The sequence below is a fragment of the Peromyscus maniculatus genome, chromosome 1 (genome assembly GCF_049852395.1).
Source record: "Peromyscus maniculatus bairdii isolate BWxNUB_F1_BW_parent chromosome 1, HU_Pman_BW_mat_3.1, whole genome shotgun sequence".
In the NCBI taxonomy this organism is placed as follows: domain Eukaryota; kingdom Metazoa; phylum Chordata; class Mammalia; order Rodentia; family Cricetidae; genus Peromyscus; species Peromyscus maniculatus.
Window position 1 is genome coordinate 92683537 of NC_134852.1, and position 121335 is coordinate 92804871.

General features: G+C 42.9%; 2 protein-coding genes, 1 long non-coding RNA gene and 1 pseudogene across 14 annotated transcripts; 2 read left to right on the forward strand and 2 right to left on the reverse strand.

The window, feature by feature from the left end:
- Positions 1–13620: 13620 nt before the first annotated feature.
- Positions 13621–16508, reverse strand: Rps17 (ribosomal protein S17). Its single transcript, XM_006969980.4, has 5 exons — positions 16370–16508; positions 16018–16169; positions 15497–15602; positions 14687–14752; positions 13621–13739 (listed from the first exon to the last, which is right to left on the reverse strand). Exons 1-5 carry the CDS (start codon positions 16370–16372, stop codon positions 13659–13661), a joined length of 408 nt encoding a protein of 135 aa, XP_006970042.1. The 5' UTR covers positions 16373–16508; the 3' UTR covers positions 13621–13658.
- A 1750-nt stretch (positions 16509–18258) lies between these two features.
- Positions 18259–115661, reverse strand: Cpeb1 (cytoplasmic polyadenylation element binding protein 1). 12 transcript variants are annotated; one of them, XM_076546059.1, is made up of 13 exons: positions 110256–111463; positions 109937–110122; positions 95017–95191; positions 44823–45011; positions 33244–33467; positions 31453–31705; positions 29214–29327; positions 28803–28907; positions 27633–27769; positions 23960–24158; positions 22442–22536; positions 21798–21878; positions 18259–19682 (listed from the first exon to the last, which is right to left on the reverse strand). In XM_076546059.1, exons 4-13 carry the CDS (start codon positions 44974–44976, stop codon positions 19584–19586), a joined length of 1461 nt encoding a protein of 486 aa, XP_076402174.1. In that variant the 5' UTR covers positions 44977–45011; positions 95017–95191; positions 109937–110122; positions 110256–111463; the 3' UTR covers positions 18259–19583. The 12 variants fall into 12 exon arrangements, with proteins under 12 accessions (XP_076402174.1, XP_076402202.1, XP_076402181.1 ...); XM_076546087.1 differs by lacking the exons at positions 109937–110122; positions 110256–111463 and adding an exon at positions 115525–115661 and having other exon boundaries at positions 28818–28907; XM_076546066.1 differs by lacking the exons at positions 109937–110122; positions 110256–111463 and adding an exon at positions 115525–115661.
- LOC121828584 (U11/U12 small nuclear ribonucleoprotein 48 kDa protein pseudogene) lies at positions 54081–58161 on the forward strand (annotated as a pseudogene).
- LOC121829826 (uncharacterized) lies at positions 115595–117427 on the forward strand. The gene is made up of 2 exons (XR_006072907.2): positions 115595–115721; positions 116779–117427. It is a non-coding gene; the product is annotated as an uncharacterized LOC121829826 (long non-coding RNA).
- Positions 117428–121335: the final 3908 nt, after the last annotated feature.

Sequence of the window (121335 nt, forward strand, 5' to 3'; positions counted from 1 at the left end):
GTGGGATTACAAAATGGCATGGCCATTATCAAAAGATAACTTGGCTGTTTCAAAACAAAAACTTTCCTTAATCGTGTGTGTGTGTGTGTGTGTGTGTGTGTGTGTGTGTGTGTGTGTGTGTGTGTAGGAGCCCAAGGAGACTAGAAGAGGGCTTGGGCCCCTGGAACTGGAGTCACCACGTGGTTGCTGGGAACTGAACTCGGGTCCTCTCCACGGCCCTTAACTGCTGAGCCATTTCTCTAAATAATAAAGAAAATAACACTACTCTTACCACAAGCTCTGGCAAGATCTGGCAAGCCCAATCCTTGATATTTATCCACATAAAATCCCCTGGGTGTTTAGGCAGATCCACCCATGACTGCCAAACTTGGAAGTAGCCAAGATGATGCCAACAGGTGAATGATCAACTGTTAATGCCAGACAGTGAAGTTCTTTAGTTAGTGCTAAAAAGAAATGAGCCATCAATCCATACACACCAGGAACCCTCAGGGCACACGCTGTGTAAAGGAAGCCACACTGGAAGGCTGTGCGGTGTGAGACTCCATCAAAGCAGGAGAGTGTACAGCGGTCTGCCACTGTCCGGAGTGGGTGGGTGTCACCTTACACCTTTGCTGGCACAGTTGGAGTGTTGGGGCGCGTGGTCTCCCGCTGGGTATGGGTAAGGACAGGGCCTTAGCTGGTGCCTGGGATTCTAGTCTGGAGTTCTCGGCTTCCTGTCTGCTAAGATGTGTGGCGCCCCATCTTACACCCCTCAGTCTTGCTGCTCTCAGTCCTCACACACCGCCAAGCCCCTCCCCCTGAAACCATGAACCCAAACAAACCGCCCCTTAAGCTGCTTCTGCCACAGAACACAAAAGCTCACATGGGATGACCAGGGGATGCAGGTGTGCACCGCCCATGCTGGGGATCTGAATTCGGGTCCCCATGCTTGAGCAGGAAGTGACTGACCCACTGAGCCATCTCCCTAGTCCCTTTCTCTTACCTTGTTATGGACCACCAAACCAAACCAAATCCAAGATGGTACAGATCAAAGGCAACCAGATTACAGACACACAGGAGGAAGGCGAAATGCACATCCCTGCAAGTGCCTGTTTAGATGCTAAACACACTTGTTTTAGCTTGGGATACTGCTGCTGTGATGAAACACCAAGACCCAAAAACAAGTTGGGGAGGAAAGGGTTTGTTTGGCTTACACTTGCATCATCAGGAAGTCAGGACAGGATCCTGGAGGCAGGAGCTGATGCAGAGGCCATGGAGGGGTGCTGCTTACTGGCTTGCTCCTCATGGCTTGCTCAGCCTGCTTCCTTATAGCATCCAGGACCACTGGCCCAGGGATGGCCCCACCCACCATGGGCTGGGCCCTCCCCCATTGACCACTAAGAAAATGCTTTACAGGCAGATCTTGTAGAAGCATTTTCTCAACTGAGGTTCCCTCCTTTCAAATGACTCTAGCTTGTGTCAAGTTGATGTAAAGCTTGACACTTAAATCCTCCAGCTGTATACAAAGAAAGAGGCAATTCCAGCTGCCCACAGGAAGGCAGTGGTGACCGGGGAACAAGAAAGGAAGGGCTTTTTTCTGCACTTTTTGTGGGTCACTTGGGAATTTTGAACATTCCTGGGAGAAAAGGTGTAAATAGATGTAAAAGCATTTATCTTATTTTCAGGATAGTTGTACACAAATGGGTTTTGGGAGATGGCTCAGTGGGTAAGTGCACCTGTTATACAACCCAAGGGTATAAGTTCAAATCCCAGAAGCCACATAAAAAGCTGAGTGTGGCTTAGACACACTTCTAACATTAGCACTGTGGGGTGGGGGTGGAGACCAGGGAGACATGGGGTCCCTAGGGCTCGCTGGCTTCTAGATTAGCTCCAGGTTCAGGGAGAGACCCAGCCGAACAGGACACTCAGTGACCTTCTCTGGCCTCCGCACATGGGCGTATGGGGCACGTGCCCCTGCACCCATGTCCACATCCACTGGCACACTCATGCATACACACATTTAGTACAAATGTCACCGTCACCTACGTTATTCCACGACTTTGGCATGATTCAAAGCGGAACTTCCTGCAGAGTCCTTACTGTACGCGAGGGCAGACTACACATTAGAAATGAGTAGTTTTGGTCTTTGCCCCTAGTTCCAGGAGCCCTAAATCCTGTGCTGTTTTCTAAACAGACACATCTGCTCTCATGAGGCTCCGGAGTGAGGCGCGGTGGGTGGCAGACAGCTTCAGGAGGAGGCTGGGAATGGAGGATGTCCGGCCATGGTTAGCTTTACCCTGAGCTGGGGGGAAGAGGCGTTAGAGCCTGAATTAGTCCCTAATGGCCCGTGGCTTAGTCCATAGCACCTCGATGAGAAAACACACGGGAAGCACTCTGAGCCGCGGCTGGGGATGAGCCGAGGCTGGGGAGGGTGGGGCCCCACAGCCCCTCCCCACTTATCTGGCCCCACTACCTTCCATTGGGTGGTGCTCTGGGAGCTCCTACTGGGGTTGGCTAACTATCAGACCTGATGAGTGGGATGTGGGAGCCCCGATTCACATCGGATTCACATCAGTCTCACATCGGCGGTCCAGGGTCACGACCTGCAGTGCTGCTGAAACATGGACCCAGTGTCAGGATGGACCTGAACTGCAGGGAGCCCAGCTGCTCTCTGAAGAAGTGGAGGAGGAGTTAGTGTGAGGAAAACCAGCACAATGTGCTGTCAGTAGTCAAAACAGCAGCCCAGGGAGGAAGTCAAGGAGATTCTGAAAATGAAAAAAATGGGGGTTAGACCCCAAGATAAGAAAACAGAGTCCCATGATTAATTGGTGAAGTGCTGTCCCTTGCTCCGGTGAATCAATGGAGCTGAACAGACCCTGGGAGTAGATTAACACAGGTCAATCCTGGAATTCCTACTTGGGAGGCTGAGCGGGAAGAAGCATCAGTTGAAGGCGTGTCTGGGCTGCAGAGTGAGTTCGTGGCCAGCCTGGGCAAGTTAAGAGATCCCATCTCAAGATAAGAAGAAGAGGGTTGGGCATTCAGCTCAGAGGCAGAGAACCTGCCTGGTGTGCATGAAGCCCTGGGTTCAACCTAGTGCTGCAAAACATTCATGCATGTGCCCACGGCAGATCAGCATGGAATGCAAACTACTCTTGAATCATGGGAGGTGGACTCTCACCATTTATGTAGACTGGCCTAGTAAGCTCTCCTGCCTTGCACCCCCCTCCAGGTTCACAGGTATGTGCAATAAATCTGCCCCCCCAAGTGCTCTACTACTGAGCTAAGTCCCGAAACCCAGTAAATTCTTTTGTTGTTGTTTGAGGTGGGGTCTTACTGGGTAGACCATGCTGGTCTTGAACTTGCAGAGATCTTCCTGTCTCCCAGTTCTGTGACTAAAGGTACATGCCACACATTCAGCGCCCCCTCCATAATTTTTTTCTTTCTTGTGTTTTTGTTTTGTTTTTGTTTGGAGCAGGGTTTCTCTGTGCAACAGCTCTAGTGTCCTAGAACTTGCTTTGTAGACCAGGCTGGCCTTGAACTCAGAGATCCATCTGCCTCTGCTTCCTGAGTGCAGGGATTAAAGGCGTGCAACATTACCACCAGGCTCCAATAAATTCCTTATAAGTGAAAAACAGTCATAGAAGACATGGCATCAGCCCTAGATTTCTTAGAGAAAGACCGGCGATGTCTCCTGTTTAAAGGGGAGGGAGGGGTCAATGGTTGTCCTCAAAGTCCCACCTCCTGGCTGTGCTCTCCCCGAGGGGGTGCTGAGCCAGGCACCCAAAGGCAGAGAAATTTCAGACGGAGGGAGAGGAGGGAGAGGGAGGGAGAAGAGGGAGGAGAGGGAGAAGGACGGCCAGAGGCCAGAGACCAGAGACGAGAAGAAAAAGAGGGAAAGGCTTGCTTCTGCTTTCTTCAAAGAGGCAGCTGCTGGAAGAAGCGGCCAGTGACTCACAAGGAAGTCTTTTCCCTGGTGGGAGCAGACACAATGGGCCAGGAGTGGGGCGCCAGCCTCTCACAGCAGCCAGGAAGAGGCTGAATCAACGCAACAATAGTCTCATCTTGCTGTGGCCAGAGGAAACTGCAGGCCACTCACAACTGTCACGCTTGTGGCTATGCAGCCTGTAAGATGGTCTTGAGTCTGGAAGGAAGGACTCCTGGGAAACCAAGTCCTCCAGCCAGGAAGGTCAGCACCTGCAGCCTTGGCACCCCAGGGAAGGAGCACCCCGGCTCTCGGCTCCCGGCCCGCCCTCCTTGCAGAAGGAACAGCGCCAGCTGGGACCTGTCTCCACAGGCCACCCTTCCCGTTTCCTCCAGCCCCACGGCCCCATAACCTCCAACCCCACCTGCAAGGCCGGGTTCCGGGTTCCTGGCCGGTGGAGCGAGCCCTGTTTAATCCAGAGGGAGGATGTACACCCAGCTGCCAGGAAGCAATGGCATTCACTCAGCGGCCAAGAACAGCATTGTGGGCAGAACAATGCGGGAGGGTCCCGGGTAGATCAAGGCTGTTGTCCCGGAGAGAGAAAGGGGACCCGAGTGGAAATTACATGGATGGAGACAGGATGAAGAGGCTTTCTAAAAATAGGGCTAGAGGTGGGAAAACGATTTGGTGGTCAGGGTACCACTGCCCTTCCAGGACCAGGATTAAGTTGGCAGCACCCACAGCCACCTGTAACTCCAGCTCCAGGGGCTCTGATGCCCTCTTGTGGACTCCACCAACACCTACACTCATGTGCACACACCCTTCCACGCGGAACTGTTTATCACATCCAAGGATGGGAAGACAAAAATAATTTGGGGGGCAGTAGGGAGATGGCTCTTAGCAATGAAAACTGAAAAGCAGCTGTGTCTGCAGAGACTGATCGACTGATTCATTTTGATCTTGTGGGGAGATTGGAATGTTGCGGGTTCAGAGGCTGATTACCTATTTCCGGCTAGTTCTAGCCTTACAATAGCCATCCCTTGGCCACCTGGGTCATAACTAACATCTTCTGACTAATAGAAATCTTTTAGAAAGTTGGGTGATGGTGGTGCTCACCTTTAATCCCAACCCTCAGGAGGCAGAGGCAGGAGGATCTCTGAGTTCAAGGCCAGCCTGGTCTAAGGAATAGGTTCCAGGACAGCCAAGGCTACACAGGGAAACTCTGTTTCAAAACAAACAAAAAGGAAACAAAGGAACCTTTTAGATCGCATTAACCTGGCAGACCACCGGCTTTCACCAACCCACGCTCAGAATCGTGCTCAGTATCGGCAGCATCTGGGGCCTGTAGGACAGCTCCCTCAACCCACTGTGCCTCTCTCTGATGTACCCCAATGTATTTTAAACTTCATGAAACCGCCTCCATGTTCGAACATGGGATCTGGGGTAACCTAAATCTCCGTTTCCAGGCCATGGTCACTCAAAGGGGCTCCAGAACAAATTACCTCCTGTTCCCTTTAAGATGAGAGCGGTGATGTTTGTGTGTGTGTGTGTGTGTGTGTGTGTGTGTGTGTGTGTGTGTGTGTCTATGCTTTGCAGGTAAAGGTACTTGCAGAACATGGAGTTCGGGTCCCTAGACCCTATGGAAACGCAGGTGAGGGTGCCTGCCTGCGAGCCTCATGTGGGAAGCCGAGCAAGATGCTTGCCAGACTAGCCTAAATGGTGCTAGGAAAAAACGCTGTCCCAGCACACAATGTTGAGAGTGATGGGGGAAGACCCTACCAACCTGAGCCCACTCACTTGTGCATCAGTACACACACACACACACACACACACACACACACACACACACACATCTACACACCTTCTAAAGATTCAGTTTATACATGATCTGTCTTCAGGCACACCAGAGGAGGGCATCAGATCCCATTATAGATGATTATGAGCTACCATGTGGGTGCTGGGAATTGGACTCAGGACCTCTGGCAGCCAGTGCTCTTAACCACTGAGCCATCCCCCCAGCCTCCACATACCTTCCAACACACTTATATGCATTTTTTCTTTATGGCAGAAAAATTGACATCACATAAAACACCAGTTTCTGACCTCATTGTTCACCTTAGGTCATCCCCAAAAACTCGGGTTTTGTTTTTTTGCTGTTGATCTATGTTTTGCTTTGGAGACAGGGTCTCTAGCCCAGGCTGGCCCCTAACTTCCTATGTAGCCTTGAACTTCTGATCCTCCTTCCTTTACCACCCCAGTGCTGGGAACTTGTTCTTTTTCTTCTCCTTTCTAGAGATGGGGTCTCACCTTATAGTCCTGGCTGGCCTGGAATTCTCAGTGTAAACCAGACTGACCTGGAATTGACGGGGATCCAGGGTAAACGATGTATTATTACCAAGGCCAGCTCCGGGGATGGGCTTGCATGCTGGGTTTCTCTGACACCCGGGCAAGCACTCTATGGACTAAGCCACCCCAGAACCTTTTGTATTTTTGTTTTGTTTTGTCTAATACAGCTGAGGCTGCCCTTGAACTCCTGACCTCCAGCTCACCAGGGCTGGGGTCCCAGGCTTGTACCACCACACCCAGCTTTTGAACATGGTTTAAGGTCACTGCCTATAGATAGGTGGCACCTTCAACAGGAACAGGCTTTAGAAACTAAACTGTCCTTCCTGGTGACTTCATGAGGAGTGCAGACTTGAGTGTTCCTTAAAGAACATTAACATCGGAAACTTTGCTTTTAACATTAGACAGTGGTGGTGCACGCCTTTAGAGGGAGGCTGAGCTTGAACTCTCTGGGAGTTCAAGGCTAGCCTGGTCTGCAGAGTGAGTTCTAGGAAAGCCAGGGCTATACTGAGAAACCCTGTTTCAAAACAACAACAACAAAAACCCCATACACTTCCTCCAACACTGTAGAATTCCTTTGGACTGCCAGCCCCCATATAAAGACACAGGCACTTATTACTTATGAATGCTCAGCCTTAGCTTAGGCTTATTCCCAACTAGCTCTTATAAATTAACCCACTTCTATCCATCTACACTCTGCCACATGGTTCTTTACCTCCCTCCATGTCTCGCTGGCGAAATTCACACACCTCGATTCATCCTGAGTTCCTCTCTCTGCCCTGAAGTCCCGCCTAACCTCTCCTGCCTAGCTATTGGCCATTCAGCTTTTTATTAAACTAATCACAACAACACATCTTTACAGTGTACAAATGTCCCACAATACAACATAGTTCACAGAATTACATACAAAATTAGAGTAAACAAGATTAGGCACGGATAAAGCTTGCTACAATGTACCACAATTACAGGAAGAGATTCCTAGCTGCCAAAGCGAAAACAAAGTTGAACCAGTTGGTAGTGACAATATAAGGCAGCTGTCCCCTACTTTGATCTTGATGGGGATTTGAGACAACTTCTCCTGTGGGAACTGTAACATCAATTATATTGTAACTGTCATGTGCGGTTGGACTTGTTGAGAACAAGACTCAAGCATGTCTAACCCAAGTGTCCAAGACTCCCTGTTCTGGGGCAGGCTGCCGCCGGCCCTGTAACAGGGAGGAGGAGAGCAAACATCAGAAGGCATTGAAAACACTGAACGCTTGAGAACAGCTAGAAGGTGAACCCTTTGGAGCAGAGGCCACTCCACTTCATCCATGGCATCAAAGCACTATGGTGGAACAGCCACTGGAAGCTCATCCAGAGAGGGCCCCAATACCACTGTGGGGGCGGCTTCCCAGCCATAGAGGACCCCAGTACCACTGTGGGGGCGGCTTCCCCAGCCACAGAGGACCCCCAATACCACTGTGGGGGTGGCTTCCCCAGCCACAGAGGACCCCCAATACCACTGTTGGGGGTGGCTCCCCAGGCACAGAGGACCCCCAATACCACAGTGGGGGCGGCTCCCCAGCCATCACTAGCCACCGCTGTTGGGTGAAGGAGACGACAGAGCTAAAGCTTTATCTGTCACTTGCTTTGTTCGCATGGAAGCCCCTCCTGAGGGTCCGGAAACACTCTGCCCCGCCTGCCAGGGACTCTCAGTTGGAAACTCCAGCTGGCTGCCTTCATGGAGCTTAAAGGCGCCTGGCTTCAGTTTGTCATGTATCTGTGGTTTGTTCTTTTATGTTTGCTTGTTTAATAAACTTATGTCATTCAACTCAGAAAGCGCAGCTACCCCAGATCATTCTCTGGCTAAAAGCAAGACTCTAAGGTGGCCTGGAAACACAACGGAACTCTGTACTTGCAGACACCAGGCTCCTTAGATAGAACACATTTGATGTGACACTGTCCCACAGACCTCACAAAGCCACCTCCACACTCACTCCATTGACTTGGTTGTTTACAGTTCTTGAGGAAAACAATTCCTGATTGATAGAAACTAGAATGTTTAAACTAGCTGTTTAAAATATGTTCAAAGAACTGAAGAAAATGGTACCTACACCATGCATGATACAAAAGAAAGAACAACAGATGTATATAGGAGCGGTTTTATATACTGTTGAAAAGAGAATCGAGATGCGTGTGGTGGCACATGGTTTTAATTACAGCACTCGGGAGGCAGAGGCAAGTGGATCTCTGTGAGTCTGAGGCCAGCCTGGTCTACAGAGTGAGTTCCAGGACTGACAGGGATACATAGTAAGACTGTCTTAAAAAAGTGGGGGGGGGGAGGCTTGTGTTAACATAATTTGTTATAAGACATTAATTATCATATCTAGAACAGTCTTTAAGAAAATAACTCAGGGGCTAGACAGCTCAGCAGTTAAGAGCACTGTCTGCTTTTGCAGATACCTGGGTTAAGTTCCTGAACCCACATGGCAGATCAAGACCACCTGTAATTCCAGTTGCAGAGGATCTGGTGCCCTCTTCTGGCTTCTGTGAGCACTGCACCTACACTCACATAGCTGAAACATGCCTGTGTGTGTGTGTGTGTGTGTGTGTGTGTGTGTGTGTGTGTGTGTGTGTGTGTGTGTGTGTGTGTGTGTGTGTAACAGACAACTCAAAAGGGGAGATAGCAGTGGAAATAACAAGGTAAACGCTAGGGACGCTGCACACCAGCTGGTGTAATAAAACAGCAGCAAAGAGACAACTGTATGTCAAGTTTGGGGCCAGCCTGGGCTACAAAACAGCAAACATTGGGAAATAAGTGCTTAACAGTCTCACTGGATCAGGAATCCTCTCAAGCAGAAGTGGATTAGGAATAGATTAAGCATCCAATTGCAGGTAGAGAGGATCAGAATGCCATTTACAACTTACGGCATGCTTTCTACAAGAGATAGTTTTGATTCAGACACAAAAGTTGAAACTAAAAGAATTGAAAAAAAAAAAAAAACCAACCAAAAACCCCACCATTTGGGCAGTGACAGAGGGGACAGATATGACTACACGAACCAGATGACGTTTGACATTTTAAACAAAAATTAATAATTTGGTGGTAATCCCAGCACTCTGGAGATGGAGGCTGAAGGGTCAGGAATTCAAGACTATCCTTGGCCCCATAGCTAGTTCCAGGCCAGTGTAGGCTACCCAAAGCCCTGACAAGAAACCGGCAAAAACTGAACTAAAGTCAGTAACACTCGAAGGAGACTTATCACACACTGGTTAACGCTGCCATGCATTGGGCACACTCCACCACAGACCACATCTTGTGCTCGCAATTCTCAAAAAGTGAACTCATTCCTACTGAGTGTGTTTTCTGACCAAAACAGGAATGGAATTAGAAGTCATCGGCCAGGAGACAATTCGGACACACACAAACCTAGAATGTAAATCACAATCCGAAACAGTAGCTTCAAGAATACGGCAAAGCGATACCTGGCCATACTAAGACCAAAACCGACCAACAATTGCAAAACAGTGAGAGAGAGCCTTGCTTGGGAAAGAACTCACGGCTAGAGATTACACACCGAAAGAGAAAACTCTCAGATCAATAACCTAAGCTCCACTGGAGTAAACGAAACCCACGGCCACAGAAATAGGGAAACAGCCAAGGCTCCAGGGCTGGGCTGAGACTTAGGAGCAGGGAGCTCACCTACTATACACAAGGCCCTGCGTTGGTTCTCAGCAACAGAAAAAAGAAAATTATAGCAGAAGTAAGTAAAAAGTGTAAAACCAAGTAAAACTAAAAATTTAAATAGATGAATAGATTAGCAAACTTGAGCTAAACCGCTGAAATTATCAGTGAAAGGGACCCATTGCCAGCCGTCTAGACACACCGCGGGCTCTCGGGCAATGCCGGGAAGAGCTATAAGCCAACAATCAGACAGCTCAGGTTAATCCAGGAAGTCCTAAGAAAGATGAAAATGAATGAAACCAAGTAAGAAATGCAAAACTTGCTGGGCACGGTGGCAGCACACGACTTTAATCCGAGCACTCAGGAAGCAGAGGCAGGTGGAGCTCTGAGTTCGAGGCCAGCCTGGTCTACAGAGTTCCAGGACAGCCAGGGCTACATAGAGAAACCCTGTCTTGAGAACAACACAACAAAAAAGAAACGCAAAACTCTTCCCTAGAAGAAAACATCTCTCAATTCATTTGGTGAGGTCAGCATCGCCCTTATGGCAGACAGACAAAAGTATCTATCATAAAAGGGTGGGCAGGATGGCTCCGTGGGTAAAGGCACTCACTGCTGCTGACCATGACTACCTACCTGAGCTGGATTCCTGGGATACACACACAGGAAGAACAGAACCAATGACTCCCAACAAGTTGTCCTGTGAGCTCTATGTGTGTGCCTGCCACACCCACACACACATATAATATCACAAGAAAACCACAGACCAGAGTATCTTAAGGATGTCAAAGTCCCCCTACACTAGCAACTGAGTACAGCAACAAGTGACCAGTCACCACAGTACACTTCATTTATCTCAGCCACGTAAGGATGGTGCTACACACAAAAGTCCATGTGTCATTGGTTTAGTTTAGACCTTACTTATTGAGATGGGGTCTTGTGTCTCAGGCTGACTTTGAACTTCTGGTCCTCTGCCTCTACTTTGCAGAGTGCTGGGATTACAGCATGTGAAGCCAAGCCTGGCTTATGGTGCTGAGGGAACACCTAGGCCCATGCATGTCGATCAGCGATCTACCACTGAGCTACATCCCCAGTCCTAGATCGGATCTTCAATGGCCCCTAAAGCTTGTGTGTTAATGAACTCTATCATGTAATTATCTCAGGTATTGTTGCCAATACAGCAAGCTAAGAACCGTATTGTAAACAACCCCCCAAAGACAATAAAGAACAGACTCTGAAAAAACATTTGACAAAATCCAACAGAGGCCAGGAAACATTCATGAGGCAATCAAAACTGCAGCAGAGGTGATGTCCTCAGCTCCACAGCTAACACACTTGACAGTGAAGAGCAAACAGCATGCTTTCTTTTATTCATTCATTCATTCATTCATTCATTCATTCATTCATTCAATTATCAGCTTGATACAGTACAAATTCTTATCCTAATAGTGAAATGTTTCACTGAGGCTTGCCCAGTGACTGAGTAAAACCAAAACTTATTATAAGCCACACTCATCCTAGGGTCCCCTTTCTATGTAGCCTCCCTGGTTCACACAGCGTGTTTTCTAGGCTCAGTCAGGCTGGCTCCACCCCACTGCGGCTGCTGTTCCTGGTGGTCATCCCATGGCCCCTTGCAATTGGGCTGCACTTTCACCAACAGCCTCCTGGGTTCTCTTCAGGGCTCCAGCCCTGTTACAGTTCCAAGCCTCAGCTGCTCTCCATAACCCCTTCAGGCCTTCAAAACCAGGACCACCTGGATGATGCTTACACTACCAAGTCTGGCTGCTTCTGGAACACAGCTTCTGTGTTCTGACATCACAGACTCCACACAAAAGGCCTGGTGGTCTTTGCTTCCCTCTGAACTTCACAATCCAGGCCTCCATCATCTGCCAAGCTCCCACATAACAGCTCACTGAGCAACACTCAATGGCTTTTCTAGCCTGAAGTTCCACAACCTTCCATAACCCTCTCCAAAACAACAGTCAGGTCTGTCACAGCAGATAGCTCGCTATCCTGGCACCAACCTGTCTAAGGTCACTATTGCTGTGATCAAACACCATGACCAAAAGCAGGGGAGGAAGGGCTTATTTGGCTTACATGTTCACATCACAGTGCATCAAAGGAATTCAGAACAGTAATATCAAAAGCAGAAACCTGGAGGCCGGAGCTGACACAGAGGCCATGGAGGGGTGCTACTTACTGGCTTGCTCAGTCTGCTTTCTTGGAGAACCCAGGACCACCAGCTCAGGAATGGCACCACCCACAATGGGCTGGGCCCTCCCCCATCAGTCACTAATTAAGAAAATGTCTCACAGGCAGATCTTATGAAGGCATTTACTCAATTGAGGTTCCCTCTTCTGATTGACTCTGGCTCAGTGGCTCTCAAACCCTCATGGGGAGGCTGAAGAACCTTTTTATAGGGTAACATATCAGATATCCTACATATCAGACATTTACATTATATAATTCATAACAGTATCAAAACTAGTTAAGCAGTTAAAGTAACTATGGCTAGGGGATCACCACAACACGAGGAACTGTATTCAAGGGTCACAGCATTAGGAAGGTTGAGAACACTGCTCTACCCCATGTCAGGCTGACATAAAACCAGCCAGCATAATCCAGAGTAACTTAATGCCGGATAGATTGCACAGGTGTATAAAATAGAAATAAGCCAGGTGTGGCGGTACATAACTTTAGTCCCGGCACTTGGGAAGTAGACGGGGCTCTGTGAGTATGAGGCCAGCCAGGGATAGCTACACAATGAGATCTTGTCAATACAGCCACCCACCTATCCCAGAAGTAAGTGTAATAGAACATCTGAGGCACTGATTCAATGAATTTTCCACATGAAGCTACTTTAAAGGCAAATCCTGAGTGACAATGGGTAGTAAACTCATCATATTTGTTAAAGGTCAGTTCTGGGGCTGGAGAGATAGCTCAGAGGTTAAAAACACTGGCTGTTCTTCCAGAGGTCCTGAGTTCAATTCCCAGCAACCATGTGGTGGCTCACAACCATCTGTAATGAGATCTGGCTCCCTCTTCTGGCCTGCAGGGATACATGCAAACACAACACTGTCTACATAAGTCAGTTCTGTCTTTTGTTTAATTATCAATAAATGGGTGTTCTGGCCTCATCCAACTATCTTTTTCTCCCAAGTGCTGGATCTCAGTTACAGCTGGGGAACTGGGGGGCCAAAGTCCTCCTTGTAGGACATTCCAGTAAAAGGAGCATGTAGTAAAACAGATGCCAAATGAGGTACAGGTTAGCCTCAAATACTTGAAACCTACTAATTATAAAAGGGAAGAGTTTTCTGTTGAATTCTAGGGCTCAAAGATAAAAACCCAACAGATGGGAATTCTGTGCCAAACAGCGCCATCTGTGGTATTCACACAGGAAATGTCAAAGAACACCCACAAAACCAAACAGGCACACCCACCTTCCTGGCTGACACCACTGTCCTCCAACTGGGCAATGCTGGTGCCAACTCTGTGTATCCAAGACACTGGGGGGAGCTGGCAGCTAAGCAGCTTCTGCCAGGTCCTGAGAGCACACTAGAGCTCTCCAAGTCCTAGGCCAGGTCTGCACACGCAGGCCGGTTAGTGCTCAGCTCCTGGCTGCTCTATCCCAGACTATGGCCAGGCTAGTTAGTCCCGAGAGCTCCTGCATCGGCCTCCTACCCTTCTCAGCAGCAAGGACAACACAGGCAAAGTTGTTTTCAGGTTTATTGAAAATATGACAGAACAGATTCAAACGGCTCCACGCGGTGTTTTGAAATTCATCCCAACTGTAGGCTGAGTGACCTGCAGGTTAGAGAGGCTGCCGAAGTCCTGCAACGAAACACAAGACTCGACGTGAGTGGGCCAGGGTGACCTGTGGTTAGCACCAGCCCCGCCAGACTGGGGCCTGGACTAAAGCCAGCCAAGGGGCTTCCCACCCCCAGGAACAATCGTTCAACACACAACACACCCCCGGTAACCTTCTTCAGGCAGGCACTTCCTAGCCAGGACACACTGAACAAACAGGCCTACAAACTGCAAAGCCCAGACCTGCCTTCCACACCCAAGGAGTCAACACTCGCTTGCTAACTAAAGCTTAACTGCCTGTCCGTAATCCCTACCATAGCCCGTGTATCCAAGGCTGTAAGAACACCAGTGCTCACACCGCACCATGCTTGGAGCCCCAGTCAAGAAGTATTACAATTTGCTCAACATCCAAGCAGACGGACAAGGCACCAAGGAGTGGATTAGCTCCCATCAGGCCAAGCACACTCAGCACCCAGGGCAGCATGGTTCAGAGTCAAATGGTTTCTGGAGAAATTAAGGCTGCCTCAGGAGCAGATCCACAGCAAGCTCCAGCTGCAACACTGCTGGTCTCACCAATGCCAGGTGGCGGGGATATAGGGAGAGTACTTTGTTAGTGACTCCAAGTGCTCAAAATCACCAACAGCAGCTGGACTCTGAAGCCCACATTACCACTTATGAAAGAAGGGGAAAGAGAAGCCACATCAAAGACACCTGTCAACTGTCTTAAGCAGGGCCTGACTATTCTGAAAATGAGACAAGAGATCATTTCTGAAGTTAGAATCAAGAGTTTCTAAGAAAAGCAGGTAACAGAGCCAGAGTGGAATCAAAGACAACTTAGGAGCCAGGCCCAGAACAAAGAAAAATGCGAAGGACTCAGATAGCATACGCACAGAACAAGCAGCCACAACCATTTTAAAACTGGGTGAGAGAGCCAGCACTCATGGCCCCCGACCAGGACCAGCCACACTCACCAGAAGCTTCAGCATTTCCTTGGTGTCAGGATCTACCTCAATGATCTCCTGATCCAGGGCTGAGACCTAGGAAGGAGAAAAATCCAAATTATGAATGAGTTATTTTCCTCCTCCTCTGCTTCCATGCAAGATCAGGCCTCGCTTTTCTTTCCTTCAGACAGGTGTCTCGGGCTGTCCTGGAACTCTATGTAGTCCAGGCTGGCCTCAAGCTCAGAGACCCCTCCGCCCTGCCTTCTGTGCTGGGACTAAAGGGATGTACCACAGTGCCTGGACAGCTTCATTCCCTTTTTTTTTTTTTTAAAACAAGATAGGGCTTCTCTGTGTAACAGTCTTGGCTCTCCTGGAATTTTCTTTGTAGCCCAGGCTGACCTTGAATTCAGAGATCCACCTGCCTCTGCCTCCCAAATGCTGGGATTAAAGGCGTGCACCACCACCGCCCGGCTTTATTCTGATGCCAGAGTTATCTAGTGGGTATTCAGAAAGCCTTAAGATAAAGTCCACACTTGAGATATATGGTCAAGCCAGGAGACATGCTCACTGGGCTCCCATGTGGAAAATGAGCAAACAACTTGACCGGGGCAGAAAGAGTAACAAACAGGCAGATGACAGACACTCCCAGCCAGCTAAGTCTATAGCTGGAGGCTCACGCCTCTAACCCCAGCACTCAGGGGGCAGAGGCAGGCGGATCTTACTAATTAGAAGTGACCCTGTCCTACACCATGAGACCCCATATCAAAACACCGAGGAGCCAAATGAATCAGACCTCTCACTGAGTGGACGGAGGTCCAGAGAAAGATCCACCAAGTTTACCTCAGGAACATAGTTATCTCTCCTTTCTCTCTCTTCTTCCTGCAACTTGATAGAGATGCCTCTCACAGGACCCCTCTGAATCCTCTTCATCAGATGCGTGACGTAGCTGCAAGCACACAAGCCAGGACGGCAGTGACCACCCCGGCTCCCCGCCGGTGCCCAGGGCGTCCGCACACAGAACCCAGTGTGTGTGTGTGTGTGTGTGTGTGTGTCTGTCTCTCTCTCTCTCTCTCTCTCTCTCACACACACACACACACACACACACACACCACTGTGGACACGCACGCCCCGCAGATGACCAACCTCCCCCCAGGATCACCACTCAGCCCCTGAGCCTGGACTGGGGAGAGACCCAGCTCTGGTGCAGCGTGGTCACAGCGACGCACACCACAGCAGAGCCGAGCAGCCAGGTGCGGAGGGCGGAGCTCGGTCCCCACCCCGGGGAAGCCCACACCCCCCGCTCCTCCCGGACCACCGGGGGGACCCGAGCCCGGGAGACGGCCCGCGCGGCCCCCGCTCACCCGGCTATCTTGTTGCGGAGTTTCTTGCTGGGGATGATGGCGATCTCCTCGCACACGCGCTTGTTGGTGTGGAAGTCATTGCCCAGGCGCGTGTAGTACTTCTCGATGATGACCCGGGCCGCCTTCTTCACAGTCTTGGTGCGGACGCGGCCCTGAGGGCGGAGGGCAGAGATCAGTGGCGAGCCCGCGCCTTCCGCGGGGGAAGCAAGCGCGGGGCTCCGTGCGGGAGCGCGCCCGGCCGACGGACGCCGCGCACGCCCGGCCCGGCGCTCCCCGCTGCGGGATGGGGCCGCGGCGGGCGCAGGATGGACGCGGATTGGAAAGGACGGAGGCCCCGGAGCCCAACACCTACCATGTTGACGGGTCCCGGTAAAAGAGGAAACAGGAAGCACAAGAGAGGCCTATAAAGCGCAGGCCAGAAAGCCGCTTCCGCCCGGCTGGGGCGGCGCGCGGCTCGCCGGTGTGTCGCAGCGCCCCCTGGCGGGGTGGAGGGTCCGTGTCGGGCGGCGGGCGGGGCGAGCGTCTGCGCGTGCGTGCGAGCGTAGGAAGCCCGGCCGTCCTAGTTTCCGCTCTGTGAAGTTCCCTGCTTGATAGGCTTCTTCTGTTCGACTTTGAGGGTGCTTTAGTCTATGAGGGGCTTCGAGGCCTTGAGAAGATGAGGCGGACAGGAAGCCCGCGCTTTGGAAAGGTGAAGTAGTAGAGGGAGTCGTTCCTGACTTCCGCCTTGCGCGTGGCTCCACTCGGAGCTTTTAGGGTCCAGCCTGACTAGAGAGAGAGGCTCCTCTCACTTCCCGGGGTTACTGTACACACCGCTTCACCAGATGGGCTTTTCTTCACACCCCAGCACAACACTGCATTGGAGCTGTTCTTAAGCGCCTTAGCACGTCAAGTGACTTCTATTTTCTCAGGCAGGGAATGAGCTAACCAGGAAGGGTTAACCTCCAGTGCTTAAAACATTGGCCGGCTCACAGGAAGTGAACAAATGTTTATGTGAACAAATTAAGATCTCAATTTGCTCTACTGCCCCCAACCAGTTAAGACACTATCTCCAACCTTCAGCTTCTTCTGGCTGTTCTGCCATACCCTGGCCCAAATCAGGCTCTTAAGCAACGGCCCAGTGCCCTCATCAGCCTAGGGAGGGCCTTTCGTCTAGCTGTTCCTTGGGATGAGGTCCTCCTGGGCTCGAACCTAACATGAGACTGTGCCAGCCACGTTGGATGTATCAAGGGGCCACGGCTGTGCCACAACCTTCAACTCATCTGTATCACTGGTCAGGTGGTGAAGCACAGAAAGCCCGTACCCTGAAAGCTGCTCGTGGAGGGAGGGAGATGTCATGACCTAAGGAGCAGGAAGAGACTGAAGAGATCAGAGTCAGGATGCCCTCAGTGTTGCACAAGCTCACCTTTACCAGTGAAATGCCAATGAAGTAGCTGCCAGGCTTCAGATGGAGACTAGATCTTACAGTCTGGCAGGAAGGGAACTCGTGGATCATGACCAGTAGTGAGTTTCTGCACCTTACAGTAGGGATGCTTTAGTACACAGGAGTCCCTCTACCTCAGACTAGTTTCCTAAAGGATCAGTTCAGCAGGCTGACTTAAAACCTCTCTACCTGAAAACCATGGTGCCTGTCATAAAGCCTGGGAGCTGTATCAAAAGCTCTAGTGTCAGGGCTGTCAAGGAAATCCAAGTACTGCAAGGTATAGTGTGCATACCTTTAATCCCAGCACTAGGATGCCTGCCTGCTTCACAGGCAGGGGTTTCTGAGTTTGAGGCTAGGCTGGTTTACATAAGGAGTTCCGGGGGCAAGGACAGAGCCTGAATCAAAACAGCAAAGTAGCATCTACTCAGAAAGGAATAACATCAGCACAAGCGAGTCCAAGAGAAGAAACATGCCAAGGCTCACAGGACGGCAGAGGTCAAGTGGCTTCGACACCGTGGTGGTTGTGCCTCTGGCATTCTGGATGGCCAAGGAACTGAAGCATACAGGTCTCTTGTTTTGGACTGTAATCACCCGGCTCCTGGGTGATGGCCAAAGTGGCCGACCAGGATGTAACAAGTCCCACATAAGGACAGGTTTCCACATGCTTGCACCACCATCACCCTGGACTGGAAATCCCATTACAGGAAATCCAAGAAAAGAGGACTTTTTTCCTGGACTCTTACTGCTTGCTACACACACACACACACACACACACACACACACACACACACACACACCCAGGCACAAAGACAAAAGCACAATTTTGCTGCAACGTGTTTATTATGTGCCAAAAAAAAGTACACCACAGCTTACTCCACACATCTGTAGTAGAGTGCAGTCTTGCCTGCATATACAACAATGAGGTAGAGACTTCACACACAGCTTCACAAACCCACAGAGTAGCTGGGATATGCAACAATGCAACATCAGCTCAGCAGGAGGGAGGAGGGGTTAGGACACTGGTTCTTTGGCACACAGCTTCCCTAAGAGGGGCAAGGAGTAAGTAAATTAAAAAGGAAAAGAGTCAAGTTTGCAAATTCCAGTAGCATTTTTTTGTCAACTCGGTTGATTCATACATTCTTCAAATAAAATATGTAAGGAAGGGTCCTTGCCCCTCTAAGAGAAAGGGCTCCTGTGAGCCTTCAACTGCCCCCACCAAAAAGCAGCCCTTTTTTTTTTTTTTAATTTTTAAGCTCAGTTACAAAAGAAAAAGTCCTGTGACTGTGATTAAAAACTTCTATCAACCCTTCCCACCCCACATAAGTGCAATGTAAGAAGGTGCGACAAACTATTTAAAACTATATACAGCAGCTGCTCAGACGTAATTTTTTCCCTCCGGTCCAGTTTTAAATAAAATAATTTTCCCTTGGTTACAAATGCTTTGATTTGCAACTGTGACCAGCAGTCCCCCAGACACAAATTTGCTATAATGTTAAAAGCTGCCAGAAAAGAAAAAAATCTATTGTTCCAAATGACTTAAAAACTGTTTTAAGGAGTGTAAAAAGGAACCAGTAAAAACCCTCGAGCGTAAACTATGAAATATGATTTGGTTTAAATGAAGAGCAAAGTCTCCTTGTTTGTTTACAGTAAAAAACACCAGCTGAACACTCAGTTTATGCCGTTCAGGTGGGGGTTAAACAAAGGAAAGGCACTGTATGGCAACTGCAAGAATGAACGGATGAGACCTGCGCATCACCACCGCCAGTATTGCGAGGAATGTAGAAAGCGCTTTAATAAATAAACTTAGGTGTAGGCATCTGTCAATACCTCCTGGACACACAGTTTGTTGTTGTTTTTCTTTTCATTTGCAAAATGAGGAACTAGAATCTGGGAAAACTACATTTGCTTGAGGGTGAGCCTGAGGGTCCTTGCTCTGGCACACCCCCTGAACACAAAACCTCACAAAACTCATTGTGCATTAATTAGTGCAGAAACAAAGACAGATTTAGCAAGTACAAAGGTGACTACAAGTTTCCCTTGTCTGCAGAAAGCTAGCTCCTTGGGCGCCAGTGCAGGGTACAGGCCTGATTTGCCAGCCTTGGGCAATACAGGCCACTGGGCAAGGCCAGCTTCTCTAGCTGGCATCTCAGTTTTTCTGGTTCCTCATCAGGGGGCTGTGGTGGCGCAGGCCTTCCATGCTGTGTCGCCAGTGCCAGCAGCTTCGGCAAAAATACTTGAAGCAAACCTAAAACAGAAAGAGCGTTAGCACCAGGTACAAAGGTTCTACTTGGAAGAGGAAATGGAAGGCCCCTAGTTTCTGTGGAGCTAGAAGAGATGCTTCCTGCTAGGCCTCTCATGGTAATAGAGCTCTAAGGCAAATGCTATCTTGTTTTCATGTGTAGCCTTATGCAAACATTTTAGGTTCCTGGTGTACAGAGACCATGCAGGTTCCCAATTCCCCACCCTTCTCACCTACAGAGCAGTTGAATTTCATGGCTGCCAACATGAGAGAATGTGTGAAGAACTGGTAACAGATTCAAGTATAAGCAGACATGCCTTTCTCTTCTCAGTGAGAAGTGACTGGTTTTGCTAGCTGAATAATCTTAAACCAGTCATAACCTCCTACCAAGAATCTGAAACTGAGGATTCACTGTGAAAGACACTGATCTATAGAAGCTGATTAGAAAGACACTTGTGTGCTTGACCTTACTGCCCAATCTTACTCTGAGCTCCTGTGGGGGCCTGGGTTTGACTATCTACAGCCTCCATGCAATGACAACATCACTGTAAGACAAACTAAGCATAGATGAATTGCTCGAGTCTGGAAGGTTCCCGAACATTCCAGAGAAGGTTTCAGAATGTGGTCCAATGGTTGTGCCTGCACAAGACCAACCCAATGAACATTTCAGCATGGGCAGGGAAAAGGCTCACAGGCCACTACTCCTAGCTGAGAGCTACTGACAGCTTATGGCTTCTGGAAGAAGGAAAGTCAGTTTAAGGGTTTATCCCTTGGTAGATGGACTACCATGAGTATATAAGTAGCACACTGGGACTAGGCATGATATTTAAAAAAAAAAAAAAAAAAGGCTGAGCAAGGTGGTGCTTGGAAAGCAAAAGCAGGCCCAATCTGAGTTTGAGGCCAGCCTGGTTTACATAGTGAGTCCCAGGCTGAGGTGAAACCCTGTCTCAAAAACAAAAACAAAAAGTAATAGCATCAACAAAAAACAAAAAGATGAAGTTAAGAGGGAGTGGATGGGAAGGAGTTAAGAAAAGTAGGGTAGAACATGATCAAAATATATTGTATGCATGCATGAAAATATATTTTAATGTGTTTAAAAAAAGTTCATTCAAAACAGCAACAAGAGCACCACTCAGCAACTTATTAAAAACAGACTCTCAGGGTCCACCCAAATCCACTGACTCAGATTCTCATCTCAACAAAGTTATCAGCTGATACGTACATACATTCAAGTCTGAAAATCAATGACTGCCAAACATACCCAGATCCATCCATGTTCCACCACCCAGAGACACCCAGGAGGAAGTTCCCATGTAGCTTCCACCTTTGATGAGTGTGGTTAGAAACCCAGATACAAATACCAAAGCAGTCCAGAAGTTCAGAAATAAAGGAAAACTCAGTCCCAGCAAGGTGTACCTAAACCTTTTGGCATTGCAACATAATGCTGTCATCTTCAAGGTTCACACTGGAGAACCATGCAATCCAGATACAAAACCAAACCAACACTTCACAAGTGTGTGTGTGGGGGGGGGGGGGGTTGGGGAGGTTGGCTCCTAAAATCACAATTTTGGGTTGGGCAGCATTCACAGCTATTCTGAGGCAAATGGCACCAGAGACTGTAATTGGACATGCTTGTCAGACTTAGAAAACGTTATCAGTAGTGCTTTATTCATAGGTATCCAACTACCCAATGTCTATAAAACCACTATCTGGGTATGGTAACACATGCCAGTGATACGAAGGCTCAGGCAGGAGCAGTGGGTAAGAAAGAGGCTCGTTGCAAGCTCAAGGCTAGCTTGGCTACATGAGTCCCAAGTCAGGTAGGACTAAACAGTAAGACCATTTCCAAAAAACAAAACAAAACAAAAATCACCCACTATCACCAATGGCCACACTGTACAGCAGTAGCCCAGGAAGGAAAAGAGAAAACAAGCATTCTGACACACCAGGTTGTAGATCAACCTATCTACAGTGTGCCCTCTTGACTGTTGTCTCTATCTATGCTCCCAGACATCACAAGTTACCCAAGAACTCCAATACTCAATGTCAGAAACGTGCCTTAATATATTTTTGTATTGTGGTATGAACTTTGTAGACATTTCTAGTGCCCAGAGAACTCACCTGATCTCGACAGAAGAAAGGGCCAGGCTGTGAACTGCAGATAAGACACAGAGAATCTTCTAGATAGGGGTCAATCTGAACCTGAGGAACATCAACAGAGGGAGATAAAATGGCTCTATGGGTCAGATGAGTTTGAGGAGCGTATTATTGAGCACACAGGGATGCAGGATGTTTATTTGTTCTAATGGAGGCTAGACAGAATTGTGGGCCAGGGCCTAATATGGACAGACTAGAAGACAGACTCATGTCCTACAGAGACAGAGCTGGTTGCTGCTAACATTTGACAACCACAGGCTTTACTGCCTGATCTTCTCAGCAAAATGAACCCTGGCGTTCCATCAATTAGCAGCAGGGAAGTGCTCAGAGTATTCAGGTTAAAAAAAAAGATAAAGAAAGTCGATCTATTTAGCAATTTCAGATAAATATAAAAATGAGGGGACTTCTCCTCACCCACACCCACTCCCACTCAGGCAGCTAACAGTCTAGGTCCCTTCCTCCTGAGTCCCCAGAGACCAAGCCCACCTTAAACCCTGAAAACTCAGGTTAACTCTGCAGTTGGGCTCATTGCCCTAATCTTGGAACTATGCTTGTTTTTTTTGTAACTGATCCAAATCTCTCTCAAAGTAAGGGCATAAACCACTCACCTTCTTGGTAAACTTGGTGGTTTTGATCTCCACAAAAGCAGCGCTGACTGCTTTCAGGTAACTACGTTGGTTATTGAAAGTCACACGACCAGACCCTAGGAAAACCGGGCACTGTTCAAATTCTCTTAAACACTCAAGAAACCCTGCTCTACACCAGTACGGTCTGACATAAATTTCTAATTGAGTGGTTGTCACAGTCAAGTCGAAAGTAGTAGAACTTTAATAATATAGGTTATTTTATCTGTGTTCAAGGTATAGATTTTGGTGGTGGTTTTGTTTTGTTTTGTCCTGAGACAGGGTTTCTCTGTGTACCCTGGCTGTCATGAAACTTGCTTTGTAGCCCAGGCTGGCCTCGAATTCAGAGAACCACCTGCCTCTGTCTCCCGAGTGCTGGGATTAAAGGCGTGTGCCACCACTACCCGGTTGTGTTCAAGGTATTTTAACACATAGGAGAAGTTGCATTTCAAGTACTCAACAGCCACCTTCTGTTGGTGGCTATCACACTGGACAGTAACCATTGTAAGACATGTTAGTGTTAATCATTTAGTAAAGAGAGAAGGGAAGGGGCTCCTCCTGTGCAGGCAGACATACAGGGAAGGAAAAGGGGCTCAGGTGGTATAAATAGCAATCAAACCTTGCCTGACCCAGAGGTACCTTAGAGAACTAGGAACCAGCAGAAGAATCCCCCTCCTGCCAAGTGCGGCCTGCCCCTACAGACTCTGAAGTCCTGGTTCTCCATTTGACCAGATTCAGTGCAGATGGGTAGACCAGGTATCTGGGAAGGTGGGTTAACTATATATGCCTTGATCAGAGAGTTCAGGTCTGCTCCATTTCCAAACGCAATCACTGAGATTACAGTACCAAGTCTGGAACTAACCTTCTTTCTCAGAAAAGCTGATCAAAACTCAGTGGTCAGGACACAGACTACCTTAAGGTAGAACAGCTCAACAGCTGTACCAGTTTTTGAGTTATCCAGAAAGCACCTTTGATCTGACCTTGTCTCTTACTCTAGACAGCATCAAAGATGTAAAAATGAAACAAATGATCCTTCCTTCCTGACAAAGTCTCACTATGTATTTCTGATTGGCCTGGAACTTGCTATGTAGACCAAGCTGGCTTTGAACTCAGAGATCCACCAAGTGCTGGGACAACAGGCATGTGCTACCATGTCTGGAAGAACTTTTAATAAAGGAAACTGGTCAAGTTCTCAGTAAAGTATAGTCTTTAAGTGCAATACTACCTACAGTGTGTCCCAAACTGGTTGGCAGCTGTGTGTGCACTTTGAATTTCAACCAGCTTCTTTCACCAATATTATCATAGATCCTACAATCGTCCTTTTCCCCAGGGTGGGAAACAGGAGTAGAGCGAGATGCAGATGGGCCAGTACTGGTAACTTCTGGAGGAAAAGATGATCTGCAAACGTGGGTCAGTTCTCTCTCCACTCTCAAAGGTAAGTATTACAATCTTAATTTACTCCCAGGGGCACCAAGCCTTCCCACACAGAAGTAGGACACTCACCAATGGGGTACTTGTGCTTATCTGTGTCAATCCCAGCATACACCACTCCACCAAATAGGTCATTCAAGATGGCAGCCAGAGCCTCAGCATTGAGCATCCCGTGCAAGGCACCAACAAACACCGTCCTGCTTGGATCCAGCCTCTGAGATGGGCTCCAGACAAAGTTGCTGTCAGCCAAGACCCAAGGGATTACCTGCACCTGAAAACGCCCCCCAAAGGTTTATCAGCTCGCAGCTTCAGAGGGCCTCCTGTACAGTAGAACACATGCTTTAGATACCATAGCTGCAGCTGCTGAGGCTGTGCAGGGATGAAAGGGCACTGTTCCCCATCTGAGGCACACAGGCTTCCAGTAAGGCATCCTTATCCTTGAGTTGAATTTCCTGTGTTCATGTGTTCATAATGGTGAGAGAAAATACAACAGAACTCGCTGATTCTGCAAAGTAAGCACCAAGTACCAAACTGACAGGCCCACAATCCTGTAATTCCAACCAAGGGCCACAGGAACTAACAGAGCATGAGTTCTCAAGAAAGAAAACAAGAGTTCTGTGAAAGGTAGAACTCATAGAACATTTAAAAGCTAGGAGCATGAAGGACAGAAGGGTGAAAATGCTTATCAGTGAGATGGTTACTGGTCTAAACCTAGGTATTTAGAGGGCTTTGTGCCAGCAATAGTGGGAACATTCTCTCTCCCCGCCTCCTTCCCTCTTCCCCACCCCATGTGTATAAAGCCATCTCTCTCTGTATAAACCCATGTACAAAGATCTGAGGTGTTACAAAGCTCAGCATCACTAGGGCAAATGCTGACACCTTGTGTCTTCTGTCCCCTTGACCCCAGAGTCAAACCTAGTCTAGCAGGCAGAGGGTGTTACAATGAGGTAGGCTTATAAATGCCAGTAACTATTTCTGGAAAAATAGTTTGTGAAGATCTTTTTAAAATGCTTTGAAACAGGAAGAGAACTGAGGCAAACACAAGGAGGTAAAAACAATTCAAAAGAAGACCTCAACAAGGCTGGTGGCAATGGTCACAGGTGACAAGCAAAGATATTCTTCAATGGAAGTCTGTAGAAGTCAGACTTTCTGAGTGGGTAAGCAAGGAGGGACCAGGCACGATCTAGACCTACAGGGCCTGAGGTTTGGAGAGCCTGGTAGAAGGTACCAGGGGAAGCTAACAGCCCCACAAATTCATGACAAAGGCTAACTTTGCACACAGGGAATACAGAGTTACAGGATATATCAAAGAAGACAGGGTCTACATAGGACAGGAGGTTAGACAGGTGAAAATGAATACATTATCTGAGATAGAAAGACGACAGGAGGGAGTCAATTGTGTTGATAATAGTGGACAACAGTCGGGACATACAAAGAATCAGTCACAGAAGTGAGAGAACTGGGTCAGCCTGCAGCTGGTGCATCAGAGAGACTTAGTCTCTGCTAAGTGGTAAGGAGGGAGTGGGCATGAGGCAGACTCGATTCCTGTAGCTGTGACAGTCTCATGTGTGAAAGCAGGAGACAAAGGAGGAAAGAATACATGAATTCATCTTAGATACGATGAGCTCCTGCCTGTTGTCTGAGGGCCAGACAAGTGAGGAGAGAAGGAAGGGAACTGAGTTACTGTGGGAGCCCGAGAATGAACAACTTCAACTTCTGTCAGACTGGACAGCAGAAACATGGGGGAACTTTTATAAAGCAAAGAACCAGATCAGTCAATGAATTATTTAAAAGTGATATGACCATCTTACTAATGGGCACTTCTCCCTTTAAGACACAGATTTTAAAAATAGACTTTACTTTCTAACAGTTGATTTAGGTTCACAGCAAAACTACACTAAGAACAGACATTTCCCACATACTCTCTGTCCCACACAAGCCTCAACTAGCAAAATTCTGCATCAGAAGGTCATTCCGATGACCCTACACTGACAATTACTATTACCTCAAGACCACAGTTTACACTGGGTTCTCTTCACATTTTCTGTGAATTACTGGTTTGGAGGAAATGTGTGATGACTTTTACAACACTGCAATGGTAGCTGAATGTCAACTCACAGCCCAAAAAAATCCTTTGTGCTCTGCCTAGTCATGTCTCCCTCCCCTGGAAAGCACTGATCTTTTTAATTAGAGATATTTTTAGCTTCCCATGGAGCAATGAAATTTCACAGTAGTTTAATGTCACAAAAGTGATTTGGAATCAGCCTAATAAAAACACCACTACACCAATTCCTGAACTCAAAACAAGTGGTTCTCAAAACTCTATCCACTAGCACCATTTGGGGAGTCTGATTACAAGGGATTCCTAAACTCTACCCAGATGAATCAGTAATCCTGAGATAAGACTCTGCAATGAGTTCCCCAATGTGAAATCAGTATGATGTTCAGGGCACAAAGGCTTATGCCAAGCATTTATAAAAAGACAACATATTGGTAACATATAATAGAGCCCTGAGAGGGAGTGAAGCAGCCATGGCTGGGTTTGTGTGAATGGGAATTTATTTACTTACCCAGTCTGAGAACCAGGAGAAAATATCTGTAGATTTTATCAGTTTAGTCTAAGAAGAGAAAGTTGCTGCTTTCAATTTCATCTCTAAGGTGAGGTTTGAAATTTAAATGTAGATCAGAAGAGAGTAGAAGAGGCCAGGAGGGCTCAATCACCACTGGTTCCAGGATTGTCTATGCACATTTCACATACTTCCCTTTCACCTCAGCAAGGCCAACAGTTGGCTTTTTTAAGAAAAATGTAATTTAGAAGATAGCAATGTATTTGCCATGGACAAGAAAAGTAGATTCCTTGCCTCTGCAAGAACTGTTGCCCTGGTTCCAAGAAAAATCTAGTGCTATGATATGCCAATCATCTTGACACAGGAAGAATATGTGGTGGTTTGAATGAGAAATGTCCCCCAAAGTCTTGGCATTTGAACTCGGTTGCCAACTGGTAGTGCTCTTTGAGAAGTTTTTGGTGGTATAGCTTTGCTAGAGGAATTGGGTCACTGGAGTGGGCTTTGAGATTAAAATCTTCCTGCCACTTCCAATTTGCTCTCTCTGTCTTGTTCTTATAGCACAGGATGTGAGCGTTTTGGTCCTGTCATATTGATTTTTGTTTTCTTTTTGAGACAGGGTTTCTCTGTGTAGCCCTGGCTGTCCTGGAACTCACTTTGTAGACCGGGCTGGGCTTGAACTCAGAGATCTGCCTGCCTCTGCCTCCGAGTGTTGGGATTAAAGGTGTGTGCCACTGTGATGTACTCTTATCCTTCAGGACTCATAAGCCCAAATTACTTCTTATGTAAGTTGCCTTAGGTCATGGTATTCTAATCACAGTGACTGTGGTGGTTTAAAGGAGAATGGCCTTCGTATCTCATATGTTTGAAAGCTTGGTCCCTAGTTGGTGGACCTATTTAGGAAGGATTAGGAGCTGTGGTCTTGTTGGAGGTGGTATGTCACTAGGGGCAGGCTTGGAGGGTTAAAAATATTCATGCTGTTCCCACTGTGACCTCTTGGCCGTTCTTGCTACCATACCTTCACTTTACCATCCCAGACTCTAACCCTCTGAACCTGCAAACCCAACTGAGAACGTTTCCTTTTATAAGCTACCTTGGTCATGGTGTTTTATCATAGCAATAAAAAAAGAAACTACTACAGCAACAGAAAGTAACTAATATAGGACACCAAGCGAACTCACCTCTTTGCAGCGCATCCTTCGGCTGGACATCTTGAAATAATATTCACTCAGGCCATCTGGGCTCATCGGGTCGTGAGAACAAGCCTGAAGCAAGGCCCGGACAGACTTCTCTAGTTCAAACACCAAATACACATACCCTATACCCAAGGAAAGCAAAAGCCGCCTTAATATTCCTTAATATCCTCTATGGTGGCCAAAGAGCCATGGCTTTGAGCAGGGAGTTTCTTCTAAGGGAGGAAGCCTCAAGTACAAGATAGATAGATAGATATAGATAGATAGATACATATATGTGTGTGTGTGTGTGTGTGTGTGTGTGTGTGTGTGTGTGTGTGTGTGTGTATGTGTGTGTGTGTACATGTATATATATGTGTGTATATATATATATATATATTTTTTTTTTTGAGGTAGATTGAACCTATAGTCTTGTGTGTGCTAGGTAAGCACTCTACCACTGAACCAAATCCCTCATCCCAAAGTACATTTTTGTTCTACTCCTGAAAAGGCTTGTCAAACGAAGCACTTACTATACCTTATGCCCAGGCTAAGGGAGAGAGATGTACATCCCATTTCGCTAAGGGAAAGAACTGTCAGCTGGAACAGAAGACCCCACCTACTACTTCACAGCTCTCTACCCCAGAACACAGAGCATGCTCGGGTCAGCAGAGCCAGAAGAATAGTTTGTCGGGGGATGCAGGTATTACTTTAAAAGCCTAATTAAACTGTCAGTTCAAGTTCAACGAAGATGGGGCAGAGTGAAAATAGCACCCGCTCCTTTCTACAGGGCAGAATCTCCTTTTAGACCAGTGAGGAATCAGATAGTCGGTCCTCATTCCTGACAACTCCAAAGGGAATCTCAGAACTGGGTCAGATGACAACCTCCAAGGCTGCAGAGGCAGGCAAAAGAACACTCTTGAACACCGTATTCGGGGGGAAAGGCACTGGTGGGGTTTAGGTTTGGAGGGAAGTGCACAGGAAGAAGTCTGGGTGGCAGCTCCCACAGCACTGCAAGTTTGGACAGATGGACAAAGGAATGTGCAAAATTGAAGAGGACGTGCTGATTATACCCTGGAGTGCCTACATTACTAACAGCATGCTTCTGTGACATCCCGGCACCACGTGGTATAGTACGTGTGAGGGAAGAGGGAAAAATTCCTACCATGTCTTTATTACCTTTAGGCATATTACCTTTGGGAGGACACCGAGGGTGCTTGCCATCCTTACCAGGCCACTCCACACTCAGAGAGCCAAAAACACGGAAGGTGTTAACCAATCCAGCTGTACAGGTGAGGAAGAACAGAAACCAAGACATAGTCTATTCAGGAAAGACACAAACACAGGATCACCAGCACTCCTCCCAAGGTTCACTGTTCCTGACAACTCAGAACTGACTTCTGGTCTCATTTGTAAGCAGACACACAGAAGCACTTTGAAAGCCTATGAGGTGCACCCACCCCTCAGCTGTTCCTGTAACACTCTGCTGAGGCAGAGGTTCAGGGCCTAAACAGGAGCCTAGGGCACACACTCCTTCTTAAAGGTATGCCCCACCTTCAACTCTTGTAAGAGATCTCAGAGGCAGCTCACCTTCCGTAATATCCCAAGGAACACCTCCCAAGAACACCTTGCATGAATAGATGGGGTTCTTATAGTTTCGTGGAGGAAGCTGGCCACTCCAGGTACAAGTAGCTTCATTTACAGCTTTGGTAGGAAACAAAAAAAAGAAAACAAACAAGAGTTCAATCGACCTTTCTCTAAAATAGACTTGTTGGAGAGAAACAGAGCAGTCACAATTCCAACTTGGCTGCCCAGAACACTATCCATGGTTATTCTGAAAGGCATAACACTTTGTCTTGTCAAATATTTAAGGTAAGTTTAATGATCCTACCTCAGCAGCTTTGCCTCCAATAAAATTGAAAGCAATAGCAAATGTACAAGGTAAAAATTATCACGACTTAAGCAATTTCAACTATATAACTAAAACTATCAACAGTTTTATCTTGCTATTGTTTATAGTACTAAATAGATTTATAAACAGTTAAAGAGTAGACAGAATAATTTTACATGCAATGCCCTTGATGTTTCTGACCCCAATAGACTTTTCTTCCTAGGGTAAAAGAACCTCTACCATTTCCCTGTCTTGTCTCTGAACTCATCGACCACAGAAGTTAGGATACTGTCAGCAGAAAGCACAACAGAATGAGAACACTGCCACACCCACAAACCCACTCACACACCCCTGAGCAGGCACCGAGCTTCCCTGCTGCCCACTGCTCACCCCTGTATGAGGATGGATTTCTGCCCAAACCCTCAGCTTCCTACTTATGTCAAACCCGATCGTGTCAACAGGCGCTTTCTGCTGTGTAGGTTTGGAACTCTCTTCAGACTGGGCTGGTCCTACTAACTTCCAGAAGTCTATTCTTGGCGACTAGCTCAGGCCTTCCACATAGGAAGGTGTCCTAGGTGAGGACTGGCTACTCAACACATTACCCTTCTCCTTCAACACTGAGGAAGACATTCAAGGAGATGAGCCATCTCCTAGATACCAGGCCATTCCCTAACATGTACAGGGCTAGTATGCTCCTGTGACAACTGTTATAAGAAACTGGGCACTGCCAGCAATGTTTCATGTAAAACCAAGTAGCCTCCAGAGCATACCACTCAATGGCTACATAGTAAGCACAAACACGGGCTATTAAAATCACCAGATAGATAAACAGGGTGTTCACACTATTAGAGGAGAATGAGATATGGACAAGTTCTATGTAAAAACATGCAACAGAGGAATATCACTCATTTGGTTAGATACCAGACCTCAGAGCCATGATTTGAGTGGAAAGCCCTGAAACATTAGCTGATATAAGTAGCTCGTTTACTTCCAAGCTCAGAGGTAATGTGAAAAAAAGATTTAATGCGCACTTAAGATGACGCACCTCGCCAAGTGGTAGTGGCACACGCCTTTAAGGCAGGTGGATCACTGTGTGAGTTTGATGCCAGCATGTTCTACAAAGTGAGGCCAGGACAGCCAGGACCATACAGAGAAATCCTGTCTCAAAAAAACAAAAAACCAAACAAATCAATAAAAAAATTTTAATTCATTTTTGTATTATGTACATAGGTGTCTTGCCTACATGTATGTCCAAGTATTGTATGAACACTTGATGCCTGCAGAGGTCAGAAGAGGGTTTTGGATCCCCTGGAACTGGAGATATGAATAGTTGTTAGGTGCCCATATGGGTGTTGGGAACTGAATCCAGGTCCTCTAGAAAAGAAACCAGTGCCCTTTAAGCACTGAGCCATCTCTCCAGCCTGCACCTAAGATTATTTAAATGACAGAAATTAAAGGACTTCAAAGAGATCAGAGCATCTGGTGACATCCCATACCTTAGAGGTTAACTACCCTGAATGTAATTGGAAAAATCACAGAACAGAAAGCCAGAAAACGAACTGTGACTGCTATGACTCTGAATCAGAAATAGGAAAGGCAGACAAAACTGTAGGCATCATTTTCAAGATTTTGTCTTTCTCATGCAACAATCAAAAGCAAAGGCAGGGCACAGCCAGTTTTCACAGAAGCCCACAGTAAGAGGTGGGGCCAGCCATTTTCTGCTGTGGCACAGCCTGTCTGCCAGGCTATCTGCCTCTTTCAAATCAGTGTCAAGGTGGTCCCTTATTCTACAGAATACATGGTTCTTTACAGACCTGGAAACTTTACCACATTATCAAACCCTCTTCCAGAAGAGTTCATCATTGTGTGAACAAAGGTCAATTCTGTTTCTAGAAAGGTCTTAGGCCTCACACGTACCCGAAGTCATGCTGTACTCACCTGCTGCCTGCCGGTGTAGTCTAGCTTCTCTCTCTATGCTGAAAGGGTCTTTAGGAGCTTCAAGAAGGTCCCAGGATGGCCACACAGAAGCTCCTGGCCATCTCTTTGAAGCACTGGTTGGAGAGGGAGTAACTGCAGCCAGAGCAGCTTGTTCTTGGTCCATTCGGGACCCAACGCCCATCTTTAGAGGGTCTCTGGGCCCATTTCCCGTCATAGAAAGGAAGGGCAGAGGAGGGGAAATTCGAAGGCTTGACTAGAGGAAAAAAGAAGACAAGTTTTAAAAGACAGTTTTGTTATAAAGTAATAATCATATAACAAAATGAAAAGTATCTATCATAACATTTATAATTTAATATATTTTCTCTTATGTCTTCCTATTCATTTTTAAGATTAGTTATAGATTATAATATAATTAAAATAAATTCTCTGTCTCTCCACATAGACATTGTTTTCTTGCCAGAGAGTTCTCATAACAATTTTAATGAATTTATCACATTTTATTCAGAAGACCAGCTACATCCTACTGATCCAGTTCCCTATGGCTAATTTTTTTCTCTGATGGCTCTATACTCTATTAGAAATGCATTTGAACATATTACACTATATATTTGTATTAAATCCTGAAATTCTAAGTGTCAAAAGGATATATCATTAAAATTTGTTGATAGAATCTTTTGTATTAGCTTTGTCTCTTAGGTGGGTATCTGAGAGTTGTATTTGTCAGTCATTAGGTAAATTCCCAAGGTAAGTTCTATCTGAGTCATGAAACAGAACAAGCACCTCACGTAAACCCATCTTAAAGGGTGTAACTTCAAGTCCAGAGATGTGAAGGACCTGACTGTAGCTGTCTTTCTAGAAACTAGTCTGAACAGGTTAAATGAATGGGCAATGGGAATACTAACGCCAGCTTTCACAGTCCAGGAAGGATGGAAAAAGAAGATAGGGTGGGTTCTAAAAGCCATGAATGGAAAACTACAGAGATAAGAAGATGAGAAATGAGCCTTCTTATTCGTTAAACATTTAGTTTAGGGCATTGGTAACAAACAGAAAAGCAAGGTTGAGATGGACCTTAAATTGAATCTTATTTCAGAAAATTGTCTCATTGCCTCTTCCCCCTGAAGACTCACATGTAATTACTTCTACCCTCCAACTATACTGTCTATGCCATTCTCTATATACAATTTATACCATCCTCCCCACCTACTCTAACCCATTTCCTAACTAACTAGCATGGAGACTGCACATGTCCCACATGGCTGTAGGTAAGAACATGAGAGAGATAAATTTGATGATAGTTTCAGACTGTGAATTGGCAAGGGTCAGTGCAAAAGTATAGGGGCTGGAGTCAAATCTTGATTAGAATTCCAGTGTTAATTATTAATTATGAATTATTAAGGTAATTTATTAAAATATCACTTGTAAACTTGGGGATATTATACACAGAAGTATGTAAGTAATACTGTTTAAAGGCTAAAAAGGAAACATCTATGTACTTTCAAGAAACAGAACACTGCCAAGATGCTTATGTTTACTTTGAAATCAACTGTTTTCTAGCAGCTCTTGGAGTATCAAGTCCTAAAATGTATTGCTCACAGACATTCAAAATGCCCTTGAGTTTGCTAAGGATGAATGGCTATAAAGAGGGTGCCTGATGATGATCTTATTTGCCTGCATCCCTGGTGGACGGGTACTCTGTTTCAAGGTCTAAGACAGACACTGCAGCATTTTCCCCTTAGGACACACACAGACAACTCCACCTCCACACCCCCCATTCCTGAGCATGTTACATACAATCAAATCTGAGAGATGATCTGATCCAGAGCTGAAGCCACTCGTGTCTGAGTCAGAGGGGCTGCTAGAACGGGAGTCCAGGATGGGCCGAGTGTCCAGGCGAGATCCTCTAACTGAGGGTGCTGGGAACTTGTCCAAGTCAGACCCAAGGGGATCCAGAGACAGGAAGCTCAAGGGGGTTTTTCCTAGGACATTTCCCAGTGGATTTTGGAGCATGCTTAATACTAGGATGACAAAAAAAAGAGAAAGAGAGAAAGAGAAAAAAAAAGAAAAGAAGAAAAGGAATGCTCATGACCTCTTAATTTTCTTTCCAGACAAGAGCCCTTTTCTTTTCTCCCATAGTCACCCACGGCAGGATCAACGGCTGAGAGCATTTCAGAAACGCAGAGCATAATGTAGAGATAACTGATGGTTTGGGAGACCTGACCACCCAGTCCTCATTAGAAGTTACAGGATGACTGAACACCAGAGCTCCTGCTACTAAAGTAGCAGCAGAACTGTCCTCTCTCTGCCACCAGGCTTAAGGAGGAGTTCTATCATCTGGGATTTTGCCACTGGGGACCCTGGTTACAGCTGCTGCTAATGTCTGGATACACCCACAGTACAATTAAGAAGTCAAAACCATATTCCTTTACTGGCTAGCAGTGTGTTTATTAGATTCCCACTTTTCTAGTAACATTTTTGCTAAAACACAGAATTGCATGCAACACACCAGACTAATATAGCATAAGCATGTCTCATCTGAGAAGTTCTCTTCTGAAAACTTCTAATGTGTACAAATTTTCTATGCAGCCCCAAAATTCAAATATTTAGGATGGAAGCAGAATGATTTCATAAATTTCACTATCTGAAGAAACAAATCTGATATGAAAACCCTGGTCTGAAACTTCCTTCAGATGGTTCTAACTATGAGAAGCTCACCTGGAGGCTTCTATCTTCTCACTGGCATCTTGGGTGAAATACCAACTATTTCACTACACTGCTCGCTGGATTCAATAATCAGACAGCAGATAGAAAGTGCTAAGCAAAAATCTCCAACACACAATAAACAAGTACCTAACATCAGAAAGAATAAAAGCCTGATGTGGTACAACACACCTGTAAGCTCTAGGACAGCCTGGGTACTGTCTCAAAAAGAGAAAGAAAGAAAGGGAGGAGGGAAGAGAGAGAGTAGGAGAGGGGGAGGGAGGAGAAAAAGAGAAAGGAAGGAAAAGTAAGGAGGGATCTGAGAAAAGTACATCCTTCATCCACAAGGACAAAGAATAAAAGGGCTTCACTATGAAGTTTTGGACTCATCAATGTTAAAATAGAAGCTTTAATTGGACATTTTAGTCATCTGAAGAATAAAGACTACATCTTAGTGAGTCCACATGACAGAGCAGAGGGAGCACGCAGCAGACAGCTAGAGGAGCAACCGAGACCTCAAATCACAAGCAACAGGCAGAGAACTAAATGGAGAGACATAGTAAGGGTGTGTATTCTTAGCCTTTTTAAATGTAGGAAATATTGTAGATGTATTTATTCAATTATTATTCTACAGTGGTAAAAAATGTTTAAATTTAAAATCCCATCAGCAATGACAAGTCCCTTCACATCTTAACCAATACCAGGCACAATCAGTCTTTTAATACTACTGTTGTTACTGTTATTGGTAGTGTGTGTGTGTGTGTGTGTGTGTGTGTGTGTGATGTATGTGTGCGTGCACATGACATGATGTGACAAATGGTAGTGTATGCATGTGTATGATGCATGTGTGGGTACACATGCCATGATGTCTAAGAACAACTTTGTGGAGCTGGTCCTCTTCTTCCACTTTTATGTGGATTCCAAGGATCGATTTCAGGACACTGGGCTTAGGTGGCAAGTGCCTTTACCCACTGAGACATCTCACCAGTCTGTAGTCAGTCTTTTTTATTTTAGGATGTGTAGTATCTATGGTGCTCAGGGAGCCAAACATAAATCCACAAAGGAGTTAGTTTATTATTTTGCTTTTCAAGGAAACATTCTTTTACCCTAGGCCTTTCAAAGTAGTTTTCAAGTACTAGCACTTAACTGCATACTGGAACTAAATGTCTCAAAATGCTTAGATTCTGACACCTATCAAAAATTCCTCAAGTAATCCCTGTATTATTAAATCCCTGTCTAAAATAATTGAAAATAATCCAAGCTCCTGCGTCTATGCTTCAAAATGGCAAGAGACAAGCAGATTTTAGCATTTTCCCTGGTCTTGCAAAGCCCAGCAAAACAGTATTGTTAAACTTACAGATCATTCTTTCTACCAGTTATTGAAATGCTATCAATGCCCTAGAGCAGTTCTCAATCTCCCTAATGCTGCGACCCTTTAAAACAGTTCCTCATGTTGTGGTAACCCCCAACCATAAAATTAGTTTTGTTGCTACTTCATAACTGTAGTTTTGCTACTGTTATGAACTGTAAAGTAAATATCTGTGTTTTCTGGTGGTCTTAGGTGACCCCGTGAAAGGATTGTTTAACCTCCAAAGGGGTTGTAACACAGAGGTTGAGAACTGCTGCCCTAGAGGGCCACTTCCTTCTTCACATTTTACAAAAACAAGCTTAGGGTAGTCAACAATGAGGTGACCAAAAAAAAAAAAAGGGGGGGGGTTGGGAAGATGATGGGCTATGGTGATATACTGTGTGCCCTAATATATTGTGTACTCTAATAAACTTATCTGAGGATCAGAGGGCAGAACCAGCCACTAGATTAGACATAGAGGTCAGACAGTTGTGGCACATACTTTTAATCCTATCACTCCAGAGGCAGAGATCCATCCTGATCTCTGTGAGTTCAAGGCCACACTGGAAACAGAACCAGGCAGTGGTGGCACAAACCTTTAATCCCAGCACTTGAGATTCCATGTCTTTGCTTGGGAAGGACACACATCTTTAATTCGAGGAAGTAATATGGCAGGACACAGAAAAGGTGTATAAGGTGTGAGGAAACAGGAACTCAGGCTCTTAAGGCTGAGGATTCTGTAGAGGTTAAGAATGTGGCTGGATTATTTGTAATAGCAAGAATCTGGAAACAACCTAGATGCCCCTCAACTGAAGAATGGATTAAGAAAATGTGGTACATATACACAATGGAGTACTACTCAACAGAGAAAAACAATGACACCATGAAATTTGTAGGCAAATGGATGGAACTAGAAAATATCATCCTGAGTGAGGTAACTCAGGCTCAGAAGGACAAATACGGTATGTATCCACTCATAAGTGGATACTACAAGTAAAGCAAAGGATAACCAGACAACAACTCACAACTCCAGAGAAGCTAGCTAACAAGGAAGACCCAAAGAGGGATGCATGGATTGCCCTGGGAAGGGGAAATAGATGAGATCTCCATGAGTAAACTGGGGATAAAGTATGGGCAATGGAGAGTAGGGGATAGGGGATGAGAACATAAGGGAATGGGATGGTTTAGCTGGAACTGGGAGGGAGTGGGAAAGCAATGAAAGAGATACCATGATGGAGGAAGATATCATTAGGATAGAGAGAAACCCAGTACTAGGGAAGTTGCCAGGAATCCCCAAGGATGACCCCAGCTGGGACTACTAGAAATAGTGGAGAGGGTGCCTGAACTTAACTGCTTGCCCCCATGATCAGATTGGTGAATACCCTAACTGTCACCACAGAACTTTTCTCCAATGACTGATGGAGGCAGATGCAGAGATCCACAGCCAAACACCAGGCAGAGCTCCAGGAGTCCAGTAGGAGAGAGAGGAGGGATTCTATGAGCAAGTGCATCAGGATCATAATGGGGAAACCTGCAGAGAACCAAATCAAACTAGTGGGAACTCATGAAAGTTGGATCAATGGCTGTGGGCCTGCATGGGACTGGACTAGGTCCTCTACATGGCGAGACAATTGTGTAGCTTGATCTGCTTGGGGGCCCCCTGGCTGTAGAATCAGAATTCATCCCTGGTGCATGAGGGGGCTTTTTGGAGCCCACTACCTATGGTGGGACACCTCGTGTAGCCTTGAGGCATGGGGAAGGGCTTGGACTTGCCTCTACTGGATGTGCCTCCCCATGGGAGGCCTTGCCTTCTTGTGGGGTGGAAAAGGGGGTGGGTTGGGGGGAAGAGGGGGATCTTTGACTGGTGTGTAAAATGAATGAAAAATCTTTCTTAATAAAAACATGGCTGGCTTATGCTGTTTCTCTGATCTTTCAGCTTTCATCCCAATATCTGGCTCTGCCTTTTAAAAAAAAAATTTAATAAGGCCTTTTAAGACTTGTGTTACAACTGGCAGTTAAAAGTACTGGCTGTTCTTGCAGAGGACCCAGGTTCAGTTCCCAGCACCCCTATGGTGGCTCACAACCATCTGCAACTCCAGCTCCAGGGCATCTGATACCTTCTTCTGACCTCTGTGGATACCAGGCATGCATGTAATTAATACACAGACATGCAAGCAGGAAAAATGCACACATAAAATAAAGAAAAATTTAAAAAGTCATAAAAGAGCCAATTATGATGATAAAAATTTTGGTTCTCCTGGTGTTGAAAGACTCTGAGATGGGGAAGTACTTGCAAGTAGATAGGGAGGAAAAGAGGAATGATGCTGAGGTAGGTGAGGCTGAGAAGATAACTAGGTTCCACTTGGCAAAACAGCACCTTGAAAGCTTCAGATCCACCCCTCCCCTAAGGATTTATGTGCAGCTGAAAGAGGAGTGACATGTTCTTCAGCAATGGAACCACTGGTAAACCAAGGTGCCCATATCCTGTAAACTATCCAAATGGAACCCATTGGATATCTCTCTCTCTCTCTCTCTCTCTCTCTCTCTCTCTCTCTCTCTCTCTCTCTCTCTCTCTCTCTCTCTCTCCCTCTCCCTCTCCCTCTCCCTCTCCCTGTCTCTCTCCTCTCCCTGTCTCTCTCCTCTCTCTTTCTCTCTCCTCTTTCTCTCCTCTCTCTCTCTCTCTCTCTCTCTCTCTCTCTCTCTCTCTCTCTCTCTCACACACACACACACACACACACACACACACACACACACACACACACACAATCTTAAGAGAAATCTTTCAGGGCTGTATAAAAAAGCCCCTTAGCTTCCACTATCCCCAAAGGCTAAGAATGTCATCAGATGACATCTAAAGTCTATAGCAGGAATTCCTGGCTTTGCTGTCATCTGTCTCTTAGCATTTCAATCAGTTTGTTTATTTGCTTATTTATTTGCTTATTTGCTTATTTATTTATTTATTTATTTATTTATTTATTTATTTATTTATTTATTTATTCGAGACAGGGTCTCATACTATGTAGCACTGGTTGGCCTGAAACTCTCTAAATATACCAAGCTGACCTCAAACTGGTGATCTTCCGGTCTCTGACTCCCAAGTACTCGGATTAAAGGCATATATCACTACAACTGGCTATCACTGGTGTATTTTTAAAGTGCCTTAATATATGACTGTCTTTTGTTTTGTTGCTATAAAAATTTCATCAAAATGCTACCACATTTGAACATGGTATTTTGGGTAACCTGAATTTGCATTCCCAGGTCATTCATACTGGGCTCTAAAATAAAATACTTCTATTTCCTTTGAGGTGAGACTTGTGTTTTTATATCATCACATAGCACAAAGCAATATGCAAAAAAAAAAAAGAAAAGAAAAAAAGAAAAAGCGGGGCTAGAGAGATATCTCAGCAGTTAAGAGCATTGAGCATTGACTGGTTCAATTCCCAGGACCCACATGACAGCTCACAACTCTCTGTAACTCCAGTTCCAGGGAATCTGACACCTTCACACAGACATACATGCAGAAAAAACACCAATGCACATAAGAATAAAAATAAAACAAAATGCCCAAGAGAGAGAGAATGACTAGAATAATGGCATCATATCTAGGGACACTAAGAAGGATAAGAATGGGCTGTGGGAACTATGCCTTTTACCCAAAGTGCTTTTGTTTTTGTTTTTTTAAATGAATTGGAGAGAGCCAAAAATCAACATGGTAGCCACTATAGGTGACTTTACTCATTCACTCCAGTTTATATTCACATTTTACCAGCAACAAATTCTATCTACCTCAGCTGATATACAAACCATTAGTATCGTGGGGCTCTTCCAAATTAATGTATCAACAGGAACTGTTATCTACAGAAATCTTCTACTATGAGGCCTGGCTTGGTGGCCTACTCCTTTAATCCCAGTACTTGGGGGCCAAGCAGGCAGCTCTCTCTGCATTCCAGGACAGACTTGTCTACAAGCAAGCTCTAAGCCAGTCAAAGCTACATAGCGAGACCCTGTCTCAAACAACACCCACACCAACACTGAAATCCTCCACTATGGCAACAAGCCTATCTAAATAGAAAATGGCATAACAACCCACACTAGTGAACTCCACTTGCTCAAGAGATGGTCAGTCATCTATTTTATGATCTGGACAAAGTTCAGTCAAGTTCCTACTAATAGCAACTTCTCCATGTACTAAACATCAAACACATGTCAGAAGTACTCTGGGTAGATAGGAATCTTTCCCTAAATTCTAACAAAGAAAACTAGTTTTGAGGTTAGCAATGTGCATGCAGTAGCAGAGCCAAGTCTGATTCTTTCTGACTCCAAGCTCCATCTTCTGAAGTGCATAATTCACTAGCTACATTATAAAGCAGTCAGGACCTCATGTTCTTGGCACATTTCCCTTTGGTTCAAATCATTTAAGATCATCAACCACAGATGAGCAATCTCACCTACCAGAAAGTGCAGGGGACCTAAAAGAGAGGTCTCAAAACTTAGTTATAGCCATTGTCAGAACTCATTAAAATACACCTTAGACACCACTTGGGAGTAGAGGGACAGTCAGAGAGGCAGAGAAACATAGTACCATGAACAATAAAGAATATAAAAAGAATGACATGTAATACAATACTTTTAGGAAAGTGATGGCCAGAACTAGCTGCATGTTGTAAAAGCTCACAATGAACAGAAACAAAGGGAGCTAAGGCCTACATGTTTTAAAAAAGGCAAAACAGTTGCTACAAAAGACATTCCTGGGGCTGGAGAGGTGGCTCAGTCATTAAAGGATAAGGTCACACACACACAAAAAGACATTACTGTATCAATGGGCAAAGGACAAATCTGGAATATAAAAACAATAGTTTAATAAGTGAATACATTTGTTTTAAACCACTCAAAGTTCATTACTGTTTTGATATAGAGAAATCTAGCTAAACTCACTTTTATTTTTAATGGTTACAAAGAATGTGTATACACAAATACATATAGAGGAAAATGCACAGCTGATAAAGCAAATGGGTAAGAATCAATGTCAACAACAGGAGAAAATCTGAATTAAGCTGGTTTGAGATCTCTTTCAGGCCATACAATGAGCCAAGGTTCTGGAAACTGTGATCCAAAGTCAGATGCCCTCAAGTGACCTGACTGTCCCATTACAGCCCATCCTGGCAAAAGGCTCCAGCTCATTAATGCCATTTTAGAGTACAAGAGACTAAATCAGCAGTAATATTTTTAGACTGATTTTTAACTTTCTCTACTTTCACCCTTCTCTCTATGCCAGGTCCCTGGATTTTCAGCTGAGTCATTGTTGGAATTTTCTGAAGCCTCACTCTCCAAGTGTCTATAGGTGCCCAGATCTGATGGCAGCACTGGCAACAGCAGCAGGGACTGGCACTGGATGTCTGCAGTTTGCAAGACACACTTCTCAGCTCAACCTCACAGTGGAAGTGGGATTAGGCCCAGGACACCATCATCAAATGCTTTTTATCTAAGAGTAGTCACAGAGATATCTAGACTAGGAGCCATTATTTCTAGCCTAAGACACAGCTGTGTACTGGAAGTCTTCTTTCCTGTATGTACCCTTAGTTCTGAAGCTGCTTGTAGAGAGTTGAAGCAGATGTGGGTCCAAGAAGTCCATATTCCACATAGAAGCCTAACCCTATTTTGAACGCTGCCTCATAAACACTGTTTGAAAAAGGTTAGGAGAGCAGAGAAAGATGCCAAAGTTATCCCAGGCTGACTGAACCTGTGGATCAATGGGGAGCTCTGCAAATGACAGGGCACAGGGAATACTCCATTGAACTGGTTAACAGGACAAAAACCAAAGATAAAAATCAAAGAGGGTGAACAGGTTAATCCCATGAGACTTCTAAAAGGGAATTAGAATAGACAGGACATGTCCTCTGGCATCCTTAGCTGAACATCACACTTGCCTACTGGGCTTCTGCACAAAATGGTCATTAAGAGTCCTTTTTTCCAAGTCCCTCAGGTAGATTCAAAAAGTCCCTTCACTCTCCTGCTGAGTAATGCTGCACACAGAAGAGTCATAGGGGGAAGGCAGAGAGACAAATCCAGCGGGTGGTTAAGCTGATGAACTGAGACCAAAGGTGGAAAGCAAGTGGGAACTGTCTGCTGAGTGCCCTCACTAAGAGATTTCATCAAGGGAGCACATCACCTCTGGCTACACAGCCCCTGCACTACATGAGGTTACCTATGTTTTCTTGTCTAACATATTAAGGTTCTGGTCACAAGAAAGGGGTTAACAAGAAGAACAAGAGTTTTAGAACAAAAGACACCAGGTTTGGGATGCCGAGCCTGACAACAGGTACGTCCCTTTGGGTACTTTGCAACCTCTGTGAGTCTTTTCCATCATCTGTGCAAGCATTAAAATCATGTGATATGCTCAGCATAAAAAATTTTATATAAGGCAGCTATTTGTCACTCCATCCTCTATCCCAGGATACTGAAGAAGCTTCTACAGGCATGATATTCTATTCAAGGACTTTTCCTTTGATAGTCATGGTGATTTTCTTTAAAAACAATTCCAATTCCATTTATTTCCTTTGTGTGTGCCCATGTGTACTTGTGGTGTAGGTCAAAAAACAACTTTAGGGAGTTGTCTCTCTCTTCTACCATGTAGGTCCCAGGGGTCAAGCTCAAGTTGTCAGGCTTGGTGGCATGTGCCTTTACCTGCTGAGCAAATTGATCAGCCCTAGAGATTCTTAATGGCAATGATTTTATCCTATTCACTGATGCACCTTCAGTGCCCAAAACAGTTCCTGGCATATGGCTGGTGTTTAATTTCTACTAAGTGAATTTATAGTCAAGGTTTTCCATCCAGAGCCCTACTCTCCAACCTCACCCAGTGCACTGTCAAACACTTAAAAGTGGTAAAGATAGTGAGTTGTCAGGCTACAACTTACTGGAGAAAATAACACCGACCAGAGTCTAAGCAATAAGCTTGCACCCAGGTTCCACACAGAGACAATAAGATACCAGCCTGCTTGCAAGTATTAACTCAGATTTTCTAAAGCTATCGAACTATCTTCTCCCTTCCTCAAGGAACTGAGTGAGTTGGTTTTCAGATGGAAAGGCAGTGTGGGCACTGGGATGTGGGCTGAGTGTTCCTGCGTTACTGGCAAGGGTGCACGATCTGGCACCGCAGCTGGCTGGTGGGAGGGCTCCATCCTACTCTAGGAGATTGCACCCTCATATGGGCTTTCCACAAAGGCACAAAGCTTAGGAAAAAGGGAAGGCTACCACCACAGCTCCTAAAGGCAAACACAGCATGGAGATGAGGGATGGGTGTGTCTTTTACCCCCAGAAACCATGAGATACCCATGCTAATCTTGCCCTCACAGCCAGATCATTGCACTGGGGCCAGTCTCAAGTCTTTACAAATTCAGAAGTTCAGACTGCATTCCTTCCCTGATCCACAAAATCATGCAATATTTATCACTAAAGTGCTTGAGATGGAAAGTGAAGAAAAATATTCCCACTTTCAGAGCAATAGTTATAAGATCAGGTTTTTTAGAGGGTAGGGAAGCTGTCAGAATTATGCCTAGACCCAGCTTCATTAGACAAGGTCCTGCTGCATTGCCAGGTCACTCCTGAACAGACAATCACCTTCTGTTTAGCTGCTACAGCGTGCTCTCCAAGACTCAAGATGGACACATCTAAGTTTCTATGGGCCTAAAGCTGTATTTCAGAAGCTAACTTTGTAGCTAAGAGAAACAAGAGCCAAAGACGGGCCACACCCCAATCTGATGCCAGCACAAACCAGACACTGATGACCACACATAGGTACTCATCTCCTGTGTGAGCTCTTATTTTGCTCAGTTCCTGTGGGAGTAAAGAAAGGACGAGGCTTGTTTTAAAGAACAGATAAAAGAATGCACTGTGGCCTCCAAAGCAAAGGACATCCAATAGTGACACATTTCCTGGCCTAGGGAACAGAGTAGTTATCAACCATTCCAAAAAAGCTGGAGTTAGATAAAAGGCAGGTAGCACTCAAGATAACTTTACCTTCAAGAGCTCCTACCCACAAACCAATAAAAAAAATAAAAATAAAAACAAAAAAACCACCTTCCTCTTTCCCAATGCAGTTACCAAAACAAATGGGCACCGAAATGTCTAACAGACACTAAGAGTCCCAGACTCTGCAAAGCATTCTAAAACAACAACAACAACAACAAAAACCCCAAACCAAACAAACAAAAAACACCTGTACCAAATAGGGTGGAGGCCAGAAATCAACACAGAGTACCTTGCAGTCAGGATTGCTGGTCCTAGACTAGGGAGGTTATCTGAAAGGACAGCAGGCTTAGTGTACTCCACTATTAGCAACAACAGCAAAATGACTACAGGTACCCTAGTCCCCCATTTTCCCTTTTCCTATAGAATCTGCTAATACTTTTGTATTATAACACAACTTATATAAAGTAAAATATATTGATTTTGAGTAATAGTGCAGCATTTAAGTTCACAGTTCTTTCTGGACAATCATAAGGTTTTCATCTGGCCAACATTCCCCCAAATACCACAAGAAGGAAATAGAGATGTAATAGGAAGGTCTGAGTAGAAGCAGTTCAAAGGTATGTCAAGAATTCCCTGTAATTTGTTCCCATTAATCCTACACCAAGAAGACAAGGGATCCTAAAGGGGAGTGGCCCCTCATCTATTAGTTACCTTCAACACACAGACAAGACAGGGTGGAAGGAGAGGAGAGGACCATCTCCTTCTCTCTGAATCTGAGTTATCTTACCCTCCTCTCCTAGCCAGCCCCTTTCCAGGACTGAGGCTCTTAAACTAATGTTAATGCAATCCTAATGTTAATTCAAATAAAATTGCTCAGTTAATCTTCTTTGCTATGACTCAGGGCTACCCAACCTTCACATATAGCTCTCTAGTTTTAAAACCACTGAACAGAATCTGGTCATCCAGCCATCAGTCCCTTAAGTCCCCTCCCCCACCTAAAAGTGTTTTGCTTCATCATCTCCAAGACAGGCCTGGGCACCAGGGGCTTAGATGGATCATATCTGCAAAAGGCTGTAACCTTGGGGACCCTTGTCAGGGCCACCTCAGATGTAGACTAATAACTCCAGGGAATTTGTCAGGGCAAGTAAGAAAAGCCGTATCTGCCTTTACCAGCAGCCATCTATCTATCTGTCTTGCAACACTCACAGCTACCATCACTTGCAAAACAGCTCTGTGTTGCACGCATATAGGGAGTGATGCAAAGGGGAATAGAACAACTGTTGCTTTGGTATCTTAGCTCACCACCCCACTCCCCCTCCCCCAGCTAGTCACCTTATTCTCTTGCACTCACCCGACTGTGTGCTGCTCTGGGCTGAGGAGTCTGAGTCCTGAGTGCTCCAGGGTCGGTCCCAGCCAGTCAGTCTGAGTGATTGCAGGCCAAGGCACAAGCCATTTGCATCTGGGAGGCCACGGGGAGATTCTTGCGCAGAGGTGGGGAAAAGCATCCTGCTTGTAACTGTTTCTTCAGAGTCCTGGAAGTCTGTTTTGGAAAGGAGAACAGCAAAACAAACCCCTAGAGTTAAGGGTTGTTCCCCTCAATACTATCAACAATAAATACCACCAATAATAGTTTCCCCCAGGTTCAGGGGCAAGACATCCAAGCTGGCTGGATGCTGCAGCTGCTGCCTCTGTACTTTTGGGGGCGTTCAGACAAGAATAGTTGCCATATAGCCCCCTCCCCACACACACCCCTATCCCATCTGCATTACAGACTAGGTAGCATGTGATCGGGCTGCTGATGCTTCCCGCTGCCAGTGACATCAGCCGGCAGAGCCTAGCGATAGAGAACCGCATCATCTCTCACAGAACGGGGGAGGAGCAGGAGAGGACGACTGGGAGGAGACTTGCCTCCAAGGGAAAGAGAGCACGGGAGCTACTTGGAATAGTCCGGTGCAGTATGGTTAAGTCAGGGTTGTGAGGCAGAGCCCTCCCCCTCCAGTCTTGGCAATGGTAGCCAGGTGGCCCTCTGGCACACTGAAGTCTGCTCTGCTCTGCAAAGCAATGTGGACTCCTTGCTTGCACTGCTCTGCCCTCCTGCCACTCCCTCTCCCTCTGCTCTCCACCTCAAATCCCCAACCGCTCTAGTCCTGGACTCTCTCCAGCTGCTGGCTCAAGCCCTGGCTTTTGTAGCCCAACGTGAAGCTTCCCAATTCTGCTAACAAAAATAAGTAAATAAAAATACGACCTATGTGCTCCCTCCAAGTGGCCTCTGAGCAGCACCTTGACACAGCAGTGTTTACTGCTGAGGAATGGGATAACCATCAGAAAAACACTGTATATTTGGACCCTTGGGAACAACACCTGGTGCTCTGGGATTGTCTGGAGCAGCCTCTCACAGGAAAAAGGGGACAACTTTGGCGGGGGTGGGGTAGGGTGGGGTTGGTGGGTGGTAGGGAGGGTGGGTGGAATTTATCAAGCAATTCCAGGTACGGCTCACAGGGCCTGGCCCACAACTCACATATCAGAGTGAGATCTAGATAATCCATTTTACCCAGGCTCCCTTATACATCAAAAGGATAGATATTAACCACAAGTGGACACAAGGGCCCAGCTCTTCCTTTCCCTCTTGCAACTAAAGGAGCAGACAGACAAAACACTCCCAAAGTAGTATCTGACAAATCGCAATTTAAGAGAAACAATTTCAGATTATCATTATGCTCAGTCAGTAGTCAATACTCAGGAGCTCACATCATCTGCCTGTATTTGTCTTTTCAGGATCCCTCAGGGTGATGGCTGGCAAGCTATCAACACCACTGACACCTTTAACTGCTGTGCTGTCTTCAGAGGTGCTGCCCAGGATGAAGAACCTATTTCAATGACCCCCTCCCTCCCTTCTCTACCAGCTACAGCAACAAAATTCAACTTTCTGAGCTTCTGTCATTTCCTCTTTCCCAATGTTTCCTCCCATATCAACCTTTTCCTAATGTCTCCTTTCTCATAAGGGTCAAAGCTGCTTCCACCTCTACCAGGCTGGCTGGCAGCATTCCATTTGCCTATTCTCTCCCTTGTTGCAAGGAAAAGCAAGCAGGTAATAGGAAACATCCCAACCTGGAACTGATCCTGGCAGTCTGAGCCAGTTAAGACAGTGCTGTTAACCCAGGGAATGTCTGGTCCCAGCCTGCAGCATGCTCTGAGTGTACTTAGACAAAGGCCCTGGAGGGATGTCTCTGTGGGAGGGACTCCTTCCTTTGGAGGATCTTTTAAAGCTGTTGCTGGGTCATCCATCCATCTACATTATTCCTGTCTGGCTGTAGATACCCTGCTTGCTCCCGTCTCTGTGTGTCAAATCTGTGTCTCATCACTGTACAGGCTGAGCAAGAACGGACCCACACTAGAGCTGTCCCACCCCAAATGCTGCCCTCCTGTTACCTATGCCCACCCTCCCCCCAAGCTAAGGCTGTATTTTTAAATTAACTCATGTTTTTATTACAAAAATAAAATTTTTCTTTTTAAGCCACATATACCTGGGTCAGTGAGATGGCCAGCAAACCTGATGACCTGAGTTCAATTTCCAAGACCCACAAGGTAGAAAGAGAAATGACTCACGCAGCTGTCCTCTGATCTCCGCATGTGTGTCCTGATATGCACATGCATGAATGAACACACACACACACACACACACACACACACACACACACACACACGGCACAAACAGACTGCAAGAAAACATCAGGCTGAGTTTTCTGGAGATGCTCAAATATGGGTAAATCAATGAATGTTATAAATCACATAAACGGACTCAAGGACAAAAACTGCCTAGTTATCTCAATGGATAAAGAAAAGGCATTTGACAACATTCAACATCCCTTCATGTTAACAGTCCTAATTAGAAACTCAGAGTAAGTGGAGCAGTGGTAGCACATATCTTTATCCCAGCACTTGGGAGGCAGAGGCAGGCAGATCTCAGAGTTTGAGGCCAGCCTGGTCTACAGAGTGAGTTCCACCACAGCCAGGGCAACACAGAACTCAAAAAAACAAACAAACAAAAAAAAAAACCTCAAAAAAAAAAAAGAGAGAAAGAAACTCAGTAGAAAGAACATAGCTCAGCATAATAAAGGCAAGCTATAACAAACCTATAGCTAACATTGTTAAATAGGGGGAAACCCATGAATTTCCACTGAAAGCAGGAACAAGAAAAGGATGTTCACCTGCTTTGTTCTCGTTCAATACAGTGCTAGCAGTTTCAGCTAGAGCAGTAAGACAAGGACATGAAGGGGACAACACAGGGAAGGAAGGGGTCAAAGCAGCTCTATCTGCAGATGGTAAGGTTCTATATAAGATCCTAACAATTCCACCAGAAAACTTACAACTGTCAAATACTTGTAGCAAAGTGGCAATATACAAAATCAACACACAAAATCATTAGCCTTCCTAGATACCAATGACAAACTGGAAAAGTCAAAGGCAAATAACCTAATTCACAATAACCTTTAAAAAATAACTTGTTAGCCAAGCATGGTGGCACACACCTTTAATCCTAGCACTTGGAAGCAGAAGCAGGAAGACCTCTGTGAGTTCAAGGCCAGTCTGGTCTACAAAGGGAGTTCCAGGAAAGCCAGGACTACACAAAGAAACCCTGTACTGAAAAACAAACAAATAACAAAACAAAATAAAACGATCCCAAACAAAAAACTTGTTATATAAACCTAACCAAGGATATGAATGTCATATAACACACACACACACACACACACACACACACACACACACACAAAGTATAAAACACTGAAGAAATTGAGGAAGAACCAGAAGATGGAAACATATCCCATGCTCATGAACTAGAAGAAAAAAAAATATCAAAATATTGTGAAAATGGCTTACTTACTGAAAGAAACCTACAGACTGACTGCAATTCCAATAAAAATTCCAGTGACATTCTTCAGAAATAGAGCAATCTTTAAATTCATGTGGAATCACGAAAGATTCTGGAGAGGCAAAGCAACCCTACGCAAAAAAATGACATAGCTAAATGTATCACCACACCTGATCTCACCATACTACAGAGCCACAGTAATAAAAAAGACATGCTGATCAACAAAACATTATATAGAGGACCCAGATACAAGGCCACACAACCAATAGGCACCTGATTATTTATGAAGATGCCAAAAATGCACACTGGAGAAAAGACAGCATCTTCAACAAATAGCACAGAGAAAACTGGATACATACTTGTAGAATTAAATCTCTACCTCTCACCCTGCACAAAATCAACTCCAAATGCATCAAGGACCTCAACTTAAGATCAAAAGTGTGATCTTAAAAAGAGGAAAAGCATGGAGTACACTTTAACTAAGGGTTTTCAGGATAGGACTGTGATTGCTCAAGAAGTAAGGTCAATCAACAATTAAGACTTCCAGCCAGGCAGATCTCTGTGAGTTTGAGGCCAGCCTGGTCTACAAAGCGAGATCCAAAACAGGCACCAAAACACCACAGAAAAACCCTGTCTCAAGTGGGGGTGGGGGTGGGGTGGGGGAAGACTGCCTAAAACTCAGCAGCTTTTGTTTATTAAAGGAAACTCTCATTTAAGAGTCAGTCTAGAGAATGTCAGCTATGTATCTGATAGAAGATTAAATATTCAGTACAAAGGATTCAAGAAATGAAACATCAAGAAAACAACCCAATCAAATAATAGGCCACAGAACTGAATGGAGATCACAAAGAAGAAATACAAATGGCTAATAAACATTTTTTTGTGTTTTTATATTATTTCTGTTTGTTTTTGTTTGATTTTTGAGATAGAGTCTCACTGTGTAGTCCTGACTGGCCTGAAACTTGCTTGCAGACAAAGCTCAAACTCAAAAAGTTGAACCTGTCTCTGCCTCCCAAGTGCTAGGATTACAAGTGTGTGCCACCATGCCTACCATCTAATAAGTATTCTTTAAAATGTTCAATATCATTAGCCACCAGGGAAACACAAATTAAAACTACTTTGAAATTCCATTTAACTCTAGTCAGAATGACTATCATCAAGAAATCAAACAAATGCTGGCGAGGATGTGGGGGAAAGGGGAGCACTTATGTGTTGTTGTTGGGCATGTAAAAGGGTATAGCACCATAAAAACCAGTGTGGAAGTGTCTAAAAAAACTAAAAACAGAACCATGATCTACCTCTACTGTTGTTAGGCATATACTCAAAGGACTCCCTATCTTTCTATAGTGAATCATTGCACACCCATGTTTACTGCAGCTCTATTCACAATAGTTATGAAATGGAATTGGCCTAGATGTCCATCAACTGATGAACAGATAGTGAAAATGTGATGTGTCTGCGTGTGCGTGTGCGCGCGCACGCGCGCGCACTGAATTTTATATGAATTTTATTCAGCTAGAAATAAAAGCATTAAGTATAAAATTTTCAGGAAAATAGATGCAGGGGAAAATAGACTAAGTGAGATAACCCAAGCCTAGAAAGACAAATGCTGCATCTTCTCTTTCATGTGTGTATCCTAGCTTCAAATTTTTAGATTTGAATGTCTAATTTGGAGTGTTTGTAGAGGACACTAGAAAGGGATAGAAAGGGCTTAAGAGAGGGGAGGAAAAGGGGCTGTAAGAGGTAAAGGAATGACAGCAGAACACATGTGATATCAAAGTTGGAGGGAAATACTAAAAAAGTGTAAGTGAGGATATGGGTGGAATAGGGGAGTGGTAGGTATGGGGAGGGGTAACCAAAGTTAAGGATGTATGATAAACTCTAGAAACCTACTACTTTGTAAGATATTTCTTGTCTTAGTCACTGTTCTATTGCTGTGAAGAGACACCATGACCAAGACAACTTTTATAAAAGAAAGCATTTCATTGGGGGCTTGCTTACAGGCTTAGTTAGTCCCCTATCATCATGGCAGAAAGCATGGCAGCAGGCAGGAGTGTGCTGAAGAAGTAGCTGAGGCCAGCATCTAGTAATCCTGATCACAGGCAGAGAAAGAAAGCCATTGGGCCTGGCTTGGGCTTTTGAAACCAACAAGGCCACACCTCCTAATCTTATTTAAAAATTTATTTAATTTTTATTTATGTAAGAGTGCTATGCATGTATACCTGTATGTCAGAAGGGGGCACCAGATCTTATTACAGATGGTTGTGAGCTATCATGTGGTTGTCGGAAATTGAACTCAGGACCTCTGGAAAAGCAGCCAGTCAGTGCTCTTAACTGCTGAGTCATCATCTCTCTCTCCAGCCCCTCCTAATCTTTCTAATCCTTTCAACTGTTCTACTCCCCGGTGACAAAGCATTCAAATGTGACAAAGCATTCAAATTTATGAGCCTATGGAGGTTATTCTTACTCAAACCACGACAATTCTTAAAGATTTATTTTTATCTTATGTATATGGATGTTTTGTATGCATGTGTGTATGCCTGGTGCCATAAGAGGCTAGAAGAGGGCATGAGAGCCTCTGGAACTTCGGAATTATGGTTTATTGTTTTTCGCTATGTGGGTGCTGGGACTCGAACACAAGTCATTTGAAAGAGCAGTCAGTGCTCTTAATCCATGAGCCATCTCTCCAGTCTTGGGAACCCACTACTTTGTAAACTAAATTAAAAATGTAATAAAAAAAGATTTGTCCCTTCCTCTGCATTGCAACTGTAGTGCACAGCAGTTAATGCAAAGACTCATAAACAAGTCCAAATGCTGGGCCCTAAATGGGATATCTACATAATACTCCCTTCTCAAGGCTCAGGAACACCAAAGGAAGAATGTAAGTCAGAAAATGGGGAGGAGTACTGTGAAATGTTTCCTGGACATGACAGGACTGCTGACTAATGAACTCACTGCAATTAAGGCTACTCTCACACAAGATCAAGCCAACAAGACCAGTTACTATTCCAGGAGGCAGTACTAATTAGACTCAGTGGTTTACAGTAAGGGAAAAAAACAAGACATGAAAGTGTGAAGGGGATGTGCTGGAGCATGTCCTGGAGTGGTAAGGAGAAGTTTGCCATGCATATGTACATACATGTATGAAATTGTCAAGTAAAAGGGAAGGGGGGATATTAATACTACTATAATACTGCTTGATCTCTGGGTATGACTTCCATTTTTTTTAAGACAGGGTTTCTCTGTGTAGCCATGATTGTCCTAGAACTTGCTCTATAGACCAAGTTGGCCTCAAACTCAAGAGATCCACCTGCCTCTGCCTCTAAAGTGCTGGAATTAAGGTTGTATACCACTGTACCCGGTCTAGCCTTCATTTTTTTAATCTAGTGAAAGAATCCTATAGTGGTAGTGTCTTTAGGGTTTCTATTGCTGTCAAGTGTAGCAGGAATCTTAAAAGTTCTTATTAATAAAATCAAACCTGAGGCGAATTATTGGGGTCCATGCTGGTAGATCAGAGAGACAGAACAAGCCACAGCTATCTCACCTCGCCGGATCCTCAGCTGGTCTGGTCTCCTCAGACTGGAGGCCTCTGAGTCCTCATCCGGAATGGGTCTCAGCTGAATTACTGCTCAAAAGCCTGAATGCTTAACCAGCCAAAATCTTCTAGTTTCTGGTCCTCACGCCTTATATATATCTTTCTGCTTTCTACCACCACTCCCTGGGATTAAAGGCTGGCTTTCTGGGATTAAAGGTGTGTGTCACCATGGTGTGTCACCATGCTTGGCTATTTCCAATGTGGCCTTGAACTCACAGAGATCCAGAGGGATTTCTATCTCTGGAATGCTAGGATTAAAGGTGTGAGTGCCACCATTTTCTAGCCTTTGTATCTAGTGGCTGTCTGTTCTCTGACCTCAGATAAATTTATTAGAGTACATAATATTTTGGGGAACACAATACCACCACAGTCAAGAGACACCGTGACCACAGCAAATCCCATAATGGAAAACATTTAATTGAGGCAGCTTACAGTTCAGAGGTTTAGTCCATTATCATCATGGCAGGACACTGTACTAGATAATACTACTATGGCTGTGACTTTTAAAATGATCTGTGTGAGATAAACTGAGAGACATGATCACTCTACTCACATTTTACTTAGAAAGCCTCTTTTCTAGCTGTTCCCTGATCTTGTCTCTGGAAACTTACTCATTCTGCTACAACTCTTCATCTCATATTAAGAGGAAGGCTGAGCACCTAGGACTATATTGATGCCTGGGGGCCATGCTGTTGGGGAGTGTGAGGGGGTTGATCTGAGAGGCCGTGCTACCACCCAGGCCATGGTGGCATCTGGGTCCATGGTGATGTCTATGGCTGGTGTTAGCATGGGGATCATGGGAAGCATGCTGTGCTGAGCCAGCCCTGCCTTCACTGGCCCTGGGATGGCTGGTCCTGTCCCTTGCTGGATATTGCAGCAGGCCAACTAGCCCTACCCCTAAGGGGAGAGCTTTCACCCCCCCACAAAAAAAGATGACCCCATCCCTCACCATAGGTGTGCACCTCATCTGGAAAGCATACTAGAGCTGACCCTGTGGTCAGGAACACAGATAAGCCATTCCTGAGGGCATGAGAGTTGACCTGTCCCCCCTCTTCTGCCATGTGGTGGCATAGGTGAGGGAAAGATGCCTTCCCCCCTTGCCCATTACCACCTGTGTCAGGTAAGAGAGCTGGCCCTGGGTCACAAGATTAGGAGAGCTCGCCCTGACCCACATTGCTCTGAGAAAGCAGCCTCTGCTTCCCGTATGGGCAGCACACTAGAGCTGACTCTTGTCCGGGGATACAAGTGAGCCAGCCCTGAAGACATGAGAGCAGATGAGCAGACCCCACCCCCTCCTTGAATGCCCCCTACAACAAGGGGGAGAGAGGGCCCTGCACCTTGCCTGGACAAAACAGTAGAGCTGACCCTGGAGATATGAGTAAGTGGGACCAGATCTGAGGGCCAGGAATGGGTCACCTCTTTTGGAGTTGTTGGCCAATGAGATCCTCAAATATTACATACAGGCTATTGTTAATGCTCTTGATTACCCTTCAGAACTCGACAGTAAAACACCATATACTTGAATCATAGAACACAGAGAAATAAAGCTGGTACTTATCTGAAAGCTTCATCCTTACTGGCTGGCTTTCATAGCGTTGGAAGGTCTATGCATGTTACTAGAGTTAAAAAGCAATCACCAATCTTACCCAGCTGTGAATCATGGGAGCCACAACAATGACAAGACATGCTCACTAGTGCAATAGTATCACAAATATTATGGAAGCAATCAATCATTTTCTGATTGAACTGAAGTCCCACTCCACAAGTTGAAGCTCATATCTAACACCATTATAGGGGCCTAGAACCTGTGGTTATACAAGTCATAGACCATAGGGGAGAAACTACTGCTATCATACAGCTAAGCAGACACACTATTAAACTCTAATGACTTGTCATTGTACCCAGAGATTACTGCATCTGTGGACCTTCATCTGAGAAGCTTCTTTGTGCAGTATATGGTGATTAACATAAAGACCTTCAATTGATCAATGTATAGAGAAAAAAAGACTGAAAAACGCTAGCTCAAGGATCCTTGTGGAAGAGGGATGGGGAATTTTTAAGAGCCAGAGGTAGTAGATAACTACTGTTGTCTGGACACAGCAAGGCAATGGGCTACAAGAATTCACAGCAGTTGACAAAGCATGAACAAGACCTCCCCAAGCTCAGACCAGACAAAATTTCAGCATGGACAGGTGAGTTGAACATGAAGCCCCCACCTCTAGCAGAGGAGCTATTGGCAATTGATAGCTGCCTAGGAGATGGAGAGTTAGCTTTAAGGGTGAAGCTCCTGGTAAACTCCCTTCAGCAAAGTCCACACATACAAGAGCATATGGACAGTACAAATAATACTTGATGGCTTTAAAGGTGGGCAGATAGGTGGGTTGGAGAAGGAGGATGAATCTGGGAGAAGTCAAGGGGTTACTAAAATACATTGCATAAAAATTCTCAAAATAATAAAAATTATTTAAAAAAATTCTATAAGTTAATACAGTTGTATTTCTAAGAACTTCTTTGGCTCTTTTAAGTTGGAGTTAGCTGTGTCAACCTAGACTGGCCTGGGGCTCACAAAGATCCTCCCAATTTAGGTCAACTTCTAGGCTACAGATGTATGTCACAAGGATAGACCTAAAATTTGCATTTATAACTAACTCTGAGTAATATTAGTGCTAACTACAATTTGAGTAGTGAAGGTTTTATAGTAACTCCACTCTCAATTTGATTTGCCGGCAGGTGAGATGGCTCAGTGGGATAAATTGAATTTGCTTTTAACTTCTATCCCAGATTCTCACTCCCCAGTAATTCATTTTATCCTTACTTTAGTACTTCTTTTTTCATGGTAGCCAAGCTCCTCAACAATACTCTCAATGGTTCACTAAGATCAAAATCAATCTTCAGGCTCTGATTACTTTTTTAACCTTCTCTCACACTGTTCACCTAATGTAAAAGGCTAATGTGAGTTATTTGCAACTCCCTAGAAATTCATACTCAAGAGAAGGATTTATTGCTAATCTGAGTGCTAATAGGTAGAAGAGTTCAAAAGACAGACAATGCATGATAGCTAGAATAGTCAAAGTACTGCCTTAAACATTAAGCTATACAGTAATCTATGTTATTAGGGATCAGGTGTAACAAGCACATTAAGCTTTTTTTGCATTTCCCATCATAAAAATATGATCATTGAATGACTTTCATCAATTGCTCTTAATAATCTTCAATAAATTCTGTAAATTATTTCACACTAGTTTCTATTAACTGTCCTTAAACAGTAGGACAGTTTTTATCCCATTTTAGTAAAGCTCAAAGAGAAGTGAACTCTACATTATACTGTCTAGGGTAAAATATGCATGTGTTCACGCCACAGCACATGTGCAGGAGGATGAGGACAACTTCAAGTGCTGGCTCTCCCCTTCCACTCTGTTTGCCAGAGCATCTCTCTCGACAGACTAGCTGACCTGCGTGTTCTGCTGACTCAAAGACCTTTGTCTCCCATCTCCCAGTAGGGCATACTAAGACTTTTATGTGGGTTCTGTGGATTTGAATGAACTAAGGTTGTCAGACTTGCACAGCAAACATTTTACCCACTGAGCCATCTCTCTAGCCCATGATCTTTTCATTTTTTATCACAATTCACCAGCCTGTACCTTGATGTCAATAAATTTCACCTTCTTGATGATATGAGCCAAAATTTTCTGTAGTTGCCACCTACCCCAAATGGCCAATATATTGATCCTTAAAACTCAATTCCATTATGTCAAGGGTCATTCTTGGAGTCTTCATTCATGTAGACAACCTTATAAAGTTTTAGACATCCTTATAAAATCTAGGGTCAAAGTTTGGTCCACACTGAATTTCCTTTTGTAAATCTTCCTTGGAAGATTTGTACAAACAGAGGGTTATTGTCATTGCCTGGGTGAATTCTCCACAATGTCTCCAAGTTTGATGTGAAGAAACACTCTGGGGTTCCTAACTAGCTCATTATCATTGCCCTTCTTGTGGGTGGCAAGTTCATAGACTTTTGTGGTTTTCATCTTTTTTTTTTTTTTTTTTTTTTTTTGGTTTTTCGAGACAGGGTTTCTCTGTGTAGCTTTGCACCTTTCCTGGAACTCACTTTGGAGACCAGGCTGGCCTCGAACTCACAAAGATCCGCCTGCCTCTGCCTCCCGAGTGCTGGGATTAAAGGCGTGTGCCACCACCGCCTGGCGTGGTTTGCATCTTAATATGGTTTTCTTTGTTCTAATCTTATGGCAGAGAAAATCATCTCGTCTCCCTACAATTTTTAATCCCTCCCACCTGAGGAATCTTATGGGGTATGTCACATAACCTATGAACACTCCATATGACTATCAATGACCTTTTTAGGTCCCACCTCTAAGCTCAAGGTACCAGGAGGGTTTCGATAGTCATTAATCATTCACCCAAACCATGTTTAGTTTAAAATCTCTATACCAACATAGCCTTGGGACTGGTTGCAGAGGGAGGAGAGAGTTGTCAGTCAGTACAAAATCTGCTACTGTAGAGGAGAGATACATCAACAGCAGCAGTGTTTTAGTGCCACAGAAGAACCTTGAAGGCTATGTGGCTTGGATGCCAGGCACATCAGTGAGGATAGGTTTTTATTCATACTTTAGGGTAGTGAAGTGAGTCTGAAGTGGATATTCAAGTTACCATTCTCTGGAGCATCTAAGGCCTATCTACAGAATTTAAAAAAAAAACTTCCCTAGGTAGAACATCCAAGGTTTACTTTTCTGTTGCTTCTTGTAGTTGACACCCTAGCCTTTAGAGGTACAGTGAATAGTAACTGCTGGCAATCTGATACAGACTACATGAATAGTACATCTGAGGACTGCCTAAAGCAGAATTTTGAGTGAGCAGAATGTAATGTTATTTACAGTCTATTGCTCTTTTAGGACATGGAGTCTATCTAAACCAGTAGATCCTGAGTATATGAGGCATTTACATCAAACAGTATCACTTCACTTATTGTCAAAGCAAGCATGCTTACACAGAAAGAACATAAACCACTTAAAAATTGGATAATGAAATAAACTCAGGAACATAAAATTAAAATATTTTCAAGGCAAGGTCATGGAGGGCTGCTGCCAGATGCTAGCGGATTTGATGATATGCCTGGAGTAGAGCCTGGATCCGCTGGACCCCAAAGATGAAGTGGAGGCCAATGATGAAATCGCAACATGTCCTTATGATTAAAATTATCACATACCTAAATCATTGCTAGCAAAGCACATGAAATCTTCCAGAGTGAAGAAACTGGGCTATGCCAAAGAAGAAGATGAATGTATAATCGTATTTTTGTCTTTTTCCTTTTCCTTTTTTTAAAATATTTATTTTTATTTTATGTGCATTGATGCTTCGCCTGCATGTATGTCTGTGTGAGGGTATCAGATCTTGGAGTTACAGGCAACTGTGGGCTGCCATGTGGGCACTGGGAATTGAACCCGGGACCTCTGGAAGAACAGTCAGTGCTCTTAACCTCTGAGCCATCCCTCCAGCCCCCTCCTTTTTCTATGAGAAGAAAAAAGTTACTCTGGATAAGGAATCAAACAGTTCCAGACAACTAAAAAAGTTAGAATTGAAGTTGAAAAAGACAGTGATTGTTATAGTCAAATAATCAGAGACTATACTCTTCAGTGCCTGTTGAAGTTCCGCTGAATCACAAATGGTCTGTCTGTGACCTTCTTCTTGCCCTTCATGATTTTGTCATTGAGGAGACAAAGAAAAAGCACTCTAGTTCAAGTCATTGAACATGACAGTGATCTGTTTATAGACTTGGCTGCTAAAGTCAATCAAGATAATGGCCAAAATAGTTCAATATCTTACCTGAAATCTTTGCAGAAGTGAAAATAATAAAAATCACCAGTCCTATAGAACTAAGAATGTTCATATAACCAGAAAGATTATATGCTGAGGTAATTTGAGATGCAAGAAAGTGCACATTGGAAGAACTCAGTAACCGCTGGCAAGAAGAACAGGAAAAAGCAGATGCTGCTGCTGAAAAGAATGAAGAAAAGTCATCCGTGGTAGATCCACAACAGTCTGGTAGGAGTTATTTGGCTAGTTACATGTTGACAGTTTATGACATAGAAGGGTTGTGAATAGAAGTCCACACAAATGAAAAGAAATTAAGATAAAAATTCTGAGTCAAGAAGAGTGATGGAGAAAGACAGCCATAAAAGAAAGCAAAAACAAACAAAATATTTCTGAAAGTATAAATTATGTGTATAGCATAACCAATAATATGCTAATGTTTTAATCATAATATTTACATAAGAGAAAGTGGCTATTATGATCATGTAATGCTCATTATTTTAATAAATATTTATTTTCAAAAAATTTCTCTAGTAAAATATGAAAGTTATAAAATATTTTTGGTACCTATGATGAGAAGATGTTAAAAAGATAACAAGTCTCTTTGGCTCTTACAGTAGTTGAGTAGTAATCTTATCACTGAAGTAATGGTAAAAAGGATCTCAGGAAGATCGCATCCTTGGGTGTCACTGCAGGTGAAAATAGTGAATACTGATTTTACCATAACAAGAAATAGATTGGTAAAAAGACATGTAGACAGAATAATGTCACATATGATATGTGACATGAGAATGACTGAAGTAGAAGATCTGTAGTTATGACTTATTTTGCAGTTAGTAACAAGAAAAGTCTTCACTTACTAAGGGCACTTTGACAAATGGAAAAGAGAGCATGTAGTTAACATGAAGATAAACATGTATTTTATTATACAAAGAGCAAAGTTGAAAGATTCTGAAGCTGAGCTCCAACAGTGCAATGATCAAATGAAAACTAATTTGAAAGCACAGCAAGTAGAATTGGATGAGAAATGTCAGTTTCAGAAAGAGAAAGCAACCCTGAAGCCTGACAACATATTGTTGACTCTGACAAATATGTATAATCTTTATTCCTAACAATGAATTTAAAAGCATGACAAAATCATTTTGTTCTTGTTCTTGATAGTGATTAAGGTGCTTCAAAAATATCTAAGGTGTTGTGTACTTAGAAAGTTAACAGCTCTAAGTACATTCTCTTGCTCATTTAATTGAAAAAAAAAGCCTTCAGTTTAATTCAAGAGAACATTTTACCATTGTATAAACATGCTCTGGCAGTTTGGTTGTTTATAGGATATTCTAAAATAAAAGGACTCTGGAATGTTTTCATTTAAGATAATTTCCATAATATGAAGCAAACCGTAATTCTTCTCTATGATTGTAATATAAAAGTTCCTTCAATGGAGCATATACAATAATTTAGTTTATATAAGTTGATTTTTTTATATTTCCATTGTTTAAAAATATTAATGGAAAAAAAGCCCAAGTTTACATGGCACCTAAAGCTTTTCTATAACATTTTGTTTGCTTGTTTTAGATCCTTTATAATATTATTCTCATTTACTTCCTTCTTTAACCAGAATCCCATAATTGATTCACATTTATATTAACTTTTAACTTAGACATTTTCCATATACTGACCCTGGTAAACTATAGAGCCAAAAAGAAAACTCTTTACCTCCTCTTCTTACACACTGGTTAGTAGTAGGGAAAATGCATTAACAGATTATAAAAACTGAGATGTTAACAGGCAATCTTGCTTTTACTTATGTTGTTTATCTTACTAAAAATGAGAATTGTAAACTCCTAAATAGCAAAAAAAAATCACTATTCTATATTTTGCAGCACTCATATTTACTGTGATCTATATTTTTCTTGTTTGTAATCTAGGAAAAATCACATGATGAACAATGGTTATATACCACCTTCACATACTGGAAGATTCTATATTGTCAAAAGGTTATTTCCTACCATATTAGTCGTTAGTATAGGCACAAATGCCTGCTTGCCTGTAAGCAACTCAATGGCAAACGACTTTTTACAAATGGGAGCAGAAAAATGGGAAAATGAACCTAGATGCCATGCTCCATACTATATACAAAAATTAATGGGGTCTCAAACACCTAACCGTGAAATTTAAGTGTAACGATGAACCTGGTAGGGGCTGGAGGCTTTGGAGATGGAAAGCTTCTTTTCTAATTTGCATAGTGCTGGGGATTGAGCCCAGCGTTCACACGTTAAGCAAGCATTCCACCATTGAACTCTATTCCCAGTCCAAAGACATTTAAGGCATAGAATGCAATGATCATTTGAGAAGTTTTTGGTAAATTATATGTTATCAAAATTAAATATTTCTGATCAAGACACTACAAGAACATAAGTAAGCAAGCCATAAAATGCGAAAAATATCTACAACTTTATATAACAAATAGCTAATGTATGGAGTATACAAGGAATCTCAGAGGTAAAAATTTCCTAACTTTAGCCGGGCGGTGGTGGCGCACGCCTTTAATCCCAGCACTAGGGAGGCAGAGCCAGGCGGATCTCTGTGAGTTCGAGGCCAGCCTGGGCTACCAAGTGAGCTCCAGGAAAGGCGCAAAGCTACACAGAGAAACCCTGTCTCGAAAAACCAAAAAAAAAAAAAATAAAAAATAAAAAAAATAAAAAGGTGCCAGATCTGCAAAGCTCTCCAGAAGGATTATAAACAGCCAATAAGAACTTAAAAGAAACACTTGGCTTCATTAGCAATCAAAGAAATTCAAGTTACACAATGGAGCTTGAGGACACACCTATTCAGATGAAAAGAGCACATTTTGCCAGCATTTGATTATTATATACCAGAATTTCCATTTTGGAAACAACCACTTTGGAAAAAGGTTGCAACTTCTTTTAAGATTAAACACACATGCTGGGCAGTGGTGGTGCACACCTTTAATCCCTGCACTGGGAGGCAGAGGCAAGTGGATCTCTGTAAGTTTGAGGCCAACCTGGTCTACAGAGGGAGTTCCAGAACAGCCAAGGCTACACAGAAAAATCCTGCCTTTAAAAAAAAAAAAAAGATTAAACACACACTACCCAGAAAATCTACTCCTAAGAAATTCAACTGAGAGGAATAAAAAATATATATTCCTCCAACTAACTGTACAGAATGGTAACAGCTTTACTTATAACTGCCCAAATCTGGCTAGAGTTCAAGTGAAGATAAAACAAAACATAGTACTTTAATATATTGCAATATTATTTACTAATAAAGGTATACAATGCTGACATATAAAAGAACATAAGTCTATGAATGCTGAACAGTTAATGGTACATATTGAATATTCAAGGGTGAACTATATATTCCTATGTATAGCTTACTTTGGACTGAATCATAAAAATAAGACATAAAAAAGGCTAGAGGAGTAAACAGCTATGTGATACAATGAATATGATAATATGCTCATCAAATCTTGATGGTAGATATTACAGGTACCCACTCATTTTGTAATTCTTTCAACTTTCTTGTGTGATTGAAATATTCAGAATAAAATGCTTAGAAACTAAAGGCTGAACTAATTGGCTTAACAGTAAGAACTGATTTTATTAAATAAGGTTTTATTATAGATTTCTGTAGAATATATTAAAATCTATAGGCTGCAGATTTTGATAAAAACATGTTTAATCTAAGTGATAAAAATCATTTAAAAATATACAGTATTTTAATTTCCCCAAACTTTTTAGATGTATCTAGTAAAACAAGGTAATTCTAAATGAAAAGATAAGCACAAAGTCATCTGAAATTTCAAAACAGCACTTTGGCATACTTTCAAGAAAATGAGTTAACATCAGAAGATGGAAAGATCTCCTATGTTTGTAGATCAGTAGGATTAATATAATGAGAATGGTTATCCTACCAATAGTAATACACAGATTGAATCCAATCCCTATCAAAATCCCAACACAATTCTTTTCCAAACTTGAAAGGATGATGTGTAACAGTTTCCTCCAAGATTGAAACTTTCCATCCAGAAGGGAAGCTCCTTGAACAGGAAAGTAAACAACTCAAAATAGCTTCAGGAAGTCCCTGAAACTGACTGGATTCACTAGGCCCCTCCATGCCAGAGTAAGCAATACAAACAGAGTCCCTCTCAGAAGAGTAGAACCAAGCTGCAAAGACAAATCTAAGACCAGACCAACTGCCTGGAAGAAGCAGAAACCAGCTGGGCTGCCTGGAAGAGGTTTAGACCGACTGAGTCACTTGGAACGAATACTCTCCAACCTGTTAAGCTGCTTGCAAGCTGTGTAGTGTGCTCCAGGTTCCCAGCCTTTGTGAACTGTCACCTATGCTGGGGTTATTGGCTTTGGTGATGCAGCCATCTTTGAATTATTTCTGCACCTATAAGTAACCCCTCATCCAAATTCCTGTAAGTAAGTAGTCCTAATGAAACTCATTGTTCACCAAGATGGATTTTGGTGTTATTGATACTTTGGTCTGTCATGGGCTCCCTATCTAGGGTGAGTAGATGTATTGAGTCTCCCCAGGAAAAGTTTGTCACAACAGACAATTTTCAGCTTCACATGAAAACACACACAGACACCCCCTCAGGATAGCTAAAACAATCTTGAATAATAAAAGAACTGCTGGAGGTATTGCCATCCCAGATTTTAGTTGTACTACAGAGCTATAGAAATAAAAATAGTATGGTATTGGTATAAAAACAGAAATGTTGCCAGGTAGTGGTGACACACATCTTTAATTCTGGCACTCTGGAAGTGGAGGTAGGCAGATCTCTGAGTTCAAGGCCATCTTGGTCTACAGAGTGAGTTCTAGGACAGCCAGGGCTGTTATATAGAGAAAACCAATCTTGAAAACACCAACCAACTAACTAACCAACCAACAAATCCAGACATGTTGATCAATGGAATTGAATCAAAGACCCAGACATAAGTCCACATACCTATGGACACTTGACTTTTGACAAAGAAGTCAAAAAACACATACTAGAGACAAAAGATAGCATCTTTCAATAAATGGTGCTGGTCAGACTGGATGTAGAAAAATGCAAATATCAGCCTGCACAAAACTCCAAACAGATCAAGGACCTCAGCATAAGGTCAGATAACCCAGAATCTGACAGAAAAGAAAGTGGGGAACAGGCTTGAACTCATCAACAAAAGAAAAGACTTTCTGAACAGGACACCAATAGCACAGGCACTAAGACAAACAATTAATAAATGAGGACCTCATGAAACTGAAAAGCTTCTGTATGGCAAAAGACATCATCATTCAGAAAAAGTGACAGGCTACAGAATGAGGAAAGATTTTTACCAATTACACATTTAATAAATGGTTGGTATCTAAAACTATATAAGAACTAAAAAAAATTAGACATCAAGAAAACAACCTACTGAGTGGTGGTGGTGTATGCTTTTGGTCCCAGCACTTAGGAGGCAGAGGCAGGCAGATCTCTGAGTTCAAGGCCAGCCTGGTCTACAGAGTGAGTTCCAGGACAGACAGTACTACACAGAGAAACCCTATCTCTAAAAAAATAAATAAAATAAAATAAAAAAATGAATACAAAACTTAGCAGAGAGCTTTCAAAAGATGAAACACTAATGGCTGAAGAATACTTCAAGAAATGTTCAACATTCTTGCAATCAGGAAATGCATATTAAAACTACAGAGATCTTATACCAATCAGAATGGTCAAGATCAATAAAACAAATGACAGCTCATGCTGGCAAGGATGTGAGAAAGGGGAACACAGATTTATTGCTGGTGGGAGTGTGAACTTGTACAGCCACTATGAAAATTGGTGTGACAGTTCCTCAGGAAGCTGGGAATAGCTCTACTCTCAAGATCCAGCTGTATCACATTTTTGGGCATATTCTCAAAGGACTCTACACCCCACTCCACAGATACATGCTCAGCCATGTTCATTGCTGTTCTATAATATCTAGAAAATGCAAATGACCTAATGTCTTATGACAATGAATGGATAATGAAAATGTGGTACATATACACTGTAAAATACTATTCAGCTATAAAGAAATAGGAAATCATGAACTTTGCTGGTAAATGGATGGAACTAGAAAAGATTATATTGAGTGAGGTACCTCAGACCCCAAAAGGCAGATATTATGTGTTTTGTTACATATGTGTATTAGCTTTTGAGCTTTGATATGTGTGTACAATCCAAATAATCACAGAGGTTAGTTATCTCTAGTAAGAGATTTGGGGAGAAGATAGGATATCCCAAGGAAGGCGAAATAGAATATACTGTTGTGGAGAGAGAAAAGGGGTAAACTAGATTGGGAGAATTAAATATGGAAGGGAATAAAGAGAATAGTAGAGGATGGAATTTGGGGAGGACAACTAACAATAAAAACCACTTGAAAAATCATATGGAAACCTACAACTGTAAGCAGCTTCATGAAATATATACATATATGAAATGGGGGAATTAAATACAGGTCCTCATGTTTGCAAGCACTTAACCTATGGAGCCATCCCCAAAGTACCAATTTTTTATGGTATGGTATGGTATGGTATGGTGTGGTGGTGGTGGTGGTGGTGGTGGTGGTGGTGGTGGTGTATGTGTACACAAAGATACCCATGGAGTCCAGAAGACAGCATTAGATCCCCTGAAGCTGGAGTTACAGGCTGTTGTGAGCCAGCTGACATGGGTGCTGGGAACAAAACTTGGGTCTTCAAGAAGAGCAGATGTGCTTTAACCATTGAGCAATCTCCAGGCCTCCTGCCTTTTAAAAATAGGTTACTAGTGATCAAACCCGGGCCTCATATGTGCTAATAACACCACGTTTTACACTACACTAAGCTACACCTCCAACTATTTTTTAAACAGATAGGTTTCCAATCTATTATCTCAAATCCAATGGATGAATTTTCACCAAGTTAAATGTACAAGGGGTATCCTGTATTAGAAATTTTCATTGTGGTAAAATATACCCAATATAAAACTTAACCACTTGAACCATTTTAAGTATACAATTTATCTTTTTAGTAACTATCACTATTGCCCACTTGCAGAACTTTTTCATTCCATGTAAAACTCTATACCATTTAACAATAATTTACTACCAACCTCTCCCAGGCTTTTGACAGCTATTATTTTACTCTCTTCATTCTAGGAATGCCATGTACATGAGTGGAATCACATAAGCTATCCCTTGAATCTTCATTATTTTTCTTAGCATAATGTTTTAAGTTTAATTCATGTTGTAACATGTTTCAAAACCATCCTCCTTGTTGTAGCTTTTAATATTCACTGTGTTTTATACTTCCTTCTGTTATCCATTTGTCTTCCAGTGGTTACCTGGTATACGCTTTCGCCATGATGAAAAGTGTTGTTATGAACATTTATCTACAAATAATGTGTTCAAGTTCCTTTCAAATCTTTAGGGCAGTGGTTCTCAAACTTCTTAATGCTGCAACCTCTTAATACATTCCTTTTGTTGTGGTGACCCCCTCAACCATAAAATTATTTTTATTGCTACATCATAGCTAATCTTGCTACTGATATGCAACCCCTGTGAAAGGGTCATTTGACCCCCTAGAAGGGTCGCAACTCACAGATTGAGAAGCACTGCTTTAGGGACATTTTCCTAGATGTAGAATTGCTGAGCCACATGATGAATAATTCTATGTTTAGTTTTTATGGAGCACCATACACTCTCCACAGTAGTTGTACAATATTATACTTTCAACCAGCAATGTACAAGTCTTCCAATTTCTCTACATCATCATCAACAATTTATATTTTGAAGTTTCCTATTGTTTATAGTGTCCATCCTAATGCTAACTAATTGTTAAGTACATTTGCAAGGATTGAAAAAAATGTAATTTTTCTATGTAGTCTTGGCTGTTCTAGAACCTGCTCTGTAGACCAGGTTGGCCTCAAACTCACAAGAGATCCACCTGTTTCTGCCTCCCAAGTTCTGAGATTAAAAGCATGCACCACCACTACCTGGCTGTTAAGTATATTTTTGAGTTAAGTTCTACATAAGTAATTGGAGACAGGGATCATGTAGTTTATGAGTCTCCAAGATCATGCCTTTAGAAAATCTCCCATATGCCTGTTCATTTGTTGAACCGTTTTTCTCTTTATGGCATTCAATTGGTCCAAAAAGCAAATAGCATCTTCTTGTAGGATTCTACTTCACTAGTCATACTGATAGTCTATATGTGGGTATACTAATCCATTTTGTTACTATAATTACATGTCTGAGGCTAGTTACTTTATAAAGGAAAAGGCTTATTTAGCTTATGGTTCTGGAGGTTTAAGGGCATGAAATTAGCCTAGCTCTGGTGATATCTTACTGTGGACAATGTCATGGTCAAAAGGAATATAAGAAACATAGATAACCTGATGAGTTCAAAAGATGAGAGAAAAAAAAGAGGGAGGGCTCACAACAATCTTCTCAGAAAATTCATATTTCCACTGTTTTAATCCTTTCTAGAACCAATGCCCTATAATCTAATGACTTCCCCCTAGGTTCTACCTGCTCAGGATGCTGCCCTGCCATCTCAAGCTGTAATGGTAGTGCATGTCTAATAATGCAGCATACAGGAGGTGGCAGCAAGAATGCCAGCTCAAAGTCATCCCAGAGATACAGATGAAAGCCATCCTAGTCTTTGTGAGACCCTTCCTCAAAAGACCAACCCCTTAAACCAGGTGGTGGTGACACATGACTTTAAAAAAATCCAAGCATTTGGAAGGCAGAGGCAGGTGGATCTCTGAGTTTCAGGCCAGCCCGGTCTACAGAGCAAGTTCCAGGATAGTCAAGGCTACAACAGTGAAACCCTCAAAAACAAAACAAAAAAAGACCAACCCCTTTCAAAAACTACCCTGCCAGCTAGTTTTATTATCACTACTCTGAGAACCAAGTTTCCAAAACATGAGCCTCTGGGAGACATATTAAAACCATATCCAAGACATGGTAACACTATTATTCCCTTGACTACAGAAACCAGTCCCATTATGAACATGACTCTAGCAAAATTAAGATTTCTTGTTGTGGATGTCGATCCATTTAGCCAATGGTATTGGGGTGACTAGCCCTATGGGCATGGCCTTCTCTGGGTACGTGACCAGATAAGAACTGAGGAGGAGGGTCACGTGCTCTCTTGGATGTGGAAGGTTTCCTGATGCCAAGGCTCTGTGATCTGGTCTGGAGCTTTCCCCATCCTTCCCTTCCCTGGTAGATGAAGAGGCAGCGACACTGCTTCATTCTGTACTTGTGAGTGTGTTATTCCCACTTCATCCCTTAATAAATTCTTGATCCCAGACTTCTGTGGATTCTCAATTTAATTTCTTCCTTCAAGTTTTTCATGCACGCACACACGCACGCACACACGCACGCACAAGTGGACTAAGTTATTTCCTGACTGTTCAAGATGCCAGATGGTACGCATATAAGCCATTCCTTAAGGCAATAGACAAATCTGCAAAGATAGAAAATCAAACTCACTGTGGTGGTTTGAATGAAAATGCCCCCCACCCTAATAGGCTCATAAGGAGTGGCATTATTTGAGAGGATTAAGACATGTGGCCTTCTCAGAGTAGGTGTGGCCTTGTGAGAGAAAGTGTGTCACTGGGATGGGGCTTTGAGGTTTCAGAAGCTCAAGCCAAGCCCAGTGTCACTCTCTTCCTGCTAGAACCAAGATGTAGAACTCTCAGCTACTACTCCAACACCAAGTCTTCAGGCATGCTGCTGTTTCTAGAACCAATTAAATGTTTTCCTTTATAAGAGTTCCCATGGTCATGGTGTCTCTTCACAGCAATAAAACCCTAACTTCGATACTCACCTTGGGGAAGAAGCAGAGTTAAGACAATATTGATGAAGCTGAAGTCTTAGATTCCACATTCCTGGCTTTTCAATCATTCCTTTGTATTTTATGAACTATATACTGAGAACCTTCCAACATAATTTTCTAAAATTAGTTCTCATTAGTTTAATCATTTTTCAAGTAAGAGTTCTCTGTGTAATTTAGGCCCTTTCACAAGAATTGACCAACCAAGCAAATAGTACACACAGAGCAAAAAAATCTCAGGGAATCAAAGCTCTTGAAGTTCTAGTATCAGGAAACAAAGCCACAAAGAAAAGTAGTACAAGATCTGAAACACCTTCTGGCCAAATGTCCTCTTCACTGGAGAAGAAACAAGGCCCAGAGTAAACAGCAATGACAGTTCTATCAAAGGTAGAGGTAGAATCCAAATTAGACCTGTTGGCACCAATAAACCCAATGACCAACATATACTCCTATTTCCTATTCTGTGACACTTTCTAAGGTTCAGGGCCATTCTCCTAACATATCCTTGTTCATGCCTATTTTATTAGGACATTATCAACAGTTTTTCTCTTCTTCATGCAGGTCCCATTGGAGCTTTGCATTAAATCCATCCTGTCCTGCTGTGGGATGTTCTGTATGCTGTGAATGTGTTGCTCTGATTGGTTGATAAGTAAAATGCTGACTGGCCAGTAGCCAGGTAGGAAGCATTAAGTGGGATAAACAGACAGAGAATTCTGGGAAGTGGAAGGCTGAGTCAGTAGACACCAGCCCACCATCGAGGTAACAGCATGTGACGGCACACAGGTAAAGCCATGGAACACGTGGCAACATATAGATCAACAGAAATGGGCTGAGTTTAAATGTAAGAGCTAGTCAGTGGTAGGCCTGAGTGAATGGCTGAGCAGTCTTAATATAACCTTCTGAGTGATTATTTTATAAGCAGACCACAGGACTGCAGGGCCCAGGCAAGACCAGAGAAACTTCTAGCTACACTATCCTACCAAGAATTCAATTAGTTCTAAGATTTATTTTTATTTTGTGTGTGTGAATGTTTGGCATGCACGTGTAAAAGTGCACCATGTGCATGCAATTCTTACAGAAGCCAGGGGAGGATGTCAGATGCCCTGAATTGGAGTTCATGATTGTGAGTTACTGTGAGTGTGCTGAGAACTAAACTTAGGTTCTCTGAAATAGCACTAAATATTCTTAACCACTAGACAATCATTTTAGTTCCAAGAATTAAATTCTTTTCAAGATAGGGCTTCTTTGTATAGCCTTGGCTATCCTGGATCTCACTCTTTAGACTAAGCTGGCCTGAAGCTCACAGAGATCCACCTGCCTCTGCCTCTCGAGTGCTGGGAATAAAATTGTGTGCAGCCACCACAGGCCAAGAATTCAATTCTTAACTCTTGCTCTCCCCTGGTCTTCCTACAATTTTCTACTTACTTTGCAAAAAGTCAACTTGATTATTCTGATGCTTCCCAGTCTCACTGCCATGTGCATTATACTTGAAGATAGTAATTTTACATCCTTAAGGAAAAGCAAAAATGAAACCTGCTGAATCAAGACCAGCTTGATATTACCTATGGACTCTGGAAGTGGAGTTAAGAGCCATCTTTACATTTCCAATTTATAGTTCTAGAGTCCAATATCATATTTAGTGCTGTCCCCAAGTTGTATATAAAAATCAGTAGAGCTGAGGCAGTAGCCTTGCATTCATGAAGCCCAAGTTCAATCCCTAGTACTACCCCAAAGCAAGCAAGCAAGCAAACAAACAAACAAAAAACACTAGGGGCCTAGGGCAAGTAACCTGGTGGTAGAATACTTATTTAGTATGCACAAGGCTCTGAGTTCAATCCCTAATACCCAGTGGCAGAGTAAGTTGGTCAACTTCTGGAGTATTATCAAAGATTGTATTGAAAACTCTTAGATGGTAAAGTCTACTTTCAGAGGTAACCACAGATGTAGCAAAAGTTTTAACTTCAGGTACTTCTTACTAGTGTATAAAACAGATACTTTGTTTTTAATCTATCTAAATCATGTGAGCCCAAAATTCTATTCATGTACCTAAGGCTCCTATAATGCATTTATTTACATAGTCAAATGTCATACAAACCTTAAAAATTAATGACAGGAAAAGGAAAATAAATAGGGAATTTAATACATAGTAATTCTGAAAGATTTCATGTAGATGAAGTCTGTATGTTAGAGAAATATTGGGATACAGACCAAAATGTCACTAGTAGTTATGTATGATGCCTCTTGATTTTTTTTGTCCATTTTCTGCAAAAACTTTTACAACCAACATCACTAGAAAAAAATTCTTCTTACTAAATAGGGTAAGATGCTCATATTTAACATCCTCTAAGTAAAACTGAATTTTTCTTTCGGTATTTGCAAAAAAGCCCATATTAAAATTAAGATCTTAAGTTTTCCATGAAATTAATGACAAAATGAAATTAACACAATTTAAACACACCAAGTTTCAAATAAAACTTTTAACTCTGTAATTTTCCCTGATTACATGCCTCAGAAGGCATTTTCTTCTTTCCTCCCTTAGTCTTGTCTCTGAGCTGTAGTTTTCCTAAATACCTGGTGATCCTGATTGCTCATAATTAACATCAAAGGGACTGACTTGTGGGCTAAATGGGCTTTATACAGACCGAATTTGTCAACTAGAGGTTTTTACTTTAGACTTGTCACTTGTTTATGAGGTTTATCTGTCTAAATAAACCCCAATGACTAAAGCAATGAAGAAACTACTTTAGAACAGCTGAGCTGTCCAAAATGTAAGTGGCTGAATTCCATGAATGAACTCTCTCTTTGAAGCTGGTTTACAAGTTTGATGTTAAAATCTCCCTCCAAAGGAAAGTGGAACAAAGGCTAGAAGTAGCTCTTCTTGGGAAGACAGCTAGAAGCCACACCCATCTCTCCAGTTAACACAGGGTCACACCAAGCTATAGGAGAGTCTGGGAAATGCAGGCTCTCTATTAGTGTATGTAGACTCAATCCTGTTATTCTGTTATCCTTTTCATTGCATCTTGGGAAGAAAACAGAAAAAAATAGACTATTCTTTCCAAAACAGAAAGTAGATTGTTGTATTTATATACTCTCAAGGCTGAATGCAAAGATTTCCTATTTTCTAATGTTTTAGCTTTGTTGTTTTGTTTGTTTTTGTTTTTTGAGACAGGGTTTCTCTGTGTAGCTTTGTAACCTTTCCTGGAACTCACTCTGTAGCCCAGGCTAGCCTCGAACTCAGAGATCCGCCTGCCTCTGCCTCCCGAGTGCTGAGATTAAAGGCATGTGCTACCACCGCCCAGCTGTTTTAGTTCTTGTTAACAAGAAATCAAGTTCACGCTTTTAGCCCATTAACACAATTTTTGCAAAATGAGCTAAAAAGAGGAGGCAAATCCTTATTTTGTAAATGAGGAACTAAAAATCCACTGAGAAGAAATAGGTAAGAAGAAATTGAGTGGTATCCCCCAGGGATCTAAGTACTAAAGTTCTATTTCACAATGCTCCAAGTGTAATAAGCAATACAAGAACTGGTGGATCAGTGGTCCTGGGAAATGTGCCCTGAACATAATTAAATCGTATCACTGTACTGAAGTCTATCTAAGACACACTGAACTTGACAGTTATCTTCATTTGTCAACTTGATACAAGCTAAATTCAAATGAAAAAAAAATGCCTCCATCAGACTGCCTGTAGTGCATTTTCTTAATTAGTGATTGATGTGGGGAGCCCAGCCCATGGTTGGTGATACTATCCCTGAGTAGGTGGTCCAGGAGTGTAGAAGAAAGCAGGTTGAGTAAGCCAGTAAGCAACACTCTTCCATGGCCTTTGCTTTATTTCCTTCCTGAACCAGGCCTCCAGGTTCCTGCCTTGAGTTCCTGCCCTGAGAATTTCCTGAGTGATGGATTGTGACCTGGAGTTGTAAGCTGAAATAAAATAAGCCTTTTCCTTCCCAAGTTTTGTTTTTGGTCATAGTGTTTTATCATAACTCTAAGACAACAGGTATATGACCGAGAAAAGAATACTGCCCGATTCTTGCTTAAAGATGTCACTCTCCCAAGTTGGGGTATCCTTTTCTAGGTGTGAGATGTTGCCCACTCCATTTGGGTCAACATGTTGACTTTTGATATCCCAGACATTCAATCTTTTTATTTCCTCACTCAAGAATGCCTGTTGGCAACATTCTGGGAAACTCACAGCCTCAAATGACCACTTAACAAGTTGAGGAAAAAGACCCCAAATATGTTTTGTGGAGATAACATCTGCTCTGAAACTCAAGTGTGGGAACAGAGTACCATGGCAGGTTTTTGATTAAATAAACTGGTTTGACTCTGTGCTTTTAATCATTTTAGGATCTATGTCTTCAATAATAATCCTTTTCATCCCAGAAGCAAAAGTTTTTCCACTCATTTAAATCCTATCTTTGTATCTTTCAGAATAGTTTCTCCATAGATAACTTACTTATGTGTCTATTTCTAAGGTGTTGCCCTAGAACACAGAATAACTTTTCATTTACATTTCTAACTATTATTAGGATGAAGACAACAATTCTTATTTTATGCTTACTTTGTGCTTTGTTCTGAATATTTGCTTTATATCTGCTTTATTAGTTGTAATAATTTTTTGAGACAAGGTCTCTCTCTATGTAGTCCTGGCTGTCCTGGAACTTGCTATGTAGACCAGGCTAGCCTCCAACTTAGAGATCCACCTGCCTCTGCCTCCCAAGTGTTGGGATTAAAGGTGTGTGCCACCATACCTAGCCTTGTTGTAATTTCCTACTAATCTTCTGGATTCTCTAGAAATTATTATTATTTTATTTTATTATTATTATGATATTCTCTCAAAAACATATTAAATTGCACAACAAAAAGGAAAAACTTTAAATACCACGCATAGTACTGATTCCTGAAGCCTTCACCCTTATCTCTACATGGCCTCCTCGCCTGTAACTGCACTCATTCATTCTTCAGTCAAATGACGTACAAGTTCTACACTTGGAAACTGGAACACAAGTAATTCTGACAGTGATTAAGGCATGATTAAGTTTTTGCAGTGGCACAACTCTGATAGTCCAGTAGATGGGGATGGTGCCACACAGACCAAGGCTTTTAGAGATGGAATAAAAACATCAGTCTTAAGTTTCACAAAAAAGGGAAAAAAGAACAAGAAAACTTTGTAGGTTTAGGAGAAATATACATCTTAAACCCATGGAGAAGGAAGATATCATGCTTTTTTCTTTTTTGTTTTTTTTGAGACAGGGTTTCTCTGTGTTGTCCTGGCTGTCCTGGAACTCACAGAGATCTGCCTGCCTCTGCCTCCCAAGTGCTGAGATTAAAAGTGTACACCTAGCTGATATCAAGCATTTTACAAGAACTGATTCAAAAGAAGAAAAGCAATTTTAAAAGGTCACAAACCAAATGTCTCTTTGTCCTGACGTTCTTTAAAGGTTATTTAATTTGCTTAAGTCACAAAATAAGACTACTTCATAATCTGCAATGCTTCTCATCCTCACCCTGCTTGCTTTGAATAAACAGTTTAAAGAATATTGTTTTAATGCCACTTTCTATGTTTTTTGGATTTTTATTTGTTTCTTTGTTTGTTTTTGGTTTTTTGAGACAGGATTTCTCTGCTGTCCTCAAACTCACTGAGATATGCCTACCTCTGCCTCCCAAGTGCTGGAATTAAAGGCCTGTGCTCTCATCAGCTTATTTATATGTGCACTGCTGTTTTGCCTGCATGTATACCTGTGTGAGGGTGTCAAATCCCCTGGAACTGAAGTAACAGACAGTTGTGAGCTGCCATGTGGGTGCTGGGAATTGAACCTAGGTCCTCTGGAAGAGCAGTCAGTGCTCTTAACCACGGAGTCACCTCTCCAGCCCCTCTTTGTACCTTTTTTTTTTGTTTGTTTGTTTGTTTGTTTTTTGAGACAGGGTTTCTCTGTGTAGCTTTGCGCCTTTCCTGGAACTCACTTGGTAGTCCAGGCTGGCCTCGAACTCACAGAGATCCACCTGGCTCTGCCTCCCGAGTGCTGGGATTAAAGGCATGCGCCACCACCGCCCGGCCCTTTGTACCTTTTTTAACATTGATATTACTCAACTTTAAGTTCCATAAACATGACAGGTTTAAAAATGATTTCGATGACTTAATTTTGTGTACTAGGCATTAGGAAAGCAAATGAACTAAGGAAAAACAGCTGTTAAGTCTTGATTTCATTGATTTACAAGTTTTGTGGTAGAGACAAATAACAGACCAAATAATCACACAACTGTAGTGAAGTGTTAGGAAGAGACATGAAACTAGAGAAAGAACACATGAAGAGTCCTGGACTAGAGAGAAGTAAGTTTCAAATTCTCCAGGGAAGCATGTTTTGCAGATATCTTGTTAGTGTAATTTACCCTGTCCTTGATTATGAAATGGTTGAAGTATTTTTCCAAATAGAATAAAACAACTGGGAGCTGTATTCTTTGCCCTTTTATATCCTTTCCTTTACATTTATTGTAAAGGAAAGTCAGCATTTATTGTCCCATGTAAAGGACGAACACCACACTCAAACAAAACTTCTACCCCCAAAACAACTTCATTACTTTTCCTATGTACTAGGTAATATTTAAAACTGTAGAACTATTTGTAGAGGTTCTTAGTATACTGGCTTTATTAAACAGTTATTTCTCTGGGGTTTAGTCAGAACAAAGCTACTTCAGTTACATTTTGTTTAGAATATCAAACTGCTGGGAGGCCAAAACAAAAAACAAAAAACAATATACATAGAACTGAATCCTACAGTTTACAGGTTTGAATTTTTGTGTTCATTAGGAACGAAACTAAAGACACTGGTTCAAACTGGTTTCACAACTATTCTAAATGGGAGTTAACGCTTGTGAGCACACCTTTATATTTAGGGACAGAACTACAGAAGTGTTAATTCACAATTATCATTCCTAGCCCGAATTTGTGTTTTAAAAAAAAGTTCAATGTGTCAGTAAAAGATGTATGGTTATGTAAGTCAGCTTTGTAGCAGTTTCCCAGAGTATCTTATTTATTGGGAACTAGATAATAATGAATTAAAATCTGCCTATCATCTTTTAATTTCTTAAACAAAAAAAACAATCACAACTCTTTTTAAGGCATTTTTCAGATGGCCTAGTAGCTTTCCTGCACCAAGGGAAAAGACTGAAAAGACTAATAGCTTTTTAAAAAAAGTTGCTCCACTTATTGAGAAGATGGAAATCAAAATGAAAAATTTATTTTATCAAGATGTGAAAATTATAGCTACAACATTAGTGGTGATGAGTCATTTTGATAATTTTCTTCACTATATACATGGTAAGGCAGCACTATCAAACTGTGGAAGGGACAAAAAGGATGGCATTTCCATAAATGTAAAAGTTTAAAAAAAAATTGAAGCAAGGCAGTGGTGGTACACACCTTTAATTCTAGCACTTGGCAGAGGCAGGGGGAAATCTCTGTCAGTTCGAGGCCAGCATGGTCTATAGAGTGAGTTCCAGGATAACCAGGGCTACACATAGAAACCCTGTCTCAAAAAAACAAAAAACAAAAAGAAACTGCTTAACTTTAATTTAACCTAGTAGCTGCTATACAATAATCTTTTGCAGGGTTCAGGGTATGGTTTAATAGTAGAGTCAGTTCTAACTTCCTATCTCCAGCAGTACATTGCCCAAATAAAAAACATAAGCATCCATTCCTAAATAAACTCAAATGCTAAAAATGATTTGCCTATAAAGACATTTGTCACAACTTTATCAAAGGCGAAAAACTGAAGTAATTATTTCCCTTAAAATGAATGACAGCTTTAATCTCCAAATACAGGCTCAGACAGAAGCCTTGCTGTTTGCCCTCATCCTTGTTAAGAACAGTCTCTAGTTGGGCACGATGGCACATGCCTCTGATCCGAGAACAGTGGAGGTTAAGGTAGGAGCATCATGAGTTCTAGACCAGCTTGGCCTAACAATGAATTACAGGCCAATTTAGCTATATAATGAGACCTTGTCTCAATCTCAAACAAAACAAGTCTTTACATGACTGGATTTGTCATCCTCGTAATCACCTCAAATGTCACTTTCTGAGAGGGGGGAAGGGGGGAGGGGAAGAGGAGAGAAGGGAAGAGAGAGGGAGGGATAGGAGGGGGGAGAAGGAAAGGGGGGAGAGAAAGTGGGGTCTTCTCTAAATTCACCCCCATCCCAACCTGTACAAATGATATAAGCACTGAACCTCTGTCCCAGTCATTCCCTATCTGGCCCCACTGTTTAGTTTTCAAATTATTTGGAATAATCTGAAAGGTCTTGTTTGTGCTACTCTCTACCATCCTTCTGAACCCACACACATACTATTCATAGCTTCTCTACAAGAGAGCAGATGCTGTGTTATCTGCTCACATCTGTAGTCACAGCATCCAGAACAATTTGATTATTATGTGTCAACTAAAGAACTGTCTCTTCTTATGTGTTTTTAAACACGGTTGTTAGTCTTATTCTCAAGAACACTACAGTAATTTAAGGAAAGTTGGTAGTCCTCTAATGTGCACTGTAAATATTTTTTTTCCTGTTTAGTCATAGCTATACATTGGTGTTACACAATTCAAACAGGCATGGTAACCTACTTCTGTTCTCCTACTTTGGAAGCTCAGGCAGGAGGATCACCTGACCCACAATTCCAAATCAGTCTGGGAAACACTGAGACACCATTTCAACAACTACACACACACACACACACACACACACACACACACACACACATATACACACATATACACACATATACACACATGCACTAAAACAAACAAGCTTGTTATACAATTCAGTGTTTTTAGTATATCCAGAGTTTCACAATACTAAATTTGAAAACATTCTACCACTTGCAAAAGAAACTGTCTGATAGCTATTCCTATTCTCCTATGACCCCCCCCCCTTTCTACTCCTGGGCAACCACTAGTCAAGCCAAATAAATTAATCCAGCCTCTTCTGGACTTTCACAAAAACGGAACCCTACAATATATGGCCTTTTAAGCCAGGTGATGGTGGTGCACACCTTTAATCCTAGCACTTGGGAAGGCAGAGGCAGGTGGATATCTGCAAGTTCAAGGCCAGCCTGGTCAGTCTATAGAGCAAGTTCATGGACATACAGGGTTACAGAGAGAAACCCGTCTCAAAAAACAAAAAGAAAACAACATACGGCCTTCAAAAAGTTTGTTTTCCTTAGAATGTTTTCAAGGCATATCCATATTGCAGTACCAACTAGGACTTCATTCTTCTTTATTGCTCAATAATATGTTCTATTGCATCAACACTTTTTATCCACTCACTAGTTGCTCCTACAGTTGACACAGTATGAAAAATGCTGTCCAAATGCATAAATGATAAATTCTTTACAATGCTGGGGACTGAGTCCAGTGTCTCACACATGCTAGCAAGCAGCCTTTCCACCAAGCTAAATAAGCCTCTAGCCCTTGAACCTGTTTGTTTGTTTTTTAATTTTTAAAAATATTTACTTTTAAAATGGTGTGTGTGGGTGGGGTGAGGGGGTATGTGCGTGTGTGTGCATGTACATGCAAGGGCCTGCAGAGGCCAAAGGCATTGATTGGATTCCCTGATCTTAAGTTACAAGACTTTGTAAGCCATTCAGTGTGGGTGCTGGGAACTGAACCTAGGTCCTCTGAAAGAATAGTAGGTGCTCTTAACTACTGAGTCACCTCTCTGGCCCCTGTTTTTATCTTAGATATAGGCTGAAGACAATTTTTATGTCTTTTGGTAACTTACACTTGACCTTTTGACTACTTCTATACAGTTTTCCAAAGCAGTTGAAACATTCTACATTAGGAATACATGAGAATTCCACTTCTTCCACATCTTGATGGATTTTTAAAAATTAGTCACTCTACTAAATATGAAGAAAACCAGCTGTTAAAGGATAGGACCATGTGGACAAAATCAGGTAACTGCAATGGATTAAGATATATCCAACACATTAAATTCATTAGGCCATGATGATACTGGAAAACATACTGGTCCACTTTGGAGAAATCAGCTCAGTATTATGAAACAAAGTAAACAAGAATAATCAACCATTTAACTGCTTTTCCTAAGTGATTTTTTTAAGGTTGACCAGTTAGTGAAAGCTTATTTTTATAAAATTACATCAGTTAGTAAATGGAGAGAGAGGAAACTGCTACCAATCTATAATATATTAATGCATCCAGGTATGGTCATCATTGGCTACTGGCACAAGTGCTAAAATATCAACTATGAAGTATTCTTGCTTTAAGAAAGTCAAACCTAAGTTTGCTGAAGTCTCTAGATATAATCATCAGTTAATTAAAAATATTAGGAGACACTAAGTACTGCCAGTTAAAAATCTGTAATGTGGATAATTTTACAAAATAAACAATATGATTTTCTCAACAAGAAATTCAAAAGAAAAAGAAATAGAGGAAGCAACCAGAAACTAAAAGTAACCAGAAATTTCCAATAATCATGAGTATGTTTTATCCACTTCAGAAGAATTCAAACCAAGGTTCAGGCTTGTCCCACAAGAAATTCAGTCAATACTAACAAGAATGTAACAAGACTTGGACATTTGTACTCCCAACACCACAATATTCTGACTTAATTCATCTCAATAAAACCTTTTCAGGTGTCACCACAGTATTACAGACAGGTACCTCTGCTCTTGGCTTAGATTCCTGAATATCTTAAAAACAAATCCTAACAGTATGCTACTTAACAGGGTCACTTCTTAAACCCCACTGACAAAATCCAAGCATGGAGGACAGAAAGTGGGCTTGAAGTCGCATCCCTAGCTGAAAGGCTATGGGTTAATGATGGCTTCTAGGAGAGAAGTCCGTTTTCTTTAATGGTATGGTAAATCTGGTATACTGACCATGTTTCAGAGCAGGCCCCATGCCTAGGAGTAGTTGGCCAACACCAACTGGACTTGATTGTGGGGATAAGGAGATATGAAGTTAGGTGGGTAGGATAATGGGAGAGAATCTGGGAGGAGTTAGGAGAGGGGGATGAATATGATCAAAATAAATCACATGTAATTCTCAAAGAATTAATAAAAGCACAACAAATTCTGTATTAATGCAATTAAATCGCTACTAATTCACAAAAATTGCTTAATGATTATAGGAATTTATTGGGGGGTTAACTTACGATACAAGAAACTCACAATACAGGAAATAGGGATTGAGGCACAGTCCAGTGCTGTTCTCTAGAGAGCTCTGCTATGGGATGTTCTGTATGTTAAATGTGTTGCTCTGATTGGTTAATAAAACACTGATTGGCCAGTAGCCAGGCAGGAAGTATAAGTGGGACAAGCAGAGAGGAGAATTCTGGGAAGTGGAAGGCTGAGAACGAGAGGCGCTGCCAGCCGCCACCATGAGAAGATGTTAAAATACTGGTAAGCCACGAGCCCCGTGGCAACTTATAGATTAATAGAAATGGGTTAATTTAAGATATAAGAACAGTTAGCAAGAAGCCTGCCATGGCCCTACAGTTTGTGAGCAATATAAATCTCTATGTGTTTACTTGATTGGGTCCAAGCAGCTGTGGGACTGGTGGGTGAGAGAGATTTGTCCTGACCGTGGGCCAGGCAGGACCAGGAAAACTCTAGCTTCAGAGCTCTGCCCTGATCCACACCAGCATCCAAGACCAAGAGATAGCGAAGAGAGCAAGCACAGAATGCCTTCTTGGGACTTAAGGGGGCCTGTCTCAGCCACACCCCAGGGGCAGGTCACAGGCAGGTGTGGCAGTTACTTGTTGCCACACTAGGGGCAGTGCTTTGAGGTCAAAGCTGGAACTGCTATCTGCTGCATTGTACTTCAAAGGAGGCCTATCAAGAAAGCTAGAGATGGCACACATAATGAAGAAATCTGTGTGTCTGATAAGGGTTTAGTATTTAGATTTGTACAAATCAGCAACAGTTTCAAATTGTCAGTTTGTTTAAGTTAAAATTTGTAAATGAGCTAAATGGTAATTACTAGAGGGTGGGGAGCAACTGATGGAGATATGGGAAGATGATAGTGAAAGGGTACAAAGCCTCAATGAAGTAACAGAAGGTTTTTTTATTAAAAATGTACTGAACATGCCGGGCAGTGGTGGCGCACGCCTTTAATCCCAGCACTTGGGAGGCAGAGCCAGGTGGATCTCTGTGAGTTCGAGGCCAGCCTGGTCTCCAAAGCGAGTTCTAGGAAAGGCGCAAAGCTACACAGAGAAACCCTGTCTCGAAAAAACAAAAAACAAAAAAAAAAAAATGTACCGAACAACATGATTAAACATTAACATGTTTTAAAAAGCCACAGGGTAAATTTCAGTTGTTCTTACTAAAAAGTTAACATTTGAATAGATATTAGCTAACTGGATTATTTCACATTTTATTGAAAATTGTAATATTCTTCCATAAATATATGCAACTGTAATTCAATTTCAACTTAAAATAGAAAAAAAATTGGGGGGTGGGGGTATCCAGTTATAGTTGAGTGGTAGAGTATATGCTTAGTATTCATAAGCCCTGGGTTGAATCTCCAGCACCCAATAGAAGGGACAAAGAGTGAAAAGTCATTTGTCCAAAGAAAAACTCATCATCAAAACCACAACAAAGAGCTAAGGATGTGGCATAGCGGTAGAGTGCTTACCTTGTATACACAAGGCCCTGGATTTGATCTCAATCCCATCCCTACCCACACATTTCTCCTTGGACTGCTTCTGACTAATAAAAAAGGTAAACAATAGGTATTAACAGTAACATGGGGGGAGGGTCCTCACTCATGGCCAGTAGAAATGTAAAATGGCAAAAGTATTTTAGCATAAAAGTTTTTTTTTAAATCCTTTAATTTAATACCAGCACTCAGGAGGCAGAGGTAAGCAGATCTCTGAGTTAGAGGCCAGCCTGGTCTACAGAGTGAGATCCAGGACAGGCACCGAAACTACAGAGAAACCCTGTCTCAAAACAACCACAACAAAGAATGTCAATTAGTGCAGTCACTATGGACGTCCCTCAAAAAATTAAAATGGGGCTTCTGGGACTTAGGAGACTGCACAGGGGCTGGAGAAACGGCTCAGCGGTTAAGAGCACTGAGTGTTCTTCCAGAGGACCCAGGTGGCAGCTCCTGACTGTATGTAACTCAATTTCCAGGGAATCCAGCTCAGTCACACAGACATATATGCAGGCAAAATACCGATGCATATGAAATAAAAAGGAATAAATTAAAAAAAAAACTGCTGTTTCTAAACAGCAGTTTAGAAAACTGGTTGCTCTTCCAGAGGATCCAGATTCAATTCCCAGCACCCACATCACATCTCCCTACAGTCTAACTCCATTACAGGAGATCCAGTGCCCTCTTCTGACCTCTGCAGGTACCAGAAACATAAGTGGTACACAGATATACATGCAGGCTTAGTTAGGTTTTCTATTGATGTGAAGAAACATCATGACCACAGCAATTCTTACAAAGGAGAACATTTAATTGGGGTTCTGAGAGTTCTACATCTTGATTGCCATGCAGTAGGGAGAGAGAGACACTGGACCTGACTTGAGCATTTCAAACTCCAGAGCCCCAATGACATACTTACTCCAACAAGGACAAACCTTCTAATAGTGCCACTCCTTAATGACCAAACATTCAAATACATTGAGCCTATGGAGGCCATTCCTATACAAACTACCACTCAGGCAAAATACTCATATTCACAAAACAAAAATACTTTTTTAGATGAAACTTCCAGCAGCCTCTGGTATCTGTGGGCTGGGGCTAGTGGTGTAAGTTTTAAACTTCACTTTTGTCCTGGCAGGCGAGGCGAACAAAAGTACAGTTGGCTCCCATACCCCTGGGTTCTACATTAGCACACTCAAACCAACTCCTGTGAAAGGGCAAGAGAGCACAGCGGTTCTTCCATCTTGAGGCCATTTCAAGTTTAACTAGAATTTGATCTTCTTAAGATGGAGAATCTTGTGGAAAATTACCCAACTCTATTCTAGAAGCTGAGGCCAAGATGCCCCAGCCAACTTAGCTTCTGTTAAACTGTCTGGTTCTTCAAAACTTCCCGTACAACTGCAGAGCAAGACACCAGGATGTGTTTTTTTGCCTTTAAAAGCTCTTGGTCTAAATGTTTAGGGTTACATTGGGTTACCAAATACCTGAGTGTAGTCACATTTGGCTGGAATAAAGACTTCCAAATGGCTATAAACTCTGAGTGGTCATCTCTAATGGACTCCCCGTAACATTTTGGAAGCACCAGTAAGATTCCCAGAGGCTGGACCCTGACACTTCCAGGCCTTGGTACCCCCCAGGAGCAGGGAAGTATGCACCAGCTGGAGAGGACTCTTAGGGGGTGTATACCTTGAGATGTTCTAGGACCCCAGAAAAATTCTCTTTGATTAATTGCTGGTGAGTGCTCTGAGGGTACCTTAACACCACCACCCAAAATAAAACAAAGGTAAGTCAAAATTCATCTGATCTGAACACCTCCAGAGGTAAGTTTGGTCTCTAAGAGGCACCATCTGGTTGGGACACAAGAGGGGAAGTCATACACAACCATAGATCCTTTGTCTGGGATCTGTGTGAGACACCACTAGAATCCTCTATTCTGTTTGGGTGTATGAATGTGTGGTGGCCACCTCTGGTTGTCTTTACTATGTGTCTATATGACTGGGTCTCCCTGTGTCTCTGTGTTTCTATCAGTTCTGTTGGTTAGAGAAACATATCTAATATATATCTATCTCCCTCCCTCCCTCCCTCCCTCCCTCCCTCCCTCCCTCCCTCCCTCCCTCCCCCTCTCCCTCTCTCTCTCAGGATGGTAGAGGCCTACCCCATCTGAAAGGAGACTGCTCCAATAGTTGCTAAGAAACTTCTTCAGGAAATAATTCCTACATTTGGACTGCCCCTAGCTTTGGGGTCTGGCAATGGCCCAGCCTTCGTGGCCAAAATGTCTCAAAATCTGATAAAGGTATTAAGTATTAATTGGAAATTAAACTGCATATAGGCCATAGAGCTCAGGTCAGATAGGAAGGATGAATAGAACTCTTAAGGAGACTGAGTAAATTAGTCCCAGAAACTAGTTAAAAGTTGGGTTGACCTCCTTCCTCCTTTGTCCTTCTCAGGACCCAATGGACTCCTTACCAGGAAGGGTTTGGGAGACCACATCCCATCCTCCCAAATCTCTGAGCTATTCCCAGGTAGAACTGTCTAATCACCCCCTTCTCAAGTCCTTGAAGGCTTTCCAGGAGGCTTGCCAGGCCACTGACTGGACTATGAGAGGAATGCTGCCACCTCCCACCTCTGAACCCTCCTGCCTCGACTCTGAACCTATCTGGAAGCAACTCTACCAGTCATATTTACTACCCCAGCTAGTGTCCAAGTAGCTGCTGTCTTCCTTTAAAAAAAAAGCCACCGAGGACGATGACAGATGGACCAAACTTGGACCTAGGACCCCTTAAAGATAAGACCGACCAGAGTTTACTAACCTGTGATACACACACTCTCCCCCATCAGCCCCAAACCCAGACATGAGAATTCAGAAAAAGCAACAATGGGAAACTACCTTTCAGATGGACCTCTGTTCTCTTGTGGCCCCTTCCCAGGCAGAACAATATGGGTCTCAGTATATTAGGTTGTGGAAAAGAATGACTAGAAAAGGGCCTTTAGGGATTACAATTTTATGAAGACCAATGGTAAGTCATCCTGCCAAGACAAGATACCTGCATCATGTCCTCAAATTACCGGCTTGCTTGGACTAACAATTTGACTAAATGTGCCACCTCCAACTCACTGATATATGCCCATAATGGAGAAGAGGGGAGAGCTCATATAGGCATTGAATCAATCAATGCTAATAAAGGTCAAATGGTCCCAAATTCTGGTCCTGGTCCTAGTAGGGGCAGGAATAGCTGGTTCAACTGCAATAGGTACCTCGGCCTTGATTGCTGGGAACCAAAACTTTAAGGGAACTTGGTTCCCATGCATACTTAGACCTAGGCAATTTGGAGAATTCTATTTTCAGGCTGGAGAGACAAGTTGACTCCCTCAGACAGTCCTACAGAATTGAAAGAGGTTAGACCTCTTATGAGACAGAGAGGACTTTGCATGGCCTTAGGAGAAACCCGCTGTTTTTCTGCAAACCGATCAGTGGTAATTAGGGAAAACCTTGTCATGGTCAGAGAAAACCTCAAAGTCAAGAAAGGACACACAGATCAGATACTTGGCATCAGTCTCTGTTTACATGAGCCCCACAGCTGACCACCTTGCTGTCAGTGTTAGCCGGACTGTTGATTCTTATTCTGATTGGGCTAATGGTAGAACCCAGCATCCTCAACTGCATGGCCAACTACTTCAAACAGAGGATAAACTCAGTTAAGCTACTGGTCCTTAGGACCAACTATGCCCCTCTCTAGAACAGAGAAATAAATGATTTGAGTCATGCCCATAGAATCGGTGAGAAATGTGACAGGACAAGAGAGTACAGAGGGTTCTCCACCTTGTAGTCTTCCTTCGGCCACTTCAGGGTTAGCTGGAATTTGATTTTCTTGATGGAGAACTCTGTAATTACCCAACTCTATTCTAGGACCCAAGGCCAAGATATCCCAGTTAACTTATCCGTTTTAAATTGCCTGCTTGTGCAAATCTTCCCTTCCAGCTAACCACTTAGCTTCTGTTAAACTGTCCCCTTATGCAAACCTATAGCTACAAAGTGAAGATACCAGGATGTGTTTTTTTCCTTTAAAAGCCCCTTGCTCTAAAAGCTTGGGGCTACACTTAGGTCCCCACTGAATACCTGAGTATAGTTCTAATTGGATGGAATAAAGACTTCTAGTTGGCTATAAATTGGATGTCTGGGTGGCCATCTTTGGTGGGCTCCCCATAACACTTCAAATGGAAAACACTCCAAAACTAAAAACTGTATCTAAAGATCTTCCCAGCACTTGAGAAAATGCAACAGGAAGATCTTGAGTTGCAGCAAGCCTGAGCTAGAGAGAGAGAGAGAGAGAGAGAGAGAGAGAGAGAGAGAGAGAGAGAGAGAGAGAGATAGATAGATAGATAGATAGATAGATATGTGGTGCTGCATTCATTGGGAGGCAGAGACAGGTAAATCCCTGAATACAAGGTCAGCCTGGTCTTTGAGTTCTAGGTCAGCCAGGATACAAAGTGAGATCCTGCCTAAAAACAAAACAATACATGCTGGTGTGAACACACACACACAACCACAAAGGAAAAACCAAATCAAAACACCTTCCATGTGATCCCGCTATACCACCCCAAATCCCACCCCATCCCAAATCAAAGTTACCTTATTATAAAGAGATCTGCACTCATGTCTGTTGCTTCACTGCTCACAATAACCCAATTATGGGATGAGACTAAGTGCCCATCAAGGGATAAATGAATAAAGAAAATTTGGTAAATATACACAATGGAGTCTTATCCCATCATTAAAAAATGTTATTTGAAGGAAAACAGGATAGAACTAGGATCATCACATTAACTGAAATCAAAGCATCACATGCTTTCTTTTGTCTGTAAAATCCAGGGAAGAAAATAAGGACATGAAAGTAAAGGGAGCATGTCTTTGTCAGGGTTCTATTGCTGTGAAGAAACACCATGACCATGGCAACTCCTATAAAGGAAAGCATTTAATTGGGGTGGCTTACAGTTCAGAGGTTTAGTCCATTACCCTCATAGTAGGTAACATGGCAGAATGCAGGCAGACATGGTGCTGGAGAGGGAGCTGAGAGTTCCTACACCTGGATCCAGAGGCAGCAGGATGAGAGCCACTGGGCCTGGCTTGTGCTTTTGAAAACCTCAAAGCCCCCTCCAGTGACACACTTCCTCCAGCAAGGCCTCCTACTCCTTTCAAATAGTTCCACTTCCTGGTGATCAAGCATTCAAATCTATGAGCTTATGCGGGCCATTCTCATTCAAACCACAGGAGACTATTAGGATTGTGAAGGGAAAAAGGAAGTGACAGAGGAGATGAATAAGATCAAAGTATACCATATGTATATACAAAAATGTAAAAAATGAAACCCCTTGCCCTGTACAAAAAATCTTTGAGGGGTGGATCTAGAAGTGGTTAGTGGAAAGAGTAGGGAATAGATAAACATACATTGTATGCATGCATATAACTCTCAAATACATTGTATTTAAAAGTTTACAAGTATTTTGATAGATATACAAAGACTCATAGTAATGGGGATATGGAGCCTGAACCTTACATCATCTGTAACCAAGGAAGGCTTCCAGTGGTGGTACTGAGACACCAACCCAGCCACAAAACCTTTGACTCACAACCTGTCCTGCCTACAAGATGTGTTGGAGCAATGGTGGCCCAGAATTTGTGGGAGTGGCCAATCAATGGTTGATCTAACTAGAGGTCCATTCCATGAGCTGGAACCCATGTCCAACACTGCCTGGATAGCCAGAAACTAGAGGCTGGATTGTGCAGAGTCCTAGGATAAAACCAAACACGACTAAAAAAAAAAAGTCAATGAAATGTTTCCTAATGATATTCTGCTATATTCATAGATAGGTGCCTAGCCCAATCATCACCAGAGAGGCTTCATCCAGCAACTGATGAAAGCAGATACAGAGACCAATAGCAAAACATTAGGCAGAGCTCAGGGAAATCCACGAGGAGGAGGAAAGATGGTAGGAATCAGAGGGTTCAAGGACACCAAGAGAACCTGTCCCACAGAATCAACTAAGCAGGGCTCATAAGGGCTCACAGAGACTGAAGTGGCCATTGTGGAGCCTGCATGGGTCTGCACTAGGTCCTCTGCAAATACATTATGATTGTCTAGCTGAGTATTCTTATAGGACTCCTAACAGTTGGAGTGTGTGTGTGTGTGGGGGGGGGGGGGGTGGAGTGGTGGATCTCTGACTCTTTTGTTTGTTCTCGGTATGCTTTTTCTTCTACTGGATTGCCTTGTCCAGCCTCAATATGAGGGTTTGGACCTAGTCTTTCTGTATCTTGTTATGCCATGTTCAGTTGATATCCCTGGGAAGCCTTCTCTTTTCTCAATGGAAACTGAAGAAGAGTGGCTCTGGGAGAGAAGGGAGATAGGGGGAGGGACTAGAAGGACAGGAGGGAGGGGGAGGGGAAACTGTGGTCAGAATGTATTGCATGAAAGGATAAAATTTTAAAACTTTTTTAAATATTAAAAAATGTACTAAGTCCAAAGAAAGCATTAGAAACACTAGAGATAAAAATAGCAATGATGAGAAACTCAATGATGTTCAAAGCAATGATCTCCCTACCATACCCCATACTAGAGACTGAAGCCAGAGTCTTGCACACTTTAACAGTAAGCTATACCCTGGCACCACCACCCCTGCCCCAACACATACAAATAACTTCATAATAGAATGGGGAAACCAAAGCCAAGATCTTATTTTAAAATTTTAACAAAAGGTCAGGAAAATATTTAACAGTATCAAGAATACTGGTAATTCAAAATACTAAAAGCAGCTATTACATAAAAATGTATAACAATGAACTGACTATGTAAAGGAAATAGAAACATTCCTAGAAAAACTTACCAAAACTTAGAATACAGAGTCTAATACTTCTCTATTTTAAAAATGCAATTATAACTTTAAACATTTACCTTAGAAAGCAAAAAGCACTCCATATTCAGACAGTTTCATCAATAAATTTCATCAAAAATTAAGCAGTTGCCGGGCGGTGGTGGCGCACGCCTTTAATCCCAGCACTTGGGAGGCAGAGGCAGGCGGATCTCTGTGAGTTCGAGGCCAGCCTGGGCTACCAAGTGAGTCCCAGGAAAGGCGCAAAGCTACACAGAGAAACCCTGTCTCGAAAAACCAAAAAAAAAAAAAAAATTAAGCAGTAACATCACAGTTTTTATACAACTCTTAGAAAGAACAAAAAATAAAAGGAAATTTCTAATTTGCTTCAAGGAGCTAACACAACTGACATGCACGATACACTAAAGGTAAATGCAAGATAATTTCCAAAGTGCATGGACACGAAAATCATAGGGACAACATGTACAAAAATCAAATTTAGCAGCATGATAAATAAAATATTATGAAGAATTTGGATTTACTGAAGGGATGAAATTTGGTTTTACTTTAGTATTCTTTCCTGAATGTTTACACATTTATAGAGCTAAGACTATGTTTGTTGATTGGTTAATTTCAATTTGCTTTCTAGTCATATTTTTTTCAATACTGGAGATTGAACTTGGATGTTAGGCAAACATATTACCACTGAGATGTACTCCTAGCCCTAGAAGTAAGCATAAAAGTAAATTAACAAACCAAAAATTGATGTAACTTAAAACCCTGTTCATTAGCTGGGCATGGTAGCTCACACCTGTAATTCCAGTCTCAAGAGGCTGAGACATGAGGAATGCTGTGAACTTGAGGCCAACCTGCGCTGCAGGGCCAGCTCCAGGCCAGCCTGGGATACAAAGCAAAAATTCTGTAAGGAAACAAAACAAAACAAAACATTCATGGCTTTTCTTTAAAAACCTATTGAGAAAACTGAAAACAATTTCCTTAATCATTTAAAGAATATCCACAAACCCCAGCATATCTACTGTTAGAATGTTCAAACCCTTACCACTCATCACTCCCCTCCAAGATTACAAAGCAACACAAAAATGCTTATACTATCATTTCTAGTTAACCTGGGATACAAGAGAGTAGGAGGAAAAGTTATGACAAAAAGGAATAAAAAGAACTGAAATTACCATAATCTTCAGACAACATAATGATATATATAGAAGCTCTGAACAATCAATAAAGACATAGGTAATAGCATCTATAAATGAACTTAACAAAGTTACAGACTATAATGTCAATGTACAAAAAGCTTATCTTCCTATATACTAGCCAACAACTAAGAAATAAGAAAAATGCAGGGGGGTATGGAGATATGGCTCAGTGGTTAAGAGAACTTCCTGCTCTTGCAGAAGACCATAGTTTGATTCCCATCACTCATACTGGCAGCTCATAACTGCATGTTAACTCCAGCTTCAGGGGTTCTGATGTCCTCTTCTGGTATCTTCAGGTATATGTACATATGTGGCATATAATCACACAAACACATATATACATAAATAAAAATAAATCTTAAAAAATTAAGTAAGGAGAGTAACAAGAGAGATATCTTGATAGAGGGGGCAATATGAGGTTAGGGAGAAATCTGGTGCCAGGGAAAATTCCAGAAATCCACAAGGATGATCCCAGCTAAGACTCCTAGCAATAGTGGAGAGGGTGCCTGAACTGGCCTTCCCCTGTAATCAGACGGGTGACTACCCTAATTGTCATCATAGAACTTCATCCAGTAACTAATAGAAGCAGATGCAGAGATCCAAAGCCAAGCATTGGGCCTAGCTCCAGGAGTCCTGTTGAAAAGAGGGAGGAGGAATTTTAAGAGCCAGGTTGGTCAAGATCATGACGGGAAAACCCCCAGAGACAGCTGGCCTGAGCTCCTGGGAGCTCATGGACTCTAGACCGACAGCTAGGAAGCCTGCATGGGCCTAACCTAGGCCCTCTGCATGTGGGTGAATTGTATAGCTTGGTCTTTTGTGGGGCCCTTAGTAATGGGACCAGGACCTGTCCCTGAAGCATGAGCTGGCTCTTTGGAATCTATTCCCTATGGTGGGATGCCTCTCTCAGCCTTGATTCAGGGAGGAGGAGCTTGGTTCTGCCTCATCTAGGTATGTCATGCTTTGTTGACTCCCATTCGAGGCCTTACCCTTTCTGAGGAGTAGATGGTGGGAGGAGGTAGACGGGAGTTGGGGGCAGGGAACAGGAGAAGAAGATGGAGGGGAAACTGTGGTTAGTATGTAAAATAAAAAAAATTAAGTAATATTTATATCATTAATAAAAAGATAGATCAAAGTTTTACAAAGATAACACAAAATACTTATGTCCTTGAAAAGGGCAAAGTTTAACTATGAAATAAAAATGCTAACTATAAGTATCAATACACTGGAATTACCTTAAAATGAATAACTTATGTTCTCCAAGAGACAACATTAGCCAAAAAGATAAGTCAAAAGTGGAAGAATAACCGCATACATCTAACAAATTCACTGCAGAATAAACTAGAATGCCTATAAAACGTATTTTCCCAGTGAGAATGCACAAAGACATGCACAAGCATGGTATGAAACAATATTTTAAATGCCAAAAAAATTGAAGGTGTCCAATCAAAGTAGCAATCAGGAAAATGCAAAATTAAAACCATACATGGCTATGTTGGTGGTGCATGCCTATAACCCCAGCACTTTGGAAGCTGAGGTAGAGGATCAGTTGAAGCCAGCTATGGCTCCATGAGATCCTGTCTCAAAAACAAAGAGCAAGCCAACCAGAACCTATATATGGTATCACTGCACTCCTCAAAAACTGCCATTTGAGAAAGAGTAATAGATAAGGATGTCATGCAGCAGGTACTGATGTACCCTTCTGGTGGGAATGAAAATTGGTCCAATCTCTTTTAGAGAAATTTTGATGTCATTAATTTAACAGACTCCCATACCTAAATATTCTTTACCAGAGTGTACATTCTAGATAATTTGCATTTCAGGATTTATGTACAACAATGTTCATAGCACCAATATTTCAACAGTCAAAACAACTAAACGTCAACACATTAAAAAACAACATCCAAGTTTCACAAACCCCTCTAAATGAATATTGTTACTGTTCCCAGGCTTAAACTCAAGAGTTGGCCATAGTCAAAGCAAACAAGCAGCAAAACTAGGATTTGTATCAGGTCACCTGTGTCAGAGCTTGTACCATTTTGTGTAAACTTATGAAATGGGCAGACTGAAGATTTTTCCCCCCAAAACGGTTCCTCTTCCTCTCTTCCCTATTTTGAGACTATATCCACAAACAGAATGAGCAAAGAACCTACTTTATCCCCAAGTCACATAGACAGTAAAACATGGGAGGCAGAAGACTGAGAAAGGTTTCAGAGGTGATAATCAAGCCACTCTTACATACAAATAGGGTAATTCTTTTTATAAAACTTTTATTGTTATGTGTATGTGTGTTGCACATGTGCCATGGTGCATATGTGGTGGTTAGGAGACACCTTACAAGAGTTGCTTCTTCTACCATGAGGGCTCAGGAGGTCAAACTTATAAGGCTTGACAGCAAACTGCTTATCTGCTGAGTCATCTCATTGGCCCAAGAACAGAATATTTCTAGCCAGACAGAATTCAAGCCAATTGTCAGTTCAATCCTGGAACACACTTCCAGAATACTCTTCTGGACTGTGGGTATAGTTCATTGATGGTGCACTTACCCAGAAATATAGGTAAATCTTCAATTTCCAGTAAAATACATAATATACAGGATTCCCCACCAACACACACACACAGAGCAATATAGGTAAGGTCTTCAATTTCCAGTAAAACACATTAACACACAGGATTCCCTCAACACACACACACACACACACACACACACACACACACACACACACACACACACACACACACAAATGGTGCTGGGTCAACTGGCTACTGGCTAGCAATACCAAAACAAATGAATCTTTATTCTCTAACCTTACACAAAACTAGATTACAGGTGGGCTGTAAATCTAAGCATAACGGTAAACAATGGTGCTCATGAATTGTAAGAAATAATGTGAAAATGACTATACTGCTAAAGCAAACTATAGATTCAATGCAACTTCCATCAGAATTCTAATGCTATTGTAACAGAAATTGGGAAAAAAACTGCTTTAAAATTCATATGAAAGTACAGACGAGTACAAATAGTTAAAGCAATTCTGAGCAAGATAATAATCCTGGAAGTATCACTATAGCTGATTCAGGTTATACTACTGAGCTATAGTAACAAAAACAGCATTACACTGCATAAAATCATTCATGTAGATCAATGGACTACAACAGAGGACCCAGATATAACTAGAGTCACCTGATTTTTAACAGATACCAGAAACAACATCGGAAAAAAGACAGCTTCTTCAACAAATGATGCTGGGGAAACTGGATATCCTCATGTAGAAGAATGAAACTAGATCCCTAGATCTTGCCTTGAATAAAAATCAATTCCAAATGGATCAAACACCTGAATGAAATAACCAATACTCTGAAACTGCTAGTGAAAAGCAGAGAAAATACTACCAGATACAGATGTAGGCAAGGACTTCTGAATAGGATTCCAGTTGCTTAAAAAATATTGACAACTGGGATCTCATAAAATTATAAAGTTTCTATACAGTAAAGCAAACAAACAGTTAATCATATGAAGAGAGAGCCTACAGAATGGGAGAAAATCTTTGCTAGCTACACATAAGACAGAGAATTAAACCTAGAATAATTTAAAAATGAGTTAATGAAGCCAGGCATTGTGGTGCACACCTTTAATTCCAGCACTCAGGAGGCAGAGGCAGGTGAATCTCTGAGTTTCAGGCAAGCCTGGTCTACAAAGTGAGTTCCAGAATAACCAGGGCTGCTACACAGAGAAATCCTGTCTCAAAAAAACAAACAAGCAAAACACAAAAATATGGGTTAATGAACTGATAGTTCTCAAAAAATAAAGCAAATGTTCATTAAACACATAAAAAATACTCCATGCTCATTAGCTACCAAGAAATGCAATTAAAAACTATCTGTACAATCCATCCCACCCCAGTCAGAACACTCATTAAGAAAAGAAACATGGGGACCAGGGCTGGTGGTGCACACCTTTAATCCCAGCACTCAGGAGGCAGAGGTAGGCAGATCTCTTGAGTTTGAGGTCAACATAGCCAATTCCAGGCCAACCAAGGCTATAGTATTTGAGACCCTGTCTCCAACTCCAAAAGACAGACAGACGGATGGATGGACAGGCAGATGGATGGACAAAGGAAGGAAGGAAGAATGGATAAGAAAAGAGAGAAGAGGAAGGGAGGTGGAATGGGGAAGCAGAAGCAGAAGGAAGGGAAGGAAAGAAAACAAACAGGGTTGTAATACAGCTCTTGGGTTAAAAGTTCTTATTGCTCTTACTAAAGACCAGAGTTTGTTTGCCAGCACCGTTTCCTAGCACCCACATCTGGCAGCTCACAACTACCTTGTAACTTCAGCTCCAGGGAATCCAACACCTCTGGCTTCCATGAACACTTGCACTTGATGGTGTACAAACACACACATTTTAAAATAAAATAAAAACCAACAACAAATGCTAACTAGTATGTGGACAAAAAGTAACACCTTATACAGTGCTGGTAAGAATATAAAATAATATAGCCACTATGGAAATAAATATGGATGTTCCTAAAAAAAAAAAAACAATAAAAAACAACAACAGATTTACCATATGACCCAGATACATATTACTCCTGGGAGTTCCAAAATCCGGCTCCCCTTCCCTGTGTTATCTGTGAACTCAGAAAGAGCAGAGTAACAAAGAAAAACTCTGTTCATTTATTCTCCTAGATAGTTTTGCTTCTACTTTCGTGTAGTACATACATACATTATTTTTATGTACCTATACAAAAATCTAGGGTCTATATATGAAATAAAAGATTTGTCTTGCTGAGACTGGATTAATTCACTTAATATGTTTATCTTCATTTGCATCAGTTTTCCTGCAAACAACACTGTTTTACCTCACCACTTAAAGCACCTTCTGATTGGTTTAATAAAGAGCTGAACAGCCAATAGCTAGACAGGAGAGGATAGGCGGGACTTCTGGACAGAGATAGGAACTCTGGGAAAGAATCTGAGGCAGGAGAGATTTGCCAGACAGATGTGGAGGAGTTGGATGTATGGTACTGAGGAGACGTAACAAGAGACATGGTATAACATAGATTAATATACACAGGTTAATTTAAGTTTTAAGAGCTAGTTGGGAACAAGCCTAAGCTAAGACCAAGCTTTCATAGTTAATAAAAAGTCTCTATGTTGTTATTTGGGATCTGGTAGTCCAAAGAAAGACCTGTTACAAAAAAGGTATTCTTCTAAAATGATTAAAACAAAATATTTCATCAACATTCTTAAAACATATTGTAACTCCCACAAAAGATTATGAAACACTGTCAAGGCATCCATACTTTGCAAGAGTTATATTCAAGAGCTGCCCCTTCCCTACTAATCAGCAGTCTCCTATATATGAAAACTACATGTTTGTTGACTTGTATTCATGTTTTAAAGGCTGTACCATGCAATATAGTTGCTACCAGGCACACGCAGTTACTTAGTATTTGAAATGTAACTAATCAACTATGACAAATTCATTTCATTCTCAAGTCTTAGTACTAATAAGAGATAGAGCTGAGCTAAAAGATGGTTTAGTGGGTAAGAGGGATTGCTACACAGGCATGAGAACCTGAGTTCAGATCCATGTCACCCATTTAAGAAGCTATAGGTGGCCATATGTACCTATAATGTCAGTGCTGGGAAAGGGTGAACAGGATTGTTGGATACTGTTAGCTACCAGTCTATCAGGAAACTGGTGGTGAGAACACCAAAATACAATGAACTCCAGGTTCAGTGAAAGAAAAGACCTTGTGCTTAGAGGAATAAGGCAGAGAGTGATGGAGGAGGAACAAGCTTACTAGAACATTTTTATACTGATTATATGTTGACAAGGCAGTATTTTATGTATGCTGAATTAAATGTTAAATTTCAACCCTAACTTTTTTAAAGATTTTTATGTGTATATGTGAGTGCTTAGACATAATGTGTGTGCCTAGTGCCCTGGGGGACCAGATAGGGTGTCAGATTCCCTAGAACTGCAGTTACAAGTGTTGTGTGCAGCCTGATGTTGGTGCTGGGAACCAAACCCAGGTCCTCTGTAAGAGCATCAAGTACTTTTAACAACTCAGCCATGCCTCCAGCCCCACAACTTAAATAGCTACCCAAAATCTTTAACAATATGATTCACATTATACTCCTTTGTGGTCCAGATTAATACTTGGTAGTTATGTTTTGTATTTCTGAGAAAGGTCTTGCTAGTTATCTCATGCTGGACTTGAAATTACTATGTAGCCGAGGCGGTCCCCAAACTTATATTTCTCCATGTTTCCACCTCCTAAGAGCTGGAATTACATGTCTACACCTGGACCACCACCAGCAGCAGCAGCAGCAGCAGCAGCAGCAGCAACACCAGCAGCAGCAGCAGCACCAGCACCAGCACCAGCACCAGCACCACCACCAACAACAACCCCCACACAAATACTGCTACGTTCAGTCTTTTTAATTCAACCCTTCCTGTGCACCACACAAAACAGATTATCTTTATTCTAATCACAGGCAGTCTCTATGCATAAGGGGGTCCAATCCATAATGCAAATCATGAAATGGGCAAGTACTGCCAGAGACTCAGTGTGTTCTTCATAGGCCTCCCAGTGAAGACCTCTAGCATGCACTACTTTGGACTAGCCCAGTGCATCCCAATTTTCAAATCTCAATTACCTGGCAAATGATCATGAATTCCTCGATTTATGGGTGTTGTGCAGACTTTACTGAAGTCCAATGAATCATCCAAAATGGCATTTATCCTTCGAAAGATACTGGCATTGCTACACGTAGACAGTGCAGGAACATCCTGGTTGTCCCAGCAATCTTTTATTCTTCCCGTTTCTTCTTCCTAGACATGGAAAAAAACATGCTTAGGTTTTCTATACTCATACAGAATAATAAACAGACTTGACCCTGTTATTTTAAACAATACCATGAATTTTAAAAAGTAAGTAGGACTTCAGTTTATTGCCTACATATCAAAGCACTAAATCAATGTTTATTATGAACAAAGTATTCAGAACACTATGGGTACCAATTTAAGTATAAAGATAATTTTCTCAAAAACCTCTTAATCTAGCAGTACACACATAATAATTAATTATGACATAGTAACAATAACATGAAATTCAGAACCAGACAGACTTGGTTCAAATCTTCAGTATATCCACACAATGGAATATTGTTTGACATAAAGAAATGTACTGACACATAATACAATATGGGTAAACCTTTAAAATGTGAAAGAAGCCAGTCACAAAAAAGACAACATATTAAGGGAGAGAGAAACATTTTCATCAGTGGTGTCTCCACTGGTTAAGTTTTCCATGTGCCTATAAATAACCGTTCACCTATGTAAAAACCCTAATTAAACACACCAGGTCACCAGAATAGAAAAACAAGATATAAAAATGGGTGACTAAGAAGAAGGGTGTCAACAGATACAGGTGAGGGGGACAAGAGAGGATAATGGAGAAAAATGTATGAAAATGTCATATTCAACTTCATTACTTTCTCTTTTAAAAATTAATTGTGCACGTGCGTGTGTGCGTGCGTGCATGTATCATAGACCAGAGATTACTTATTTAAATTTGGGGAGAGGGGCAGTAGTGATGGCTTATCATTTAAGAACACTGGCTGCTATTCCCAGGACTTAGGTTCAATTCTCACACCCACATGGAAGTTCATAACCATCTGTGAACTCCAGTTCCAGGGTATCTTATACCCTCTTCTGGCCTCAGTGGGCATGGCAGGAAGATGATACAAGATATACTTGTAGGCACAATATTCACATACATAAAATAACTCATTGGCCAAACCTGATGACACAAATCTGTAATTCCAGCTATTTGGAAAGGTTGAGGCATGAGGATCACAAATTTATTTAGTGAAACTACCTCAAAAAAATAAAAAGGCTTGGAGTTTGTTCAGTGGTATGCTTGTCTAATACACTCAAGACCCCATGTTCAATCTTCAGCACTACAAAAACACCCCTCTAGACACAACTGTTCACTGAAAGGTAAACTTTATGATATATACATTATCTCAGTAAGGTTGTTTAAAATTTATGGCTCTATCATGTATTTGCTGTGTGATGCCAACCTGTGTCTGCTTCCCTCTGTGTGAAATCAGTAAACCAACTTTTGGATGACTTTTATAAAGCATGGTGCCTGACATACAGCAATTGTCTAGACACTAAAGATATAATTGCAAGAGAGGATGTGGCAAGAATCAAAACATGGAACCAACAGCATCCAAAGGGAATGCAGTCATTGGAAGCACACATAAATCTGCTTAATAAACACTGCCTAATAAACATTAAATAACTGTCCTCTATCTATAGGCAACACTTCAAGGGTCAGTAAGTGAAGCAAAGATTCAATTTTAAAGTTTGGACAATGAACTAAGATCTGATCATGCTATAAATAAACACAGCATAAGCTACAACATGCTATAAACAAATTCTGCCCTCTAATCCACAATGTGTTTGAGAGCTGGATAAAGGACAAGGTCTAAAGAACAACACAGAAAACAGGGAGGCATTATCAAAAGTGTTCCAGTATGGTATAATGTTAGGTAAAGAAGAGACTAGAAAGGCCTCATAAACCAAGTTAAGTAGTTAGCAGTGTCTTCTATATTAGAAGCTACCAAAAAATTTAAAGCACGCTTTAACAATGAAAAAAAAACCACCTAATTTTTGTTTACTATACTACAAGGACTACAAATAAAATCTCAGGATCTTGGCCACATCTGAGAGTGAGAAAAAGATTGTTTGTAAGTCTTAATAGACTGACAGCAGTTGCAGGAGAGATTAGAACCAATGAGGGACACATGCAAGCTTGTGCATTTCTCAGAGAAATTCAGTCCTTACGAGGAAGGTCTAAAATGTTTATTATTTCAAGTAGTCTGAAAAAAATCTAATTTAAAGAATCAATCCAGCCACTTTGCCTCACTCCTAATACCATTAAGAAGACACATCATATTCCTAAACGGGGCAAATGTCATCTGGCATGCCCCCTTCCTTATGTACAACAAAGTAAAGTTCTTGTTTAAAGTAACTGTGCAGTTAGAATAAAAATAAGCAAGGTGTTCAATTTATACACCAAATAGCTGATCTAACCAGTAAGTATCAATGTTTACCTTGAATAGCCACACTGGGGGATAAGTGAACCAGTACTGTTAGATGGAGAACAGTCTAGTACTTTCCTCATGTGCACACTACACGTGCACACAAGTATAATACTATGGCATGTGGAGTCTGAATTAATACACATGTAGTACTTACCACAATGCCTGGCACCTAATTATGTGCTGAGCAAATTAATGCTATCAGTACTAATATAATTACACTATGAGTCAGAGGGAACTACAGGGATCTTTGAAGAAAGGATTCATGTGCTCATTAAGTGAGGGAAAAATGTATTTAAAAGCTAAAGCAACTGCTGGGTGGTAGTGGTACATGTCTTTAATTCCAACCCTTGGGAAGCAGAAGCAGGAGGATCTCTGAGCTCAGGGCCAACCTGATCTACAGAGCAAGTTCCAGGACAACCAAGGCTGCACAGAGAAATCATGTCTTGAAAAATTAAAAAAGAAAAAAAAGACTGAGAAAGCTAAGGCAACTATTTGATGACCCTAGGCCCTTCTCTGCCTGGGTACCCATTCCTAATCATTGACTTCAGAGCTTAATTAAAACACTGAAGACATCATACAAATACAACTACCTAAAACTTTAATCTTCCATAGAATAGACTGATTCTTTTGAAACATCAATTAAAAGAATTCATTATTTCTCATTTTCAAAACTGAAACTACCTACTCCCATAGTTGAGTACCACTGACTTTATAGCATCTATCTCAGTGGTTCTCAACCTGTGGGTCACAATCCCTTTGGGGTTGTATATCAGATCATGATTCATAAGAGTAACAAAATTAGTTATGAAGTAACAACAAAATAATGGTTGGGGGTCACCACAACATGAGAAACTGTATATTAAATGGTTACAGTATTAGGAAGGTTGAGAACCACTGGTTTATCTTTTAGCAATGTAGTTCTGAATTTAGACCAATGTTTTACTATAACAAGAACCTTTTTTCTATTGCCTGATGACCTCTATTGTTTTGGTATATTTTGCCATGAAATGAGATCATCAGCAAGCTTTTTTTTTTGTAACCTCAACTTAAGTCTTTTATTGTGGACAAAAAAATTAATCTTTTATATGAATCAAAAGCTTGGGATAAACTACCATAATCTCCAGAGTTAACAGGTTTACTTGGCAATACTAGAAAGAGAAAAATGCTAATTCTTTTAAAATTTAAAGTTGATGATACAGTAAAAAAAAATTAGCCTCAGGATAAAACTAGTTCTGCCTACTTACATGTTACTAGAATGCCTCATGAAGAATCTACTAACACAAATTATTTTAGATCAGGCCTCAATTCTCAGGGGTAACAACTGATACTCACTCCTAATACCATTAAGAAGACACATCATATTCCTAAACGGGGCAAATGTAACAACTGTTACTCTCAGGGGTAACAACTGAGCCTCAACTGTCCCTCCAGAAGTTCAGTCTACAAAAGTTTCATTTTTCTTTTCTTTTCTTTTTTTCCTGGAGCTGAGGACCAAACCCAGGGCCTTAGAGCTCTACCACTGAGCTAAACCCCCAACCCCTTCATTTTTCTTTTTGCACAAGGAAATGTTCCTTCCCTAAAATGTCAGTCCTTATGTTAGAAAAAAAAAACACTAAGTCACGGGCTCTGAGTTACAAATGTTACATTGCTGTGAGCCTTAGTTACCTAAGGTATAAAAAAAGTGAGTGGCAGAGTTTATATTATAAAATTACATATCAAATGGCTGGAATTCTCAATAAATAACTTACTACTGGCAGATGCCCAATTCTAAGTAGGTAATGGTATCACTATTATAAGTATGCTTCCAATATATTACTCAAGCCACCTTCACCAAGAAACATTTATTTATTTCATCATAAATGAGGTGGGTTTTTTCCTTTTGTTTGATTTTACACCTATGGTTTCAAACTACCAATTATGACTCTTCTAAAGTGTGTTTGGTTTGAGACAGGATCTTATAATTCAGGATGGCCTAGAACTCATGATCCTCCTACCTCTATATCCCAAGTGCTGGGATTATAGACATTTACCACTCTACCTGGGTAAAAATGTAAGTCCATTACATGCAGATTATGTTTTCTCAAAAATAAAATGACAAAATTATATTGTGTAGATGGTAGAAAAAATGTAGAACTGCTTTACTGGAAAATCCTGGCCTTGCTTTCAGATAGTTTATGTTCTCAGCCAAGCACTGAGGTCCTCACTCCTCAGGTCAAAATCTTGGCTGGATGACACTCAATTCTCATAAACGACTGAAGCACTACCATTTTATTCAGTCTGCTTTTACTCGACAATACAACTACACTAGAGATGCCTTCAAGAAAATTACTGTTAGTCCCCTATGGACTTGTAAAAAGCTAGGAAAGTAAGTTTGGGTCAGGTGTAGTGGTGCATGCCTTTAACACTGGCACGTGGAAAGCAGAAACAGATCTCTGTTAGTTTGAGGCCAGCCTGGTCTACCTAATTGAGAGACCCTATCAAAAAGAAAGAAAAAATAAATTCAAGTTTGTCTATAAAGGATACATACACAGTTTGCTCCTCCAGATAAGAGTTTTAAAGCTGGAGTCCATGGATTAGAATTTAGAGAATCTCCTAAAAAAAAAAAACAAAACAAACAAAAATACAACCTGTGTTTATACTAAATTGTTTTCCTGGAAAGAAGACCTTTTCCATTTAATTGGATTCTTTTGGTTAAGGTCTTGAACATTCAGGTCTTTTTAAAAATATTAAGTCAAGCTGGGTGGTGGTGATGCACAACCTTAATCCCAGCACTCAGGAGGCAGAGGCAGGTGGATCTCTATGAGTTTAAGGCCAGCCTACAGAGCGAGTTCCAGGACAGCCAAGGCTACACAGAGAAATCCTGTCTCCAAAAAATAAAAATGAGTCAAAGTAACAGAAAATAATCTACTTAGATGTCTCCCAAGAAGATTATACTGAAACGTACTTTGGCAATTTGCCTTAGACTTACACTAAATATACAGTTGAACATTTATAGTCAAGATTTTGAAGATATCTTACTACAATTTTAAGTAGTTCTTATATTAATAACCACACAGAGAAAAAGGTCATTTGGGGATTACAAATTAGGAACATGTTTTCCTTGCAAAAGAATGCAAATCTAGCTACATTTCTATGTAAATTACCAGGTCACTCATTGTCAAACTTATGGCTGAACTTTATGGTCTAAATGCTTTGCCATCAGGAGATTTGGTAGGATTAGTTCAAGGTCATCCTCAACTATATGGTAAGACTGTCTCAAAAAGAACAAAAAAAGGAACTATGACGAGGAGGAAGTGCAAAAAAAGGTAGGTTAGAAAGTTGTGTGAGGAAATATGCTTAATACTATATACACAATATACATATATTGTTTTTATACTATTCATATACGTATGAAATAGCATGTATGAAAACTGGGAGGAAAAAGAGGGAAAGGGAGGGAGGAGAAAAAGAACAGTCATGCTGCCCCCCACTATCTTTCAAGTCTATGTAAAAATACAATGAGTAAAATTTTATTACTTTGGTACTTATGAAATTAGTAATACTCTGCATCATTTTAACCAAGGAAATAGCAATTTCACACAGCTCAATCTAATATTTCATGAATACTGAAAAACTACTGGTTAGAAATTGAGATCACAGAAATGGATAAAACATAGTCCTTGTCTCAGAAGAATTCATTAAATGGGATAAGTAAATTCAGTTAGGTCATTGGAAAACAAAGAAACACAAAATGCTCAAGAAAGGAATAAATAAAATGTCAGGAACGGTTTCACATTAAAACTTCTAAGTTAGAGCAAAATGAAAATGCCAAATTTCAATAAGCAGACATCAGAAAGAACATAATAGGTAGAACAAAGTGTTGGAGATATATAAAAAATGGGTCGTTCAAGGAAAGAAGTGCTCCAACAATAACTAGACAGTATATCTCACCAGGAATAAAAATACCACATCAGAAAGAGAAAGTGAATCTATTAACAGATACAAGAGACCCTTGACATCTTTCTTCATTCATGATCTTCCATCATTTCTACAATAGCTCTTTCTCCTTATTGTATAAGTATGTTCAAGTAAGCTTCTACCTTAAAAGCATTCTCCTCAATCCACCGCCCATTTCTTTTGCTTTATGAACAACCAGTATTTACTTCTATTCATATTTCAATCTATAACACACTGCCCCAAGTCAATGATTTCACAGTTGCCAAAGCCAACCAAGTCTTTCTTGACATTTTTTTGGGGGGAGGGATACTATACTCAATTACTCTACTGAACTCGGGAACCACTTTCTCCTTTGGTTATTTTTATGCTTCCATAGGATGTATCTACCAATCACTCAGTCTTCATTAATTCTATTGTCAGTCTAAGAACTACAGTCTCCAGAATACACTCATGAGAACAGTAAGGGAGTCATTTTAAAGATTTTTCAGTTTTAAATCATGTTAGTGCACATGTTTGTGCAGATGCATATGCACATGAATGCTGTTGCCCATGGGGGCCAGAAGAAGGTGTCAGATCTACCAAGAGCCGGAGTTATAGGCAGTTGTGAGCTGGGAACTAAACTTGGTTCCTCTACAAGAGCAGAGTAACTGCTGAACCATCTCCTCTGCCCCCAAAAGGAGATATTTAATACCAAAATTGCTCAAAAATAGTTGACAGCACATGACCACTGTAACTATAGCTCTTGTCCACATATACTAGTCACTGTTAACTGTAAGCATCACTAACTCCCCAATTTGATAAACTGTAAGGCTGTTCACTGCCTGTATCTATACCTCTGCAGCAGTATCTAATGTTAATACCTGTTGTATTGTCAAGCTCTCAATACAGATACCTTATGAAAGTTAGATCCATACTAAATTTTGTTACAGGTATTTTTGCCACCTTAATCATACTTACATAAATAGTAATTACTCCTTTCTCATGCTTTAGAAATATCCAGATAGTCACTAATTGTCTTCTGTCAAAGCTCATGACTACTCAGGACTTGGGTTTTAAGTTCTGAGCAGAGAATTCCTCCTAAACAAGACTGCAAGGCTCCAGTTATGTCAGAGGTGTTTCCTGACCTGGTCTCTAGCTCCTCGCCAGTGTTTCTCAAGTTGCCTGATGTAGAAAAAGGGGGAGGGAATCTGAAGTCTGGGATCTCAATTTTAATCCTAGTGCTCTCTTAACTGGGTGACTGGCCAAGATTTTCAATATATCTATGACAGTCTCAAAAATCATTGTCAAATGATAGAGAAGCCTCTAGACAACTGGTCATCTAGGTACTATTCAAGCCCTCCCCAATTTGACATAAATCCTATTACTGTCTTTTTTCTCCTGTTACCAAAGAAATGTGTTCTATCAAAGAGCAGTTTTGTCATCCACCTTTCCTCACACCCTTGGGACCTGATAGTTACTCCTGTTACACATTCATCTTTTCTATGAATAGAATCAACTCTCTTCAATGTTTACCGTGTCTTGTAGTCCCACACTCCTCCCTCTGATAGTCATCCAGTTCTTCCTCCAGTTTCTCTATAGAGAAACCTACTATCCACCCTCTAACCCCCAGACCCTTGTTCATCTCTTTAATCCGATGCCCCTCTCCTTCCCAACTAGTCATGTTAGTATTTTAGTCACTACTCTACTGCTGTGAAGAGACACCATGACTAAAGCAACTCTAATAAGAGAAATCATTTTAACTGAGGGCTTGGTTACAGTTTCAGAGGTTTCAGATCATTATCACGGCAGGGAGCATGGTGATCCTCATGGCACTGGGGCAGTAGCTGAGAGTTACATCCTGATCCTCAAGCAGAGAGAGACTGGGCCTGGCATAGGCTTTTGAAACCAGTGACACTTCCTTCAATAAAGCCACACCTCCTATTCCTTCTCAAATAGTGCCACTCCCTGGTGACAAAGCGTTCAAATATCTGAGTCTATGGGGGCATTCTTATTCAAACCATCACAGGTAGAATGCTTTTTCTTAAGTTCACTGTACTCTATCAAATCCAATGAGCAATTCTTGAACCTTTCAGGATATTTTCTTTCTGCTTGTATGTTCCTATTAATAGAACTTTGAAAAACACAAATAGGAAAACCTCCTTTATAGGACTATAGTCTCAGAACTCTTTACACCCTTAACATTTCTATGGATGGATCTCAAGAGCTTTAATGCAGATAGACCTACCTATTAGTATTTTCTCATTAAAACCTTTTGATGCCATTGCTGCAGTAATTAACTGTCAATTTGGGGGGAACAACTTTTTTTAAATTAACATTGTAAAGTACTCCTGGAACTGGAGTTACAGACAGCTGTCAGCAACCATGTAGGTGCTAAGAACCAAACCTGGGTCCCCTGCAAGAGCAACAACTACTCTTAACTGCTGAGCCATCGATCCAGACCTGTCTCAACTTTTTAAGTTAATTTAATAGAAGCTGGCTACATTTTATTTAACCTGTTGACATATATTGTTTTGAATAATATCAAGAATATCCAGTTTCAGATTAGTTACTGGAAAAAGATATTTTCAGATAATTTTGATTATTCCTTTTTGATACATCAAACCTTATAAGCATTAACTTCTTAAAAGTTAGTAATAACATGACAACTGAAAGCATATGGATGTGTCCTTCTGATGCTGTTAGATTAAAGTTAAACTCACATTTTGGATGGACTTTTTTTTAACCCACACTTGACTTTATAATACCTTATGTCAATCATGTGGTAAACACAGGTTCAAAAAATTCTTCAGATCGTGTAAGTTTAACATACTTTTTGATAGTACAACTCTCATCAGGAGTATTTAATTATATATAGTGTCAAATGTTTTCCAAAATTCTAATTTCTTCTGAGCTCACATTTTATCACTGGCAATAAACACACTGTCAGTCGTTTTCTAATGAAGAGACTGGCACATTTTGTTCATTTTAAAAAATCTGTCCAACAAATACAGCAAGATGAACAACCTTAGTTCGTCAGTGTTCTTTCAAGTGGTGGATGTATTTTTCTTGAAATAAAATCATAGAAATACTTGGACAACCTCTACCTAGATATTAAGTAACAGTGTTTTCCACTAGCTTCCCATTTGTCACAGTACATACTAAAGATTTAGTAAGCTTGATTTTGTTATTGCTTCCTCAAGCACATCTGTATGTAAAACTGGCTTGTGGGGTTTGTATGAATAATAAAATGATGGATGCCACAATTTAATGGCACTGCCATGATTCCTACTAAGGTGCCAGTGGCTGTATTCACCCCTACCACTTCTGCATCATCAGTGCAAACACCAATGCAGTTTAAAAGCAACTGATGGGACCAAGTGTGGAGACACATGCCTATAATCCCAGTACCTGGGAGGCTGAGGCAGGAGGGTCACAAGTTTGAAGCCAACCTGGGCTACACAGTAAGTTTCTAGCAACTTGGGCTATGGGATTCTGTGTCTCAAAAGAAAGGAAAAGTCAAAGTCCTTGCTATTTTAGAATTATGAAACACTTGACTTTGGAGACCTAGCACTGAGAATTTCTGTCATAAAGACTAAGTTCCTTAACCATAACATGAAAAATCCCTTCATCTTAGTAACCAACTTAGATTTCTTTTTTTAAAAGTATTTTAATTGAAAGCTAGCATACACTCTGCAGAGGACATGAAAATTAAGCATTTTACTTAATAAATGTTCGAATATTTGTATAAATCTGAGTACCACACATATCAAAATAAAAACACTTCTACATTATAGATTTTTCTGTGCTCTTTCCCATTCTCTATACTCCATTTTTACGTTTCAGTTCATCCTCCAAGGGCTTAGTGTTCAGAGTGTGTTTGCATGCCTGTACATTTGCATGTGTGGAAACCAGTGATCAATCTTCCTGTTCCCAGGTGGTCTCCATGCTGTTTGTAGAGACAAGGTTTTTTCAATGGCCTGGAGTTCATTTCTGTTGTCACCAATTTGGCTTGTTTATATGTTTACTTGTGATTTTTGAGTCAGGGCCTCATGTATCTCAAGCTGGTCTCAATGACCCTGAAATTGATTTTTCTGCCTATACCACCCCAAGTGCTGGGATCACAGGCATGAAGCACGCCTCTCTGTGTTATGTGGTACTAGGAATCAAATCCAGGACACTTTATGCATGACAGGCAAGCCCTCTACCATCTAAGCCATATTCTAGTCCAGTTTTGTCTATTTTTGAACTTCTTTAAATAGAGTCATATAACAGGTAATCTTGTTCTCTAGGGGTCTGGCTTTTTAAAATTTACTATTATTTCTGTTTTGTTTTGAGAAAGGGCCTCACTATGTAGTCTCAGCTGGCCTGGTATGTAGACCAGGCTGCCTGGAGCTCAAAAGAACCACCTGCTTCTGCCTTCCAAGAGATGGGATTAAAGGTGTACAACCCCATACCCAGGAGGTGTGGCTTCTTCATTATTATTCCAGTACTGGGACTAAACCTAAAGCCTTGTGACTTGAAAGTGCTCTATTACTGAGCTACATAAGTACCCTTTTAGCAAATTTCTGAGAGAGTCTAAAGTGTCCAGGCTGGCCTGCCTCAATCTCCCAAACAGCTATAATTACAGGTATACACCAGCCAGTATGAAATTTTTTCATGTTAACATATGTGGTTAATCACAATTTATTCATACTACTATAGACACATAGCAAAGAATTCAAATAGTAGCTTTTACTGCTGTCCCCTGGTTTTCATGGTTCTTCTCTTTATCTTTTGACTGTAATAAACCTTAGCCATTGGTACAACTACTTTCTAATACCCACAAACTCTTCTAGTGAATAACCTCATCTGAGCATGGTTTTGGATTACCTGACCATCAGTGGGTATTTGCTGTTCTCATCGTCTTCTTGTTCTTCAGATTTTAATATTCTCAATAGAATGCTGTAACTATTCTTTGAAAAAATATCACACTTGACAAGTGGTGGTGGCACACGCCTTTAATCCAGCACTTGGGAGGCAGAGGCAGATGGATCTCCGTGAGTTCAAGGCCAGCCTGGCCTATAGAGCAAGATCCAGGATAGGCTCCAAAACTACACAGAGAAACCCTGTCTCGAAAAAACAAAAACAAAACCACTTATCTTCCTCTATGTGTATGTGCATGCACATGTGTGAGGGTCAGAGGATAATTCTTGGGAGCTGATTCTCTTCCCTCTACTATGTGAGATGCAGGGATCAAACTCAGGTCATTTGGCTCCATGTCAAGTGCTTCTACCTGCTGAGCTGTCTCCATACCTCACTGTTAACTATTTCTATGCATACCTTTTTATAGTCAGATGCATTTGTTTCTCCTGTATATTCCTTTATAATACACATTTGAATTAAAATGTTAGTGATATTGTACTAGTTCCCTAAAAGTCACCTTCTATCCCACGCTGCTCAGATGAACACATTTTTTTTTTAAACAGAGTTATCATTCCTTTCTCTCTCTCTAAGCCTGTTTTGGCAAAGCCTTTAATTTTTTTTTTTACATACCTACCACCTATGTTATTTCTGTATATATTTACTTTTACTTACAATATAGCAGATAACTTGTTTACATGCCCGTGTTCCCATTAGACTAATGACCCCTGAAAGTGGGGACTTTATTTATTCTAAGTGGCCTTTGCCATATGATGAGAAGGGAACTTTTTTATTGGTAACTTTTCAATTCCCGAGTGTCATATTATACTGTTTGTGGAATTGCTTTTAATCCAAATTTAAAACCCCAATTTCTGAAATGACTGAGTAGCTGGGAGCTTTGACAGTGAGGAGAGAAAGACTTGATTAAACTCTTTATCTTGAGAAGGTGAAGACAGAAAGGATTCATGAAAATGCTCTCCTCCAGAACAATCCACTAAGGACCAAGTACCAGGCAGACATGTCTAGGAAGCAAGAATAACACACCAGTGGGACAGAGCACCACAAAAGCGACAGATATGAATACACAATGACAACTGAGAAGGATGGTGGAAAAAGCAGACTGAAAATACTCAAGAAAGGTAATGGAGAAGGAAAGGAAGAATATAAGGGACACAGCAAACACAAAGTATGCAATTATATCAAGGTTTTACAGTTCCGGAAACTAAAAGTTTCCAAAGGGAAGTTTCCAACTTTTCCAACAGTGTACTTCTCTAGCATCCTTCTGTAACAAGCCTAGTGTGATAGAAAACAGAAACAGCCCACCAGTTCTTGCCTACATAGCACTAGAGCAGCGGTTCTCAACCTGTGGGTTATGAGTCCTTTGAGGGTTGAACGACCCTTTCACAGGGGTCACCTAAGACCATCAAAAAATCAGATAGTTACATCATGAGTCATAACAGTAGCAAAATTACAGTCATGAAGTAGCAACAAAAATAATTTTATGGTTGGGGGTCACCACAACATGAGGACCTGTATTAAAGGGTCACAGCATTAGGAAGGTTTAGAACCACTGGTCTAGAGAGTCTCAAATTTAGTTGGAAAAATGCAGACTAATTGGGGAAAGGAATAGAATTAAATTAGCTCTACTAGAAGAGAAAAGGGAATAAACTAATTCTGTTTTAGACTCAGAAACCTGAAGCTGGAGAGATGACTCAGTTGATAATATATTTGCTGTAAAAGATGGGGACCTGGGTTCAAATCCACAACTCCCTCATAAAAAGCTAGGCATGGCAGCATGTTCCTGTAATCCCAGGACAAAGAGGCCCAGACAGTTGGATTCCTGCAGCCCCTAGTCAACTAGCCTAGTTGAATTGGTGAGTTCCAGGTTCAGTGAGTGCTGCCTATAAAATACGGAAAGTGGTTGAAGACCCCAGAGGTGGACCTCTAGTACACACACATATCAACACACACACAACCTGCTACATTTAACATGCATCAGATAGACTAATGCCTAGATCTTGAGAACAGCAGTAAAAACAGCCTAAAACTTGGTCACACAGACAAATGGGTACAGCTATGGAAATTCATTGGCCCCCTATACAGAGGGACAGGAATAAGCCAACAGGATGAACCATAGGGAACACAATACTAACATGGACAAATAAAAAGGAAGCATGTAAGTGCTGAGACCAAATGGATCAGACTGAAAAAAGTAGGAAGCCTCAATCTTAGGAATCAAGCAGAAATTTTAAGTAAAATAAAATCAACATAGCAAAAGAATTCTAGATGAAAACCGGGTTTCTTCTAGAAGAAGAAATGAGTTCCAGTTCTAGCTATATGACTAATTGTCGCATAAAATTAAAAACAATCATTTTCATTCTAAGCTTTTTTTACTTTTTATCCATTAAAAGAGTAAGAAATTAAAACCTAGACTTGGCATCAACTGGAAGACAGGTCTCCAACAGTTTTTGAACTTTAAAACACTTCCATGATTACAGCTTTAATAAATAATAATAATAACAACAACAACTACTACTACTCAGGAGAAAGGGCTAGTCAGGAGGCAGATGGTATCAGAGCCCAAACCCAAGAGCATAAACTTAAAATGCAGGGTGCACAGATGTAATACAGTGCTGTGTCAAAAGACACAGCCTCTTCATATACACATGCCTGCCCACCAAGGTAGAGGAAGGTTATTTTCACAACCGTATCAAAGGAGACAAAGGCAGCTGTGTTAGATCCATCCAGATGGTACCACACCAGCATATCATGCTGGTGAAGAATAAAGAGACCAGTAACACTCCTTGTCAAGTTACTCCTCAAGTTAACAGTGAACCCATTTTTAGCACTCAAATCAATCTTTAGACCTAACCTTCTGGGGAGTCTCCAGTTACCTCAAGGAAAGGCAGCACAAAATGCCTTAAAATAAAAACAAAAGAGTGTTGACTCACTATACTCTAAAAGAGCTCCTCGAGGCTAGAAATGGCTCTGTGGTTAGGACCATTTGCTGTTCTTACAGAGGACTTGCATTCAGTGAGACCCACACAGGGACTCACAACCATCCATCAACACACACATGGTGTATACATATACGTTCAGGCAAAAACAGAAAAAATAAGCAAATCTTTTCAAAAAGAGCTGTTCAACCCATAAGGAAATTTCAAGGAAGTGAAGTTGAATTTAAAGGTAGCCCAGACCCAAGTGTTCACGTAAACTATTCAGTAAAGAACAGGAACACTCCCACCCTATCACTTAAAAACATACTGAATGTTAAGGCAGTAGCATAATCTCTAACAAGAGTCTTTTTAAATTCCTGTAACATCAAAAAATTGGAAATTACATCTATAATGTCATTTCTAAAAATGAAATGTGAATACCAACTTCTCATGAAAAGTCAAATATCATCCTATAAAAATGTGAAAGGGCTCAGTGGATAAAGGCACTTGTCACCAAGCCTGACACTGGAACCTACATGGTGTAAGGAGAGAATAGACTCCTCGAAGTTGTCCTCCAAAACACACCGAGAGAGGGAGGGAGGGAGGGAGGGAGGGAGGGAGGGAGGGAGGGGGAGAGAGAGAGAGAGAGAGAGAGAGAGTGAGAGAGAGAGAGAGAGAGAGAATATGTAAAAAATAGGAAATAACAGACTTACTATGTCAATCTTTTCAGTCTGTGTACTGCAACTGAGAAATGTCTAACACTTGGTGGTCCTATTGTCAACATAAAAACTTTCAGCACTTGGGATGTGTACTTCAGAAGACAAGACTCTTTCAGAAGCAGCTTTTAACGGAAACAGATTGCAAACAACGGCCAGGGGAAACAATGGACATTTCCAGTGCTGCAATGTGGGGAGCAAAGGAGGTGAAGTTAGTAGCATCCAAGGGCTTAATGAACACTGAAAGGGTGTATTCAATACTCCTTGTTTTAAATCAAACAGATAAAAGCCCAAACTATTTATGTAACTGCCTTACCTAAGCTCTATGTCCAATCCCAGTTCTCATTTGTCCCAGGAGCTTTGAGGAATATTCTACCCAGAATCAGTTCAGTTTAGACTAGGAAAAGTAGATTTACAGATCAGATTAGCACAGCTATCCAAAGTAGAAAAATAATTTGTTACTTGATCCTGAGTCTTTAATTGCCTCCACCACTAGCTACTGAAGACTGGAGTCTAAACATTAGTTGGTTATGCATTCCCACCCAACTTTAACAAGAATTACAAATTCACTAATGGAATTTGCCTTTTAAATGGATATAAGGACCTTATACCAGTGAATGAAGCTTACACACACAACACTTAGCACTAAAATAGACACTAGCAAAGAAAGAACTTCCGTGTAGATGCCCCAGACACCCACTGCTCTCTGCTTTCCCGATCTGCCAATTCTGAACTCAGAGCCGATTTCTTGGCTGATAGAGGATGTTAGAGAGGCTAAAGTCAGGCAGTATTTTGACGTTTTTAACTTTACTAAAACCTTCCCAATATGGGTAAAGAAACTGTCTTGTTTGTATTAAGAGCTTGTGTTCTCACGTAAAAAGCCAATTGCCAAAGGCTTTGAATATACTCACTCCTCCTTTAAAGCCTTAAGAGCAAGATACTAAAATTTTCCTTCTAGACCCTTCCAACCTCTACTAGCATGACTAAATGTGATGCTGATACTAAGATTCTAAGCCTTACCCAGAATTAAAGACCCAGGCCCTCATTCCTGGGTCAGGGTCCTTTTAAGCCCTAGGAGATTATCATTTACAATTTTACAATTTGCTGCACACACACAAATAAAATCAATCAATCAACAACAAAACCCAACACACCAACAACAGAAAAAACCCAACCCAGCTTTACTACTCAGGAGGCAGCTGCCACAGGTAGGTTGGGAGTTCAAAGTCAGCCTAAGTCACATAAGAAGATCCTGCAGAGAGGGAACAGAGAGGAGGGAAAGTAAGAAGGGGGAGGGGAAATAGGGGAGGGAGGGAAAGAGGTGGGGGAAGAGAATAAGGGAGGGAGAGAGGCACAACATTTTGTCTTACTAATTCTTCTTGGAAATCTAAGAGGCATCACTAGAGGGGTTTTGTTAAGACAGAAAAGGTGAAATTAATCAGCACTCCACTTTTATCAGTCTTAAAACAATTATATAAGAATTCAGGGCTGGCAAGATGGCTCAACAGGTAAAAACACTTGAGTCTGAGCCCTAGGACCCTCTGCTGAAAGGACAGAACTGACTCCTGCAAACCATTTTCTGACACCCCCCACACATGCACACTCTGGCATGCACACAACTCCCAACACACAATTACTAAAAATATGATTAAAATTAAAAAAGTTATATCATTTCAAGTCTGCCTTATCTGAGGACAAATTATTGAAATTTTATCTGTGTTGAAAATGAAAATCTTGTATAGAAAGGGGGGGTCACTTCCATAATGGGAGGAGCCTTTCTCCAGACCTCTGGCTCTCAGGACCAACTAACTGCTCTAACACACATTATGAAATGGTAGACACAGCACATTCCTTCTAGGCACGAATGCTCAGAAGACCTATACTGACTTCTACAGCAACAGGAGATTCCTACCACCACAGAGTTCTCGATGTAAAAAGAGGGACCAGCCCACAGACCACATCATCACCAATAACCTTTTATCCTTGACAGGCACACAACATGTAACTGGTTGGGATAAAGCAACAAAAAGATCCAGGATCTCATTCCATCACTTAACAACAGCTTTGTGAGTTGATATTTGAGCCTCAACTGCAAAACAGGGAACTCTACATAGAAGTATCTACAGACTGACTCCAAACCAGTCTTCAGGCTGAATCTAACATTAAAGATGTTGTATCTGGTCCAAATTGTGTAATAGTTTATTGTTGCACTTAAAAGCCAGGGAGTCATCAAAATGGGGGGGGGTGTCAAAGGCCCATCAATTCTGGGTGGGCAGTTCTGTTTTTCAGTAATCAATTAATGACTGTTTCCTTTAGAGAGGCATATACAGGTACACTATAGGTCAGTGGGTAGTGCTCTTCCCTCCTCTTCGATTCATTTATTTTATTTACCTTGTTATATATTTTATATATATAATATACATATTATATATATAAAACCCACTTTAAGGATTTTCAATTGTGCCTGATGCACGTTTGGTGGTGTTCTTACAATCGTACAACATCTTCCTTCACTCTCTCCTTGAACGCTTAAATGTGCCACAGCAGTGTAGCTGCCTGTACTGAAAGGACCCCAGGACCATTCCTAACTACAAATTTCCCCATGGTCATTAACTGATGTGTCAGCTCTCTAACTCGTCTGCTGTACAGGCTGACACAGCCTCCCTTCCACGCTGGGGAGCCTCTGCCAGGACAATCATTGAAATGGGGAGCTAGTGTTTTTAAACTAAAGGCTGACCTACCTTTACAGTTGTCCTCTTTCTATAATAAACAGAGTGTGTAGCACCCAATGACTCAAATCTAGATAACTGTGGGAACTGCGGGGTGGGGCATGATAAACGATACAGAAAATGCCCTGTGAATCCCAGGCAAGGTATTAAGAGGAAGGGTAAATGACCAGTGGTAAATTCTGAACACTACTGTCCTTAAGGGCTCCTGACAGGCTGGAGCCCCCGTGTGCAGCAGAAGTCAGTGGTCCATCCCTTTCTACACACCGGGACAACAATCACCAGCTTGTATTTCTGAGGTTTTGTTTTGCCTGTTTTTCTTTGTGCAACATGGTTTATCTCTCTACACTCACAGAGAACCGGAGTGTGAAAGTAAAAACTCTCCTCTGCAAAGTCTGCGCTGGTCCGTGGGGGCTGACTCACCTAAGAGCGGGCCTGGAGAAAGCGGGCACACGCCTGCCTTTCCAGAGCACTAAAGCCGACCCACTTGCCTTGGCCCCAGCAAATGACGCAGACCAGCAGTTTACCCAGGTGCCAGGAGAGTGGGGAGGCAGCACGGTAGCCAGGGAGACCAAAGGAAGCAGTTGCCAGAGAAATGCGTTCATCAGAGTCGGGCCTGGAGGCCGCGGTGGGGGATGGGGCGGCCTGGGGCAGGCAGCCCCGGGCAATTCCGGGTCTCGGGTGCTTCCGACTTTTCCCACGCGCGTTAATCCTATCTGCGGGCAGAGCACTCGGGGGGGGGGGGGGAGAGCGCGCAGGGCGCAAAGGGCCACGTGGCACACGAGGCTGCACAGCACCCTGGAGCCCAGGTGCCATGCTTCCTCGCGCTGAGGGCCACTTGCACGAACCGTGGCCTTGCAGGGGCCCCTGGAGACGAAGCTCAACACTGGCGAGCGAGCGACTGGACCCGCAGAGCAGCCCACGCGGGGTGGGGAGAAGGCCGGAGCAACACGGCCAGCGGCCCCCCGAAGCCACCTGGCTGGCCCGGGTGCCCTTGCCTCAGGGGTCCCAGGCAGGGGTGGGCCTCCCCCTCTCTCCCGGGGGTGGCGTCTAGGCCCCGGGGAGGCGGCCTGCCAGCCCTACCCGCCCAGTGTCGTCCCCGACAGCTCCCCCCAACCTGAGCGCAGAGCTGGGGGGCCACGCGAACCCATCCACACTCCGAGCCCCCCACCCCAAGTCTGGGCACCTGGCCTTGCCGCCCGAGGAACGCCGGGAGAGCCCCGCGAGGCCACATGAGTGCGTCCTCCGGCCAGGCCGCGGGGCAGGGCGAGGAGAGCGGACGCCACCGCCGCCGCCGCCGCCGCCGAGGAGGGCGAGCGGGCTCCACGCCTGCCTGCGCCCCCTCGCGGGCTGCTCCACTCCTCCTCCGGGCGGGCGCCCCCAGACCCGCGGGGTTCCCGAGGCTAGCCCTCGAAGGCGGGTCCCACGCCCGCCCGCCCGCCCGCGCGACCTCACCTGGCCCCCGCCACCCTCCGGGCTCGGGCTCCAGAAGCAATCGAACGTGTGAAGCCACGTGACCTCCCCGGGCTCGGAGAGCGCGCGGCCGGCACGCGGGGCCCGGCGGCTCCGCGGCTTTAAAGGAGCCCGGCCGGCGGCGCCGTCGTGGCGCGCGGCGCCGAGCGCGGCCCCAGCCCGAGGGCTCCCCGCGCCGCCCCGCTCCGCCCCGGGCCGCCCTGTGCCGCGCGCCGGGGCCTCCCGCGGGACGCCGAGGGGGCGCCCCTCGAGCGACGGCGGGGACGCTCGCCAACGCGGCCGCCCGCTGCCGCCGCCGCCGCCGCCGCCGCGGCTCTCACGTGCGGCGGCGACGACGGCTGCTGCGGGAGGAGGAAGTGCCGGGGACGCCCGGGCGCCGTTCCGCGCCGCCGCCTCCCGCCTGGACATACGTTCGAGGCCAGCGGGCGTCTGCAAAAAAAAAAAAAAAAAAAAAAAAAAAAAAGCGCAGCTCCGAGGCCCCAGCGGCCGCCCCCGGAGGGCCGCGGCGCCTTTAAGCCCAAAGGCCTGAGTCACGAGGAGGCTCCCTGCCCCCCCCCACTCCGCCCCACACCGCTCCACGAGGCCCACGACAGTGGGGCATGTGACCGGCGCCCCGCCCGGGACGCTCGCCCGGGGAGGCGGTGGCCGTGGGGGGCCTGTGGGGCGGCCAGACAGCGCGCGGACCGTTAGCTGAGGCAGCGGGGACGGCGGCCCCGCCCGGCCCCGCCCCGCCCCGGCGGCTCTTACCAGAGAGAACGCCATGGGGTCCGGCGTGGCCCTGAGGGACCGGCGGGCGGGCGAGCGGGCCGGCGGGTCGGTGCGGCGCGGCGCGGCGCGGCGCGGGACGCGCACACACGTGGGCACTGTTTTTGCAGCGAGCGGCGCGCCACTCCGCGCCCCGGCGCCTTTATAAGGCTCGGCGGCGCTGGCCTGACGAGCAGCACCTGTGCCGGCCCCGCCCGGCCTCGCCCCCGCCCCCGCCCCCGCCCCCTGCGCTCTTCGCGCCCGTCCATCCCCGCGCTCCACCGCCCACCCTGGGCCGGGGGTGGGGGACCCGGGCCGCCGGGGCTGGGGGGGGGCGGGCGCCGAGTCCTGAGACGCGGCCACCTCTACCTCTCTAGGAGCCCCGGGGATCCAGGCCTGTGCACGCCCCATCGCCCAGTCATCCTGGACAAGTCACTCTCCCGCAGGGCCTCAGTTTCCCTTTCCGGATTTACCAGCCTCGGGGATGCACCTGCGGTGGGTGGGGGGCACGGAGCGGCCTCCTTAAAGCCGAATAACCACGCCCCTGCTTTTCCAGTGACCTCCCCGGGTGGACGCCCCCAGGGCACGGACCCAGGCCTCCCACCCTCCGCGTCCCCCCACCTGCAGCAGACACGCCCTCACTTCAGACCGACTGCAACCGCATCTCCTCCAGCCAGCGAGCCGGAACGGGGAGCGCAGGCGTCAGGGGATTCCGGAAAGTTCCAAAGACAGTCGTGATCCTCTTTGGATTGCGATTCCCTGGGGGAAACCGCTTCCGACGCTCCCGCCCGAGAGAGGCTAGGGCGCTTTACTGAGAAAATCGGGGGCAGGCGATCATGGTGAGCCGGGCTGTTGTTTAGAAAGGCGTCATGGGCCAGCTGGGGCTGGAGCGGACCGGAAGCCCGAGCGAGCGAGCGCAGAGGCGGAGATGGCATTCCGGGCTGGAGACCAGGGGAGGCGGAGAGGGAGGGCTGCGCTGAGCGGGCCCGATCGGACTAGGACCCAGCTAATGCGTGCTGACACCACAGGAGGGAAGCCTGGGCCCAGTGTATCAAGGGCTCTTATTCTGCAGCTAGCTGCAAACTAGTAAAGAAGGATGAACGAGCGTGGAAGTTGCCAGGTCGCTTTGAAGGTGGTGGTGGAGACTCGGAGGTTGGAAATAAGGCGCTGGAGTGGATAAGAAAGGGACCCGAGCTTATTGAACACTTCTAAGTGTCTTATATGTTAAACTATTTATTAGGCACGTTTTATACTCAAGGAACCTCCTGACAGGTGGGCACGAAGCCGCTGCCAACTGCTGGCAGGTTTGCGAGGCAGGTACTGTAGGTTTCTGCCCAGGGTGGGTAAGGAAGGAAGCCTATGGCCCTAGTCTAGTGTGGTGTTCTGAGGAGAAGGTGGGGGAGAGGACAGGTGCTGGGGTTGAAGTCTTCGGGCCCCTAGAGGCAATGACAGTGAGGGCTGGCTAGACTCCATCTTGGGGCTTTCCCGAGTGCTGCTGAAGTCCTAAGCAGAAAGGGCGATGACCATAGGGAAACCATACCCCTTAGGAGCAGCCCACCCCCAAGTCCCATCTTGGCCTCATACTCCAAATCGTGTTTCTCGCTTGTCTTGCTTCACTTCTGAGAGAGTGCCCCACTCAGATGTCTACAACTGTGAGGGTGTATGAAGTGCTCTGAAGGCCCAGGGCACACCTGGAAGGGCTAGTCAGCCATCCGTGGTGGCTTAGACCTGTGATCTCAGTACCATCGAGGATGAAGCAGGAGGATTACCTGCATTGGAAGGCAGCTAAGAACTACAGTCTGAAGAGAGTCTGCCTCAAAAAATAAGTGGAAGGGATGGGTTAGCTGATAGGCACCAAATACGTCTAAAATCTCTCCCATGAATTTTAAATCCAAGGTCACCATGTACCTCAGTGGCTGCCGATTTGTGATCCTTCACATCCTGGCCACAAAGTTAAGCAAGAGAAGAATCTGAGACCCGAAATGACACCTAGGGGCCTATGGGAATGAGTATCTGAACAAGAAGTCTACTAAACTTCCAGGCTGCCAGCATGTAAGAAAGCAACTTTGATCGGGAATTCCTGCTGCTTAAATCACGCTCCTTAAACTTGGCCGAAGCCGTAGGAACAGTCTTTTCCGGGGAACTCAGCCATGTGCTTAGCATGCGTTTAGGAGCTTCACTGTGTTCACTCATTTTGTAGCTGAAGAGATGTGCTCCAAGAAGTAGCGTGTGCTTGGCTTCAGCTGCTTGGGAGACGGAGGCAGAAGGATTGCAAATTCGAAGCCGGTCTAGACAACTTGGTGAGCCTGTGTGCCCCCACCCCGGCCTGCCACCGACACCCCAGACTTGAGAGTAGAGTTGGGAATATAATCAAGAGTGCTTGTGTAGTACGAACCAGACTCCAGGGCCAGTCCCCAGGAAACCATAAAAGGCAGCAGTAAGTGACTTGCTCCAGGACCCCTTGCCAACAGGGGAAAAGCAAGAACTCAAACTGGACAGTTTTCTGTTTTCATAGCCTATGAAAATACAATGCCTAGCATCTCCAGCCTCCTTTCCCTTTTTACATTTGTTATTTATTTGTGTGTCTATATGGACACACGTGGAAGTCAGAAGACAACCTGAAAAAGTCGGTTCTCGCCTTCCACTGTGTAGGCCATGGGGCTTGAGCCCAGGTCATCAAGCTTGGTGGCAGATGCTACTTTACCTGGTGAGCCCTCTTGCCCCTGCCCCCCCCATCCCGTTTTTTGAACAGGCTTTCAATATGTATGTAGCTCACACTGGCCTTGAACCTCTGATCCTCCTGCCTCAGCCTCATGAGTGCTGTGATATAAGTGTGCATCACCACGCCCAGGTTACCTTCAGCACCTTTACGTGTGTACTTCCATGTCAAGTGTCAGAGCTCACTGATGATGGGAAGAGAAGAAGTAGGGTTCAAATTTTAGTTACGGCCTCAGGTGAGTTGTTGCTCCCAGAATGGGGTTGGGGAGTAGGGTGCATCCTTGGCGAGCCCTACAGGTTCTGCAGAAAGCACAGTCCTGACTAGAAGGCACCCACTATCTACCACACAGTGTGGAAGAGGATGGCAGCAGAGACATCAAACGACTTGGTCAAGTCACCACAGCTGGTCACTGGCAGAAGTGTCAGGAGCGAGCAGACACCAGGAGAATTATCCATTCTCCCAGTCAACAAACAGCCTTTGAGTCCAGCTATGCCTGGCGCTGTCTCTGCAGTTAGATTTAAGTGTAACTGATGGGCTGTTTTCAGTTTTAAATTGCGTGGCGTAGGGGGCAGGAGGGACTATAGTTTTTTATGTGCTCACATATAAAAGCACAGGGCACAGGAGGCAGAAAGCTAAAAGAATAAAGGAGGTTACTGGGAGAAAGTGATTTCCTAGTTGCAAGAGATCAGAAGAGAAAAATCATCCAGGAAATCCAGACCACAAGGGAAGATGGACATGAAGTCTCATTCAAGTTCAAATTTCATCCAGCTCTTCATTGAAGAAATGCTAGGGTTTTGTTGTTTGTTTTGATAACAGAAAATAGATCAGTGTGGCAGGATGTCTCGGTGAATAAAGTGGTCCTCAAAAAGCCAAATGACCTGAGCTCCATTCCCACAACCCTCGGAAAAGTGGAAGGAGAAAACCATCTACACGAAGTTGTCCTCTGACCTCCACCTGCACATTACACACACACACACACACACACACACACACACACACACACACACACACACACACACAAATACGTGTGCTCACAGAGTAATAATTTTTTTTAAATCTAATGCATTTTTTAAATTTTTTTTTTAAAAGCTAGTGGATCAACACTGCTTTTTATCATATATAAATGTAAATTTTAAATAGGTTAAATATATAAATGTGAAAAGCTGTTCTTGGAATTTTAAAGAGGAAAATAAAGAATAAACATCTTTATTTCATTTGTTGTTTTGATTTGTTGAAACAGGATCTCACCATATGGCCCAGGATAGTCTTGAACTGAAATTCTCTTCCCCCAAGTGCTAGGATTATAAGTATATGCTATCAGCCTGGGAGAGAGCATTTTTATTGCTTCAGCCTGTGGACAAATTCTATAAATTAAAAATAAGAGTAAAATACGAAGGGCAATGATAAAGTTGTCCACACTGAAGTTTAAAACTTTGTGAAGAATATTTAAAACTGGAAAAGGTGAGCTACAGTCTCATATTTTCAGTGCATACCAAGGTCTTCAAAGATCTGAGATAGCCTGGATAGCTAAGAACTTCTATTCTCCACAATCCCAGTCAATTAAAACACTCTGTGAGAAAAGTACCCCAAGATCAATAATTGCACGTGCGGTGCGCAAATGTGTGCTTATGCAGAGACCATAGGCTGACATCTGGTGTCTTCCTCCACGGCTCCACCCCCCCCCCTTTAAATAAAAGTCTCTTAGTGAAATTGGAGGAGGTCACTGTTTTGGATAGACTGGTTAACCAGTGAGTCCCTGGGATCCTGAGATTGGATTTATATGTGAGTATTCAAACTCAGGTTTGATTCAAACTCAGGTTCTCAAGTTTGTGTATCAACTACTTTACACAGAGCAATTTCCCAATCTGTGTTGATATTTCTTAGAGATTTGCCTCTAACCTTTATCAAAGCTGATTCGGAGGTAAAAATTAGTCTAAGTCCAGCATTCAAGTCCCACCTCAGCCCAAACAGTGATAAAAACAGAAATCCTGGGGGTAGAATCCAGGGCCTCCAGGCTCTCCTGAAACCAGCAGCTCCAGCTGCTGTCTGGTGCCACAGTGCCTGGCAAATCCCCAGAGCCAGATGCAGGGCTGTCCCCTGGGACTGCTTTTGTTCTCTTTCCCCGACAGGAGGGCCACACCTATCTCCCCTGGCATACTTCTGAGCAGATGGGCACCTAAGTGGCAGGGCTCCGGGATATACAAGGACCTAGAGTCTTGCCACAGAGGATCAGAAGCTTTGCCTCAACACCTCAAGCTATTTGTGCCCAAAGGCTATTCTCCACAGCACAGTCAATCACAGCGTCCTGTGAGAAAAGTATCCCAAGGGAAAAAATACCAAGCCCAAGTAATAGTGCAAGCTCCTGTCCCACTTCGGGGAGAGGGGTAGTCATGAGCCCCATTAGAATAGTCAAGGTTCTGAGAAGGCCTGTGGGAAATAGTTACTTCATTTGAATTAGTAATTCCTCCCAAACTTATTTGATCATAATATTTTTTTTCTGGTTGAACACATGGTGATTGAATCCCTGTTGCTCGCTCAGCCTGTTTTCTCACTGGGAAAGGCATCAGGGAAGGGCACCAGGCTTGTCCCAAGTGTGGAGACCCTAATCCTCACTATTCTGTGTCAGGCGCTCAACGGTGCCACGGTGTATACTCAGGACGGAGTGTTCAGAATCTGGATTTTGTTTGTTTTTTAAAGACTGCATTATATTTACATTTTCTACATTTATTTTATGTCTGTGTGTAGTGGGGGGTAGGGGGATGTTGTGCCACAGCACAAGTGTGGAAATCAGAAGACAACTTGAAGGAATTGGTTCTCCCTCCCACCAGGTGTGTCTCGGGGATTGAACTCGGGGCATTAGGCTTGGAAATGCTCAGCTAACCTGACTGGCCCCAGAATCTATTTGTGAACAGGATCCCCAAGAGACTGAAGAAAGGTATCTTGAGAAGCATGACTATATATCTTCTGTTCCTCTTCCACTAAGATGGCCATTGGGTCACGGGCCAAGCTGGAGGGGAGTAAATCTCCAGGCCCTCTATCCAGATATAATTGATGTATTTTGAACTGCACATCTTTATTTATAGAATTCCCCACATGATTAGTCCCTTCTTCCCAAGGGGCTTATGAGGGAAACCAAGGCAAACTGCCAGCCACTAATGGGAACTTGCTTCTGCTCAGACTTAGAAAAGGACTGTGGGGAGGGGGCTGGGAATCGGGCTCAGTGGTTAAAGTGCTTGCCAGGCAAGTGGAAGGACCCCCAAACACACATAAATACTGTACGTGTGTGGCAGCCTACCTGTAATTCCAGCCTGGGAAGGTGGAGACAGGATTCCCAGAGCGAGCTGGTTGGGGACACTAACCATATCAGTGAACTCTGGGTGTGATTGAGAGCCCCTGCGTCAGTGAGTAAGTTGGAAGAATGAGCAAGAATGATTACATCAACTTTAGACCTAGACATGCACATGCATGTACACATACACACACTTGCATATTATGTGTACACACACGAGTATGCCCACAAATGTGCAACACAGTCACACATACAGAGAGAGAGAGAGAGAGAGAGAGAGAGAGAGAGAGAGAGAGAGAGAGAGAGAGAGAGAGAGAGAGAACCAAGAAAAAAAACCTTTGAGACAGAGATTATGCAGTTTAGGTTGGCTTTGGATTTGTTATGTAGCTGAAGACAACCCTGAACTTGGTCCTCCTGCCTTCACTTTGCAAGTGCTGGGATTTCA

Bases quoted from the DNA above. Each gene is read 5' to 3' on its own strand.
- Rps17 (XM_006969980.4), bottom strand. The intron at 14,753-15,496 runs GTAAACTTGGTG...TCTCCTTCCTAG, and splicing joins GAGATAACTATGTTCCTGAG to GTCTCAGCCCTGGATCAGGA. The intron at 13,740-14,686 runs GTGAGTGTGGCT...GTTTCGTTGCAG, and splicing joins AGGAAATGCTGAAGCTTCTG to GACTTCGGCAGCCTCTCTAA.
- Cpeb1 (XM_076546034.1), bottom strand. The intron at 45,012-95,016 runs GTAATTGAGATT...TTTCCAAAACAG, and splicing joins AATTCATGATCATTTGCCAG to ACTTCCAGGACTCTGAAGAA. The intron at 29,328-31,452 runs GTGAGTACAGCA...TTCCTACCAAAG, and splicing joins ACTACACCGGCAGGCAGCAG to CTGTAAATGAAGCTACTTGT.